Source organism: Ictidomys tridecemlineatus, unplaced genomic scaffold (genome assembly GCF_052094955.1).
Source record: "Ictidomys tridecemlineatus isolate mIctTri1 unplaced genomic scaffold, mIctTri1.hap1 Scaffold_170, whole genome shotgun sequence".
Taxonomy (NCBI): Eukaryota; Metazoa; Chordata; class Mammalia; order Rodentia; family Sciuridae; genus Ictidomys; species Ictidomys tridecemlineatus.
Window position 1 is genome coordinate 54,307 of NW_027521478.1, and position 110,039 is coordinate 164,345.

At 41.1% G+C, this 110,039-nt stretch overlaps 1 protein-coding gene across 8 annotated transcripts; it reads right to left on the bottom strand.

Annotated features, from left to right (window-relative positions):
- Positions 1-30,472: 30,472 nt before the first annotated feature.
- LOC144372837 (uncharacterized) lies at positions 30,473-89,706 on the bottom strand. 8 transcript variants are annotated; one of them, XM_078036075.1, is made up of 16 exons: positions 89,598-89,706; positions 89,017-89,159; positions 69,157-69,312; positions 68,648-68,722; positions 65,557-67,023; positions 53,754-53,875; positions 53,105-53,244; positions 52,483-52,652; positions 51,943-52,048; positions 41,715-41,952; positions 40,004-40,035; positions 39,415-39,519; positions 36,792-37,029; positions 35,071-35,102; positions 34,482-34,586; positions 30,473-30,635 (listed from the first exon to the last, which is right to left on the bottom strand). In XM_078036075.1, exons 5-15 carry the CDS (start codon positions 65,607-65,609, stop codon positions 34,500-34,502), a joined length of 1,323 nt encoding a protein of 440 aa, XP_077892201.1. In that variant the 5' UTR covers positions 65,610-67,023; positions 68,648-68,722; positions 69,157-69,312; positions 89,017-89,159; positions 89,598-89,706; the 3' UTR covers positions 30,473-30,635; positions 34,482-34,499. The 8 variants fall into 8 exon arrangements, with proteins under 8 accessions (XP_077892201.1, XP_077892206.1, XP_077892205.1 ...); XM_078036080.1 differs by lacking the exon at positions 89,598-89,706 and having other exon boundaries at positions 65,557-65,643; positions 66,201-67,023; positions 89,017-89,524; XM_078036079.1 differs by lacking the exon at positions 89,598-89,706 and having other exon boundaries at positions 65,557-65,643; positions 66,124-67,023; positions 89,017-89,524.
- Between the last annotated feature and the right edge of the window lie 20,333 nt (positions 89,707-110,039).

Below are 110,039 nucleotides of genomic sequence, written 5' to 3' on the forward strand. Positions count from 1 at the left end.
ATTTTAAAACGCTTTTGTAAAGTATTAGCATTAACATGAAACCTTTTATGAAAATTTGTAGCTTCTTCTACAGTAGAAAAAATATGTATATCATGTGTAGTTTTATCTGCTAAATCATTGCCCAAACTAAGGGCTCCAGGCAATCCTGTATGTGCCCTGATATGTCCTATAAAGAATGGATCTTTTCTATCCCAGATTAGACTTTGTATAGTGGAAAACAAAGAGAAAACAGTAGAGGAAGGGGAAATCCTACCAGCATCTTCAAGGGATGTTATAGCATTAACTACATACTGGCTATCAGAGAATAAATTAAATACAGAATCTTTGAACATCATAAAAGCTTGTAGAACTGCATTAAGCTCTACCTTTTGAGCTGACTGTTTGGGAACTAAAAATGTAAAAGTTTGATCAGGGGTAACTACTGCAGCTGTACCATTATTAGACCCATCAGTGAATATATTTGGAGCATTCATGATAGGTGTTTTTCTTGTCATTTTAGGAAAAACTACAGGATGCTTAGACCAAAAAGACAACAAAGGATTAGATGGTAAATGATTATCAAATGAAACATTCGATTTACACATGATTATTGCCCAAGTATTTAATTCATTAGCTAACTCATCAATTTGCTCCATAGTATATGGAGTAATAATTTTATTGGGAGAAATTCCAAACACTGTCTTTGCTGCTCTTATACCTTTGAGTATTAATTGTCCTACAGCCTCAGGATACCTAGTAAGAATAGTGTTAGGAGAATAAGATAAATGTATCCACAATAATGGACCTTCCTGCCAAAATACTCCTGTAGGAATATTTTTTGTTGGTAGTACAATAAATAATAAAGGCAAACTTATATCAATTCTATCTAAATGCATATTTTCCATATATGTCTCAATAATTTTTAATGCCTTTCTAGCTTTAGGAGTTAACATTCGGGGTGAATTTGGATCTGATGGACCTTTTAGAATATCAAATAAAGGTCCCAACTCTCCTGTTGGTATGCCTAGATAAGGCCTTATCCAATTTATATCTCCCAACAACTTTTGAAAGTCATTAAGTGATTTGAGTTGATCTACTCGTATTTGAATTTTAGGTGGACGGACCATGGTTGAGGATAATAGAACTCCTAAATAATTAATTGGAAAATTTAATTGTACTTTGTCTATTCCTATCTCTAGATTATAATTTTTTAATAAGTTTGTAAGTGTGGCATAACATTCCAGCAATGTGTTTTTATCTTTATGTGCCAATAATACATCATCCATATAGTGAAATATTTTTAGTTCAGGATTTTGATTTCTAAGTGGCTGGATTGCTTTATTAACATATATTTGACACATAGTTGGACTGTTAGCCATTCCTTGAGGGAGTACTTTCCATTCATATCTTTCATCAGGACCTTCATGATTTAATGCAGGGATAGTAAATGCAAAACGTGGACTATCCTCGGAATGAATTGGAATCGAAAAAAAGCAATCTTTAATGTCTATAGCTAAAACATGCCACGTTTTTGGTAAAGCAGACAACTGAGGAATCCCTGATTGAGCAGGTCCCATAATGACCATTTCATTATTAATTGCTCTTAAATCTTGTAATAATCTCCATTTACCCGATTTCTTTTTGATAACAAAAATGGGAGTATTATGGGGAGATACGGAAGGTTGTAAATGTCCTTCCGCTAATTGTTGTTTGACCAGATCATGGGCTACTTGTATCTTTTCTTTAGTCAGGGGCCACTGAGGAACCCACACTGGTCTTTCTGATTTCCAAGTAATTTTGATTGTCTCAGTGGCCCTTTCTGAAAATCCAACCCATGTCTGTCTGTTCCTTGATCTATTTGAATTGGCGCTGCTATACCTTGTTCTTGTTTTCCTAATCTTTTTTCTTTCCTGATACCTTGTCTAGCCCTAGTAGTGGGCACATTAGGATTGATGTTATTTGTTAACATCAAACCTAGTTGATCTAGGACATCTCGTCCCCATAAATTAATAGGAAGGTGATCCAAAACATATGGCTGTATAGTTCCTTCACATCCTTCAGGATCCTTCCAATCTAATACCATAGCACTTCTATGGGGATTAGTCGCCACTCCTAGGCCTCGAAGCGTTTGAGTGGCTTGTTGTAATGGCCAATGTTTTGGCCATTCTTGAAGAGATATGATGCTAAGGTCAGCACCTGTGTCCAGCAGTCCATTAAAGTCACGACCCTGAATATTTAGTTTTAACATTGGGCGAGAATCTAAATTTAAAGACAACATAGCCCAATCTACACCTGTGGAGCCTAATCCCTTGGAACCTCTTTCTACATTAAGACTAGAGAACTTATTATGTAGGCTGGGTAGTATTAACAACTGTGCTATTCTATCTCCAGGTGAAATTACTGATATACCTCCTGGAGAACTAGCTATAATTTTTATTTCACCTACATAATCGGGATCAATTACCCCAGGACTTATCATAAGTCCTTTTAATGTAGATGAACTACGTCCCAACAATAAGCCTACTGTTCCTTGGGGAAGAGGTCCTTTTACTCCTGTGGGAATGATTTGAACTCCCATCTCTGGAGTTAATACTGCTCTGGCAGAGGCGCAGATGTCCAACCCTGCGCTCCCTCGGGTTTGTCTGATGAGGGATTTAATGGACAATGTGTCCTGGGCACCACCCTGATGGGGTTTCTGGGTTCCTCCACTGCCCCGTATATTTGTGGTTGTGGGCCCCGGAGCATTGGGCCCCCCGGTCCGTTTTTTGGCAATGAAGCCTGGTGCCTTTCTCCACGATATCGTGGGTAAATACCTGATCCTTGTCCGTTTTTTGATAAGGGAGTACCTTCTATGGTGGTTTGAGAACGGCATTCATTAGCCCAATGTCTCCCTCTACGGCATCGTGGGCAAATACCCGGTATTCTATTCCTTTGATTTCTAGTTTTGTTAAACCCTCCTCTTATGGGGCAACTCCTTTTAAAATGTCCTGTTTGTTCACAATTATAGCATGTTTCTAGCCTGGCATCTAAAGCCTGTTGTACTGCAGCTGCCAAGACTTGCCCTTGTTCATTAACATCTCTACATAATTTAATATATGTGTTTAAATCTTCATGTCTCCATGGTCTAATAACCTCTCTGCAGCAACGATTTGCTTGGTCATAAGCCAGTTGTTTTATTAATGGCATTGCTTGTTCTGTGTCACCAAAAATTTTGGCAGCCGTTTGAATAAGCCTATCTACAAAGTCAGCGTAAGGTTCATTAGGTCTCTGTATTACCTTAGATAGCTGACCTTGTAAATCTCCATGTCCTTGTAAAGTCTTCCATGCCCTAACTGCGTCTGCAGCAATCTGTACATATACAGCAGGATCATATTCCATTTGTTGCCGCTGTCCCTCATAAGGTCCCTTTCCTAATAACATTTCAAGACTTCTTTGAGGGTAACCGGCTGCTGCATTTCGCCTAGCTGTCTCCATGCAAAATTCCTCATTGGCAACCTTCCATAACAAATATTGTCCTCCATTTAGCACAGATTTACACATGCTAGCCCAATCTGCTGGCGTCATGTCCAAGTTAGTAATGGACTCCACCATGCTTACCGTGAAGGGGGCTTGAGGACCATAGGTTGTTACAGCCTCCTTTAACTGCTTCACTGTGTTAAATTCTAAAATACGGTGAATTCGCCGCCCTCCTGCCTGTTCAAATACAGGGCATGCTAATCTTTGAGGTCCTGTCTCAGGATCCCATCTATCAACTACGGGGTTTGAGGGCCACTCAGCTGTCTCCATCGGTGGGGCTGTTGGTTGAATTACACCCTCTGGTAAAACGGAGTTAGTGACAGCCTCTTGTTGTGGCCTTTTTTCTAATAACCCCTTTTCCTTTAAATTTTCTCCTTTTCTCTGACTAGCTCGAGAGACCTTCTCTTTTGCTTGACCTAAAATGTCTTCCTCCATGGTCTGAATCTCTAACAATTTACTTAACACTTTTTCGGCTTCTTTTTTAATAATTTCTAATCTTCTATAAAGATAACGCAATCCAATAAGATAACACAAAACAAAACCACAACTGAATGAAACAAAAACTGAATAAAAATTCACTGTATCAATTTTCTCTTTCTCGGGGCTAACAAACTTCAAACCTTGAGCCAACCATTTTTCCCAGTTTGCCTGAGAAATTTCTAGGGATAGGCAGCTTGAAACAAAAATGAAATAAATCAAAACAAGAACACATTGTTTTTTGAAATGGTCACCCATTCTCTCGCCTTCCCTCAGAGGGGAGCGATTTTACTCACCTCCAAATTTCAGACGTTCCGCGTACGGGCCACCAAAATGCCAAGGCCAATGTCTCGGCTTGGCACCAGAATCACGAGGCACTCACAGCTTTGTAGGTTCAAACAGCAATTCTTTATTCCAGCTCTCACACCACCTCCACACAGGTCCAGGGGCAAACGCGTTCTGCAGTCTCCCGCATCATTCACCTACTCCACGAGGCTATCTCCAAAACCCATTTTAATCTCACGAGAACTCAACGGGAACAAGCAGCAGGAACACCCTAATCCCAGCAATAATCTTCAACTTCCAACTTCCTTAAAACCCATTATCTTAAACTGGCAACGCCTTAAACTCAAGGAGCCGGTTACTTCCTCAAACCTGATCAGTTCTAAACCCGGATCTGCCTTGGTCCTTGAGCAAGGTCACCTCATTAAAGCATGCATGCAATGTCCCATCAAATGTCCTCTAAGCAGCATGGGGTACGCTTGGCAAGGAAATTTCGATGCGTCATTCCTACTTGGTAATGGCCCTCAGCACAGGAACAGTGGCATGATCTCAGGTTTTTAAATTGTCACAATATTTGTACATACATATATTGTATGCATAGTTGACCCATGCATATGATATGTAATAATAAAATCAGGGCAATTAGCACTTCCAGATACTTAAACATTTATAATTTCTGTGAATTGGGAAAATTCAGATTCCTCTTGTTGTTTTGAAATATATAATAAATTGTTATAGACTGCAGAAATTCTTCTGTGCTATAGAATACAAAACTAGCTCCTCTTATGTGGTTGTACTGTAGTACTCATTATCAAATCTCTCTTGATCCCCTCTCTCCTCTTCTTCTTAGCCTCTAGAGATCACTCCACTCTTCTTCTATGAGATTCGACTTTTCATCTTTTGCAAAAGAATGAGAACTTGCAATATTTTTCTTTGCCTTGCTAATTGTATCTAATAAAAGACCCTCCAGTTCCATCCATGTTTCCATGATGACAAGATTTCATCTATTTTATGGTTGAATAATATTCCTTTTAAATGACTGCCCTAATTGCTGTCTTAAAAAATAGCCTCAAAAGGAAAAGTTCTTTAGCAGGAAGATCAAGCTAGAAGTGCTGCTATAATCTAGGAAAGAGATGACAGATTTAGAAGCCACTGAAGAAGCCATGGGAAAGTGCTGGATATAATTTAGGATGTGTTTATAGATACTGTAGGAGGCTGAATAACATTTATCCAAAATATCAGCTCTTAATCCTTGAAACCTGCTATATTATTTGAAAAAAAGGATCTTTTGCAGATCTGGTTGAAAATTTTGAGGAAAAAAAGATTATCTTGCTTTATTTTTGTGGGCCCTAAATGCCATCACAGTGTGATAAGACAGGTACAGGGAGCCTCAACATGAAAACAGAAAAAGTGAAGGCAATGCCACCACCGAAGTAGAGGTTGATTCTAACTCAGAAGTCAAGGAATGCAAGGACTCACCGGAAGACACAAGGAACAGATTCTCCTCCAGATCCTCTGGCACCTTAATTGGTCTGTTAAACTAATTTTGGACTTCTAGACTTCAGAACTGTTAGAGAATAAATTTTAAGGCAGTAATCTTTTGAGATACCTGGTAACAGCAGGCTCACAAAACTAACAAAGACTTGATGTCACATGTGAAAGGAAAAGAAGAGCCAGAGAAAACTGGAGGCAATTTTGTTTAAGTGAAGACATGGTGTTTCCAATTCCTGAGATGGAGACCTTTGGGACAGTAACAACGTTAGAGGAGAAAAATAAAATTATAGTTTAGACATGTTATGTTTAAGATTATTATCAGCATTTAAAGGTAGCAAATCAGAAGACTGTGAGTCTGGAATTGAAAGGACGATTCAGGGCTGGAGGTGGAGATTAGAGTTATTAACAACATCAAAAAAAGAGTCATTAGCAGTGTATAAGTGGTAATTAATGTCATAGTACAGAATGAGCTCACTTAGGAAGCACTGGAGACAGGGAATGTGTTCAATGACGTAGTTCAGAAACTTCCTCATTCGGACATCAAGAAAATCAGGAGGACCTAGCAAAAGACATGGAGAGTAAACTGTGATTAATCTGTGAAAAGAACCAAGAGAAGATTGTGATCTAAATTCCAAATAAAGATGATTTATCACAATGCTGGGAGCAATTCTGTCAAATGCTGTGGAAAGAATATAGGATGGGGAAGTTTAGACAGCTAATAGGAATTTTGGGGGAGTGGAGCTATAAGTGAAAGGAAATAGGGAAAATAACAGAGTATCAGGTAGGAGTATGTTTTTAAGGTGAAAATTGTCCTAGCAATAACATATGGTCTTAACAGGGTCAATGATCAGAGGATGATGAGCATATGAGCTGAGTCAAAGAGGATTATGAACATAATGTTGGGAATGTATTCTGCAATAGGGAGAATCTAGTCTTTGAAATCTAAGAAGATAAATCAAGTCTTGACATGAAAACGAGAATATATATATATATATATATATATATATGCATATGAACACAATATCTTTATATTCTTTATTTATTTTTATGTGGTTCTGAGGATTGAACCCAATGCCTCACACATGCAAGGCAAGCTTTCTACTCATGAGCCACAGCTACAGCCCCTAAAAGAAGTTTTTTTTTTTAAAAAAAATATATTTGAGAAGGTTGACATGATAACCGGTTTAACAACAATAAAAATAAAGTTAAGAAAATATATGTTTATATAATAATTTAATTTGTAAGGTCTTTCCTATGCATTATCTTTTTCTGTTCTTACAACTTCCATGTGATGTTAAGTGGTAGTAACCACATTTGATAGAAGAGTGAACTGGTTGAAGTGATTTGCACAAGACCTAGGAAGCTAGTAAGTCATGACATGAAAATGTTTAAAGAAAAACAGTTTTGAGTTAATGTAGCACATAGGTCATTAGGAGAGAATAATAAATAGGAAAAGGAAAAGAGAACGTAATAATCCAAATAGAATATATTAAAGATCCAATAAAGACAGTGGGTGCCAAAATGAGCAGAGTGTGTTTATGCATATATGTGTGCAAGTGCATGCACTTATTTTTATAGTCTTGGGCCATGGTATATTACTGGAGTGTGATTTTGCATCACCACCATCACAATAATACACTCCCTTTCAATCTACATTTTGTTCCAAACTTCTTTCATATTTATTACTTCATTTTACAGTTGTATCTAAAATGAGCTGTAGATCACTGATATCTTATTGATATGAGAATCCAATTTTCACAATGTACAACTTGACCAAAATTATGAGACTGGAATATAAATGAAAAGTTACTCAAAATTCAAATTTATAACTCTAGACCCAAACTAATGTGTTTTCTTAAATTAGGAAAATAGAAGAAGAAGGAAGAGAAGAATTAAATTAGACTGGAGAGGTCCAGGAGAATTACACAATAATGAATCTGGGATCATACTTACCAATTAGGTCAAAATATTATTGGAAATAATATCCTTAAGTAGCAACTAGATATACTTAAGTAGATCTAGCCCAGAGAAAATTCCTGGATTTTTGACATATATATCCACTGTACATGAAATGCACTGTAGCATCTTGAAATCAGCATGCCCTAAATTCCCTTCCCAATCATGCTTATCTTTTTGGATTCCCCATTGTGATAAATGTTAATCCAACAGAAGTCTGACACAGAAATCTTAGAGTTATCCCCAGCTTTCCTTTCCTTACTCTCTATATCTAATCAATTATGAACACCTATGAAATGTATACCTCCATTTCTCTTGTCTGAATCCTCATTGCTACTCTTTATTTATAACATCTGTCTTTCTTGCTTCCTTTCTGCAGTTTCCTCCAATTTGTTCTCTTTGCTGCTGGTCTTTTTATACTACAGTAAAATCTCCACATTGATATACTTGTAATTCTAAATTGAAAATAATATCATATCACTCTCTCAACTTAAACTTTTCAGAATATTTTTTACAATCTATAGTTCAAGCTCAAACCCATCACACAATATACATAAACTTGTCATCTTACTGCTATCTACACTTCATCTCCTTTCAATTCATGTAAACATTGCATAATGTTCAAATCAGGTTAAATATATTATCACCTCATTTATCATTTCTTTATGGTAAAAAAAATTCAAGTCTTTCTTCTAGTTTTTGAAATATACAGTACATTTTTGTTATCTATAGTTGCACTACTATGCAAAAACAGCATACTAGAATTTCTTACCCTTAAGTAACTTCAACTTGGTACCCATTGATCAACCTTTCCCAAACTTCTGCTTTCCCCAGCCTCTTACAACCACCATTCTACTCTCAACTTCTATGAGATCAACTTTTTAAAAGTCTGCATATGAGTGAGATTCTGTGGTACTTGGCTTTCTGTGCATGGCTTATTTCACTTAACATGATCATCTTCAGTTCCACTTGTATTGCTTCAAATAAAAGGATTTCATTCTTTTTATGAATACTATTCCACTGTATATATACACCACCTTTTCTTTATCTATTCATCAGATAATGTTTAGATTTTTTCCATTTCTTGGCTATTGCAAACAGTGCTGTAATAATCATGGGAGCACAGGTGTCTCTTTAACATACAGATTTCATTTCATTTGATATAAGTACCCAGTGGTGGGATTGTAGCTCTACTTACAATTTTTTGAGACACCCTAAGCTGTCTTTGATAAGGTTTGTACTAATTTACATTCTCACCAACAATGTACAAGAGTTCCCTTTTCTCCAACAGTTCTCATCACTACTTGCTATCTTTAGTGTTTTTGATGAAAGCCATTTTTACCAGAGTAAGGTAATATCTTATTGTGGTTTTTATTTGTAGTTCCCTGATGATTAGTTCCCTGATGATTAGGTGTTTTTTTTAAATATATACATGGCCTTTTTTATATCTTCTTTTGAGAAATGTCTATTTAGGTTTATTGCTCACTTAAAATTTTTCCTTTTTTGGCATCGAGTTTTTGTAATTCCTTACACATTGCAGATGTCAACCATTGTCAGATATAATCCCATTTGATTAAGTGTAGCAACTTTTTAAAATGTTCTGTTGGGTTTGCAGTTATTGTTTTTTCTTCACCATGTTATTAAATTCCTTGAGTTCAAAGGTTCTCTTATATATCTCTCTTTGTATCTCCAGTAGGCTTGGCACACTGTATGTCCTAAAAAACTAACTGATAAAGAATGGAAAATGATATATTAATGGAATGCAATGCCTGAAGAACTGAAACTCAGAAGAATGAGATCAACTCAACTTACAGCATAAATCTGGATATCTTTCTTTTATTTTTAGACCTTGGTTTTCCTATCTTTAAAATCATGCCTCTTGACTAAATACTCTCAGAGGCCCCTTCAGCTCTCCAGTGTTCCAAGCATGTCTGTTTGAAATTGGGTTATGTTAATGTAGTTCTATTTTTTCTGTGAAGTCCCAAAGCATGCCAAATCCTCTAGCTACCTGAGAAAGTCAATTGTTTTCCAAACAGTGAACAATTTATTTCCTAACCATTGGCTGAAACACTGCAATATTTTATAAAAAAGAAATCTTCCAGTAATATAAACATAATAGTTTGAACCCAGAGATTGAGATTTTGGAAAATATGAACAGCTCTCTCATCTCCTTTGGAAGATGAATATGATTTTGAGAGGTTTCATCTGAAGTCAGCTTGTACATGAAAATCACACTTTGGATGTAAATGGCACTTATGCTTGGATTCATTCTACTTAATCTCTGAAGTCCTTTGCTAAGTTAAAAAATATTTAGCAAAGTAAGGATTTTTTGACAGAATCTGTGTTTCTCTAATGGCATTTGGAACTAAAAATTCTTCTTGCTTATGCTTATGATACCCTGGGTGCTGTGGCTGTGTGGGGAGCTTCCCCGCAACACACAGGTTTGAGAGGCCTGCCCACTAGAGGGGGGAGTGCCCCTCTACCCTGGGTGCTTTGGCCATGTGGGGAACTCCCCAGACACCCAGGGGAGAGGGGCCTCCCCACTCGAGGGGGCAGTGCCCCTCTACCCTGGGTAAGCTGGTGGTGTGGGAAGCTACCACCAAAACCCAGGTGAGAAGGGCCTCACCCTGCGAGGGGGAAGTGCCCCTCGACCCTGGGTGTGGTGGCAGTGTTGGTAGCTCCCCACCTACAACGAGGTGAGAGAGGCCCCCCCTGGAGGGGGGAGTGCCCCTCTACCCTGGATGTGGTGGCAGTGTGGGGAGCTCCTCCTCACCCCTAGGTTAGAGGGACCTTTCCCTGGAGGGGGTAGTGCTCCTCTACACTGGTGTGGTGGCGGTGTGGGGAGCTCTACCCCACCACACCCAGGTTAGAGGGGCCTCCCCGCTAGATGGGGGAGTGCCCTCTATCCTGGGTGCAGTAGTGCGGTGGGGAACTCCCCACACACACCCAGGGTAGAGGGGACCCACCCTAGAGGGAGAAGAGGCCTCCTACACTGGATGCAGAGGGGAGATCCCCCAAACACTCAGGGTAGAGGTGCCTGGACTCATAGTGGGGGGGAGTGCTCCTGTACCCGGATCGCGGTGGGGAGGTCCTACCTGACACCCAGGGTAGAGGGGCCTGAGTCCTAGAGAGGGGAGTACCCTCCTACCCTGGGTGCAGTGAGTTGTCCCCCCCCAGACACCCAGGGTAGAGGGGCCTGCCACTTAGAGGGGGGAGTGCCCCCTACCCTGAGTGCTGTGGGGAGCTCCTCCAACACCCAGGGTAGAGAGGCCTCTCACCTAGTTGGGGGAGTGCTCCTTTAACCTGGGTGCTGTGGCGGTGTGGGGAGCTCCTCCCCTCAAACCCCGGTTAGAGGGGCCTCCCCCCAGAGGGGGGGAAAGTCCCTCTTCCCTGGGTGTGGTGGTGGTGTGGGGAGTTCCCCCCACACACATTCAGGTGAGAGGGGCTTCCACCCTGGAGGGGGGAGTGCCCCTATACCAGGGGTGCAGTGGCAGTGTGGCAGTGTGGGAAGCTCCCCCCATCACCCAGGATAGAGGGGCCTCCTCCCTGGAGGAGGGATTGCCCTTCTACCCTGGGTGCAGTGGAGGTGTGGGGAGCTCCACCCCTCTACACCCAGGTTAGAGGGGCCTCCCCCCTCGAAGGGGTAGTGCCCTTCTACGCTGGGTGTGGTGGTGGTGTGGGGAGCGCCTCCCACACACACCCAGATTTGAGAGGCCTACCCCCTCAACCAGGGAGTGCCCTCTACCCTGGGTGCAGTAGTTCTGTGGGGAGCTCTTCCCCACACCCTGGGTGTGGCGTCGGTGTGGGGAGCTCCCCCCTGACAACCAGGTGAGAGGGGCCTCTCTCTGGAGGGGGGAATCCCCGTCGATCCTGGGTGTACTGGTGGTATGGAGAGCCCCCCGCCATGCTCAGGTGAGAGTGGCCTCCCCCTGGAGGAGGAAGTGCCCCTCTACCCTGGGTGAGATGGTGGTGTGGGGAGCTACCCCCAGACACCCAGGATAGAGGAGCCTCACCCCTCAAGGGGGGAGAGCCCCTCTACCCTTGGTGGGGTAGTGGTGTGGGGAGCTCCACCCTGACACCCAGGTTAGAGGACCTTCCCCCCTAGAGGGGGGAGTGGACTCTACCCTGGGTGAGGAAGTGAGGTGGGGAGCTCCCCCCAACATCCAGGTTAGAGGGGCCTCCCTCATACAGCAGGGAGTGCCCTCTACCCTGCGTGAGATGGCGGTGTGGGGAGCTCCCCCTTGACACCCAGGTGAGAGGGGCCTCCCCCCTAGAGGGGGGAGTGCCCCTCTTCCCTGGGTGCTGTGGTGGTGCAGGGAGCTCCCCACACACACACACCCAGGTTCGAGGGGCATCTCTCTGGAGGGAGAGTGCTGCTTACCTGGGTACAGTGGTGGTGTGGGGAGCTTCCCTGGACACCCGGTTAAGGTTAAAGGGGCCTCCCCACTCGAGGGGAGAGTGCCCCTCCACCATGGGTGTGGTGGGAAACTCCCCATGCCACCCAGGTACGAGGGGCCTAGGGGCGAGTGCCCCTCTGCCTTGGATGCTGTGGTGAGCTCTACCAGACACCCAGGTTCGAAAGGGCCTCCCCTCTGGATGGGGGAGTGTCCCTCTGCCCTGGGTCTGGTGGGGAGCTCTACCCAACACCCAGGTTTGAGGGGCCTCACCACTGTAGGGTGGAGTGCCCCTCTACCCTGGGTGCATTGGGGAGCTCCATCCTATACCCAGGTTGGAGGGGCATTCCCCCTAGAGGGGGGAGTGCCCTTCTGCCTTGGGTGCCTTTTGGAGCTCCTCTGGACACCTTGGTTGGAGGCTTCTCCCCACTGGAGGCGGGAGTGCCCCTCTGCCCTGCTACCCCCTCGAGGGGGAAGACACATCAAACCTGGGTGTTGGGGGGAGATCCCCACACCACCACTGTACCCAGGGTAGAGAGGCACCTCCAACCTGGGTGTCAGGGGGAGCTCCCCACAGCACCCAGGGCAGAGGGGCAGTCCCCCTCCTTGGACCCTCTAACCTAGATGTGGAGTGGAAGCTCCCCACACCACTACCTCACCCATGATAGAGACCTCTCCCCCCTCCAGGGGGGAGGCCCCTCTAACTTGGCTGTCCAGGGGGAGCTCCCCACACCACTACCACACCTAGGTTAGAGGCCACTCCAACCTCCAGAGGGGAGGCCCCTTGAACCTGGATGTCGGGGGGGAGCTCCCCACAGAACTACCACACCCAGGATAGAGGCCACTCTCCCCTCCAGGTGGGAGGCCCTTCTAACCTTGGTGTTGTGGGGGAGCTCCCCACACCACTACTGCACCAAGGGTAGAGGCCCCTATAACCTGAGTGTCAGGATGAATTCCCCCAACCACTACTGCACCCAGGGTTGAGGCCACTCCCCGCTCCAGGGGTAGGCCCCTCTAACCTGGGTGTCCAGAGAGAGCTCCCCACACCACTAAGACACCCAAGGTAGACACCACTCCCCCCTCCAGGGAGATGACTCCTCTAACCTGGGTCTCGGGACGGGGAGGAGCTTCCAACATCACTACCACAACCAGTGTAGAGGGTAGTCTTCCTGCCAGTAGAGAGCCCCTCTAACCTGGGTGTCCAGGGGAAGCTTCCCACACCACTAATGCACCCAGGGTAGAGGGCACTCCCTCCTCTGGGGGAGGCCCCCCTAACCTGGTTGTGAAGTGGGGAGTTCCCTGAACCAATACCACACCCAGGGTAGAGACCACTCCCCACTAAAGGGGAGAGGCCCCTCTAACCTGGGTATCCGGGAGGAGCTCCCCAAACCACTACCTCACACAGGGTAGAGGGCACTCCCACCTCCAGGGGGGAAGTGGAATCTTTTCTATGATGGAAGGCAAGTTTGACATTTAAAATCAATCAATTTAATCACATAAGCAAGCTAAATATGAATATCAAGTGATTACATAAAGTGAAACAGAAGGAGAATTTGATAAAATCCAACAATAATTCACGACTAAAACTCTTCATACATGTGAACAAATTGGGCTAGTTCATTAATTAAAGCATACCTACAATTATACTTAGTATCCCAGCTAATACCCTATCTAAAGCTGAGAGATTGTATACTTTCCCTTCAAGTATTGTTTTCACTACTCTGTTCACCTAGAAGTTCTAGTCCTTGCAGTAAAAGTAGGGAAAGAAATGCAAGGCATTATCAATTGGAAAGTAAAAATAAAATTATCCTCATTTGCATATATGATATAATTGTCTATATGAAAAATCTTAAGGATTCTATTTTCACAAAGACAAAATTTTCTTCTTTTTAAAGGCTATGTAGTTTTCATTGTACACACACACATATCACATTTAAAAAATGTTTATGCATTAATTGTATGCTTTAATGGGGTTCAGTGTCATATTTTAACACCTGTATACCAGAAAAACTGATCAAATCTACTTTTCTTTATCTATGCTACCCCTACAACCTTCCCAATCTCTCATGATTACTATTGTATTTTTAAAAATCATAAAACTGTTAAGTGAGTTCAACAAAATTTCAGGGTTTACAAATAAATTACAAAAATCAACTACACTTTTATGTACTAGAAATAAAATTTGAAACACAATTGACAATAGCTTAAAAAACATAAAAGGAAACATTATTAAGCAAAAGTCTAATATAACAGAGGATTTGCATCCTACAAATTACAAAATGAGATTGGAAGAAATAGAGAACCTATATAAAGGAAGAGGCATAGAATGTTTATGGGGTATAGAACTCAATATAATAAAGATGTCAATTTTCTCTGAATTGTTCTCTAGGTTTAATGCATCTCTTTTAAACAAAATGTGCATTGAAGATATACTTGACATTTAGGCAGTGTTAAGGTTTATATATAAAGTGTTCCCCCCAAAGCTCCTGTGTTAATACAGGAGTGCTTGGAGGTGAAATGATTGGATTGGGGGAGCTGTAACCTAATCAGTTTATCCTAGTTTGAATGGACTGACTGGGTGATAACTGAAGGCAAGTGGGGTGTGGCTGGAGGAGGTGAGTCACTGGGGGTGTGCCCTAGAATGATGCATCTTTCCCATGTGCAAGCTTCCCCTTTCTCCAGTTTTCTCTCCCCCTCTCCCTCCCCCACCCCTCTACCTCTCTTTCCTGACCTTGCCTTGTGTTGAGCAACATTTCTCTGCTGGGCGTCTTCCCCCATGATGTACTGCCTCATCTTGGGTCCAGAGCAATGGTCAGCTACCAATGGACTGAGATCTCTGAAACCCTGAGTCCCAAATAAACTTTTCCTCCTCTAAGTTGTTCTTATCAGGTGTTTTGGTCACAGATGAAAAAGCTGAATAAAACAGACCAGCTTATATGCTGTACTTGCATTACAGAGAGTGATAAGTACTTACCTAAGTTTTCATGGTTTAGCCTTATTACCATTTAGTAAACTTCTTTATACATCTCACACAAGTTATGTCTAAAAAATTTACTTTTTCTTAAATTCAAGGTTTTAATATAAATCATCATTTGAGTTAAAGTGTTTTTTTTCATTTTTGATTGATTTCCAACTTATTGAATTTCTAAAAATGTTATTTAACAATACTTTTCATGTTGTAGATTCTGATATTTATTTCTTCAGCTTTTATTTAACAATATATGACAAACAAATGGCAGAAAGCAGTGATCAATGAATGAGAGGTCTTTGGCTAGGTAAGTTGGGAAGGGTCCTTGTCTCATTCTTCTCTCCTGATAGTAGATCTGGAGTTTATTGCCTTGTGATTTTTTTCCAAGAAATGGAAAAAGCATTTATCTTTAAATGTTTGGAATGACCTAGTCTTCATCTGACCTTCAACATTTATATTAAGAAATCTAGGTCTTTGAAATAAAATATGTCCAAAAAGCTGCCAACAGTAAAAGATGAAATCTGAATTTAGTTTATTTGGATTATATCTCTTTACTGGATGACTATCATCTTTAAAATTTCCCTCTATTTAAATTTAAAATACTACTAACTTTTTGGCTTGCATGAGAAAATGGTTCCTATTTACTTAACTCAATTTATTCTTACTAATGTTCTGGAATGTGAGATAATCAGTTAAGTGAGGTAGTCAATTAAAGTAACATAGCAACGTTATTACTATAATAAATTTATGTGTATTATTTTTCCAAGTCCCTGAGTTCTTGAGGGCATAAATTACATGTGAGCTAATGTCTCATTTTGTGACTCAGTAAATCAGGAGATGATTTCATATTCAAGCCCATTCCAAAAAGAAAAGGAAGTTCATTATTTCACATAAGTGTTAATTCCAGGGATCTCTATGGCTTCAGGGAATATTGAATGAATGATGCCAACAGAAGTTCATCGCAGCTCTGTTGTCTTCTGTGCTGGTTCTCTACCCTAGGAAAGTTTCACCACACCTCAGCCTCTGGCAACACTGAGTTTATATTCTATAGCTCTGCAGGCCTGACAGAGAGATTGTTCCTCTTATCAAATTAATCCAGTAAAATTTCTAGGATTGAATATTAATAATGGTGCCATTTAATGATCCCTAATCCATTTACTATAAACAGAGTATGTGGCACCCTGATAAGATATACATGTATTACCCCCACCTAAATTCCTAGATGGAGTGTGATATTAGGGCAAAGGAAATGGAGAATGTATTATTTAAAAATAAAAAAGTGTTAGGCTGGCCCAGAAAAGAGGTATCCACTGCAACCTTGCAAACATAACACTTTCAATACAAATATGTTAAATGAAATAATTAAAACAAATTATTTTAAAATTAATTAGAAAACAGTGGGGTTGTATTTAAAAAATCAGTATAGGTGTTACAGTTCTGCCATGTTTAAGCCCTATAGACTTCAGTGAATGACAATATCTGTGAACTTTATTTTCTGCGTTTTTAAAATTATTTTTTAAGAATGAGCAAAAATTTTATGAGCTACTGTTGAGATAATTGTGCACAAATAAAAATCCAAACATATTTTTACAAATTAGAATTTATGTAAAAGTTCCGCAAGTTATTGGGATTTATCCAAGACAATAAAATTAAACAAAACTTTATGCTTTAGCAAGAGTTCAAGACTGGATTTTGGAAAGCATTTCATCTAAAATAACATTATTGATATCAAGCATGTAGGAATAAAACTCCCATTAGTGTGTATAAAACCTACCGACAAAGTCAGGTTTATTAGTTATAATTCAAATATGATAGAATTATTTTTTTCTGAGTTCAGTTCTATAATTTTTAAGACATGCACACAGCCATACAAGAAGTGCCAAAATTAAGAGAATAAAACTTTAAAATTTATATTTTTAGTTATACATGAATCCATTTTGGCATAATTATGAAAGCATGGAATATATCTTGTTCTAATTCAGTCCCCAGTGTCTCTCCTTCCCCATCCCTCCTCCCACCCCTGTTCCCTTCCCTCTTCTGATCTTTCTGCCACTTACCCATAGTGATTTTTTTTAAATTAATTTCTTGTGGATGTATACATAGTGAGATTCACCATGGTATTTTTCACTTATGTACATGGGAATGTTATGTCAGATTCATTCCACTCTTTCCTTTTCCCATCTCCCCTTCCTTCTCTCATTCCCCTTTGTCTACTCAACTGAATTCTATTCTTTTTTATCCCTCTACTTTTATTGTGGGTTAGCTTCCGCATATGAGAGAAAACAGAGAATGAATATTCATATCACCCCACAAATTACCACATGGTCTTTTGTAGTCAATCTACTTCCTTCACATTTAGTCCTTTGGCTAAACTGTTTTCTTATAGTTGTAACTTTTCCAGGACATAACATGAATGGAATAATACAATTTGTAGCCTTTTGAATCAGTCTTATTTTACTTAGCATGATGAATGTGCAGTTCGTCCATGAAACTGCATGAATTAGTAATTACTTGTGTTACTGCTAAACAGCATTCCAATGCATGTATTCCATAGTTTATCTAGTCAACAGTTTTTTGGCATTTGAGTTGTTTCGAGATTTTAGCCATTATAAATAAAGCTGCAATAAACTTTGCCACCCAAGTTTTTTTAAAATAAATACATACTTCATTTCTCCACTTATATCAAATTATCAACAAAATTGCAAATAACCAAACTGATTTCTTAAATGTCTATCAATTTGTATTCCATTAATAACATATACATATTCTAGTTGCTCTACACTCTCACAGGTACTTGATATTATCAGTCATTTTACTTTTAGCTATTTTAATAAATGCATAATGATAGCTCATTTGTTGATAATACATTACACACTCATTCACATACACTGCTAGATTATGTTTGCTTAAATTATTCAATATAGTTACATTTATGTAGACAAAACAAAGTTATTCTATAATTTTCTTACATTGTCCTTATTTCTTTTTAATATCAAGTTATACTAGACTTATAAAGTAAGCCAAACATTTTCCTCTATTTTGCTTCTCTGAAATATTCTGTCTAAATGATAGCAAATAATTTGATTGTATCAATTTATACTTTTATCTTTATAATATCCTTTCTTCTGTGTACTTTACAAAATAACTCTATGTGCATGCAGAAATACACCACAATGAATTCCAGCTATATGTATATCTATGAAGCCTCATTAAAAATAAATAAGTGAGTGGAAGGTAGATCAGTAGAATAGAGGAAGGGGAGGGATAAGGGGAGGGAAAGGAGAAGCAAGCATAGGGGACAGAAATGGAGTAAAGTCAATTTCATGCATGTATGATCATATCAAAATGAACCCAACTATTATGCACAACTACAATGCACTAATAAAAGCAAAGAATACAATTTTTAAAAAGTAATAGCAAATATTGGAAGCAAAATGTCTATTTAAAAGACTGTATGAAAAAAATATAATTTATTTCCAAAATTAGAGATAGAGTGCTAAACAATAGTTAAGCTTAATTATAGATACCGTAAATATAATGTTGAACATAGAAATTTCCTTTTTTAAAAGGAAATGATTAGAGCAAAACAATTAAAATTTAAAACAGAGTAAACTATATTATATATTCTAAAAGGAAACATGTATATCTGGCTAAAAGGATGAAAAATTTGCCAAGTTATGATGATGTTTACTTCTGGAAGAGTAGGGAAGAGGTAAATTGTGCTGTGGTAAAAACAGAAAGGATTCTGATTTTTCCATAATCTTTAATTTTACTTTAAAAATCCATATTATGCATATGTGGGGAGCACTGATGATAATTTTATAAATTGTACAATTATAGATTATAATTTTAATTATATTTATATTATAAATTTATATTTGCATTATAAATTAGAATCTTATATAATCCTGTGCATTTCCCTGTGATTTTAAAGATTTTGAACTAAAACAATATTTTCCATTTTTGTTAAGATCAAGGTAACCTAATAAAGCTAAAACTCTTCATAAAATTGCATGCATACTAAAAACATTACAACCCTTATTCGATCAAAGTTTAAACTAATGTCATGCACCCATCTCCCACAAATGGTGGCTTGATAAATGAATGAGCTTTTAAAATGCTTCAAATCTTTTCATCATGTGTCATGTCGTTGGTAATTATTAAGTGAATAACAAGCCAATGACCAACTTCAAAGTGCCAAGAAACATGACAATACTAAAATGAAGGAACCAGATGGAGGTGGGAGGGGGAATGTGCAGAAATGAATGCCTTTCCAATATCCCACACCAGGCTTAGCACACTGTCAATATTCAATAAATGTTAAACAACAATTGTAATGATGAGTACCATCTGCATGCCAAATTTAGAGTGGTAGAAACATACAGGATTGACAGCCCAAAGGCCAGACTCCACTTTCTGAATAGGCCCAGTGTGTACAACATTTTTCTTAGTGCAGTTAATAGCACAAATATTCTTTCAGTCACTCAGAAAAATAGTTCCAATTATCCCTAACTCTGCTCTCTGCATTTTCATTCACAAACCCTTTTTGAAAAATAACTGTCTTCATTTTGTCCCTCCTAAGTCATGCTTAACATTTCTGTCAATTGTTTCTATAAAAATTTCAAGTCTATGTATTATTTCATACTCAGAAAACCTCTGACCATGCTATTTTATCTACAATGACAAAAACTTAATTTTTTAGTTCTATTTGTAAAATTTTGTAAGGCTTTAATTCATGTTAGCAACATAATGTTACATGATGTAAGAACTCCATTTATCTATCTATCTATCTATCTGTCTGTCTTATGTATGAACAAGGAAAAATGACAATCATATTTTTTTTCAGTCTTTGGTTCCCATGAATAGAGACTAAATAGGCCTTGGAATTCTCTAGTTATAAGCTGTTTTCCCCATGAGAATGATTAATAGCCATTTTGTGTTTCCTATCTGCAAGCTGAAGGTTGAAACTGCTCTAAAGATATTCTCAAGATGCACAAGTTCTTTGGAAGCCTAAGATCTTTGAGAATGTAAGGACAAATTATCCAGAAGGAAACCCTGGGGACTGTACAAAAAGAAGGCAGCCCTAGAATCTGGTTTGGTGTGCTTTTCCTCAAAACTAAAAAGAGCAACCATATGGAGGGGTGACATCAGCAAGACTGCTGATTAGAGATGTCTGGTGCACTTCCCTCCAAAGCAGAAGAAAAAAAAACACAAATAAAAATAACACATATTCCACTGAAGCATTTGAAGGAGAGTGCCAGAGTACACTAGGAATGTGACAGAAATGCTATGGAGAACAGAGACCCAGGATAGCCTTGTAAAGAAGGGAATAAACCCAGAACATCTACCATCTTAACTGCCTAGTTGAGATAAACCCCCAAATACAAGAGATTTAATACGGGAATCCATAATCAGGAGGTCTTCAGCAGCCTTCACTAACATAATGAGCAACTGACATATTTGCCGCTAGAGAGACTTAAAGTCCTCACAGCTCCTGTGTTCAAGTTGGGGTGCTTCTAAGGAATTCAAGCTGCTACATTACCCAAGAGAAAGTGGTCAACCTATGCTGTATCCTCTCCCACTAAGTTCCTGCTACATGAACCATTTTGGAATTCTACCAACCCATGGTCCCAAGAAGCAGGCCAACCTGCCCCCCTATACATGGACCTAAAATGTACTGAGGGGGCTTTCTTTGAGTATCACAGCCCACAGAGGCCCTGAAAAACTAGAAAACAGCCTGAATTACCTACTCACAACTGAAGAAATAACCAAGAGACCTGTGAGTGGCATAACCAAAGGCAATCAGCACAAACAAAGGCAATCAACACAGTCCTCTGACACTGACAGGCTCCTTCTGAGCACACTGGTGAGGTTGGGTCCCTACACTGTCCTCTGATAAAGACAAATACACCATCCCCACTGTTGGGGGCACTGTTTCATGCTACCCAGGGCCATGAGAGTGATCTGGCTCCATGCAGTCCTCAGACATCAGTGGGTACCCCATGCCCTACTACTATACACACAGTGCCAAACCCACCTGGGCCTTCCAGAACAGCCCCTCACCCATGGGTTTATTAGTAATTGACAATTTCTTGCTTCTGTTGTCACACCAGCCACATGACACATGCCTAGGCCTACTAGAGTTGCCCCATTCCTACATGACCTACAGAAACTACAAGTACCTTTCACCTACGGCTGCAGATACTGTGTCCAGAGCCACCAGAAAACCTGCCCTTCATAAGAAAGCTGAATCCCAGATCACAAAGCAATTCTGTAAACCACCCACACATCCACAAGTATCACTAGCGTGATTCTAGCTGGAAACACTACATAGAGACCAAACTGCTGTGCCCACCTAGAATTAAAGTGACAAAAAATATGAAAAACCAACATAATGTTATGCTTCTAAAGGATAAAATAATTCTAATGACAGATCTCACGGAAAGGGAAATTAATAAATTACCTGAAAAATAATTTGAAATGGTGACTTAAAGGAAACTCAATGAGAATCAACACAAACTAGACATCTTAACAAAACTAGAAAATCAGCTCATGCTTTCAGTAAGAAAATTCAGCAGAGGTCAGAACCAAACAGAAATCTTAGAACTAAAGCAGTCAACAAATTGCATTCAAAAATGTAGTCAAATGCCTCAACAATAGACTAGATGAAGCAGAATAACAACAACAACAAATTCTCAGCTTCAAGACACTTCTTTGAAATGTCTTCAAATATCTTTTGAAATATCTTTTTTTACTCAGATGAACAAGTTTAAAAAATAAGTAAAAAGGAATAAGGAAAGACTATGACACTTATGGGATAATACTAAGCAAATACTTGCAGTATTATGTTCCAGACGAAGAGAAGAAGAAATAGTTATAGAAAGCCTACTTAACATAATAATAACTGAAATCATCAAAATTTTAAGAAAAATGTGAAAATCTAAGCCCATGTAGTCCAAAAAACCCAAACAGATTTTCCAAAATAAAAGTCTTCTTTGAGGCATAATATAGTCAAAGTGTTAGAAGTCTAGGAGAGAATTTTAAAAGCAGAAAGAGAAAAGCATCAGGACGTATATAAATGAAAAGCTGTTTTCTCAGAAGAAACTGTAAAGATAAGGAAAGATTGGGATAAGGTCTTTAAAGTCAAAACATAAGGAAGGGAAGAAGGCAGGCAGGCAGGCATACTAACATTTAGAATTAAAAGATAAATCTTTTCCAAGATAAGCAAAAATTGAGAAAACTTGCCACCAGACCAGCCTTAAAAGAAATGCTTACCACAATGTGGAGATTCCTTTGAAAACTTGGAATGAAACCACCATTTGACCCAGCTATTCCACTCCTTGGTCTATACCCAAAGGACTTAAAATCAGCATACTTTGTTGACACAGCCACATCAATGTTTATTTATAGCAGCTCAACTCACAATAGCTAAATTGTGGAAGCAGTCTAGATGCCCTTTAATAGATGAATAGATAAAGAAACTGTGGCATATATACACAATGGAATATTGATTACTCAGCATTAAAAGAGAATAAAATTATGGCATTTGCAGGTAAATGGATGGAGTTAAAGAATATCTTGCTAAGCGAAGTCAGCCAATCCCAAAATACCAAAGGCCAACTATTATTTCTGATAAGTGAATGCTGATCCATAATGGGAGAGGGGGTGGGCATGGGGGAAATGGAAGAACTTTGGGCAAAAGGGAGGAAGTGGTGGGGAGGGGACATGGGAGCAAGAAAGACAGTGAAATGAGATGGACATCATTACCCTAGGTACATGTATGATTACACATATGGTACAATGCTACATTGTGTACAACAAGATAAATGAAAAGTTGTGCTGAAATTGTGTACAACGAATCAAAATGCATTCTGCTGTCATATATACCTAATTATAATAAATAAATAAATTCTTATCAGAGTCCTATTTCCAGATGTGAAGGCTTTGTCATTAAAACATGTAAAACTACAAAACTCACTAGGACAGCAGATATACAAAAGAGAAAAAGAATCACCTTATCCATACAGAAATCACCAAATCAAGGATAAATAAGAAAGTAAGGAACAAATGAAATAAAATGAAAGCAACCAGGAAAAAATTAATGATTTAATAGCAATATGTTCTTAACTATACAAAAGTTGAATGTAAATTAAAGTACCCAATTAAAAGATTAAGACTGGCAGAATGAATAATAAAACAAAATGTACTGTTATGCTGCTACAGTTCATGTGTTTTTAACTGTGCAGTAAAAACTTGTGAATTGAGGGATGAAGGAAGCTATTTCATGCAAACAGAAATTTAGGGGATAGAAATAGCTATACTTATATTAGATAAACAGACTTTTAAAAGTAGAAATCTACTAAAAGAGACAAAGATGGGCCTATAAAATGATTAAAGGACAATAATAATTATGAAAAATGAAAATATCAAAAGCTTTAAAATTTAGCATTTAAAACATAATCTTATCACCTGGAACATGCTGGCACAAACTGTAATCCCAGTGACTGAGAGACTGAGACAGAAGGATGGAAATATCAAAGTCAGCCTCAGCAACTCTCATAATAAAAAATAAAAAGGGCTTTAGAAGTACCTCAGTGATAAGCACCCCTGGGTTCAGTCTCCTTTACCAAAAATACCCTGGTACAAAAAAGATTGGAGTGTAGCTGGCCATGGTGGGGCATGCCTATAAATCCAGTGACTCTGGAGGCTGAGAAAGGAGAATCACAAGTTCAAAGCCAACCTCAGTAACTTAGGTCCTCTGCAACTTAACTTAGGTCCCTGTCTCTAATAAAAAATAAAAAGACCTGGGGATGAAACTCGGTGGTAAAGCATCCCTAGGTTAAACCCCTAGCACACAACCTCCTCCCCAAAAAATGTCATATAGGTGATAGTCTGATGCATTATTTGGGGAGATGACCAAGACTGACCCCAACATCATGCAGGATCTCACCTTATTGAGCACATGCTCAGGAAATGAATGCAAGATACACGTCAGACTACATCTCATCAGATCACTGCAAAAATTGACAATATTGGTAATCACACGGTTGGAGAAAAGCACTCCAGACTCCATAATTTAGGCTAGGGTGGAAGAGTTTGGAAACAAAAATCGGATATTGCCACACAGAAGAGTTGAAGGTTGCTAGTAGTTTACCCTGAAATTTGGAACACTATTTTCCTAAACTAAGAATGGTTTCTTGCAGCTAACTACTATGTGTAGAAAGATTTTATATTATAAGGTGCATTCTTATGACATACCATGTAGTGAGTTTATGGAGTGATTTTCCCCCCAGTTTCTTGAATATAGTATCTTAAAGTCTTGACCCTGGTCTTAATTATTATTAAACACTAACTTGGAATAATGCCAATTATCTAGTACACTATACATTAATAGTGAAGGAAAAACTCAACATAATCATTTGATGCAGAAAAACATTTGAAAAAATCTAATACCTTTCCATACTTCAAATACACACACAAAACAAAGACAAAAGAAAACTTCTTCAACATGATGAAGGGCATTTATGAAAAAATAACATATTTATTAAAAGTTACAGCCAAAGAAATTAGGCAAGAAAAAAAATTAAATATCTGATTGGAAAAAAAAAGGAGAAAAATTATCTATTGGCAGATAGCAAGATCTTACATATAGCAAATCCTAAGCCAGTTATGACACTGAATTCCTGTAAAGTCTTGGGAGGCTGTGTGGGAGGCTAAGAAAAGAGGACCACAAGTTGGAGGCCAGCCTGGTCAATTTAGTGAGACCATGTCTGAAAATAAAAAAGAGCTGGGACTGCTGTAGCTCAGTGGTACAGTGCATGCCTACCATGCAAAAGACCCTGGGTTGGATTTGATATCCAGTACCACACATAATGACTCTTAACACACTCTCTCTCTCTCTCTCTCTCTCTCTCTCTCTCTCACTCACACACACACACACACACACACACACACACACACTCCTAAAGAATACACACAATTAAAACTAATAATAAGTTTTATTTCTGTGTTTGAGGTACATTTGGTATTATCCTGGATGATTGGTTTTCTCTCCTCTCATCTCCAGCCCTTGCCAGGAAGCCAGCCATGTCAGTCACTGTGATTATTACTGTCGCCATATTTTAAGGATGAGAGAAATGTTAAGTGTCTTGCCCAAGGTCAAAGAGCCAGACAGTGTTGGTTCCTGAGCTTGGGTCTCCAGAGAGCTAGGATCTCCCCTTCCAGGAGGGCTCTGTCCCAGCCCCTCAGAGCCTCCCCATACCCTCAGGAAACAGGTTTCTCTGAATGTAGAATAGACAGGCAGGCCAGGGTTAAATAATATATATTATTTATGAAGGTGAAAACATCATGAGGGAGTGGGTGAGGACTCAGGACCCAGAGGCCTCCATGTGGAAGGTTGGATTGTGAGAGTTGTAGCCTACTCAAGTAGATGAATCCACTGATATGAATTAACCCAGTGATATCTGTAGAGAGATGGGTCAACTAGGGGCATGCCTTGGGGCTTGTATTTTTGTTCCTGGTGAACTGAAGTGCTTCTCTCTCTCTCTCTCTCTCTCTCTCTCTCTCTCTCTCTCTCTCTCTCTCTCTCTCTCTCTCTCTCTCTCTTTCCTGGCTGTCATGTTCTGAGCTGCTTTCTTCTGCCACCTTCTGCCCTCATGTTCTGACTCAGCTTGAGCCCAGCACTATGGAATCAGCTGACCATGGACTGAACCTCTATAAATGTGAGCTAAAATAAATTTTTCCTCCTCTAAATTGTTTCTTGTTGGGTATTTTGGTCACAGTGATGCAAAAGCTGACTAAAACAGTGAAATTATTCTTCAAAAGTGAAGTAGAAATAGAGTTTCTCACATAAACAAAAACAAAGGGTATTTATCACCAGCAACCTGCTCTGAGCCAACGTTCAAACAAGTTCTTCAAGGAGAAGAAAAATGATGTAACCTGGATCTACATAAAGAAAATGAGAGCACTGGCGAAGAAATAAATGTGAAATGCCATCTTTCTTTGTCTTATTCCTGATATAAAAGATAACCATGTGTTTAGAGCGGTAACAGTAACCATATATTGGGTGATTATAGCATAGGAAAAAGTGAAATTAATGAGAGCAATATCATAGAGTACCTTCCCTACACGTGAAAGGGTGGAGTATTATTTGAGGATGTTCTTATATTCTTATGATGTACATTGCAAACTCTGGGGCAACTACTAAACATCTGATAAAGGAGGATAGTTGATATTCTAAGAGAGGGAATAAATGAAATCATATAAAATGCTCATATAACCAGAGAAATGGGAAAATGCGTAAAGAACAAAGGCAATATAGAGAAAGAAGTTATAAATACAATAAATACTACTCCAACTCTACCAATAATCACTCTAAATGTGACTACTCTAAATATGCCAATTAAAAGAACAAAGTGTCAAACGGAATAAGAAACAAGACTCTACCATATATTGTCTGTAAAAAAAGACACTTTGATTAGGAAGACCCAGTTACAATTAGAGCCAAATGATGGACAGAGATGCACTATACCAACTAATCAGTGGGCATCTGCAATAGCTATATTGATTTTACATAAAGTACATTTCAGAATATGGAAAATTATCAGCAATAAAGAGGGACAAACTCCAAGAAGACATAGCAATTCTAAATATGTAAGAATTTAGCAACAGAAATCTAAATATGTGACACCAAAACTGAAATAACTCAAGGAGAAATTGACAAAATTTACTACTATATAGTTGGAAACTTCCAAAAACTTCTGTCAGGGCTTGATAGATGAAGCAGGCAGAAAATCAATAAGGATATAGTTGACCAGAATGGCACTGTCAATCAACCTGATCTTATTGGAATTCTGAAATACTTTCCCCCAAAAGAATAGAGTACACATTCTTTTCAAGTTTACATAAAATTCAGAAAGGCACACTGTGTCCTGTATCATAAAATAGTCATCAATAAATTGAAGAGATTGAAAATCAAATATATTCTTATATCACAACGAAATTAAGCTGAAAATCACCAATAGAAAAAAAACTGAAAAATCCACAAATATTTGGGAATTCAATAATACATTTGTAAATAACAAATGAGTAAAAATAGTCCCAAGGGAAATTTTTAAATATTTTGAATTCAACAAAAGAAATTACAATTTATCAAAATTAACAATTTATCCAATGAACTGTGTAAGCATTTAGTGCACTTAGTGGAATTTATAGCACTGAAGACACAGATGAGAGAAGAAGAGTGGGCTAAACTCAGAAATCTAGCTTTTAAAAGCCAAAGCCAAAAGAGCAATTTAAGCCTAAAGCAAGCAAAAAGAAAAATCAATAAAATTAAAAACTATAGAAAGTTACTACAAACCACTTTATGTCCACAAATTTGATATCTCAGCTAAAATAGATGGGTTCCTTGACAAACTAAACTACTCACACTCACACAGGGAGAAATAGACAATCTGAATAGGTCTGTTTCTATTAAGGAAAATAAATAAAAAGCTCACAACCTTCTAAAAGAGAAAACATCAGGTTTCTTTGGCTTTGCTGGTGAATTATATGAAAAATTTGAAAAATTAAATGACCTCAGTGGTGTCATTTAATTTCTATTTCTCCATCATCTCTCCAGAATATACTGGTTCATCAATTCTAATAAGTGTGCCATATTAACAAAAGGTATAATAATAAGGACAGCTGGGTGTAGAGCATAGGAGAACTATGTCTTTATATCCATGCAATTTTTCTTTAAATAAAAAACTATTCTAAGAATAGTTTAATTTTTTAAACAAGAATTGAAAGGAAAAATTGTCAAACTAGAATTCTATATCAAGCCAAAAAAACCAAATAACTTCATAAACATGAATACACATAATGTGTGTATATATGTATATACTTTATATATGTATACACTTTGTATATTGAAATCAATATATAAAGTATTAAGAGAAAATGGAGACAGTTCTGATAAAGAAAAGCTGGCAGAACCCATCACCAGCAGACCTGTACTCCAAGAAACACTAAATGAAGGTCTCTGGATGAAAGTAAAGTGGTACCAGTATATGATCAGATCCTCAGAAAGATATGAGTGCCAGAAATGGTAACTATGTAAATTATGCAGGAGCATAGTTTCAAACTATCACATTTTCTCTTAATTCATTTAAAAATTATCCTACAGTTTAAAGAAAAATGACAGCATTGTATGGTGGGATTTATCAGGTATGGAACTGGAATTTTTCTCAGAACTGTGGCATATAATAGGAGGTTAAAATTAGTATGGACTGGGCGAATGTGGTGGCACATGTCTGCAATCCCAGCGACTCAGGCTGAGGCAGGAGTATCAAAGCTAGCTTCAGCAACTTAGCAAGGCCATAAAAACTGTACTGAGACCCAGTCTCTAAAAATTAAAAAAAAAGGGGGGGCTGGAGATGTGGCTCAGTGATTAAGTGCCCCTAGGTACGCCCTGGTACCAAAAAAATAATATAAAGTAATAGTGTATGGACTTAGAAGGTTTTTACATTTTAAATAAAGACATTAATTCTAAGTTGATGGTTAAAATTTAAGACTGCAGAAAAGTAAGAACAGAAGAGCAGAGGTCAGATGGTACAAACAGGAAACAAAGAGCAAAATATGAGGCCTAAGTCCAAATATATCAGTAGTACATTGGACAGAATGAATTAAACACCTAGTTAAAAGGCAGAGATTATCAGAATGGGTTAAAAAATCAAGAGTTAATCATGGATACAAAAGATGTGCTTAAAATCTAAAGATACAGATAGATTGAAAGTTAAAAAGTCAGGAAAATAATAATGCAAAAATAAAGAACGCAAAGTTGGAACTGCTGTATTAATATAAGATAAAATAAACTGCAAAAGTATTAGCATAAATAGAAATCCTGAAGATAGATATGACAATAATTAATGCTCTTGCACTAAGTAACAGAGCTTCAAAATATATAAAACAAAAATCAACAGAATGAAAGGGAGAAACAGTTACCAACCATTGTGGGAGATTTTGATACCTGTCTCTCAGTAAATACATTAAATGGGTAAATAGAAGGATGGAGGAACAGTATCAACTACCTCAGCCTAACTGATGTTATATAATACGACACCCAACAACTACAGAACTCCCGTTCCCTTTAAGGGCACTTCATAAATTAATTGAAACAGATCATATTCTGGGCCATAAAATGATATTCCTTACCAATGAATGGGATGGATTCAAACTCAGAAGCTTCTTCTCAGCAAAGGGAATGATCAACAATGTGAAGAGAGAGCCCACAGAGTAGCAGAACATCTTTACTACACACATATCAGATAGAGCACTAACTTCCAGGATATATAAAGATTTCAAAAATCTTAACATCCCCGAATCAAATAACCCAATCAATAAATGGACTAAGGAACTGAGCAGACAATTCTCAGAAGATGATGTTCATCAACAAATATGTGAAAAAATTTTCAACATCTCTAGCAATTCAAGAAATACAAATCAAAACTACTCTCAGATTTCATTTCACTTCAGTCAGAATGGCAATTATCAAGAAGACAAGCAAAAATAAATGTTGGTGAGGATGTAGGGGAAAAGACCCACTCATAGATTGCTGGTAGAACTGCAAATTGATGTAACCATCATGGAAAGCAGTATGGAGATTCCTCAGAAAACTTGGAATGAAACCACCAATTGACCCAGTTATCCCACTTCTCAGTCTATTTCCAACCACATCAATGCTATAAAGTAGCTCAACTCACAAGAGTTTTACTATGGAACCAACCTGAGTGTCCTTCAACACAGGAACAGATAAAGAAAATGTGGTCAATATGCACAATGGAATATTACTCAGTTTTAAAGAAGAACAAAGTGATGGCATCTGCCAGTAAATGAGTGGAAGTTAAGAATATCATAGTAAGCAAAATAGGCCAATTCCAAAAACCACAGTTTAAATGTTTTCTCTGATATTTGACACTAATTCACAATAAGGAGCGTGGCTATGGAAGAATGAAGTTACTTTGGATTAGGCAGAGGGGAGGGAAAGGAAGGGAGCCAGGTATGGGGTGGGAAGAAGAGTAGACATTATTGCCCTAGGTGCATGTGTGACCACATGACTGATGTGATTCTACATCACGTACAACCAGAAACATGAGAAGCTATACTCCATTTGTGTATGATGTGTGAAAGTGCCTTCTACTGCCATGTATAACTAATTAGAACAAATAAAAGAAAAGAAAAAAGAATGGTGGCAGCCAGGGGTGGAGGAGGAGGAATGGGAGTTCTTACTTACATGGTGGTAGAGCTTCTGTTTGGAGGGACAAAAGTGTGCTGGAAACAGAAGGTTGTACAATATTGTGAGTGTAATTAATGCCTCTGAGATGTCCACTTAACAGGGCTAAAATGGCAAATTTAATGGTACCAGTCCTTTAAAACAATGAACCCTTTAATTATTAAAATTTTTAACATTTTCCTTTCCAGAAAATTAAGAGTAGGATGCCATTCATAGTTTTTTTTCTGGAGAACCTCCTTGGCTCCCAAGATGTGAGGCATTAACTTGTGAGCCATTTCACCATGTTCGGGAGTGGGTACTGCAAAGAGAAAATAAAAAGTGCATAATTTAGAAGCAAAACATTTTATGTACTTTCAACTAAGGCCTGAAGACTACTTATGAATACAGTTGACTTAAACAACCCATATTATAATACCTGCCCCAAACCTCTCTTAGTCACAACCATAACTTTTATAAGCTGTTTGTAAAACAGTTGTTTTTAATTGTTCTAAATTCTAAAAGTCAACAGTTAAACAGACCATTAATACACTCTTGTCAGTATCAAAAGGACACGATATTTGATTGAACCCATGGTGGCTTTACCAGTGAACTACATCCCTAAACCTTCTTTTAAATTTCTCAGATAGGGTCTACCCCACTTCTTAAGGCTGGACTTAAACTTGTGATCCTCCCTCTTTAGGCTCCCCAGTCACTGGGATCACAGGTGTACAACCATTGAGTATAGCATTTATGACATTTATAAGGTAGCTCAACAAGTTATAATATAATTTATCAAGTTACTGGAACTATTTTTGAGTGTGTGTGTGTGTGTGTGTGTGTATGTGTGTGTACGTGTGTGTATGTGTGTGTGTGTGTGTGTGTGTGTGTGTGTGGTGTTAGAACCAAACTCAGGGCCTTGTGCATGCTGGCAAAGCACTCTACCACTGAACAACATCTCTAGCCCCTCTGCATTCTACAAAGAAAATCACTATAAATACTACAGTGAGTAAAATGAGGTTATCATTCTCTCTTCCTGGTTGAATTTTGTATCCTCCCGCCTTCCCCTTCCTTTATTGTTTCTCCTCCTCCTCCTCCTCTTCCTTCTCCTCCTCCTCCTCTTCTTCCTCCTCCTCCTTCTTCAACTTCCCTCCTTTCCTCCCTCAATTCTTTCTTCACCAACTCCCCCCACCATTGCCCTTTCTTTGTAGGAGTTGGTGCAGGAACTGAACCCAGGAATATGCTAGGCAAATAAGTGCTCTCCCACTGAGCTATACACCAGTCCTCTTTTCACTTTATTTGGAGACAGGGTATCTCTAAGTGGCCCAGGCAGGCTCCAATTTGAGATCCTCCTGCCTGAGCCTCTCCAGAAGATGAGATTACAGGTGTGTGCCCCCAAGGCCTGGCAGCTTCATCTTTACTGGGTTAAGTATAAATACAATACATTTGCTTAAAGAAAACAAAATCAACCTGGGATGCATAAAAGTATTAAGAAAAATGATGACAATCCTTCTATCAATATGGACTATCCTGTTAAAACTTCACAAGCTTTTTAAAAGTCACATTTCAAAATGATTTGGATATACTGACACTCTCTTCCTTCAAAAGCTATATGCCAGTTACATCATTCCTAAGAACTGACCATAAAATGATTCTAATGGCTAAATTGAATAGTGCCTTAATATGAGTGTTTTCATAATTTAACCAATCCCCTTTATAAAATCTTTGTATTCTTTAATTTTTGATTATTACCTTTAAGTTTCTAGAAGTGAAATTATTTCTAATTAATGGATTTTTAGTATAAATTTTAGGTTTAAAAGTGAGCAGACAATAGGGACCCTCGCTAAGTTGCCTCTGACACAGGAAGAACACTTAAGGGATCCCGCTGACCTTCTCCAAAACTGAAAAGACAACTAGATAGCCTTGCAAATGCTTTTTCCAAATGCATACTGGGTCTTAAAATGTGGATCCTGAAATGTTCCCATGTTGGCCCCTCATTTTCTTATTGATATCTTGCATTACAGTGCAGTATACTTACTACAATGATACCTATTGTGGATACATATCTATATATTAATACACTTTTGTTGATTTTTGGAGGTGCTGGGGCTTGAACCATGGGGACTCGTATATGTCGGGCAAGCACTCTAACACAAATGAACAAATACGAACTTACGTCTATTAATCCAAAGCTAACACTTAACATTAGAGTTCACTCTTTCTATTGGGTTATATAATTCTATGGGATTTGAAAAATGAATATTGTTCTGTGTATCTACCATTATAACATCATACTAAATAAATTCACTGCCCTAAAAACCTACTACTCATCCTCTTCACACCCCTGAATCCCTGCAATCAATGATTTTTTAAAACTCCTCATACTTGAGATGTCCTAAATTACATGCTAGGCAAGTACCCTACCATGGATTGAACACTTCTAGCCCACACGCTACACTTGGAATTGGAGAGCATCTAGCCCCTTTAGATGGAAGGGCAACACTAAGCACTATGCTCTTAAAGATCTTTCAGAGAATAATATGCCCACACCATAGGCATGTAGTCAATTATCCAAGTTATTTCCCTGTTATAAATAAAGAGATAAGATAAAATTCTTTCATGCCTTTTGGTGTTATGATATCTCAGTTTTTATCCATGACTACTATTCTACTGTATGGATGTAGCACATACATTGGATTTCTTTTGTTTATATTGTGGTGCTGGGGATGGAATCCAGGGCCTCAGCAGGCTAGCCATGTGCTCTACCACTGAACTGCACACAGTCCTCACATTCACTTTTTGAAACACATCTCGTTCCAGATTTAGCAAATATGAATAAAGATGCTATAAAAATTTTGCACAGGTTTATGTGTGGACACATCTCAATGCATGGGGGTAAATACCTAGAAACATATTGCTGGGTTATGTGGTAAGGTCATGTTTCATTTTGTGGGAAACTGAAAAAACCCTCTTCTGGAGTGGAGCCTCCCATTAGCAATGCAGGAGCATTCCTGTTGCTCCATCTCTCATTTTTCACTTTTTTATTCTTTCTTTCCTTAGTGATTAGCTAAGACTCCATCTTATTATTGAATGTTTGCATCTTTCAATGATCACACTCGACTATCACATGACACACCATGTCACACAGAACAAGAATCTTAGGGTGGTTGTTCTTGGCCCGGATGCTCTTATTGTCATTTTACTTATGCATACCTCCTGCCTCCACTGTTACTATTTTTATTTAAATTGTTTTATCTTTTAAAGATACTTTTATAACAGACAGACATTTATTTGTTCAGGTAGGTAGAAGTACTTTTGACTTTACTTTATTTGAGGAAGCTATTATTTAGCTTTTGGGACATACATTTCTGGGTTAGTTTTTTCTATCAGAAATTCAATACACATGATGAAAACCCTTGAAACTGTCTCACAGCTTACTGATGCTATTGCATTTAAAAGTTTTCATTTCTATCTTTATGTTTCACTGTGGTAGTTTCCACTAAAATAATCTATCATTAATCCAGTCTCAAAATATTTTAACAAATATAATGCCTACCCCTCCCTTTCACTTCAAAAAGCCAGTTGTGAGGAATATAGAAAACACAGCCTTCTGTCATGAGATGGGAATCCAATGGCAGTCCTCAGAGCCACCACATCACAGTCCAGCCCCCTTACTACTTCTCTCCCTGGCTCCACCTGAGCTCATTACTGTTGAAATTCTCCTCAGCTGGGGAGGAATTTCACTCTCAACTGTCTTTCGAATGCCATCAAGGCTTTGAGAGAAATGTCAAAATGAGAAATAGAGTACATAATCTGGGGAAGAGGAAAGATCTACGTTTTAGGTAGAAGAGTTACCCACATTATGAAACAGAGAAAAAACAGAGCAATAGATGACCTCTCTGGAAAAGAGGACAAAACATGGAAAGAAAAAAGCAGTGAGTTAAGTATTCTAACTTTTAAAGAAGCCATCGATTTTTATTTTTCAAAAAAGTGGTTTTTGATGAGTACTCTTTAGGTAAAAACTTTAATTTAATCTTAAATTAATCTTCTCAGAGTAAAATATTTTAAACTTGAAGCTTTTTGAAATTATCTCTGAAAGTCAAATGCAAACAGCAGTTTTATCAACACACATGCACAGATGTGCACACCAGGGTCATTAGTCACTCACTTGTCTTGTATGGCCATGTCATGGGACAGAGAAAGGCTGCACCTCTCCATCACCATCATCTTCCTCGATTACTATTGCTAATGTTTCCGGCACCTTGGTGTTCAGCTGTGTTCAGGAGCAAAGGGAGACAAGCCAGGAAAAGACAAAGATTAACATGTGACCAGGTCTCCTTTTATTAAACAAACTTTAAGAAGTTATTTTTCCATAGCTAATTTTTAAATGACTAAACCTCACTGGTTACAATATATTCAATTAAAAAATAAAGATGATTTTCTGAAATATGGAAAAGTAAATAAGCATATATGATAAATATTCTTGAGTGCTATTTAGAAACATTAAATATTTCTTTACTTCATTTTATTTTTTTAAATATTTTTTTAAAGTTGTTAATGAACCTTTATTTTATTTATTTGTATGTGGTGCTGAGAATCGAACCCAGTGCCTCATGCATGCGAGGCAAGCACACTACGACTAAGCCACAATCCCAGTCCAACCTCTTATTTTAGAAATTAAAAAAAAAAAGAAAAACAGGTTTCTTTTGGTAACCTTAATTAAAGCAAGAACTATAAGAAATACATAATCAACTTACTGCAGGTGTTCCAGAAGGGAAGCAATCCTTCTCTGAAAATGAAAGAGAAAGGAATGTTAACAATTTACCACAGAAAACTTTTCTATGACAAAAAGAAAAATAATATAAAAGAGGAGCAAGTGAAATGTGTTAAAACCGATTTCATTTTAAGCAGAATTACTTCTCTAGAAATATGATAGTAATAGTAACTTAAAAATAAAATTTATATAAGACTCAGCTAATAACTCTTTAATCTTAATGAAACCTTAAAAACACATTTTGAAAAACCTGAATTGATCATTCAAATAACTGGATTTCATGGAATGTAAATTATACTTAAATCAAGTTATTAAAATGTAATGGAGTCCTAACCTGGTAATTCCATGCCTATCATTCAAGGGGCTCAAGAGGCAGAGACAGGAGGATCTTGTGTTCCAAGCCAGCCTCAGCAATTTAGCTAGGTGCTTAGAAACTCAATGCGACCCTGCCCCTACATAAGATACAAAATAGAGCTGGGGATGTGGTTCAGGGATTGAGTGCCCCTGGGTTCAATCCCCGGTACCCTGCCCCCACCAAAGTGTAATGAAAACCATACCCACCCAAGTTGTATTAAAATAAAACATTCCTTGTTTAAGATACTTTCTTAAGCAGTAAACGTGATATGATAAATATTCTTGAGTACGAAGGAGCAAGGGGATATAAAGCCACCAAACATGGCAACTGGGAAAAGAATTATATTTGACATGGTTTGTTTCTTTGTAAAATGCAACTTACTAGTTGACACAGAAGTTCTAGGTAAAAGTAAGATGTTTTCCTAAGGATACCAGGTAAGTTTTTTATAGAAAAAGTCAAGATCAGTATTACTTGAAAAGAAGTCTACTTCTTTTTTAAACATAGCCTTTATCTCTGTGATGATGTAAACATATTAAATACAATTAATCCAACCACATTTGATTTTTGCATACTTAAGATTATTTTTTAAAACTATATATATATATATGACTTTAGAGACGGAAAACATATTAAATAAAAATTATGAATCTTGGGGTTGTTATGGGCAAAATCTACCCAGAGAGAAATTGGAGAAATGATTTTGCATCTTTTAATGTATAGTGCAAAGAAGTGAAATCAGGAGAACCAGCGTGGAGAAGGAGAGTCTAACTAAATCTCCAAAGATATTCCAGGGATCAGTCAACCAACTGCACCACGTAGACTTCATTCTGATGCGGCCTTACACAAACTGTTTTTAAAAATCCAGTACACTTCAACTCTTACCCACTTAGATTCTATTTCTGAGGAATAAGTACTTCTTTGAGGTAAGGTATTTATTTTATGTATTTGAATGTAATTTTTGAATAGAAAATGATTTTATTTCAAGTTCTATGCATTTATAAACAAGAATTCCTTCTAGGCCAATGACAAAAAACATATCTCTAGCATAAACCATAAACATGTCTAGAAATCCACAATTTTTCCTTCTCAACTAAAAATCATTTAAACCCATGAGGAGGAAAAGAAAACCCTAAGTAAATGTAACAACATGGAACAATTGTGAATCCCACTATCATGTTGAATTATAATGTATAAGAAATATGGAGGAAAATGTAACAGATCCAATTCCATTTGTAACAAAATTATGAGATCAATGAAATCCTCAATCTCTAGATGATGTTCAAGAGCCTTCCCGAGAGTTGACAAAAAGCAGTATCTATGTAGGAGAAAGTAGAAACAATACAGTTTACCTTTTATTTTTCCAGAAATGATCTTTTTATCTATCAGTGCTTCACAAGTTTCCATGGGATTCAGTCTTTTACCACTGTCTGAGGTCTCACCAGTAGGAGGAAATCTGAGATTTTTCTTCTTCAAGGTGCTGGCGTTATAATACTTGTTGACACCCCGCACAGCTAGAAGATGCTCCGTTGGCTTTCCTTTGAGGACCCTGAAGGTTTGTGGCAACTGAGCCCCCTGCTCTGGCATGCCCTAACAAAGGGAAATTCAGACATGAGTTGTGGTTTGAATTGCTCTAATACCATCAATTTTCAGACATAAATATCAACATACATAAAACAAACCCATACACATAATTTTAGATTTGACTAAATTCTAAATGGCCTCCTTTTCTAAAACTCTACTTTTCCATATTTATTTTACAAATCAACAGGAAAGGTCCAAACAGAGGAATGGGAATGGAGTGCTGGGTTTGTTTGGGGAGAGGGACAGAACTGTCAAACCTGTATTTCCCCTTGTTCATCACCCACCAGAGTAGCTCCTAATTGAAAAGCCTTAAGCCAAGAGTATAAATCAGGGGACAGCAAACAGGAAGAAGGATGCTTGGTTATGTCTGGTTCTGCTCTAGCTTTACACAGATAGAGAACACAGGGAGGCAGGCCCATTCCAACTTCAGCAATTCAGGGAATACAAATGTAGGGATTTGAAACCAAGAACCCACTTTATACAGTTTTTAGTGTTTCAGATCTTTTTATGTGGGAGGAGGAGGAGTACCAGGGATTGAATTCAGGGGCACTCAACCACTCAGCCATACCCTCAGCCTTTTTATTTTTTGAGACAGTGTCCCACTAAATTGCTTAGTTCCTGGCTTAGTTGCTGAGTCTGGCTTTGAACTTGCAAACCTCCTAAATCAGCCTCACTAGCTTCTGCGATTACAGTCATGCTCCACTGAACCCAGCAATACATTACATCTTTTTTGTTTCCCTTAAATTCATTTGAAATAATCTAGTAGTACATTAAATGGTCATGCCATATTTTTAATTAATTTAATACTAATGATATTTGAGTTGACTTTTTGCTACATTTTGCTATCAAAATAATGGGACACAAACCATAGTCTATGCTGTTCCATGGTTTCCCTAGGACATACATGCTAAAAATTACATTTCTAGGTCAAAAGGAATGTAGGTGAAAGTAACATATTCATTTGTGATTTGCAATAGATACATGAAGGGATTTTTTTTTAAAGTGAGAGTGAGAGAGGAGAGAGAGAGAGGAGAGAGAGAGAGAGAGAGAGAGAGAGAGAGAGAGAGAGAGAGAAAATTTTTAATATGTATTTTTTAGTTCTCGGCGGACACAACATCTTTGTTGGTATGTGGTGCTGAGGATCGAACCCGGGCCTCACGCATGCCAGGCGAGCACGCTACCGCTTGAGCCACATCCCCAGCCCTCACATGAAGGAATTTTTAAACACATTTTTTTTCTTTTTTCTTTTTTGTTGTTTGGTGGTTGGGATTAAACCAAGGCCTTAAGGTGCTTAGTGATTAGGTAAGGCTCCCTCTTATTTTTGAATGTTTGCATCTTTGAATGATCACACTCCACCATCATGTGACACCCCATGTCACACAGGACAATAATCTTAGGGTTGTTGTTCTTGGCCTGGAAGCTCTAATTGTCATTTTACAAGCATATCTCCTGCCTTCACTGTTATTAATTTTAGTTAAATGGTTTTATCTTTTAAAGATACTTTTATAAGAGACAAGACATTTACTTATTCAGGTTGGTAGAGGTGCTTTTAACTTTACTTTATTTGACGAAGCTGTTAATAGCTTTTGGGAGATAGACTTTTGGGTTGTTTTTTTCTATCAGAACTTCATTACACATCATGAAAACCCTTGAAACTGTCTCACAGCTCGCTGATGCTATTGCATTTAAAAGTTGTTTTCAATTGTATCTTTATGTTTCACTGTGGTAGTTTCCACTACAATAATCTATCATTAATCCAGTCTCAAAACATTTTATACAAATATATTGCCTACCCTCCCTTTCACTTCAAAGAGCCAGTTGTAAGGAATATAGAAAACACAGCCTTCTGTCATGAGATGGGAATCCAATGGCAGTCCTCAGAGCCACCACATCACAGTCCAGCCCCCTTACTACTTCTCTCCCTGGCTCCATCTGAGCTCATTATTACTGAAATTCTCCCTCATCAGGTGAGGAATTTAACTCTCAACTGTCTTTAAAATGCCATCAAGGCTTTGAGAGAAATGTCAAAATGAGAAATAAAGTACATAATCTGGGGAAGACGAAAGATCTACGTTTTAGGTAGAAGAGTTACCCACAATATGAAACAGAGAAAAAACAGAGCAACAGATGATCTCTCTGGAAAACGGGACAAAACATGGAAAGAAAAAAGCAGTGAGTTAAGTATTCTAACTTTTAAAGAAGCCATTGATTTTTATTTTTCAAAAAAGTGGTTTTTGATGATTATTCTTTAGGCAAAAAATTTAATCTTAAATTAATCTTCTCAGAGTAAAATATTTTAAACTTGAAGCTTTTTGAAATTATCTCTGAAAGTCAAATGCAAACAGCTGTTTTTCGAACACAGATGTGCACACTAGGTAATTAGTCACTCACTGGTCTTGTGTGGCCATGTCCTGGGGCAGTGAAAGGCCACACCTCTCCATCACCATCATTTTCCTCCATTATTAATGCTAATGTATCTGGCACCTTGGTGTTCAGCTGTGTTCAGGAGCAAAGGAAGACAAGCCAGGAAAAGACAAAGATTAACATGTGACCAGGTCTCCTTTTATTAAACAAACTTTAAGAAGTTATTTTTTCCATAGCTAATTTTTAAATGACTAAACCTCACTGGTTACAATATATTCAATTAAAAAATAAAGATGATTTTCTGAAATATGGAAAAGTAAATAAGCATATATGATAAATATTCTTGAGTGCTATTTAGAAACATTAAATATTTCTTTACTTCATTTTATTTTTTTAAACATTTTTTTAAAGTTGTTGATGAACCTTTATTTTATTTATTTGTATGTGGTGCTGAGAATCGAACCCAGTGCCTCATGCATGCCAGGCAAGCACACTACCACTGAGCCACAACCCCAGCCCTAGCTTTTATTTTAGAAATTTAAAAAAAATGAAAAACAGATTTCTTTTGGTAACCTTAATCAGAGCAAGAACTATAAGAAATACATCATCAACTTACTGCAGGTGTTCCAAAAGGGAAGCAATCCTTCTCTGAAAATGAAAGGGAAAGGAATGTTAACAATTTACCACAGAAACCATTTCTATGACAAAAACAAAAATAATATAAAAAAGGAGCATGTGAAATGTGTTAAAACCAATTTCATTTTAAGCAGAATTACTTATCTAGAAATGATAGTAATAGTAACTTAAAAATAAAATTTATATAAGACTCAGCTAATAACTCTTTAATCTTAATGAAACCTTAAAAACACATTTTGAAAAACCTGAGTTGATCATTCAAATAACTGGATTTCATGGTATGTAAATTATACTTCAATCAAGTTATTAAAATGTAATGAGTCCTGGCCTGGTAATTCCAAGTCTATAATCCAAGGGGCTCAAGAGGCAGAGACAGGAGGATCTTGTGTTCCAAGCCAGCCTCAGCAATTTATCTAGGTGCTTAGAAACTCAATGCGACCCTGCCCCTACATAAGATACAAAATAGAGCTGGGGATGTGGTTCAGGGGTTGAGTGCCCCTGGGTTCAATCCCCGGTACCCTGCCCCCACCAAAGTGTAATGAAAACCATACCCACCCAAGTTGTATTAAAATAAAACATTCCTTGTTTAAGATACTTTCTTAAGCAGTAAACGTGATATGATAAATATTCTTGAGTACGAAGGAGCAAGGGGATATAAAGCCACCAAACATGGCAACTGGGAAAAGAATTATATTTGACATGGTTTGTTTCTTTGTAAAATGCAACTTACTAGTTGACACAGAAGTTCTAGGTAAAAGTAAGATGTTTTCCTAAGGATACCAGGTAAGTTTTTTATAGAAAAAGTCAAGATCAGTATTACTTGAAAAGAAGTCTACTTCTTTTTTAAACATAGCCTTTATCTCTGTGATGATGTAAACACATTAAACATAATTAATCCAACCACATATGATTTTTGCATACTTAGATTATTTTTTAAAACTATATATATGACTTTATAGATGGAAAACATATTAAATGAAAATTATGAATCTTGGGGTTGTTATGGGCAAAATCTACCCAGAGAGAAATTGGAGAAATGATTTTGCATCTTTTAATGTATAGTGCAAAGAAGTGAAAGCAGGAGAACCAGCGTGGAGAAGGAGAGTCTAAATAAATCTCCAAAGACATACCAGGGATCAGTCAACCAACTGCACCATGTGGACTTCATTCCGATGCTGCCTTACACAAACTGTTTTTAAAAATCCAGTATACTTCAACTCTTACCCACTTAGATTCTATTTCTGAGGAATAAGTACTTCTTTGAGGTGAGGTATTTATTTTTATGTATTTGAATGTAATTTTTGAATAGAAAATGATTTTATTTCAAGGTCTATGCATTTATAAACAAGAATTCCTTTTAGGCCAATGACAAAAAAATATCTCTAGCATAAACCATAAACATGTCTAGAAATCCACAATTTTTCTTTCTCAACTAAAAATCATTTAAACCCATGAGGAGGAAAAGAAAACCCCAAGTAAATGTAACAACATGGAACAATTGTGAATCCCACTATCATGTTGAATTATAATGTATAAGAAATATGGAGGAAAATGTAACAGATCCAATTCCATTTGTAACAAAATTATGAGATCAATGAAATCCTCAATCTCTAGATGATGTTCAAGAGCCTTCCCGAGAGTTGACAAAAAGCAGTATCTAAGTAGGAGAAAATAGGAACAATACAGTTTACCTTTTATTTTTCCAGAAATGATCTTTTTATCTATCAGTGCTTCACAAGTTTCCATGGGATTCAGCCTTTTACCACTGTCTGAGGTCTCACCAGTAGGAGGAAATCTGAGATTTTTCTTCTTCAAGGTGCTGGCGTTATAATACTTGTTGACACCCCGCACAGCTAGAGGATGCTCCGTTGGCTTTCCTTTGAGGACCCTGAAGGTTTGTGGCAACTGAGCCCCCTGCTCTGGCATGCCCTAACAAAGGGAAATTCAGACATGAGTTGTGGTTTGAATTGCTCTAATACCATCAATTTTCAGACATAAATATCAACATACATAAAACAAACCCATACACATAATTTTAGATTTGACTAAATTCTAAATGGTCTCCTTTTCTAAAACTCTACTTTTCCATACTTATTTTGCAAATCAACAGGAAAGGTCCAAACAGAGGAATGGGAATGGAGTGCTGGGTTTGTTTGGGGAGAGGGACAGAACTGTCAAACCTGTATTTCCCCTTGTTCATCACCCACCAGAGTAGCTCCTAATTGAAAAGGCTTAAGCCATGAGCAAAAGTCAGGAGACAGCAGACAGAAAGAAGGATCCTTTCTTATTTCTGGTTCTTCCCTAGGCTTTGACAGAGAACCCAGGACGGCATGTCCATTCCAACCTCAGCAATTCAGGGAATACAAATGTAGGGATTTGAAACCAAGAACCCACTTTATACAGTGATTACTGTTTCAGATCTTTTTTGGTGGGGAGGAGGAGGAGTACCAGGGATTGAATTCAGGGGCACTCAACCACTCAGCCATACCTTCAGCCTTTTTATTTTTTGAGACAGGGTCTCAGTAAATTGCTTAGTTCCTCGCTTAGTTGCTGAGTCTGGCTTTGAACTTGAAAACCTCCTAAATCAGTCTCACAAGCTGCTGGGATTACAATCATGCCCTACTGAACCCAGGAAAACATTACAAAATTTTTCCCCTAAATTCATTTCAAATAATCTTGTAGTACATTACATGGTCATGCCATATTTTTAACCAATTTACTACTAATGATATTTGAGTTGATTTTGAATACATTTTGCTAGCTAAATAATGGGACAAAACCCATAATATGTGCTGTTCTCTGGTTCCCCAAGGACACACATGCTAAACATTCCATTTCTGAGTCAAAATGTATGTATGTGAAAAAGTACGATATTCATTTGTGATTTGGGATATACACATAAAAGATTTTTAATTTTTTTTTTTTTTTTGCTGTTTGGTATGTGGGATTAAACCCAGGGCATCAAGCTGGTAAGCACCTGCTAAACATTACCACAAGTTACCTGTAGTCCCAAGTTCTTAATGTTATGGAGTCAAATTGGCTTTTTTCCTCCCCCATCTGCTGGACTGGTGACTGCATCCAGGGGTGTTTTAACACTGAGCTTCATCCCCAGTCCCTCTACCCTTTTGCAAATTTGGGACAAGAGTCTTGTTAAGACGCCAACACCTGCATCAAACCTGTGATCATCCTACCACTACCTGAATCCTCTGGGATTACAAGGGTAAACCAACCAACGTGCTTGGCTACACAAGTTATTATTATGATGATTATTATTACTATTATTATTCGGGATTTACGGTCTCACCATTTTCCCCAGGCTTATCTCAAACTCATGGACTCAAGTTATCTTTTTGTATCAGTCTGCAGAGTAGCTGGAAATACAGGCATGTGCCACAAAGCCAAGCTTTCATGTTTATTTTTAATAAAAATATTAGTTGTAGATGGACACAATACCTTTATTTTATTTATTTTTATGTAGTACTAATGCTCTAACCCAGGGCTTCATGCCTGCTGGGCAAGCACTGTAACAGTGAGCCACATCCCCAGCCATAATGTTTTTATTCTTTAATTTGCTTTTGGAAGTACTAGGTATTGAAGCCAGGAGCATTATACCACTGAGCTACATTCCCAGCCCTTTTTACTTTGAGATAGGGTCTTGCTAAAACTGCCCAGGCTGGTCTCTAACTTATGATCCTTCTCCCTAAGCCTCCTGAGCTACTGGGATGATAGGCAGACATCACTATGCCCAGTCATCTTAAATTGCTCTTTTTTATTCTGGGATTCCTATCCCATGTAAAATGTCTTATCAATATGAGATTGTACAGCCAAGTGTGGTGGCATGCACCTGTAATCCCCCCTGCTCAGAAATCAGGAGCAGGAGAGTCACTGCAGCCCACAAATTTGAGACCAGTCTGAGCATCAGAGGAAGCCCCACCTCATACCACAAAAAATGGGAAAAAAAAAGAGATAAAAGTGGGGTACTCTAATAACTAACAGTGAGAAAATAACCCAAATTTAAATGTAAGGTCTCTGGTGTGGCTCAATGGTAGAGCTCTTGCCTAGCATGCTCAAGGACATGAGTTTTCATGCTTATTCATACTAGCCCCAAAGCAGAAATCTAAAATCTCCTAATCCTCCTATATAATGAAATATATATATATATATGTATGTATATATCTTTATATCTATGTGTGTGTGTGTATGTGTTTGTACAAACACTTTCCCCCAGCACTGGGGGGGTTGAGCCTAAGGACATCCTACCACTTGGCTTTATCCCTAGCTGTTCTTATTTTGAGATACAGTCTTGCTAATTGCAGAGGCTGGCCTAAAGCTGCCTGAGTTCCTGAGTTGCTGCAATTAGTCATGTGCCACCAAACCCAGTTTACAATCCCTTTTCTAGCCAGTCCAGTGGTGCACACCTGCCTTCCAGGACTCAGCACACTTACATAGGAGGTTTGCTTGACCTCAGAAGTTCAAGACTGGCCTGGCCAACATACTGGGAACTCCACCTCAAACAAACAGAAAACCCACAAAACTGATGGTCAATTTTTCTTTCCTTTTCCACATCTGAGGATTGAATTCAGGGGTGTGTTACCATTGACCTACATCTTTTGATACAGAACACAATTCTCTTTAAGTTACTGATCCTTGACTTGTGACCCTCCTGCCTCAGTTTCTTGAGTAGCTGAGCTTATAGATGGGCACTCCTGTGCCCAACTGCATTATCACTTTTCAAGTGTGCAGTAAATTAACTGGAACAACCTTATTGACCATTATATCTCCAAAACTTACTCATGTTTAACTGAAATTTTGTAATTTCTGACTAATCTAATAGCCTATTAGGACTCATAATAAACAAGTTCCCTTCCTATTATATGGAATCCTTTCCGGCCAAGAGTCAGGCAGTGTTGGTTCATGAGCTTGAGTCTCCAGAGAACAAGGATCTTCCCTTCCAGGAGGGCTCTGTCCCAGCCCCTCAGAGCCTCCACCCACACTTCCCTGAACCTAGGACACATAGGCACAGCTGCCATAGGAAGCAGCACCAAACATGTGTATATAACAGACATGGGGTTCTTGGCACTCTCAACAGGGGAGTGAGGGCTCAGGAACAAGAGACCCCCACATGGGGCTCAGGAGATGAACTTCTGGTGCTTGTCCTGGCATTGCTGGGTGTGAAGGGAGAATAGGAGGCCAAGCCTCCCTTAGAAGCCTCCCAATGCACCACTGGGCTGATCAGAAGGTAAACACAGAGTCAGTACATGGGGGATCTCCCTACCCTCCACCCCACAACTCACAGTCAAGTCCCTTGGTGCCTAGAGTCAGGACAAGGGAGAGAGCTGGCACCACATTACTGCAAGAGACCATGGGGGACACTGTGGGTTACCCACCCCACTGTACACCTAATGCTCCACACAAATGTTTCACATTGTATGTCAAAAATTTCCATAAATAAAGAATCTGGAGTGCTGGGGTTGTGGCTCTGGGGTAGAGTGCTTGCCTCGCATGCATGAGGAACTAGGTTCAATCCATGGCATCACATAAAAATAAACAAATAAAATAAATATATGTGTCCATCTACAACTGATATTTATACATGTACATACATACACACATGCACACATACACCACACATACACAAACACATATAAAAGAAACAGAATTTTCTTTGAAACATAAACTACTAGATTAGTCTCAGTCCTCATTAATAGATGAGGAAACTGGGGACCAAAAAAGTAAGGACTGGCACCAAGCCAACCAGAAAGTGTGTTTCAGTCTTTTCTCTTTCTCTATCCAGGGACACCTGGGTGTGCTCTGAAGCCCTGTGACCTGGACCCTGCACCCTCCAGGTCCATAATCCCACTCCTTATGCTCCAAGTGCTTCAGCTTCAGGGCCAGCCCTACATCCGGGGCTTCCCCCAACACATGTGCAACCACAGATCCTCATGATTCAAAGCACACCCGATACTCCTTTCCTTCTGTACAGGTGCAGCTTTGTCACTCCTTGGGGGGGCCTGAGTGGTGCACCTGGGCCAAAGGAGGTCTTTAAGGTGTTCTTTTGGCCCCCAGTTGGTCCCCTGGTCCACCTGAATGCAGACCGCCTCAGACATGTACCTGGGAAGCAACAGGCCAAATGCAAGGAGTCACTACCCACCTTGGCCTGGACTCCCTGACCACTCTCACCCTCAGCTGGGAAAGCACAGAGCCCAGGAGCCTTATCCAGGCTGCCATTCCCCTTAAGCACATTTCTTGGGGCAAGAACCTACAACACCAAGGAAGAGTGAAATTCCCAGAAACTCCCAGAGTACCCTGGAGAAAACCCCAATAGAAAGGAACAGGAGTGTTAAGGCTGGGAGCTGGGGACAGGGACCAGGGAACTAGACCAAGCTTCACTCCCCCCACCAGCCCCAGGGTCCACCACTTGAGCCCTTGGTTTACCAACTTACTTAGGTCCCAAGGGTGCACAGAATGCGATGTAACAGTTTGTTGGGCAACCCACATTGAATGCCTTGTCATACTGGAGGGAGATGAGGAAGGGAAGAGGAGCTCAGAATCAGCAGGACTGGGTACGGCCATCTCTCAGGGACACTTGCTAAGTTGGTCAGTCAATCCAGGGCTCAACCTGGGCCTGTGGCCAGGCTCTAGGTACAGGAGTGCCCAAGAGTGACCCAGGGCCTCCTGTCTTCCCAGGCTCCCAGGAAGCGTGACCTCCCTCGACCCACTTGTGAGCAGCTGTCCCCAGACAGTGCTGACCGAGCACCCACCTCTCCTGCCTTCTCAGGGCTCTCAACCCCTAGTGCTTCCCTTTGCAGGATCCTTGCTCTGTCTCCATTGGCCTCACCTGTCCTCTCACCTCATCCTTCCAGGTACCTTTTAAAGTCTATCTCCTGGTGTTCTGCTCAACTGATCCAAAGATCATGTCACCACCCCACTCCCACTTGACTGTCTTACCACTCGATTTTTCTAAAAATCTACCTTCATTGAGTTTCACTATCTGGGAGACCAGTGGCAGCAGGGGATGCCCAGACATATTTCCCTAGTCAAAAATCAGATTTTCCAAGAAAATCTGAGCTGAAGACCTTCAGTACACAAAGCAGGAAAGGCCAAGCTCAAAGGTCATGTCCTTCCCAGGACTCTGACTGGCTTCTCCTCTCCCTTATTCTACTTTCTCTTTCCCCTGAGTCCATCCATCAGCCTCGACCACTCCTCCTTCCAGAACAGGTTGAGTTTCACCCCAACTTCATGAGCTTTAGGTAGAAAATACTCTGTTATAGTAGAAAGTGGTCCAGCAGCACCTCTATCCACCCCAAGTCTCCAATGGCCTACACATGAAGACTTTCATCTTCAACACTCTCCTCTGCCAAAGGAAAGATGATTCCACATCAGAACAGCTCTGGAATATGTCCAAAAAAGCAACTCGAATCAATGTCCTCTATGAGGTTCTGCTTCCTTTAAGGTGTTCACAGCACATAAGAAATGAGTATACCACCAGGTACAGTGGCACACACCTGTAACCCCAAGGAATTGGGATTTTGAGGCTGGAGAATCACAAGTTCAAGGCCAGCCTCAACAACTTAGCAAGGCCCTCAACAATTTAGTGACACCCTATCTCAAAACAAAATAGAGCAAGGATTAGGGATGCAGCTTTGGTGGTAAAGCACCTGTGGGTTCAATCCCTAGTACCAAAAGAAATAAACTAATAGCAGAGCATTAAAAAATTACAGAATCTTTAAACTTTGAGAAAGAATATTTGATTAGATATATATCATGTGTAGAAAATATTGATTGTACATAAAGTATAGAAAATGTTTAAGGAATGATAGTAAATTTGTAAGAACTGAGCAGTAAATGTGAATACCGTCCTCCCCCCACATGGGACCCTATCACACACAACTGGAATCCAACAGCTCTGAGGCACCCAGACCAGCCTCTCTCACTAGCTCCACTCTTGGGGCTCCTGTTCCAATTCTGTGTCTCAAACACCCTCACACTCCACAGGACCAAAATTCAGCAGCATCTTCTTCTTGCCCCATCTTCTGCCCAACTTCCTGTTGTCTCTCCTTCTTCTCCTTATCCTGGGGGGTCAGGACACAATTCTTCTCTCTGTTCCTTTCCTCTTTCCTTCTATCCCCAAATGTTGGTTCTTCTGTTTGATGGTTCACTCATTGATTCAGATGTCTTTTCTCTGTGTGCTGGGGATTGAAGAATTCAGGGCCTTGCACATGCTAAGCACACACTCTACCACGGAGATGCACCCCCATCAGAAATATTTCAGGGCATCAAAAATGCTTGGGTCCAACCAGGAAGGGTGGCACACACCTGTAATCCCAGTGATTTGGGAAACTAAGGCAGGTTTGAGACCAGCCTCAGCAACTTAGTGAGACCCTGATTCATAATAAAAAGTAGCAGGGACTGGGAATGTAGCTCAGTGGTAAAGTGCCCCTGGGTTTAATACCGAGTAGCAAAAAAACAAAGCCCCGTCACTGCACTGGGGATGGAAAGCACACCGCAAACAGCATGGCCAGCCTACTTTCAGTGGGTGAGGGCAGCTGCAACCTGAGGCCCTGTGCACCAAGGGGAGTGGAAAGGGTAGAGCATAGAGAGAGTATCATGGGAACCATGTAGGCAACCCAGCTCACACCACCCAGGTACATGCAGAGGAGAAGCCCAGAGAGTTAAGTGCTGAGACAGCGACTTCTGGTTTCAGAGGCTGTGTCTAGACCAGAAAGAGTAGTCTGAAGATGTCTGCTGAATTTGGCCATTAATGAGAGCATCATCCTGACAGCAAGGGCTGGGCTGAGCTGGGCCAGAAAGTGAAGGGGGAGCTAGTGAACAAGATCAGGAAATAAGGCCCAGAAGGTACAACAGGTGGAGTGGAGGCCTGGGATGTTAAGGCTGGGACTTGTATGACTTTTAAGATGAGCACAAACATGTGTAGATGACCATGGGAAGGAATGGTAGTGATGTAACAGCAGCACACAGGGCACTCTCTGGTGCCATCCACTCTTCTATAAGAGGTTTACATGAATTAACCCACAATTCCCTGTTTTACAGATAGGGAAATTGAGTGACCAGGGGCCGAGTAGCATACCCCAGGTCTCCCTGCTGCTCAGTTCTAGAGCTCCGATTTGAACTTATGTGGTCTTCACCAGAGTCTTTGCCACCAACCACCAAGCAAGTGAGTCTAGGAGGAGTTGCAGTCAGGGAATGGAGTATGCTGGGAGTGAAAGTTGGAGCATGAAATCAATGCCTGAAATTAGTGCTGCCATTAATAGAAAAAAGCCCTGTCTGGTGAATCTTAGAGGGCAGACCACATTTAGGTCCCTTGAGACTTGGGGATCCTGGACATGGAAGGCCTCACTCTGAGCAGAGGAGAAAGAGCAATGGACTATGGCCTGACCTAGGGCAGGAAAAACCACAGGATGGAGGAATGGAACAGGCTGCCAGGCAAAGTCAATGATGATACTAGAAGCTGGAGAGAGGAGAAGACAGGCAGACCACAGGGCTGAGGAATAAGGGCCAAGCACAGGAGTCACAGCTGGGAGGGAACCACATATGGCAGTGGTGGATGGGAGGTGATGAGCAGACAGGCTCCTCTGTCTGTTCAGCTATCTCAGGGTCTGAAGCTTCCCCTCCCCCACTGATGCCGCCCACCAGTCTTCCTGAAAGAGCCTTTAGTTAAGTGATGGCCATACTAAAGGAATCCCAGGGCAAAGATGCCCACTATATCATTCCTAGTGGATGCTCAAAGAAAAAGCAATAAAGACACAGATGGGGAAGAAAGCAAAGAAACTGCTCCACAGGACATGAGGTTCCTTTTAGAGTGAACAACAACGAATGCTGGGGAAGAAGCTCAGTGATCGAGCACCCCTGGTTCGCTCCTCAGTGCTGGAAAAACATCAACACTAAGGACTCCTGCTCTTTGGAAGATGCGATGAAGAAAATAAAATGTCAAGCCATGAATTGCAAGAAAAGATTTGCAACACATACATCTGAATCCAGTATAGAGAACTCCTGAAACTCAATAAGAAAACAACACAGTTTTTTTTTAAAATGGGCAAAGTTTGGAGCAAACACTTCACCATCAATATACCCATGGCTTATAAGACACAAAAATATGCTCAACACCATTAGTCATTAGGAAAATACAGAGTGGAGCCCTAGTGATATACCACTACTCATTTATTAGACAGGCTACAATTTGAAAACAAAAAAGAATAGTGACCAATGACAGTATCAAATGCTAGTGAGGATGTGGAGCAACTAGAATTCTCATTTATTGCTGGTACAAAATAGAAACAGTAGAGTTGTTTTCTAAAATGTCCCATAAGTTTATCTCATGACTCAGCAATGCCACCCGTAACAATTTACCCAACAGAAATGAAAACTTATGTCCACATGTCTATGCATCAATGGTTGTTGTAGCAGCTTTATTTATAACTGCCTGAAACTGGCTGGGCACAGTTCCCCATGACTTTAATGGCTTGGGAGGCTAAGGCAAGTAGGTGACAAGTTCAAAGCCTCAGTAACTTAGGAAGGCCTTAAGCAACTTAGCAAGACCCTTTCTCAAAATTTTGAAAATTTTTCAAAAAGAAAACATAAGGGTGCTGCTTGTGGGGTGGGTGAGGCTGGGATTGTTGCTCAGTGGTTAAGCACCTCTGGGTTCAATCCCTGGTACAAAAACAAAACAAAAATTCTGCCAAAACCTAGATGCAAAGTAAAAATACTTCAATTGGTGAATGTACAAATAGTCTGTAGGGAAATATATACTACAAGAAACAAAAGAAAATAAACTACTGATATGAGCAACTACATAGATGAATCTCAAATGCATCGTGCTCAGTGAATGAAGCCAGACTAGAAAGCCCAAAACACCATTGATGCATGATTCCGGAAAGAGAAAAACCACAAGGACTCAGGGAGAGAAAATGACAACAAGAGATGAAAGGATTTTCTGGGGTAGTGAAACTGGTTAACCTTGATCTTGATGGAGAGTACACAATGTCATTTGTCAAAATCCCTAACTATAGATGAAAAAGGGTGAATTTACTGTTTCTAATTACCCCTCAATGAATGACATTTTCACAAAATTTTTCATGGCTCCCAGGTTTCCAGTTCTTCCAAACAAAATCCCAAGCTTGGCTTTCTGGGCCTTTCTAATCTTGACCCCCATAGGGTCAACCTCATTGCCCATGTCACCTTGTCCTTGAACTAGGATCCATTTCTTCATCATTCTGTTAACACCCTACTTTCAGATTTCTGTACCTTTCTACAAAATTGTACCTCTCACAGTCAATGCCCTCCTGTCTGCCTCTCCAAAAGCACACCTAGGACACAAAGAGTGGCATGTTCTCCTCTACAGCGTGGGCTTCGCCAAACTCCCAGTCTCTTCCTGTTGGCTACACCACTCAGGACTGACCCCTTGCTCAGAGTGTTCCTGGTGTCTCCCAGTGTTATTCTGATGGCAGGTTGCTTATCAACACAAGTGCATGATGTACTTACTCACCCCTACACCCATCCCTCAAATAACTACCACCTAGAACACCCAGCACACAGTAGGCTTTCTTTTTTTTTTAAGAATTTTTTAATATTTACTTTTTAGTTCTTGGCAGACACAACATCTTTGTTTGTATGTGGTGCTGAGGATTGAATCCTGGCCGCACGCATGCTAGGCGAGCGCACTACCACTTGAGCCACATCCCCAGCCCACACAGTAGGCTTTCAATGCAATGCACCCAGGAGGCAGAATGGCCCCAAGCTCCAGGGTATAGAAATATCTGAGCTGCATCTTCAGAGGTGGGTCTGGAAGGACTCATGAGGCATCATCAAGGCCAAGGGCAGTGGAGAAAGTGCACAAAGTGTCTAATTGAAGAGGTGCAAGATGCCTCCACACAGCCAAGGGCACACACACTCACCACTTACCTTCTCCTCATAGGGTTGCCTTGCGGTGCCCACCGCCACTGCCTTGATGAACAATTGCAGGATGAGTGGGACCAGGAGGGCCCCAGTGGGTACAGCCACTAGGATGCTGTGCACAGGCTAAGAATGGAAGCCATGGAAGAGCTCCTCCCTGGCCTGCTTTCGACCCCACTGCTTCCTCCTTACCTCCCACCCCAGGTAGCACTGCCCATGGCTCTCCCTCCATGGACTGGACAGTTAGTCCAGTACAACCAAGGGAAACCTCCCTCCACCACACTGTCCTCCCACCTGTCCCTTTTCAACTTTCATTACCCTACTCTGAGGGCCCCTAGATTCTTAACTCCACAGGCATCCTATCTCGTCCATGTTCCTGACTCCACTGGCCTTCCAAATGTCCTTCACAGGTCCTGCCAAGTGACTTCTCCCTCTAGCCCCGCCCACGTCAGCCCCTCCCCTGTCACCCTGACCCTACTGGGCTGTTTGCCCCTCCCTCCCCACCACATCAGCACTTCCCAGTGTGCGCCCTTGGGAGTGTGTGGATACGTCATGATTTTGTCCAAAAATGCCACGTTCCTCCTGCATATGATGAAAACCACGCAGGTGGCCAGCACGGTACCCAGATAGAGGCACAGGGACACGAGGAGTAGCAGGTAGAGCCGGATGTTTCGGCGCCCCACGCAGTTATTCACCCACCTGCAATGGTGGTCGAACTCCTAGGGGAGAGGAGACAGGTCTGAGGGTCCTTCTGGAATGGCCTCCATCACTCCCTAATCCTGGGGCCTCCCCTAACGCAGCCCTCTAGGCCACCTGCTGTTGACCTTACATAAGGGTTCCCATCTCAGTGAGAGCACAGTTAGGACCCCATGGCTCATCAAGTCACCTGTCCTGAGTGAGGTCTTTAGAGACAAGACCTGCCTGGTGTCACGTGGACCAGGACATGAAAACTCTGGGCCTCCATTTCCTCAAGTACTGGAAAAGGATGAAAAAAATGCCCTTCCACTACCGGCTGTCTGCTCTTGTGAACCATGTTCCCAGAGTGCCACATGAAGCACTCTGGGAATATGGTCTGATACCCCCACCTGGCCCACTCATGATGTGAGGTTCCTGGTCCTGGCCAGGTGCAAGGAGATAGGTTGGTGAGTGGACAGGGAGGAGGAGCACTCACCTCCACACAGATGTCACACCTTTTGCAGTGGAAGGTTCGGGGCAGGCGGTGAAAATAACACGTGGGACACCACGGCATGTGGTACAACCTGCCATTCACTCGTGCCATGTATACAGTCTCAGGGTCCTGCTTGAAGGCGCCTGGCAGGGAGAGAGGTGTGGGAATGGAGGAGGCCCTTGTATTACTCTGATGCTCAGGGCAGCCCCATAGCATCACTGGGCATCAAGAAGGTGGGGAGGAGGAGGGCAGGGGAACCCCAGTCCCTGTTGAGCAAGCTGACCACTCAGATGGGTGGCAGTCAGAGAGAAGGGCTGTCCAGCACAGGAGCTCTACATGGAGCTCCCCCTGTGGAATAGTGATCAGTGCTTGGAGTTGGATGTGAAATGGGAAGGAGGAAGGGGGAACTGCGTGGTTGGAAGAGCCTGCTGCCTCTCTTGGCCCGTCCTCCCTTCTAAAGCAACTGGAAAACCTCCAGGATTCTGTTTTTCACACTTCAGTGGCTTGGGAAACGAAGTGCCAGGGCCCAAGTAATAGTGACAGGGTAAGAAGGGATCCTGAGGCCACAGGTGGGGTCAGCCCTTTACAAATGACCCCTGTAGGCACCAGCCTTGGGGTGCCACCTCCCTCTCCCAGGAGTCCGAGGCCTTACCTCTGTTCAAGATTCCTGGGTCTGAAAAATTCATGCCAATGAGGCTATACAAACTCAGGAGGCAGAGAAGTCCGGAGACCACTGGGTAGGCCCACTCTCCATTTTGCGCCAGTGCTCGGCCTCTGAAATCAGAGCCAGACTCCGTTCTAGTCGGGGGCAACCCGGAGCCCCCATGAGGCCCGGCTCACCTGAGGTCAGACCCACACACCTTAAGGACAGATCTGAATATCCAGGCTAGAGACAGACCCCATTCCCTCCACCAAATGTCACCAGCATTACCAGGCTCCAACAGTCCCCCCAAATCCTCAGGCTCCCCACATCTCTGTGCTTCCCACTAAATATCCTCCTTCCCCTCTTGGCCTCCCTCCACCTCCCTGCCTCTGCACTCTCACTGTCTATTTCCCTTCTGTCTCTTTTTGAGAACCCACAGCTGGCCCGGAGACTCACGGAAATATAAAGAACACAGCACTTAGATACACCAGGGCTGCCACAGTGAAATAAGCCCAGAGGCTTGAGAATAGCCAGGATCTGGCTGGGGGTCGGGGTGGGGACAATAAATCGTTTGATACAGTCATGCTGCGATGCCTGCTCTCAAACAAATGAGAGCCAACTGCTCCTTCTCCTGGCTTGGCACCCAGAGTACCATGACTACAAGTGTGACATCAGAGAGGTTCCGGAATGGGGGCTCTGGCTGCTTCCTGTGCCCACTGATATCAACCTTCCCCTGGCCTCACATACACACTTCTGGACGGGGACATCCTGCTCTTACAATGTGGCTTTGTTGGAGCTTGTGAGGATGGATGTAGTTTATCCCCCAAAGGTTCTTAGGCTGGAGGCTAGGTCCTCGGTGTGGCAGTGTTGAGGGGGTAGAACCTGCAAGAGGTGGGGCCTAGTGGGAGGTAATTTGGCCACTGGGGATGAGGCCCTTGGAAGGGAGTAATGAACTTCTCATGGGTCCCTGTTAGTTCCTGTGAGAGGGGGTGTTATAAAATGAATAAGACTCATCCTCCCCAGTTTCTGGCCATTCAGTCTTGACCCCTTGCATGTCTTCCCACCATGATGCCATTCACCATGTTGTAATCACTCTCACCAAAGATCAGTCTCAGGGGCTACCAATTGTTGCATTCTGTGCTAAATAAACCTCATCTCTTTATAAAGTACCCATTCTTGGGTATTTTGTTAGAGCAACAGAAAGCATCTAATACAGAGACCATGTCATATGGTTTATGGGGAGAAGTTTGGTGATGGTTAGTTATCCCCCTTTCAGGCCCAGTGCTAATGGAAGTAGGCATAAGTGCTCCTCGCTTATCCTAGTGCCACTTCTTCCTTTCTGTTGTAACAAAGCTCCATTTTGGGGAGGAGGTAGCAAGCTACCAACTAAATATCTTCCCAGTTTCCTTCACTTCCAGGGTGGGTTTTATGACATACTTCTGTCTCAACATAAAACATAAAATGGGCTGGGGACGTGACTCAATGGTTAAGCAACCCTCCGTACAATCCCTGATGATGATGATGATGATAACATAATGATAATAATTTGTACATATTTATGGCATAAAACATATTTTGAAACATGTATACATATACATTATTTCATATTCTTTTTTGTGTTGAGAACCCTTGAAATCTATTCTCTGAGTCATTTTCCAGTGTATATAACATTATCAACTGTACTCATTCTGTTGTATGTTATTATTAACTGTAGTCATCTTATTGTACAATAGATCCCTTAAACTCATCCCCCTCATCTAAGTGCAATTTGGCTTCCTGGGACCAGCATCTACCCCATCCACAGCCCAGCCACTCCTGGGCCCCTGGCAGTCACCATTCTGCTCTCTGTTTCTATGAGTTCAACTTTTATAGATTCCACATGTAGGTGAGATCATGTGATAGTTGTCCTATGCCTGGCTTATTTCCCCCAGTAAAATGTCCTTTGGCCTCCCTCATTCAATGCCACAAGTGACAGGACTTCCTAATTTTATTTAAAGACTAAATAGTGTCCCCTTATATTACTAAACCACATTTTTTATATCAACTCACCCACTGATAGACACAGCTTTTCCCATTTCTAGGTTCTGAGAATATTACTGCAATGAACATGGGGTGCAGATATCTATTAATACACTGATGCCATTTCCTTTGGATATATACCAAGTAGTTGGATGTCTGGACTGTAGGGTAATTTTTTTTTTTTTTTTGGTGCTGGGGATTGAACCCAGGGCCTTGTCCATGCATGGCAAGCACTCTACCAACTGAGCTCTATTTTTGATTTTTAAAGAAACTTCCCATATTGATTTTCCTAATGACTAGACTAATTTAAATTCCACCAAACATTCTACAAGAATTCTAGTTTCTCCCCATCCAGACCAGTACTTAATATCTTTTGTCTTTCTTTTTCTTTTATTTATACTCAAGTTGAACCCAGGGGTACATTACCCAGATACACAACTGCAGACCTTTTTAAGTTTTATTCTGAGATCAGGTCTCACTAAGTTGCTGAGGTTTACCTTGAACTTATAATCCTCCCACCTCAGCCTCTTGAGTTACTGGTATTAAGGCATGTGCCGCTGGTTCTTTGGTCTTTTTGATAATAGTCATTCTAATAGGTGTGGGAGGGTATCTCATTATGATTCTAACTTGCATTTCTCTAAGGATTAGTAATGTTGAACATTTTTTTTTCAGCTTTCTCTTGGTCAATTGTGTTTCTACTGAGAATGCAATGATGTTTGAGTCACAGTCTACCTTCAAATTTTATGTCGATTTCTGTTTTAGCACAAAAAGGAATGACATGCATTGGGTCATGGAAAAAGGTCAGGAGTGGTTCTAGAATCATAAATACCAGGTCTATTGAGCTTTGTAGCAGACCATGCTAGCCTTAGGTTTTCTTTGTTTGCTTGTTTGTTTTTTGGTTTTTTAAATTAGTTATATATAACAGCACAATGCATTTTAATTCATTGTACACAACTGTAGCGCAACTTTACATTTCTATGCTTGTACCTGATGTAGCATCACACCATATGTGCATTCATACATGTACTTAGGGTAATGATGTCCATCTCATTCCACCATCTTTCCTATCCCCATGCCCCATCCTCACCTCTGCCTCCCCTTTGCCTCATCAAAGTTCCTCCATTTTTTTCTTATCAGAGAGAACATTCAGCCTTTGGTTTTTGAGGATTGGCTTACTTCAATTAGCATGATATTCTCTAACTCCATTCATTTACCTGCACATAATTTTATTTTCTTTTAATGCTGAGTAGTAATATTCCATTAGATATATATATACCACAGTTTCTCTATCCATTCATCTATTCACGGGCATCCAGGCTGTTTCCACAGTTTAGTTATTGTGAACTGAGCTTCTATAAACATGGATGTGGCTGTGTCTCTGTACTATGCTGATTTTAAGTCATTTGGGAATAGACCTAGGAGAGGGATAGTTGGGTCAAATGGTGGTTCCATTTAAAGTTTTCTAAGGAATCTCCATACTGCTTTCCAGATTGGTTACACCAATTTGCAGTCCCACCAGCAGTGTATGAGTGTACCTTTCCCCCCACATCCTCATCCACCAACATTTATTGTGGTCTGTATTCAACACACAGGGCACTTTCTGGTACAGCCACTGTTCTATGTGGTTTACATGAATTATACCACAATCTCTGTTTTACAGATAGGGAAGTTGACTGACCAGGGGCTAAGTAGTTACCTAAGGTCTCCCTGCTGGTTAGTTCTAGAGCTGTGATTTGGACTTATGAGGTCTGGCTCCAGAGACCTTGCCACCAACCACCAAGCAAGGGACTCCAGGAGGAGTTGCAGTCAGGGGGCAGAGTAGAAAGGGAGTGAAGTTGGAGCATGGGATCAATGCCTGAGATGGGTGCTTCCAATAATAGAAAGGAACCCTGACTGGGGAATCCCAGAGGGCAGACCACATTTAGGTCCCTTGAGAATAGTGATCCTGGACATGGAGGGCCTCATTCTGAGCAGAGGAGGAAGGGCCTATGGCCTGACCTGGGGCTGGAAGAACCACAGGATGGAGGAAGGGAAAAGGCTGCCAGGCAAACTCAATGATGGAGTGAAGCTGGACAGAGGAGAAGACAGGCAGACCACAGAGCTGAGGAAAAAGGGCCAAGCTCAAGAGTCACAGGTGGGAGGGAACCACATATGGCAGTGGTGGGGTGCTGAATAAAAGGATGGGAGGTGATGAGCAGACAGGATCCTCTGTCTTTTCAGTTGTCTCAGAGTCTGCAGCTTCACCTCCCCCTACTGATGCTGCCCACCAGTCTCCCTGAAAGAGCCTTTAATCAAGCGATTGCCATACTAAAGGAATCTCACGGCAGAGATGCCCACTCCTATCATTCCTAGTCAACACTAAGAAGAAAAAGAAATAAAAACACACATGTTGGAAAGAAGAAAATAAAACTGTTCCTCACAGAGGACATGATTTTCCAAGTAGAATAAATAACAACACTCAGTGACAGAGCACCTCGATTCAATCTCCAGAACTGGGAAAACAACACCACTAAGAACTTCTGTTCTTCGGAAGATGCTATGAAGAAAATTGAATGAAAAGCCACAGATTGCAAGAAAAATTTGGAAAACATAGATCTCAACCCAGTGTACACAACTCTTATAACTTAGTAAGGAAAGAAAACAATAATTTTTAAAAGAGAAGTAGTTGGAGCCAACACTTTGCCAAAGACCTACCAATGGACAAGAAGACATAAAAATAAGCTCAACATCATTGCTCATTAGGAAAACATAACCTGGAGCTTAAATGAGATGCCACTACTCATTTATTAGAAAAGCTTCAATAAAAAGAGAAAACAAAACAAGAACAAATGACAGTGTGAAATGTTGGTAAGGATGGGGAGCAACTGGAATTTTCATACTTTGCTGGTAGAAATTAGGAATGGTACAGTGATTTTGAAAGAAAAATGGCAATTTTCTACAGAGTTCCACCTACAGTTACCTTATGACTCAGCAATGCCACCCCTAAGAATTGACCCAACAGAAATAAAAACTTAGGTTCACATGCCTGTACACCAATGTTTGTAGCAGCTTTCTTTATAGCTGTGAAAAACTAGCTAGGCACAGTGGCGTGTGCCTAAGTTCTAGCCACTTGGGAGGCTAAGACTGAAGGATTGCAAGTTCAAAGCCAGCCTCAGCAAATTAGCAAGGTTCTAAGCAATTCAATGAGACCCTGATTCAAAAGAAAAAAAACCTTTAAGAAAAATAAAGGGGGCAGATGGATCAGAGATGCAGCTCAGTGGTTAAGCACCCCTGGGTTCAATCCCTGGTACAAACAAAACAAAACTAAAACACTGTGGAAAAACTAGATACAATGAACAATCCTTCAATTGGTGAATGTATAAATACTCTATAGGAATGCTATTCCCAGAGTGGGCCCTTGGGACTGTGTGGCTAGCCATGGCTTTGTCCAAGGATAATGACATCACCGTGGTGGCCACAAGGAAGACGATGCACATCACCAGAAGGGCACCCAGGTACAGGCAAAGGGACACAAGTAGCAGCAGGAAATGCCAGACGTTCAGATACCTCAAGCTGTTGCTCACCTGCCCACAGTGGTGGTCCAACTCCTACGGGAGAGGAGGCAGACCTCAAGGGTCTATCTGACCTGACTTCCATCACCCCCAAATGCTCAGGTCTTCCCCAACTCAGCCCCCTAGGCTGCCTGCTCTTGGCCCTACACACAGGTTCTCATCTCAAGGACAACCTGGCATTTCCATGGTTAGGGCACAGTTAGCCCCATAGCACATCAGGTCACCTGTTCTGAGCGAGATTTTTAGAGACAAGATCTGCCTGGTGTCACTTGGAGCAGGACATAAAAACTCTGGGCCTCTGTTTTCTCAGATACTGGATGAGGATGAAAAAAACACCCTTGCCCAACCAGCCGTCTGCACTTGTGAACCCGAGCAGGGTGGGCACATCAGACAAACACACTCAGAACCAGGAAACCCTACAACTAGGACACCCAGACCAAGACATGCAATGATCCCCAGGACCAGGCAGCAGTCAGCAAAAAAGGCTGGGAATCTAGTATCAGCAAGCCAGGGGAGGGCACAGTCACTGCCTTTCCTCCCCCTGACTCCACCAGGCTCAGCACAGAGGGGATGCCCTTTGCATGTCAGCACCTGTGCAAGCAAGGCCAGCCTCCCAGGACAGGTGCAGAACTGGAGGCAATAACAGATGGAAGTGAGCAAGAGTAGCAGGGAGCCACTTTTAGCAGACTGGGAAGATGGTCTCATACCCACCTGTGGCCCACTTATGCTGTGAGTTTCCTGGTCCTGACCAGGTGTCCAGGGATGGGTTGGTGAGCGGACAGGGAGGTGGAACACTCATGTCCACAAAGATGTTACAACAGGGACAGTGGAAGGTCGTGGGTGGGCAGTGGGAGGAGCAATGTGGGCACCAGGGCATTTGAAAGGTCCTTCGATACATCCAGGCCACATATGCTGCCCTCAGGGTTCTGTTTGATGGAGCCTGGCATGGGAAAAGTTTTGGGCAGTGACAAGATCCCCTTCTATCACTCTGCCGCTCAGGGCAGCACCATAGCTGGAATGCAGGCATTATCTTCTTCTAGGATTATCTTCTATGTTGAAATATATATATATATATATATATATATTGTTAGAGAGGGACCTACCTTTGCTACTGAAATTTATTTCTTCATACTGTGCCTGGTCTTACCATGAAACCATGATATTAGTAGCAGGAAGAACTCTGGTAGCTCTTGTGCTATTTAGCTCCAACATAAGTGTAAAGAGTTTTGAGAACATTTGATTTTTAATTGATATTCTTCCTAGGGTAAATAAACCCTTTCTAGTCAGTGCCATAGAGATGTTGTCAAGAGTAAAATTATACAATTTGATGTTGTCTGGGATGGACTGTTGAAATACATATATTTACATTGCTATAAAGAAGCTCAAATGAAAACAATGAAATAATGAAATTGAGGGAAGAATTCACAACCCTGGGTACTGGCCTCCAAATACTTCACCACTTTGAAGATGGAAGAAAATATTCTTAGTAACATACTGACTTTTCCAGGTGAAACTAGACTATACAAACAAAATTTGAATGTGTGATTTCACTTAAAATGTTTGTCCTGTCTCAGACACCTGATACAAAACCAACCAATTCAATCAAATGCATAATCCTTCTCTTGGATTGCTTTATGAATAAGAGAGGACAGATTTTTTAATAGAACAAGAATTTTATGCAAAATCTGAGCTTTACTATTCTTCATTGAGTGGGAGGAAAGGAGTGGAGGGAGTTTAGAAAGCTCTTTGAAGGAGAAGCCAAGTTATTAGAGCAAGCTCCAGGTTCTTTGAGACTCGTCTTCCTGTCTTTCACTGGGCACAGTCAGTACTTCCACAGCCTGTGCACCTGGGAGGAAGGCAAAGCATGGAGAGATGGCAGAGGGGGGAGACAGGCAACTGAGCATTTGAACATATGTGCTTGCTCTGAGTGCATGGGTGTATGATTAGCAAATGGGGAATAGACTGATAACATTTGACTTTGAAAATGACTTTGAGCCCTGCTACACTAAAACTGGCTTTACCAGCTTGGAAGACAAATATGCCCGCATCTGTTTGTAAAGTTCTAACTAATCACTGTGCCACCCCACAAGCAAGTTCACAGGAAATGTTGTTTCCTTCAGGACTTCCCACTGGGTTTGCCCAAGAATTCTCTCCAGCTCTCTTTGCCTTTAGGAGCTTGGTGCTGGCAAAAGAGGGGAAGGAAGAAACCCATAGGGTCCTGCCTGAGGAGACTCCCTGCTTCCCCTCAGTCTTTCACACCAACCAGTGCAGGGAGCCCACACTTGGGGAAGACTGGGGTCCTTTTGTTTTCTGACTGCATATGCTGCTTCTCCTGGCCTCTCCATGGGAGCTTGTAGGGAGGTGGAAGGAGCTACTTGGAGTGCTTTCCTGCCAGCTGACCCCACACTTGGTCATCTCAGCCCACCAGAGAACTTCCAACATGTGAATTTTCAAAAGGAAGAAATCAGGATTGCTTTTGACCTCCCTGACTTCTGCAAATTTGCCAGCCCTGTCCCTCAGGTAGGGCAGTGGGGTGCAGGAGGGACACACACCTGGCTAAGAAAATCTCCATGTGGTAAACAATCCTAGGTGTAACTCTTCTCCTTGGCTATGGAGAATTCTGTCTGTGGTACAAAGCTTCCACAAGACATAGTGGACCTGTGATGTTTCACTGTTTTACTTCCCAGAGATTTTTGAGGCTTGAGGCAAGGGCTAGTAAGAGGCAAAGCAATTTACCTTGACCTCAGAGCACTGCCCCAAGTAGAAGAGCCATCTGGTAGAAGCAAAGTTAGTTTTAGAATCTGTGTGCTTAGGTAGGTGCAACTAACTCAGACTATGTAGAACTTTGTCTAACACTGCTTTTTTTCCCTTTAAAATGCTATTTTAAAATGTTCAATCCTATAGGAAAGTTTCAAGAACAGTAAAATGATGTGCACCATAATCTGTATACTTTTCTATATGTAAATGAGGTTAAGCAAAAATGAAGATTAGCATGACACCAATATGTATTCAGCTAAATTCATCAATTTTAATATTTTGGTATGTATAGGAAAATTTTCTTGTACCACCATACTAATATCACTTTGAGGAAATTTGATATTGATATGAAACTACTATCAAGGTATATATTCCATATTCAAATTTTCCTAAATCCATTATAGCTGGATTTTTTAAATATACAGGATATGATCAAGGATCACATGTTGCATTTTGTTGTCATTTTTCTTTAGAATCCTGTAATCTATAATGGTTTTCTGACATTTTTTATACAGCACTGACATTGTGGAAGTGTCCTGAACAGTTGTTTTGCAGAATTTGAATGTTTCTGATTGCCTCCTCATGATCTGTTTTAGGCAAAACATTTTCTACAAGAATTGGACAGATGATACTTATTTCATGGAGTAGGTGGTGGGAAACTTAACATCTGTTGTCAAGTACAGTTAATGTTGAACTTTGATCATTCAGTTAGCATGATGCTGTTTGATTGAGAAGGTAAAGTGTTGTCATTCTGGTTTCTCCTAACTTACTGCATATGCAAAAATAAATGTTGGTGAGGATGTGGGGGAAAAGACACACTCATAGATTGCTGGTTGGACTGCAAATTGATGTAATCATCATGGAAAGCAGTATGGAGATTTCTCAGAAAACTTGGAATGAAACCACCATTTGACCCAGCTATCCCACTTCTCAGTCTATTTCCAATAGACTTAAAATCAGCATACTACAGTGATGCAGCCACATCAATGCTATAAAGTAGCTCAACTCACAAAAGAGTTTTACTATGGAACCAACCTAGGTGTCCTTCAACAGATGAACAGATAAAGAAAATGTGGTCAATATGCACAATGGAATATTACTCAGTTTTAAAGAAGAACAAAGTGATGACATATGCCAGTAAATGAGTGGAAGTTAAGAATATCAGACAAAAACAACTGATAATTAAATTTCCATGAAGCTTGAGTAAGACACACTGGACAAAATACACATCGAAGTATTTCAGAATGAAATACTTTGCACAGCAAAAAGGGAAATGCCAATGGATGAGTAATTGTACTTACTGGGAAATAGTGAACTAAAAAGCAAAGTAAATGAGGACTTACAAAAATGGTTTCCATAAAAATGATTGATTTAAAATATGAAAGTCATTGATATATAAACAATGAATCATTACAAATCACCTAATTGTAATAAAATAAAAGGTACAAGAAAAACACATAAATTATATGTACAGAATGTAGAGAATAGACTTACACTGAAAACTTGTAATTTACTCTTTTGGGGGGACAAACAAAAGAAAACACTGGCAGATAAAGTTTAGAACACAGCTTTTAAAATGATACACCATATGCACAACTTTAAAAATGATACATGCATACTCCCATTTAAACCAGGTGTTCCTCTTTCTCCCTTCAACATCCCCCCATTCAGGTTAGCCCCCAACCAAAGTTTCCCTTCACACTTACTCCCCCAACAAGGCCCCACTATTGAAGCCAGGTATCAGCCCTAAAACCTCTACCACACAAACTCAGCTGCCTCCAGGAGCACCCAGGAACAGCACCCAAGTGCCTCTGCCCCACTGCCCTGCAACCTCTGCCACACCCACTCAGCTCATGTCAAGAGCACCCAGGAACAGCACACTAACTCCTATGCCACACTTCCCCACCTCAACAGGCCTTAGCACTAATGCCCCCTCCAGGCACTCACTCAGAGCAGGCAGCCACTACCCCACATAGCTGCCAGTCCCTCTGCACCTCTCCAGCCAGGGTGGCGCCTCCAGAGGCCTCACCACCTGTGTCTGCTCCAGTCATCACCTTGCAGCCACAGGCACTGAGTGTCCCCTCCCCACACCCTACCCCACCTAGCCTCTGGTCCCAGGACACCTCTCCTGCAAGGGTCCAACCCCCGCAGGCCTCAGAAAGAGGCCCCTCTCAAGGGGCCAGCACAGCATGCCCCCTCCACACACACTACCCCACCCAGCTCTAACTCATCTAGCTCCAATCCCCAATGCCTCTCCAGCCAGGGCTGTGCGCCCCCTCCAGACCTCAGCATGAGCGCCCCCTCAAGTAACTGCCTCGCAGAGACAGGCACAATGTGCCCCATCACCACACATTACCCACCAAACTCCTTCACCACCCAGCTCTGGTCCCCTAAAACCTCTCCACCCAGGGCCATATGCCACATACCACTGGGGACACTGGAGTCCTCCCTACCTGAGACTGTCCTCATAAGTCCACAAAGACCAACAGGAGGTGGTGGTGAGGGCCATGCTGCCCCTGTGGGAGGCCCAACATCCTCACCAGGAAGCATAAATGAGAAAGGACGGCAAGAACACCTTCCCAGAGGGTGACATAGTCTAGGGGCAAGACTGGAGCAGCCCAGGCAGCCATCAGTAGAAAGGATCTCTGTGATTTGAAGGCCCTAGCTTCTCCACAATCTGCAGTATACTTTTAGGCTGCCCAGAAATCCACTGTGCCGATGAAGTTTGGAATAAGTTCCTGCATGAATCAGTGAATGTGTGCAAACTGCATGCACATGTGTGTCAAGGGCGGGGATATGTGCTGGGATGTTCCCAGGCCCTACTTCACAGTTATAGAAACAGTTCAGCCCTCCCAAGGTACTACCTCACCCAGCTCTGGTCCCCTAAGACCTCTCCAGCCAGGGTTGTGCCCCTACAAGCCTCAGGAAAACTGCCCCCTCTAGCTAACCCCTAGCAAGAACAGGCACAGTGCACCTCTCCCCACAAAAGTTCCTACCCCACCAAGCTCCACCCCATTCAGCTCTGGTCTCCCAATAACTCTCCAGCCAGGACTGCACCCCCCAGGCCTCAGCACAAGCATCCACTGTAGGCACTGCATTGCAGTGACAGGCACAGCAAGTACCCTCCCCATGTACTACCCCATCCAGTTCCTGGTGCCCTAACACTTCCCCAGTGAGGGCCTTGTACCCACAGGCCTCAGCAAGAGCGCCCCCTCCAGGCATCTCCTCACAGGTACAAACACAGTGTGCCCCTCCCTACCAACTACCTCACCCAGCTCCGTTCCCCTGAAGCGTCTTCAGCCAGGGCAGTGCCCCCAAAGGCCTCAGCATGAGCTTCCTCTCCAGGCACCACTTTACAGAAACAGCGTGCCCCCTCCTCACACACTACCACACCTAGCACCTACCCCATCCAGTCTGGTCCCCCAACACCTCTCCAGCCAGGGCCATACACCACACATTGCTGACGACACTGGAGGTCTCCCTACCTTGGCTCTGCTCCCAGGTTCAGCAGGAAGGATCTCAGGTACTTGAGGAACATGCTTTTCCACTGTCTACTGGCCACTTCTGGATGCCTGGAAACTCAGAGCACAGAAACAGCTTGCAATATGCCCGCCCAAGCTTGTGTGCCTCACGCACTCGTCTGTGTGTTGAGGGTGGGGTTTTGCCCAGGAATGTTACAAGGTAATGCCTAGCAGCAACAGGCACAGTGCACCTTCTCCCCAGACACTACCCCACCCAGCTCGGGTCCCCTAAGATCTCCAGCCAGGACCCTTCCCCCACAAGCCTCAGCATGGTCACCCCTTCAGTTACTGCCTCCCATGGATAGCACAGAGCACACCCTCCCCTGCACTATCCCACCCAGCTCCTACCCCACGGAGCTCCTACATCACCCACCTCTACCCCTCCCACCTCCTATCCCACCCTGCTTCTGGTTCCCTAAGAACTATCCAGCAAGGTTCCTATCCCAAACAGGACTCAGCAGGGTCCGCACATCCATGAACCACCTTACAGGGAGAGAGACACACTTTGCCTCCTCCCCATGCATTACTTACCCAGCTCTGGTCCCATGATACCGCCCAAGCCAGTGCTACACCCCACGAACTGCTGGACACACTGGTGCCCTCTCTACCTGAGGCTCTCCACTGGGATTCACAATGTCCAACAGGAGCACAGTGGTGAGTGCCAGGCTGCCTTTGTGGGAGGCCTCACATTCTCACCAGGAACCGCAAAGTTGAAAACTGGAAGGGACTTCATCCCAGAGGGCGACAAAGCTTCTTGGCCAGGAGCAGAGCAGGCCAGGCAGCCTTGCAAAGGTAGGTCCTCAGCTACTTGAAGATACGTGCTTCTCCACCATCTGCCTGAAACTTCTAGGCCGCCGGAAACCCACTGCACAGAAGTAGTTCGCAGTGCGTCTGTGCATGCGTGCGTGCGTGTGTGCGTGCATGTGCGCGTGGAACATGACCGCGTCTTGCGTTCGTGCGTGTGCGCATCATGCATTCACTTATGAGTTGAGGGCAGGGCTGTGCCCAACAATATAGGGGTGGGGCCACATGATGTGCAGGGAGGGCGAGCGAGAAGCAGAGTTCCCGGGAAGATGGGGAGGATGGCTTGTGTTGCAGGAAGGGGCGCTGAAGAACTTGCCCAGGAGGTGGCGTAGGGTGCCGGTTCCTTGTCTGGGCCACAGTGTAGAAGGCAGTGCAGGAATGTTGTGTCGTACCCCCGCTCCCCTGTAGTAGCGCTTGAGGTTGGGGTCCATGCACAACTTTTGCTGTTTGGAGCCAAGGTATTTCTCACAGCCCTCCTGGCTTCAACTTCTGGGAGGACTGGAGTTCTGGCCAATGCGGTGCTCAGCACTAAATAATTCTGGCCAAACATGGAAACCTGCCGGTGCCAATCCAGGGACCTGGTAGTGATGATGCAATTGCCTGGCTGCACAAGACTGCTGAGGTCTCCTGTCAGATATATATATGTATATATACATACACACACACGTACATATCTGAACCAGTAAGCACAGCTAGCACTCACAGGCACATATACACCTGGTCACATGGATTTATGTAAAATTGGTTAACATGTAGAGGTAAGGTTAGGGTTAATATGAAATTTTGGTTTGAGTTAGTGGTAGGGTTAAAGATTAACATGTGTATGTGAAAATATGAACAGTCCTAAGAATTTACATTAAAAATGTACCAAAACATATATAAACATACATGTTATGACACAGAGAAGAATACAATATAAGTAATGTGATTATACATGTTGTATATAAGTGGAGGTGAGGATATAACCTATAAATTACATATATTAGTATAGATGCAGATTTATCATTAAACAATTAAAATAGAAGTCAAAATACAATTTAAAATTTATTGGACTACATGGATTCAAGTCAAACTGGATTTAGATAAAAAGGTAATGAAAAGATAATAAAAAAATTTGGTTTGAGTTAGGATTACGGTTAAAGAATGGACATGTATACTGGGAAATATCTGTATTCATAAGATGAATGTGTGAAAATATGTTAAAAAATACATAAAAAACATGCATGGTATGACATTAGGGAGACTGTTATATGAATCATATGATGAGACATTTTGTAAATAGGGAGTTTCAAGGATATATTCTATAAATTATATACAGTGATATGTATGTGAATTTAATATTGATCATTGAAAATAAAAGTCAAAATACACTTTAAAATTCTTATTGGTGTACAAGGATTGAAGTAAAATTTGCCTTTCTTGTAGAAGTAATATAAAGGTCAATATAAAATTTTGGATTGTGTTAGGGTTTTAGTGTAAGAATGAATATGTGAATTGGGAAATATCAATATTCATAAGAATATACTGTGAAATTATGTATGAAAGCATATATAAAACCACATGTTGATACAGGCATAAGTAAAATGTGAGTCATGTGATTACAAATTTGGTAAACATGGGGATGAAAAATATATCCTATAAACAATATATACCAGTATATATGCAAATTTAATATTGATAATTGAACATATAAGTCAAAATGCACATAAAATTTTCTCATAGTGTACATGCTTTTAATAAAATTTAGTTCAGTTACTTATTTGAGGAGAACTGATAATGCAAGTTATATAATAGAAAGTATTTTCAGGGTAACAAATTTTTACCATGACAGTAGGATACCTGGTCATTGAATTCATACCTAGAAGCATTGCTTAAAAAACTATGCTTATATTTTAATGTAAATTTTTTCCCAAAACATACTAAACGTTTCTAACTATGATGTGTCAGTACTCTTGGGAAGGAGGTTAACAAATGTCAACCTGACACTGAATAAGGAAAAACAAGAGACCAAACAGGGAAAGTCCTCCAGGTATAATTCCAGAACTAAAATGTTGATTTTGTGCCAGTTTCAGACTCTAATCCCTACTCCTGGGGGGAGTAAGGGAAGGAGAATTCATTCCATGAAATAAATTTGGGAAATGAGGTCAAAAAATCTGATCTCTTTCATAGAGCATTCTAATTAAATCTATTCCTCAACTGTCATGGAAATTCTTTTTCAGTACTGACACAGAGTGGAGTCAAGGTGTCATACCTGGGCTGGATGGCCCCTCAGGAGAGCTTGTTTCCAAAGCACTGTTTGGAGGAATCCCATCTACTAACTGCAGGGCTGAAAGGAACAACACAATATATAAACAAGCCTCATACATAAAGCACCTTTACAGCTTCACTGTAGCTTTTTTATATATAATCCAGAAATAATTGAGCCTTGACCTTGCTAAAAGTCATTTTACTACCCAACTGTGAAATGACAAAATTCCACTTAGATTCATTTCTCTTACTATATAAGTCAATCCTGGAGTGGCAATGTTTTCTAAATAAGTTTACAAATTACAATCTGCTCATTTTCAGATAATGAAGCCATATAATTTTGTCATTTTATTTTGTGTTGCAGATTCATAGAAAGCAGTCAAGTGAGAATAATCAGGGACTATTTATAAATCCTAAATATCATTATTTAATAAAAAGACAAACATATCATTTCTGTTTGTATTAAGCAGAACATAATACAAATGAAAGTGTTAATGGGAAAAGTAACATTACCAGTCACTCGGCCATTTCCATCGCTTCAACGTTGGGCTGCTTTGGAGGGTGGGGAAGGTGCTTTTCACTTTGTTCTCCTCAAAGATGAAGTTCCCCAATGGAGGAGCTACTGAGCCGCAGTGAGCCTGTTCTCACTATGCTTGCTTCACAGGGACTCTGTAAAAAACAAAACCACCAAACACAATCCTATGAATAGAAATTAATTGCAAACCTTATGAAGACACTGATCTTTAAAACAAATCCATCATCTACCAAAATGAATCACAATAGTAATTTATTAAAAAAATAGTTATGAAACAAAGAAAATCTGTGCAGAAGTAAGGTAAAATATAAGGAAAAATAAAATATATCCCTCCCCAATTAACTTAGACTAGGACAGGGGACAAATACGAAAATAACAAACTGAAATGTAAAAGGCTTTTGAGAAATACTGTTAAAAACTAACTTTTACAGAAGAATCAGAGAAATTATTGAATGTAAAGTAAGGGTTGAAAAGGAGAAGAGTACTGGTACACTAATAGCTGGCTTGGTTAATCTATCTCTTTTTAGCACCAGTGTATCAGTGGAAAATGTTTCAAGAATTTATATTTGCCCAAGATAAGGTCCTTGAGGTCACAGACTACAAGTGGCTACTGCTCACATTCCTGGCAGGTGAATGTCTGCAGAAGCTAGGACTATCCTGCCTCCTCAGGCAGATTGATGCCTCCTGGCCAACTGCCACACTATCTTTGCTCTTTCACTTATAACAAAACTTAGAATTGTTCATACTTTATTTCTGCAATTTCTCTTTTCCCACTTGAGTTTCCCAATTAAACTTTTACCAACCCTTGACCCACTAACACTTTTCCTATCAAAATCACCAATGACCTTGACCACAAATAAATCAGTGGTCATTTCTCAGAACACTTTTTTTTTTGGACCTGTTAGCAGCAATAAACACACATGACCTCCCTTCTGTAGTGCTTTTTCTTACCCAGAACACCACATTTCTCACTCTCAACAGATCCATACTCTGGCTGCTCTGCTTTCTTGGTGCATTAGTTTTCATCTTCTGACCAACATTGGTGTCACCAGAACTCTGGCCATATTCTTGTTAATATCTATACTCACACTTTCTTGATGATTTGTTACCTGTAAGTTCTATATACATGCTGATGATTGTAAATTCATGTCTACTCCATCCGATGACCTGTTTTGGTCTCCACATCAAGGCCACTTCAACTTAGCACGTCTAAACCTGAAATCTTAGCAGTCATTCCTTTTCTTCCTTCTACCCCAAACTCTGTACTTCTCATGGTCTTTATCTCAGCAAAGAGCAAGTCATCTTTCTATTTGCTGTCATCTCCTCTCTCATCATCCATAACAAATCTACCCTGTTGGCTCCTTCCTTAAAAGACACTGAGCATCAGCTTGACTTCTACCATAGAGTCTGAATCAATGACAACACTCTAACAGGGCTCTGCTTGTACACTGCATGCCTACTGTCTTTCCTCAACATAGCAGGAAGAAAAGATCCTGTTAAAGTGTGTAAGTCACTTTCGGATGTTTTGTTCAAAACCTTCTAGTATTTTCCCAATTGGCACAGAAAATCTAAGTCCTTTTAATTGATGTCCTGGTTCCTAGATGTCTCTGACCATCTGCAAGGACAGAATAGCTCACTCCAGTCACAATGGCCTTTTTGCTGCCTCTCATGGTGCCTGGAGAGTTCCTGGGATGGCTACCCTGGCTGTTCCTATACCTAGAACATTCTTCCTTCTGATAGCTTAATGTTTCCCTCCCTCATTTCCTTCTGGTTATTTCTCACATGTCACCTTTCAATGCCTTCCTCCCTGACTCCAAAATTTTCTATCCCATTTCCAAGCTTTATTTTTTACTATAAGCCTTTAACAGCTTTTGGCTTATTTACTGCTTTATTATCTGCTTCCACTGGAATTGGCTATAAGGGCAGGAACTTGTTTTTCTATTTTGCTCATTGCTGTAATTCTGGAACAATTGTTTGGTATACAGAAGTTTCTCAATAAATATTTAAGTGAGTGGAAAATGAATTCTGTATTTTCTTCTTCATGGGTAAGAAGTCTTGATAAACTTGGACTAGATATTTGTGTAAATTTGGGTCATTCCACTCTTACAGGACCATGTAAGTACATCCAAGCAAAATAGACCAATACATAAGAAGTTCCCTGTCTTTGTGCTTTGCTACACATCCAGAAAAAAGTGACGAATTTACTATTTCATAACTTTCTAATACTTCTGCCAGAGGAAAAAAACCTGCCCCAAAAGAAAAAAAAATGATTTAAAAGCTATCATCATTGCCAACTGTGTGAGATACTAAAGACAACGATGGATCACCACAGGGACAGAAACACAAGCCTACATGGCAGATTCTATACTATACAAACCCCTCATTCATAATTCCTCTTAAGGAAGGAGACATAAGGTGGCTGGTGATCTCATCATCCCCCCAAATATTAAACTTCTACCATATCAGTTGATATATAGTTATAGCTAGCCCTTGCCATCATATTACGCTGTTCCTTCTTTCAGAACTCAGACCTCTAATAATCTAGCAAGAAAAGAAAACCTGCCACTCAAACTCATATTTTGATTCTGAACCACTAAAGTCAATTCTGATTAACTATCGTGATCATCCCCCACCGGGAGGTCATGGGATGGATCCCCAACAGACCTCTAAAATAATTCAAGAGAAGGATCCTCAGTAATAAACAGATGATATAGAAACATAGTGAGGAATTAGCAGTAAATACTGATTTGAGTAGATTATAATGCCTCTGTGGTCTGAAACTTTCACTTGATCTCTCATAGTATTAGCAAATTCAGAGAAACTCAAGGAGATGGTTAAATGCTAAAAGAACATTTTAAAATATTTCTCTAAAAATCTACAGATGTTATTTCTTGAGAAACTGACTTCAGTTTAGCCTTATTCAAGCATGACTATCACTGCAGACCTGGTTTATTAGTAACAATGCAGTAAAAGCACACCAAGGAATGACATCTTTGATCTTCCTCCTTAGTTTCATCTTTCTCATGTTTTGACTGATTGCTTTCATGAGGTATATAATAAAAATACTTCCACCTTAGGCCATATTCTCAATCACTGTCACTTATGGATCTCACCTATTACATGCTAAAAGCAGTCATGATATGAACTTCACAGACAATAGTGTTTAAGAGCTAAAGACTTTCATAATACAGTAAAGCAGACAGCATAGAAATTTTAAAAATAGAGAAATTTTTATACTCACAAATTCATGTAAACATATCCATAACTCAAATACAGAATACCCACATATTCATATATTTATCAGTCTGGAGATCCTAAAATAAGCTAGAATTTTTGTACAGAATATGTATATTTCTATGAACAAGGAATTTAAAACTTGTCAGAATAAATAAATAGCATTTATGAAGACAATTGAGGGAATGCAAAGCTATGGATACCTTGGGAAGCATATATGGTATAGTCATTCTACAAAACACTGGTATAAATTGGCGTACATTTCTAGAGTTGCAGTTTGAACCACAGACCCTCAGAACAAGGACATTAGGAGAGACATGATTTTTACTAATTGATATGAGGTAGAACTTGTGCCTGTCATAACTAGATTCCATCTTATAATTAATAGTAAAAACTTGCTAAATAAAGAGACAGAATATAAATGTAACAATTAGTATAAGATGATCCAAAAGCAGGAGTTCTGAATTAATAAGAATTGTGAGATTAGTTAATCAAAACAAGATTAATAATAGAAATGTAAATTTTGAGATGTAACACCAGTAATAGCATTTAAAAAATAGCTTCATATTTTCAGTCATCCTATGGAATACAGAAGAGGTTAGTTGTTTTTATAAAAAGACACTCTCAGAAAAGAGCTTCAGTCAGCTAAGGTAACAGCCAAACAAAGTTACTAAAAGTCAAATTTGAAGTTTTTTGAGGCTGACTAAAATATCACTACTAAGAAAACCTGGATTCAAGTGAAATATGATGTATTAAGAACTGTGTAAGGTTTTGAATGACCAACAATAAAAAAAATAAATAAATAAATAAAAAAAAAAAAAAAAAAAAAGAAAACCTGGAGGAGTACTTGGTCTTGAGGAAAAGATGGTCTGTATCTACTGAACATATCCTCCTCTTGGGTGAAAGTCTGCAGGAAAAATGGAGTATTTACATTAAAACCCTTTAGTACTTCTTGGTTAGATTGTAGCCAAGAAAGTAGACTTCCTAAATTACCACAGTTCTTTAAGTAATACACAAGTTTCCATTTAGAATATATTCTCCTGTGTCCTTCAGGATGTGCTCCCAATAGTCTCCAAGTAACTGTACTTTTGCACTGATCAGAATTCAATCACCTAGTGTGAACCAGAGGGAGGTTCATAGAAGTTTTTTTTATGTTGGAAGATAGCTCACCATAATGGTGATCCCCAAAATGGACTATGGGGTCAACACTAGGGGGAGAACCAAGAAATGTGTCATTTACTGTCTCTGTGACCTTCAGTCTCCTCATCTATAAAAAGTAACCATATCTATGTTAAAAGGTGCTGTGATCCTTAAATGATCTCAGCATATATAAAATGGTGCCTAGTACACAGTACATGTTCCATATTTATCAGCTATTATTACATGACATGTGAATGTATTCCGTAAACAAAATAAAAACATGATAGTTATTAAGGTTAAAGTGAAAAGTATAAATATTTAAAAAAGGAAATATTTATGACTGCCTTTCTCTTTGGTAAAAGTGGAATTGGGGGTCCTATTGGAATCAATCTCAGTTATGATCAACTTTAAAACACAACAGTGTTCAATATTCAGGAACCTGTGCTTAGTCTGCTGCATAAGCCGAATTCGCTGTTCTAAAATTCTCCACCTTTAATCACCTCAACTTATTTCATCATACCATGAAGGACTTTAATAAAAGTTAAATAATTAACACTAGATTGTTAAATGCTGGTGATGAGTACGTGAATATGCATTAGAGTATATAAACCTGAACAATCTAACAGGTGAAGTTTACATGAAGAATTAAATAAAGAATAATTTATAAATGTTTACCTTTTATAACCAGGATACATTTCCTTTGGTCAAATTTTATATATATATATATATATATATATATATATACACACACATACATACATACATATATATTCAACAGTGGTTAAAATTTAATTATTTTAAGTCTAAAGGGTTTACAATATGAGAAAATAGGTTTCTATTTACCAGGAGAAACTGTTATGGTTAATCATTAGAGATATTCAATTATTTAATTTAGTTAAAGCTACTGATAAGTCTGTCTGCCATTAGTGACCACTGCACCTGTAATAGAAACACACATCACCAAACCGTGTGCTCTGTGAAAAGGGAAACACTACAAGGAAAAAACAGAATCCTCTAGCAAAAAGGGCAACGTCAGGTTGAAAACCAGGCCAGATCATTAATGTCCCACAATTCTCATCCAAATCAAAATTCACTGGTTTAAATGAAACTAAATAAAAGTTGAAAACAGAATTAAATAATGTTCAAAAGACTGATGACTAGCTGAGGACTAGCTTTGCACTAGTTACTAGGTCACTTATTAATCATTAGGTGAATCATAAGATGTGGGTCACTGGAATCAATGCATTCTAGAAAAGAACACAAAAAGAAAAAAATCAATTAAGGCATATAAACAGTAGCCTAATTTTAATAATGTTATTTAATGTATCTATTAGGAGTTTTTTTTTATTATCTGTTTACAATATTATTTTCACATGTGGGGAGGATCAGGGTAAATATAGAGAACCTAAGAAATCCTGTAAAATTATTATAAATTATTTATATATATATATATATATATATATATATATTTACATATATATATGTATATATATATATATATTTACACACATATATATATATATTTTTAAGGTACAGATCAACATTATTCTTTGCCAGCTATATATTCCTTGTAAATACTATGAGATAGTATGAAATATTCAAGTTCATTAACTTGAATATCTAAGCAACTTCATTAACTTGAACACATCTTCATGAAACTAAGTCTTTGAGCACTTTTTAGTGATACCCACGTGGTCCTTCAGGAGTCCAGGGAGAAAGATGTCCATTATTCAATGTCTTAAGTTGTTTCTGTAGTTTAGGTTTCATAAATCCTCACAGAGTTGAAGTAGGCATCACCATCTCATTACCACTGATCAAAGCTTCCCACAACAAAGCCCTTTCATCCAATTTTAAAAGACAATAAAAGGATCAAAATAATTTTACAATACTAGAGCTGGAAGACACTTTGATGAACACAGTTACAAAACCTTATTCTACAGAGAAGAAAACCAAGCCACAGAGAAATTCAATGAAGATGATGATGGAAAAGAAAATGACAAGGACAAAAAAAAAAATCATAGGCCCAAGAATAGAATGTAACCATACTCCAAACCACAACAATTCCTGTTCTGCCACAATATACTTCTTTTTTCCAGCCCTTCTCTATGCAAAGAAGAAATAAATTACAAATTTTTCAACTTGTGTTATGACCTGAAAATGTTTTTATACTTCTCTTGAAGCAACATGCACTTTCATTTCATAAGCCCTACAATTTTGTGTGATAGCATACAACCAATTCTTGTTATTGAGAAACCTTTGCTTATTACATTTTGTTAAAGACCAAAGATGAGGGCCTCTCTCAATAGTATATCTTGTGGGGAAAAGACAGGATGAACCAGAAGAGCGCAGAACCCATGATCAAGCTTAAAGATAGGGAATGGTGGTAACTCTAGTCTTCTGTTATCATTTTAGCAGAAGTCTTTCTAGGGACAGGGTAGGGGAATATGCAACACCAACAGGTAAACAAACTGGGGCCAATTCAGTTGATTCCAAAAAATGCACCAAAGATGTATAGCTGGCTTCATTCCAGACAGTGCCCCACCTCTATAAGCTTATCACCATCATTCTAGGAAAGATGCCCACTTCTCTCTGCCCTGGCCTCTGTTAACACAAACCAATTACCACTGAAAGGTGAATCTCTCCCATGGCAGACAGGCTAAGCGAACTTTGAACCACAAGGATTGGTCAAGAAAGCCTCCTAACACTGATGGTTTTCAATATGGTTTTATGAATATCTTGTGCAATTTTAGAGAGAAACAACTTTTTTGCATATTAATAGATAAGGAAGAGAAATCCACATTAATCCCACAACCCATAGTTCTTTGAATAATATTTTTATTTAAAATTTAAATTTATAATGAGCATAGTTTTTTTTTACATTTCGGTCAGAAGTAAACTGGGCAGAAAACTAAAAAGTAGTGATACAGAGGGTTATTGTGGACATTAACTGGGTAATATTCTTTAAACTTGATATGTAATATTAATAGTCAATAATATAAGCATTCACCATTGCTTTTGTTATTCTGACCCTTGAAATGAACCTTATGAAAACCACAATAACAAAATATGCTTTATATCTGGGAAAGATTAAATATATTGTGCCAGTGCATTTCTCTACTGAAACCAGTCATATTTTTGGAAGTACAGACAGCTGTATTTGATGTATCAAATTGCAAATGCCATGGTAACCACTGTTCCTAGGCAATTGTAGAATGATGTGTGTGGTCCACTTTCCATATGATAAGAGGAGAGTGGAGGGGAAAATAAAATGTTACCCGATGATCTGGATTAAAAAACAGTATATTTCTTAAAGACTACAAATACAAACTTTATATATAGAAGAGTACAACCTTAATTACTCTGTTGAAAAGTAGGATTAAAATCAATTAAGTAAAATGAAAACAAATATATACCTACTCATACAAGCAGATACATCATCTGCTTGTAAGCCATTGATATAAAAGTGAGTAAAAGATGAAGACAGCACATATTTTGAAAAAATTAAGTTACTTATTAAAAATGAATACTCTAGGTATTAAATTTCACTTGCATAATACTAGATGTCAAAAGTCTCAATTGCTTAATCTTTGAGTGTTTGTAGCAGAATTCAAAAGGAGACAAAATGAAATATCCACTAGAGATTATTCCGACTGTGTTTTCAGTCACAACTCAATATCCCAAGAAAATGGCATATCATGTTAGTGGTCAGTGGAAAAGCTGGTGGGTGTTGTATACACATAGCTGTAAGCCGCAAAGACACACCAAATATGTCAAATGAAAAATTCTCCCAAAGGTTCTATGAATTCTGAGTCAAGATTATCCACAAATTCAACTTTTTTACCTCTTCTTCTAATGTAATAAATCTAGTTTCTGCACATACAGTGCAGAAACTAGATTTCTGAACTTAGTTTTAGTTCCAGAATTATAAGTCACTTTCAATTTAAGTCAAGTCACTGCATTTCTGACTTCCTCTTTCACACATGTTGGTCTTACTATATACAACTGTATATATATTCTATACTAATGCATGGGATATGGTTTGCATAAATAAGAGAATGAGTCAAATATTTTATATTTTGTCACAGAATTGACATTTTGAATCATTAGAAAAACAAAATGCTCCAAAAGTTCCATTAAAAACTGCCAGAAAAATTCTAATTGGAAAGTTTTTCTTTTCAAATGAACATTTTTGTAGATAGGAATATATCCACCTTTATAGGGAAAATGACATGAAGCCTGAAATAATGGGAAAAAAGTACAGAAAAATTTAAGGACATGAAATTGACAGTGAAATATATATTCTATAAAATACAGTCTTAAATGGGGAAAATTTTAGGTACAGATCTATTCCAAAAAAAATTTAGACTATTTTACTAATTTTAAACTTTTATGAATTCTTTTTGGAAACTGCACAATCAGTTGTCAAAATCAGCTCAGAAAATCAACAGCCTGTAATGTGAATAATTTCAGTATAATTTCTAAAAACACAATCCAAATATCTTAATTTGTCGATATTGAGAAATGTCTTAGAGGAATTAGGCAAATTATTAAATACGGGCAGCCAAAAAAATATATAAAAGAGATATGTTTGACAATTTTTTTCAAGATACAGTTGAACTAACTTATTGGTAAGCCTTGATTGTGGGAAACATAGTATTAGTGACTTTAAAAGAACACTAAAATGAACTCAAAGCTCAAAATGGATAAAACTGCTAATTATAAATCACTGTCAGACATTACTGGTATTTATCTCTCTTACTTATTTTCTGTCACTTTACTCATACAAAGTAAGCATTTGTATTTCTAATATCACATAAATATTTCCAATATTTGCTTTCTGCTTTAGTATAGTTTGGAAGAAAAAAAATGGAAAAGATTGCAACACTGTACTTCTGTTAAACAGTGCACCCTTGTAGTTTATTTTGCATCACAGACAATGAAAATCATAGGACATAAGTGTATCTAAAATTCTTTGCATACTTAAGAACAGATTTGTACAAATATTTTTTCTTCCAGTTACATTTTCCCCAACATGCCTATACTTTCAATCACATAAAATAGTGACTTGTTAAAATTCAAAGTTCAGCCAGGAGTGGTGGCATCTGTAATCCTAGTAAATCAGGGGGCTGAGGCAGGAGAATTGCAAGTTCAAGACCAGCCTCAGCAAGTAATCAGTAAACTAAGTAATTGATATGCTTTGCTGAATTTTCTGAATGTCTGTATATAAGTAATGTCAATCCAATGGTTAATTATATTTATATGCACAGTGTAATATATAATATAATGTTTTAGGTGTTCATCCTTGATTTTTAAATATAAGGTTGTCATAATTCTGGATTTTCTATAAAAGCCTAAGAAAACATTTCTAAAAGCCACGTGGTCCAGTTACCATAAAACTAAATATAAGCAACCTATGTTATCCAAGTGTTTCAGAAAATTCAACAAATACAAAACTGAAATAAATACTAAAATTTTGTGATATGACAAATTCTCATTGTATATAATATACTTGGATATGTGGAAGCTCTACTTATTAATGTTTGTCAATTCTCTGTACTATACCACCAATTCTCTTGAATACCTACAGTGTTATAGGATTTTGCTGGAGAATACAATTCCTGCCCTATAGCTGGAAGAGGACAAAAGGAAAATTTAACAGAGCTTTATGCTTTAAACAATAACAATTTAACCCTAATATTTATCTTTAGATGACAGGGTAAGTAAATCCTGTTATATCCATCAATGTAATATTATTCAATCTTTAAACAAGGGAAGCCCTCTATGTTCTAATAAGGATATCCAAAATGAATCATTAAGTACCAAAAGTGAGGAATAACATGGTATAGGTAGCACATGACCATGGGAAAAGAACAATAGGTAGTATGAGTATTGACTTGAATTTGCATACATTCATTAGCTCTTGAAAGGGACTTGAACTGTCAATATTGGTTGCCTTGGGCAGAAGAATTTAGTTGAGAACAAAGCAGAAAATGATGATTCTCACTGTATTCCCCTTTTTATCTTTAGCATTATGTAATATATGAACATGCTACCTAAACATATACATAAAAAAATAAAAAGGCACAGGGAGACATGTTAAGAGAAAGTAAAAAGTATTCTATGATAAAATCTGAAAAAAAAATTCTTCATTAAGTTAAAAAAAAAAAAACCAGGATCCACTGAATGGGATAGTAGGAATGAATGTAAGGAAAAGGCACTGAGATGCCTAGGCAACCAAGAATTCATGTGTGTGCATACATGCACTTTTGTACCTGCAATCGGGCCATTCAATTATGAAAGGAAAGGAAGCAGGATTTCACATGAGAGACAGTAAGTCAAATCTTGTGGTCATAGTTAAAATCATCCTGAAAATGATGAGGATTAAAAGTTTAAAAGTTATGATCAGTCTGTAAAGAAACTTGAGACCCAGAAAATCAATCACAGCAAACTGAGGTTTCTGAACTAGGAAGTGATAATTAACAAATAGAAATGTGGCAGCTTGCTCCATTTAGAGCATCCTGAGGATAAGTTCAATACTATTTCTCACTTTACTCTGCCTGTATTTTCCTAAGAATGACTTCAGCAAAGGAAATGGAAGACATTATGAAGGGTGACTATGTGAAGAATTGGTTTCTAAGTAGATGTGAAAGAATAAGGAAAAAACTAAAAAATGATCTTTAGCTTTTCAGTCTAGGAGGGAAAAAATGATTTTGGTTTTAAATATGTTGATTTATAGGTGTAATGAGTCACTAAGTAACAGTGAGGTCAAGGTACAACCAGAAGAATACCAGGATTGGAGTTACAATTGGAATTACTGATATATTGGTTTCCTATAACTGCTATAACAAATTACCATGACTGAGTAGCTTAGATCAACCCAAAGTTCTTCTTTCATGGTTTCTAAGGCCAGAAATCTGAAATCAAGGAAATCAAGGTATTGGAAAGGCCATGATCCCATGGCTTCTGCTGGCTGCTGGTGCTCCTTAGCTGCATGCAGCAGCATGACATCACCTTTGCTTTGTCTTCACCTTATGTGCCCTCTCTGTGGACTCATCATTGGCATACTCACCAGTGGATTTGGGTCTAACTTAAAATTAAGATGCTCTCATCTCTACACCCATAAGTACATACACAAAACACTAGTTTTAAATATGACTTCATTTATTTAAGACCTGGACCTAGGGGAAGACTATTAAAATCACATAGTGAAAATTATCAGCCCATGGATTTAACAAAAGAACAGATGTGCTGCCTCTTAAAGAGTAGAGTGAACATAGTGAATCATGAATTCAGGTATCTCCAATTCAGACAATGGGTAAAAGAGTGACAACAAGGAAAATAAAAATAGGATGTGGTTAAAGTATAAGAAGTTGGTTCCTAGCAGGGTACCATGGTATACACCTGTAATCCCAGGGACTCAGGCAGGAAGACTGCAAGTCCAAAGCCAGCCTCAACAACTTAGCGAGACTCTGTCTCAAAATTAAAAATAAAAGACCTTTTGATGTTGCTCAGTGATAAAGCATCACTGGTTCAATCCCCATCTAAAAAAAACAACAACAAAAACTGACTCCTCCTGGATCTGTGCAAGGTACGGAGGTACACAGTGAGATGCAGCAGAAGATAAAAAATCAGGACCAAAGGGTGACTATTCACATCAAATATGGCCAGGAATGTAAGGAAAAGGCACTAAGATGCCTAGGTAAACCAAGAATTCACGTGTGTGCATACATGCACTTTTGTAATGAATAAATAAAAAATGGTTCTTCAGCTTCTCTAGGGAAAAACAAATAAAATTCTGGGTTCTGCTGAACAATACACCAAAGAACTATCCAGATGTCCAGATCAAAAGAAAAAATAATCAAAAATTGTATAAAGATGTGTAGTTTGCCAAAGGCAACATACTAAAAAAAGATTACTTAACAGAGGGCACCAAGTGGTCATAGAGCAGAGGGCGAGAATCAAAAGAAATAGCTTTCAGTAAGGTCACTGGTAGCACAGTCCAGAATTTTAAGAGACAACCTAGACCTCCTGGGGATCCAAGTACTAAGGAACTTCACTGGAATGGATTAAATGAGGAAATCCAGAAGAAAGATTTATAAGCAGGGGCTATGATGATTTCTATATACAGAAAAAGATGCTTTGGTAACTACTTGAGAGTATAATAACTTACACACTTAGGATGTAATTTTAGGGTAAATACAAGTATAAAAAAACCCTGAAAATGCTTTTGCTATGAAGAAATGCAAAGAAGCTACAAGCACAAAATGAAGTCTCTGACCCTAACTTGGTTCTAGATTTCCTTGCTGGTTCAATCTGATCCTTGCACACACCCAGGCAAGCTATTGTATTCAGGAACTGAATCTCTGGACAGGGTCCTCCACCTGACCGATGGACTCCCACACTCATTTTAAGACTGAACTCAATGATCACCTTTTTTGCAAAGCTTCACTCAACTACCAAGCAGTAACTCTGGAAAAGTTTGTCAGAAAAATGACTCCATCACAGAAAAAAATTCCTGATTTATGAGATTTTACACCACAAACATTAAATTAGACGTCTTAATAGAAATAAGAGAGTTGATTTTCTAAGTAACAACTTCATTAAGCATTTCTTTAAAGAGGTGTTTCTATTCAAATTGCTATGTTCTAAAGACACACATGATAGTTTACAAAAAAACTATAATCAATTTTTTTAAATTAAGAAAGTACCCAAATGCATATTAGGTGATGGGTAGAGTTCATTTCTTGAGGCTAGAATTTACTAAATTTCTGAGGAGGAAATAAAATCCTTCAACCATATATGAGAAGACCACCTGTTGTATTGAATACTTCAAAATAAAAATTGCTCTCAAAGTCATTTAAATCATTGTGTGATTACAAGCAACATAATACATCATCTTATGTTTAATCACATTTACTTGAAAAATCATCTACCTTCCACATGAATAAAGCAAGAATGTTCAGATTGCTTAGTCATAAAAAGCTGTTTGCTAATAGATTCCCAAATTTAGGATTAAAGGGAACCAATAATAATTGGGGGAGTAAAAATAAGACAATAAAGAAAAAGAATAAAAATAAAACTTAAAGGAAAAGGTACACATAGAACAATGCTTTGAACATAAGAACACATAAAGGTAATCACAATATGTTCTATTAAAAGGCTCATTTTAAAAAATAGAGTATTGATTTTAGGTACACACCAGTATTTCCTCTGCAGAATCTCAAAATTAGGTAAAGAAGACATACAAATTAGAAGCCCATGAATTAGCACAAAGACTGTTGTTTAAAAACAGTTTCATTTGAAAATAAGCATTTTCATCTGTAATATATGCATTAAGTAAGACTTAATGTTTATAGACCAGCTATTTGCTTGAAAAAAAAGCTCCTTAAAATAGCAACTTATTCTTCATTGCATCAAACTACATATAATCTTTTCCCAGTACCAATTTTAGTTAAGTACTTATTCATGTTATTACATATTAATAACTGTTACTAACTTTCTTGGGGGTCTAAGTTACGTAACCTTGTCTCATCCTGTAAAATAAAACAAATCTACCCACCTTATCAGTCTCCTCCACACTTGTGGATTTCCCCACACAAGAAGCTGGCCTCTCCTGTATGTTTGTAAGGCCCTGAGGGGCACTCTGAGATGCTGCCATTGGAGGCAATGGAGCACGCCTCCTCTTGGGTGCATCCGATGGCAGGATGTTTGAAACATGTGGTTTGGAAATAGTATTGGACCTCAAAAAAGTTGGGTGGTGCTTATTTATTAGAGGGGTTGCAGGAGCACTTGCAGTCTTATAAGAAAAAGACAGTGTCTACATGCAATTTCAAGATAAAAACCACTTATTTTATACAAGAATAGAAAGGATCAATTAAACTAAAAGGTGGTTCTTTGAAAAGATAAACAAAATTGACAAATACTTAGCTACTAAAAAACCAAAAAAAAAAAGAAAAACCAAACAAAAAGAGATGAAAAAAGGATAATATGACACATATCACTGAAATTCATAGGATCATTAGCAATATTGAGTAAAACTATATACCAATACACTGGAAATTCTAGAAGAAATTAACAAATTTCTGGGCCCAGATGACCTACCATAATCGAACCAATAGGACATAAAAAAATCTAAATAGATCTATAATAAGCAATGAGATTGAAGCAGTAATAAATAGTTTCCCAACAAAAAAGTATAAGAACCAGACAGATTCATTGATGAATTTTTACCAGATTTTTAAAGAACGACCACCAATGCTCCTCAAACTATTCCATGAATTAAAATGGAAAGAAACCCTTTCAAACTCATTCTGCAATATATCACCCAGTTACCAAAACTTGATGAGGATACAACAACAACAAAAAACTATAGACCAATGTCCCTGATGAACATAGATAATATATATCCTCAATAAAATACTTTCAAATGGAATTCAACAGCACATTAAAAAGAGCATATATCATGATCAAGTTGGTTTCATTCCTAGGATGCAATGATGGCTCAATATATATGAATCAATAAATGTAATACAGCATACAGCACATAAATAGAATCAAGAATAAACATCACATGATCATCTCAATAGATGCAGAAAAAGTCCTTGGTAAAATTCAACAGTCCTTCATGATTAAGTTCTGAATAATTAGATATAGAAAGAAGATACCTTATTATGATAAAAGCTATATATGATAAAACTATATCCATCATCATTCTGAATGGGGAAAAACTGAAAGCATTTCCTCTAAAATCAGGAAATAGAGTATCTATTCTCAACCTTTTCATTCAGTACATTGCTTGAAATTTTAGCCAGAGCAATTAGGTAAGAAAAATATATAAAGTGATATAAATATGAGAGGAGGAAGTTGAATTATCCCTATTTGCAGATAATACAATTATATTCTGAGAAAATCCTGAAGATTCCACCAAAGGACTCAAACTGATAAATAAATTCAGCAAAGTAGTAGGGATACAATATCAATATACAAAAATCAATAGCTTTTCTATATATCAGTAATGAATGGACTGAGAAAGAAATCAGTGTTTCTTGAACAAGGAGTCGAAAGATTACTACAGTGAAAATTGGAAAGTAGTGAAGAAAGAGATTAGAGAGTAGAAGATGTAAAGATCCTCCATGTTCATGGATTGGAAGAATTAATATTGTTAAGACAGCCATAGTACTGAAAGTGATCTATGGATTCAATGCAATCACAATCAAAATACCAATGACATCTTTCACAGTTCTTCACAGAAATAGAAAAAAAACATCCTAAAATTCATCTGGAATGAACAAAGACCACAAATAATCAAAATCATTCTGAGCAAAAGGACTAAGGATGTAGGCATTGTAATCCTTTATTTTAAAATATACTATAGAGACCCTCATCAGTATACAAAATATGAAGATGTGAATTTGGTGTCAACATACCTTATATACAATCAAAAATATGATAAATTATGGTATAAAGGTGTATTAAGAATTGTAATGCTAAAATTAAATAAACAAATGACTAAACAATCAAATAAATAAAGTATACTACAGAGCTATTTAATTAAAAAAAACCTGGTATAGACATAAAAACAGATATCCATGGATACAAAAAAAAGAATATAAAGAGGCTGGAGTTATGGCTTAGCATTTACTTGCCTAGCACAAATGTGAGGCCCTGGGTTTGATCCTCACTACCACATTAAAATAAAGGTATTATGTAAAACTACAACTAAAAAAATAAATATTAAAAAAAGAATATAAACATAAATAAGATATATCTCCCTATTTACAGATAATACAATTTTCATTACAATTTCTCTCTCTCTCTCTCTCTCTCTCTCTCTCTCTCTCTCTCTCTCTCTAAATATATATATATATAAATGAATTGAGGACCCAGAAATAAACCCATGTATCTTCAGACAGCTGATCTCAATAAAGTTCCAAAAGTCATATACTGGAGAAAAGCCTTTTCAACAAATGGTACTAAGACAACTGGATATCCACATGCAGATGACTGAAACTAGATTTCAATCACCCTGAAGAAAAATCAACTCAAAATGGATCAAAATCTTAATTTAAGACTTTGAAACTACTGGAAGAAAACATATAGGAAATACTTCAAAATACTGGAACATGCAATGATTTCCTGAATAGTACTTTGATATCTCAGGAAACAAAAGCAACAATTGACAAATAGGATTACAATAAATCAAAACTCTGCTGCACAGCAAAGGAAACCACCAAGAGAGTGAAGAGAAAATCTATAGAATGGGGAAAAATCTTTGCCAGCTATTCATCTGACAGAGAATTAATCTTCAGAAAGAACAAATATTCCAATCAGTAACTGGACCAATGATCTGAACAGACATTTCTCAAAAGAATACAAATACAAGACAACAAATATATGTAAAAATAATATCTTTAGCCTTAATAAATCACAAAAAACTACATGGAGATTCCTGTCACCCTATTCAGAATGGCTCTTGTCATATAAATAAACAAACCAAAGCAAAAGCAAAAAATAAAATAACAAATGCTAGTTGAAATGTGGAAAAAATATGAATCTGTATAAACTGTTGATGAAAATGTAAATTAGTATAGCTGGTATGGAAAACCGTTTACAGATTCTTCAAAAAACTAAAAATAGATTTACCATAAAATCCAACTAGAGCTGGGCATAGTGGTGCATACCTGTAATCCCAGCAGTTTGGGAGGCTGAAGTAGGAGCACCAAAAGTTCAAGGCCAGCCTCAGCAACTAAGCAAGGCCCTAGCAACTGAGTGAGACCCTGTCTCAAAGTAAAAATAAATAGGGGATGTCAATGGCTAAGTACCCCTGGCTTCAATCCCTAGTTCCCCCCTCCCCATCACCACTACCAAAAGAAAAAAAAAATCCAAATAGACCATTCCTTAGTGTTTTTTCAAAGGGTAAAAAGTGAGAAGGAGATGAATTGAAGTAGAAAAGAAATTATTGGGAAGGGGGAAGGATACTGGGGGGTGGGCAAAGAGCAAGAGAAAGTAGAATGGAGGGTAGACATGATCAAAATATGATACATGTATATATGGAAATGTCAGAGTATAACCCAATACTTTGTATAATATATATTGATAATAATAATAGTAATAAAAATGCACAAGATGATCTTGAAACAATTAAGAAAACTATGAAAATATATTGGAGTTTATGTTAGAAGGACTCAGGATGGTTTCTAATGCAAAAATCTGAACAAATTTGGTGTCATGACTCCATAATTGAAACAATCACATAAGTTTCATTCTGTGCTTTCATAATGATACTAAGAAAAGAACGCTTCATCATGTTCATGCTAGAGAACAACTCCATTATTTAAAAAAAAAACATCCAGTAAAGAGAAAGAAATTATCCCATTTTCATATGACCTTTTCTGACTGAATTTGATCTGGGGAGTCAAATTGCTGATATGAGTGCGTTTGTTTTATAGAAATATCTCAACAAACAGTTAAAAGTAATGTTTACATACACTCTTGTCCTTTATCAATTACTGTTTAAGATGCAGACAATAATTGTTGATGGCTAACATTAGAAAAGATGATAACATGTTACTGTCAGTTAATGGTAACACAAAAATAATACCTATGAAGTTTTCTTTCTTTTTTCTCTATTTTTTTGGAGGCAGAGTCTCCCTATGTTGTACAGGCTGACTCCTGGGCTCAACCAATCCTCGTACCTCAGCGTCCAGCGTAGCTGAAACTACAGGCGAGTTCCACCATGCCTGGCTACTATATTCTTGCCAGAGATGTGTCACTAAAACCTGATTAAGGCTCTAGATTTAATAGTCAAATTTCAGGAAATAGAGGGGACAAAGAAACATGTGACAAGGATACATTACCAAAATTTTGAGTAAGACAAACTATAAAACAAATGACCTGGTTTTGTCAACAAACCAATTGCAAATAAAAAAAAATTAGGACAGGAATAAATTTCAAAAGCATTCTTTTACAAAAAACAAGGGTTTTATAGCAAATCACAATGTAATTTCAATGACATTGAAAACAAAGCACTGTGTGTCAAAATTTGATATAGCTAAAGCAGAGTATAGAAAATATACATTCTTAAATGTTTATTTAAAATAAACGTTCAATAAATTAAATAAATCATGATAATGTAGGGACTTCTCTAGGAAGGCAAAGATAGTACCAATAAATACTAATGCAATATGTCTTGATAGCATTAAAGAAAAACTATATTCCACAAATTAAAACTCATATCTGATAATCCAAATATTAATTAAGTAGCATGCATTCTGCATGAAAAGCCTAACAATAGTAACAATTAATAATGATAAACAGGTGGATAGGACTTTATGTTTAAAGAATTTTTCATAGGCCCATTTTACTTCTTGGAACATCTTTTTGAAGGAGTTATCAACAGTTATAATTCTAAGCCCTTCTTATTTGAGTAATGCCAGCATTTACTCTATAGATATAAAGAAATATAAGCAATGTTATCACTCGAATTCACATCCAAGGAGCCAGGTGATCAGAGATTTGAATAAATTGCACAAAGATACACAGGTTATACATGGTAAAACTAAAACCAATATCTATTTAAAGACTTTCTGTAATACTTGTGGTTTTTCCTTTTTATGCCGCTATTTCATTTTAAGATAGAATCCCCTAATAGATAAATATATAAACATACACACAATTAAGTTTAGTTAGAAGAACAGGTGAAAAATTCATATGGCAGCACAATAAATAATATAACCAGAGTGCCAAGCATGGTGGCACATGCCTGCAATCCTAGCTATGGAGGAGGCTGAGGCAGGAGGATCACAAGTTCAAGGCCAACTTGGGCAATGTAGCAAGACCATGCCTCAAAATAAAGCAATTCTTACAAGGGCTGGGGATGTAGCTCAGTGAAGAGCACCCTTAAGTTCAATCCCTAATACTGGGAGAATATTTATTTATTTATCTGGAGAGTATTTCAAATAATGATTTTTCCAGACATCTTGTCATCCTGTGCACTAGTTAACCCATCTTCCCTAAAGTTCTAAGTAGGTATCACTACAAGTCAAAGTGAAACACTAAGACAAGTGAAAATTTGAGCCTATTTTAAAAAACAACTCTATACTATAGTTTTCAATGTTACCAAACAACCTAAGAGCTGAGGACACTTACAGCACTTTGGAATGACCTGTAGACACTGTAAAAAAAAAAAAAAAAAAAAGCTTTCTTAATCTTATTCAGAGCATTCAGTCATCTGTAAAATCACATACTTCCACTGCTGGAAGGTGTAGTAGCAATCTATACATTCAACACCTTTAAAATGAGTTACAAAAGATTATGAAGTTTGCTTAGGGTTAAATACATACAGAGTAGCAAAGTTAGGAGCAGAAGCCAAGTACAAGTAACAGTGCTGTTTCTGGAAGGAACACAGAAACCATTTTTTTCCAATTTTTGTGCGTAAAGGCAGACGTGGGGGAGGGGGCGCTTACCTCCAGCCCTTCAAAAGGGACAAAGCTGGTCCTGGCAAACCCATCGATGATGTCCTCTTTGGCCAAGGTGGACTCGCTCCGCTTCCTCCGCGGGGGTCTGGGCAGGACCAGACGGAGGACAGGGGCTTCCCATTGTCTTCCTCCTAGGAGCCCGACGACAAAGCGAGCCAGGGCGCCTGAGTCCAGCCGGCCCCACCGCCCGACGAGCCAACTCCCAGACGGACCGGGAGCGCATCTCCCGGTCTCGCTGCGACCGTGACCGCAGCTTTTTGCAGAGTCCAAGGCCCCGATCCGGTCCATCCATGGCTCTGCCACGCCGGGGTCCCCGCGCTCACCGCCCAAGCGCCACAGACTCCAGCAGCGGTTGGTCCCAGAAAAAAATTGACACGGAGCTCTCCCTCCCGCCGCAGGGCGTCCCTCCGCCCCGCGCAGACGCTTACCGCCCGCACCCGCCGGCGAGCCCGCAAAGGTCGCAGCAAAGTGGGGGCGCGGAACTTCGCCCGCCCTTGCGCGGGAGAACGCCCCCGCCCCCGCCCCCGCCCCCGCCCCCGCCCCCGCCGCTGCTCACGCAGGAAACTCACCGCCCAGCCACAAGAGGTCCAAGCGGTGCAACCTGAGCCCAGGGCATGCGCGCTGGGGCAGCCGGGCCTGCGCAATGGGGGTAGCGGGGCGCCCCGCAGGAGGGGGGGCGGGGTCCGCGCGGGGGGCGGGGGGCGAGGGCCGCGCGGGGGGCGGGGGGGGGGTGCGAGGGCCGCGCGGGGGGGCGGGGGGCGCGCGGGGGGCGGGGGCCGCGGGGGGGGGCGGGGGCGGGGGGCGGTGGGCCAGGGCCGCGCGGGGCCTGCCCTCCAGAGCGCCCTGCCACGCGCCCCCGACCCCCCCGCACTAACCGTGGGTCTTTCTGGGACACTTGCTCCTCCACCCGCCTGAGGAGCCCCAAGGTGTTTCCCCCAGGGGACCCTTGGGGTCGGAGGAGGAGGCTCGGGGCCAGGACGGCCCCGGGCGCTCCGGCCTGGGCATGACCAGGCGCCGCAGAGGGAGCGGGCATCAGGTCGCGCGAGGCCCCGCAGCGCTCCTGCAAACTTTTCCTCACATGGCGCCAGTGAGGGAGGCCGAGCCTCCACTTACAAATTAATCATACTCTTTCATGGGCTCCAGATTCTTTCTAAGTGTTGGCTTTGCTAAATACCCAATGAACTTAGCCTTTAGGATATTTACAATGGCTCTTAATGAACTTGTATTCCAAGTAAGCCTTTTCTCTATTTTTTTTCTTTTGAAGCGACAGCACATTCACAGAAAAGTTGCATAAATAACACATAAACTCCTATATATTTGGTCAGTAATTTGTTTTTAACATTTTGCCACAAACTTCATCATTCTTGTGCACCATTTTACTCCTTTTAAGAGTAGTTTTTGACACTTTCCAGTTCCTTGGAGAAGAACAGGAAATATTTCTGATTGCTTTTGAGATCATTTTTGGAATAAATGAAAAAATCAAATGTATCACAAATTATCAAATATTTGATATTTGATATTGACTCCTTTAATATTTCAGTGGTATATTTTAGAATAAGTATTTTCTTTCTTTCTTTTCTTCCTTCCTTACTTTCTTTTATCTTTTTTTTTTTGCAGAAGCTCAGTACAGTGATACATTTCAGGGAATTAGATATTGATAAAGATCTATTACCTAATCTACATTTCATATTCCAGTTCTGTCAGTATTCCCAGTAACATTTTTAGGATATTTTTCCCCATTATAAGATCTAGTCAGAATTTTACTACATTCTCCCATTTCAATTTGCAATATAAATACTTCTTCAGTATTTATCTTTCATGACTTATTCAAATAACTAAGGTCAAACACACTTAACTAGGTAAATCATTATTCATCCAACAAATTCACATGAATTTTTATCTGATTGCTCTATGCAGATTTAGTGAGATCTACCATGGTGGTCTCATAATATTACTTGTATTAACCACTTATATTGTAATTCAGTGTTCTTCATTAAAATGTAAACACCTTAAAATATAGTTTTTCTATTGATTTTTACTAGAGTTCCTACACATGGGAAGTACCCCCCCAAAAAAAACCTGGCAGAATTTACTAAAATAAATGACATATTTTATAAACACTTAAAAATTAGATATTAAACCAATAAAGATTACTATTTTATATTTCTCTGTCCATGTTCTCTCATGCATTATCTTATTAATCTTTATTACATCCCTGTAAGATAAGCCTTTTTATCATAAACATGGCACAAATAAAGGAAGTAAAGCACAGAGAAGTGAAGAATGTGCCTAAAAGGTTTAGGAGGTGTAACAATACACCTTCCCCTGAAGCTTTAAACTAGAGACCTCCTAAAAAAAGGAAACAATACTTTCTCTAAATTTGCTGAAGTCAGAGAGTACATATGTCTTTAGCAATGAAGGACAGAATGATATTTTCATGTGAATGTAAAATTATATCATAAAGAATTTGTGAATTGGGAAATGAGATTATTTTCTTCTTCCTATTAATGATTGAAGAATGTTTTTAAAACTAAAATTCATCTTTATAAAGAGTAGTTCATATGAATTAATATGAGGAAAAAATGAAAAACAAGATTTATAATCAACCATGTCCGAGGGGACCGATTTGTAAAGAGCAAAAAAGAAAAATGTTTTCTACAAAAAGAACTTTAAAATACTGCTATCACTAACAGCAATTCAGCAATATATTTGAAAATAAATTTTAGGCAACTGTGTATGTATGATATCTAACAATTTCTCATTATATAAATGTTTTTCCATCTGACCATATAATGTATGTGCTTTGGGGAAACAAAATTCAAAAACTATTTAAATACTAAGTTCACAAATAGATTTTTCTTGTCACTGAAGTAGATAGCCACTTTAAATTAAAACAGTGGCTTAAATCTACTCTGATATTGTGTTTTATATTCCTAAAGAAAGTGATAACCTTAAGTCACACTAGTCCAGCCTTATTTCTTATGATTCTCATTCCAAAGTATCAGGAAACTGAACTGATTTTGAATGAGTACTAATTAGTATTAAAATACTAAATAGTATCATGGAAATCATGTCTCCAATCCATGTCCTGAATGTATAAAGAATTTCTATTTATAAATTATTTAAAAATTCTGGTTAGAGAATGGGCACAGGACTTACAAAGATATTTTTTCAAAAAAAGGGCCAAAAAGGTACTCAACACCACTAATCCTTAGGGAATGATATGTGCAAGGTAGCCAAAAGGTGGAAGGAATCCCAAGAATTCGTCAATAGATGAGCAGATAAACAAAATGTGGTACATATATAAAAAAGAATATTGTCATCTCTCAAAGTTATGTATGTAAGCATCACTGATAATGGTGTTTGTTGTACTAAATTTTCTTCCAGTTTTCTGCATAAGATGTAATTTATTTTTTATGGTTGAAATTTTTTTTTGCTTTTATTATATTTTATTTTTCTGTGGTGCTGAGGATCAAACCCAGAGCCTCACACTTGCTAGGTGAGAACTCTACAAGTGAGCCACAACCCCAGCCCAACAATGTGTTTCTATTACTGATAAAACTTGCTATTATGAACATTCTTTTGTGTAAATTATTTTAACAATATTTATTGAACACCTACTATGTGCCAGGTACTGTGATTTTTTTTTGTCCTAAGTGGTTTTACATGACAGTAAAGCAGAATTCATTTTGACACAATGTACACAAATGGAGCATACATTCTCATTCCTCTGGTTGTACATGGTGCTGAGTCACACCAGTACTGTAATTATACATGTATATAAGCTAATAGTGTCTGTTTAATTGTAATGTCCTTCCCATCCTCAATGCCTCACCCTCCCCTCACTCTCCTTTGCACTATCCAAAGGCCCTTCATTCTTCCCTACCCCCACTCCCACTGTGGATCAGCATCTATTTATCAGAGAATACATTCAGCCTTTGGTTTCTTGGAATTGGTTTATATCATTTAGCATGATATTTTCTAGTTCCACCATTACACTTGCAAATGACATAATTTTATTCTTGTGCATGTCTCTTGGTATACTTATGCAGTTAATTACTCTGTAGTACATATTCAGGGATAAAAATGTTTTGTCATCAAGTATGTATATCTTCAAGTTTAAGAAATAATACTAAGCAGTTTTCCAAACTAGTACAGATTTCACTGCTACTAGAATACATAAAAGATCATGTTGCTCTTTATACATATTTTCAATTATTAAGTTCTGTCATATGTGTGTATGTAATGGTATCTTGTGGTTTTAATTTGTATTTCCTTGAGTAGTAATAATGAGCTTGAATATATGTTCACTGGCCATTTGGATAATCTTTTGTGGAGTTATTAAAATTTTTCCCGTTTTAAGTATTTTCTCTTGGCTTATCCTTCCATTTTACACTTCTATTTGTTTTTCAAATCTGCCATGCTTGAATTAAAACTAATGATATTCCATATTTATGCCAAGGATTACAGTTTTGTTGACTACACATGGATGGTTTCCTTGTAAAAATTATTTAAAACTTTAAAGTACCTAGTAAGAGAGAGTAACTGCTCTTTGCATCTGCCTTTGGAACTGGTTGACCAGTGTGTGGACACCACTGCACTGCAACACAGGACCTGGGACTGCCATTGGTCCTCATTCCCACTTGCCACACATACCCTTTAGGCCAGTTCCCACGGGGAGTCTCAGGACGGGAGAGTTAAGAGGTGCTGCTGGGTATGGCACCAGAGTCCTCCCGCTTCTGAAGGTCAGGCTTAGTTCCAGGGACAGTTGTCACTTGGAAAGGTTCCACAATGCCTGGGACAACTCACCACCTAGAAAATACACATTCCCATAAAAACAAAACTCCACACTGTCATTATGCTATTATTCAACTATTGCAAAACCGGATTTATATCTAGCTCAAATGATGTGTTATAATTTGATAAATTTTTATCTGTACATATTGAACAATTTCTTATTAAAGGAAAGTTGAAGATCTGATAGATATAATCTAATTATAATATCTAATTACAGGATGAAATAAATCACTAAAACCAGCTTAATGAGTCTTAAATACTAATTAATATTCAGACAAGAAGCAGGAATTGTGACATTGCTGTCAGCGGAGGAAAAACAGGCGCACCTGAGCGAGCAGGTCGTCTGTCATGTGGATCTGAAGTGCCCACTCCCTCTGCATCGTGCCAGGGACACCAGAGTCAGGAAGCTCCTGCTAATGACAGGCGGCCATGAGCGCCACTCATCATGTGGACATGCTGAGGGGAGACCGTCTTGCTAAAATCAGCTGGGGAGTCTGGACGGGAGCTGACCAGTCATGTTGCAAAGAGCGACAGTTTCCAGAATGAGTAGGAGTGCGGGTCTGCTAGAGGCAGGTGGCTGTGACAGGTGTGCAGGCAAAGTGGGTTACAGTGTGCACACTGGCACGCTCTTCAACACAAAGGGGCAAACCGGGTAGACCTGGCCAGACTGCCCCACTCGAGTGCCCGTCCCACCACCAGCAGGAATCTGGGGACTCGGCCACCTCTTCCTGCCGTGCTGTCCTCTCGCACAGGGTCATCCACTTGTGTGTGAGGTCAGCTGGGTTCTCTCCAGGTAGCGCAAAGGGTGCCTGGGTGTGTTCAGTGCCCATTAGTCCCTTGTCCAGCTGCACTCTCCCAGCTCAGGAGGCCCAGGCTCTCCCTTCAGGGCTCTGTCGGCCCAACTCTGCCATGGGTGACACCATTGCATTCCAGGTCCACAGAGAAGAGAGCCAGCACCAAGTACAGTGACAGCGCACACTGTGCTTAATTATATGTATGTAATCCCAAGAAAACAGCTAAAAATTCATCAGAATAAAGATGTTTGATGAAATCAACATAAAAAATCAATTATATTTCTACACACATCAACAAAAATCAAGAAATTAAGAAAACAATTCTATTCACAATACTATTGAAAAGAACAAAATCATTAAAAATAAACTTAACAAAATAATTATAAAACTTATACTCTGAAGATTATAACTGTTGAATTAATTTGAGGAAGCCTTTATGAATGAAAATGTCATTTGATCATAGATCAGAAGACTCAGCATCGTTAAGATGACAATATGTCCAAAATGGACCCGCATAGTCAACACAATACCTATTAATATCCCAGATCCCAGTTTTTGCAGAAATTGCCAAAATGATTCTAAAATTTGCATGAAAATTCAAGGAATACAAAATATTTAAGGCAGCCTTTAAAGAAAAACAAAACAAGCCAGATGCATTGGCACATGCCTATAATCCTGAGGCAGGAGGATTGCTACTTTGAGGCCAGAAAGACCTTAAGAAACATAGTGAGACTCTGTCTCAAAAAGTAAAAATGGTTGGGAATGTGGCTCAGTAGTTAAGCACCCCTGGTTCAATCCTCTGTAAAAAATGAATAAATAAATAAAAACAAACTTTAAGGACTCATGTTTATCATTCCAAAATATGCTTTATGCTAAGTAATTAAGACTAATAACTGAGTCAGCTGGAAAATAGAGACACTAATAAAAAGGGAAGTAAAATAGAAAGAAAAATACAAATATTAAGTGTTACTCATAAAAGGTTCACAGTCGCTGGCATCCCACTGTGGCCGCAGCCAGTCCAGAGTGGGAGCAGCCTGGGACAGCCACTCCGGACCCATTTTATGTGATTTATTTGCTCGATATTTTCTGGTTAAATGAAAAACTGTGTGAGTCATCTTAACCTATCCCGTGTCAAGGCTGTAGCAACTGTCACCTCGGAGACATGGGAAGAGGGCGATTTAGGTCAGACAGACACCCTGAGCTGCAGTGTGGTGGGAGGGGGAGGGGGAGATTCAGTGTTGGAGGACTGCAGAGAGAAAGTAGTCCTTCTGCGGAAAAATAGAGGCCAAAGGTCTTGTCCTAGTGAGGGAAGGGAGAAAGCTCTTCCTAGTAGCTCTGGAGGGCAGGAAGAGGGAGACAGACTGGGCTCAGTATTCAGGGGGAGGGCACGGTCCTCACTGTTCCCCAGGACTGGCCCTCAGGAGTGTGCACCAGAGGCCCCTATTCCAGGATGGCCTCGGTTCAAAATGACTCCAGCTGCGCTGCCTCTTTTCCCAACAGGGTCACATCCTGAGGAGGAGGGGCTGGGGTGGGAGGGGCCCTTCAAGCCCCCCACCCACTCCCTGGCCTTTATTCCAAGAGCAGGAACTGGGCCACATCCTGTTCCTAACTGTCCAAAGTCATGCTTTCCCTTTAAAAATGACACACCTGTCTTAAATGAGTCTCAAAATCACTTGCAGATCTGAAATGTCAGTTTTCTACCATGAACTGTTTTCATGCCAGAATTAAATCCGTCAGATACTCTGGTGCCTTAGCTTGTAATCCCTGCAGAACAGGATGGAAACCTCAGGTCAGCAGCTGTCCTGTGCAGCAGGATTCCCAGGCTCCCAACCTACCTACCTTCGAAGAGGCACAGAGGAGACAGAAAAGTGATTAGCACATGAGCCGGAGGGGGCGAGAACAGGACGGGCTTCAGGAGGAACCTGACCAAGAACCCTGAAAGACGGCACCAGACCTGAGTGTTTATCAGCGTTCAATGAACATCTGCTGTGATTGTTCAAACCAACAGAGAAACGCTAATTTAAGGAAAGATGAGTTGGAAAAAGAGAAAGAAACTAGTGAAGGTTCAGAAATACAAGTCCCGAGTCCCTCCAAGAAGACTGCAGCCCCCACCCAGGTAGGCAAGGGCGAAGCACATCAGACAGGGAGACTCCTGCGTGGAGCCAGCTCCTCCCAGGAGAGTAGAACCCAGAGCTTCACGGTGTACAGACCCTAGCTCACCACAGGCCATCACTGCATCCTGGATAGAAAGGAAATAATTATCAGAAAGTGTGCTCCTCCGTAAGGAAAGGGTGCTCCAGCGACACCCAGGATGCCTGTCTGCCTCCGATGCCACCTGCGCCCTCCCCAGTGCAGTCGAGCTGCTGACAGCGCTAACCCTGTCCTCAACTCCCAGTCTTTCTCCTTGCCCTCCTGCAAAAGGCACGTGTGGGGCGGCATCCAAGGGAGGTCCCGGAGCACCCTTCCACAGGAGCGTGGAGTGGCGTCCTAGGTTGGTACTAAGCACCCTTCCAAAGGAGTGCAGGACCATCCAGAGCACCCTTCCACAGGAGTGTGGGGCGGTGCCCGAGGGTGGTCCTGAGCACCTTTCCACAGGAGCGCAGGACCACCCAGAGCACCCTTTTACAGGAGCGTGGGGCCTCATCTGAGGGTGGTCCTGAGCACCCTTCATCGGATGCTGGCTTTGATGTCTGGCCAAGGCCAGCCCTGCTCAGCCAGGTGTTCCCAGAGACTTCAGCTTTGACTCCATTCCTGTCCTCAAAGGAATCGGTGGCCTGTGGTCGTGCCGTGTGTCTTCAGTACTGTGGTGTTTTCCAGGGCTCCTTAGGACTCCATTTATCTGCTCCCTCCTTGGGGGCTCCCTGCGTCAGTGAACACAATCCATCACACAGAAGGGAAGCGGTCAGCCTGGAGTGTGCTGACTGGTTTTCCCAGGACTTTGGACCTAGCTTAAGCCTCCCTTGGATGCTGCTGCTCTTGATAACAGCATGTGGGACAGAGGGTCCTGGTGGCTGTTGGTGGCCCACACGCCCACCCTGGCTTGGGGGTGAGGGTTCTACAGTAAGTGCACTCTAAAGGCTCAGCTCCCCTCTAATCCAGAGCCTGAGTTTGGGGAGGGTCACACAGTGACTGACCTGGCCAGGACATGTCTGTCCTACAGACCTTTATCAGGCTCACAGAAGACCCAGACCCGTATGGCGCCCAGGCAGACAGCAGGGGTCTATATACAATTGAATACACAGCCTGATTCAATCTAGCATCATCCAGTCACAGCAATTATAGACAGCTTAACTTAATTATCATCATCTTAATGGCTCTCCTCTCAACCATTACTTCTGACAAGCTGGGGGGCGGGTTGAAAACCCTCATGAGGCTTGAGACAAGAACTCTGGTGTGTGCGGCTTTGGGCGAGTGGGGTTTTGCAAAAGCAGCGTAGTCGAGATTCAAGTCCCAAAACAACATGTCGTTGACCCATGTAGAGTGCAGTTCAGTGGGCTTTGGCATTCCATGGTGATGCACAACCCACAGCACTGCCAGTTTTAGAATCTAATTTCCTCAGGAAGAAATCCCATCCACTTTGTCATCACTTCCAGTGGGGCAGAGTGCCCACACCCCACTCTGGCAGCCACCACAGTGCTTCATGTCTCTATAACACCTGCTCCAGGGGTTTCTCTGAACCACAGCGTACTGTGCTACAGGCTCTTATAACTGGCTTCTCCTGCTTAACGTGTTCTCAGAGCTCATCCACATCGAGGCAGATGTCAGTTCTTCATTTCATTTTGTAGCCAAATGAGATCCCACTGCCTGGTATGATACATTCTTTATTCACCTGTCAAATAACAAACTTTTGGTCGTTTCCACCTTTTGGAATAATGGTGCTATAAACATCCGTGTGGCAGTGTGTGTGCATGTGTTTTCACTCCTCATGGAACGTGTCTGGGAGAACTTCTGGGTCACACAGTAGCTAACTTCGTGTTCATAAGTGAGGAAATGCACAGGTGTGTTCCAAAGCAGCTGTACCCTGTGCACTCCCTCCCGCACATGAGGTTCCTGACCTTCCAGGAACTGACAGTTCATCCAGCCCTTCAGGTCTAGCCATCCTGCTGGGTGGAAGTGCTGCTCACTGTGCTGTGCTTGAACCTGACTTGTGAGTAACAACGTCCAGAGTCCTTATCTATATGCTGACTGTGGGATCTGGGTTGTGGACCTCAGCAGAGCCCCCAGCACCAGTTTCAAAGGAGGAGGCCCATGGAGCAGGGACTGAACCTGACGCTGGGCAGCAGGCTGCTCTCCGGTGCCAGGACCACCTGGTTTAAAGGGAGTGTACGTAGACACTGGGCCTGCAAATCTGTGGAGCTCTGGACAGACGGCACGTCTCTGCTTCTTCTCTCTGTAACCCCTGGAGTTAACAGGTTGTGCTCCTGGTGAGGGAGAGTAGAAGTTGTGATGTGACACACCGCTAAGCCAAGTTCACAATAATGCACCATTTTTTACTCCAGAACTCATAATGCAGTATGTTTTTTGGTACTGAGAATTGAATCCAGGAGTGCTGGACCACTGAGCCACATCACCACCCTTTTAATTTTTTATTTTGAAGCAGGGTCTTGCTAAGTTGCTGAGGCTGGCCTTCAACTTGCAGCCCTGGGCCTCAGCATCCTGAGTTGCTGGGCTTACAGGGGGCACCCTCACATCTGACTTATACTGTGATTTCTAATATGGTATTTCATGTCACGGTGGCAGTGACCTCTCCAGGTTGGTATTCCGTCTTCTTTCAAGTGGAACTGACGTAATAGGAGATGACTCAGTCTCCCCAAACTGCTGGTGTTGGATGAACTGAAATGACAGGTTCTGGGTATTCTCTCACCTTGGTCTCCCCAGGAGCCAGGGTGTGCCCTTGGGGAGTCCACAGGTGGTAGAAATGAAGTGGACATGCCACTCTCCTGTCCCTGAGGCTGTCTGACTGGAGATGGACCTGGGGAGCTAGCACCTGGCATTGTCAGCAGAGCTAAGTGTGTTCCAAGAGCAACGTGAAGTGGGGCAGGAGCAAGCCCTTGGTCAGACCCTGCAGTAGACCCACACCCTGTTGGATAGGAGTGTGACCTCTCCTCTGTGTGTTGAAGCAGAATCACTAGCTGTGTCTTGTGTAGCTTGCACAGGTCACGTACACCACTGTGTCCCAAAACTAGTTTCACAAAGTCTAGTGCTTAGACTTAACAAAGCAACTGCCCAGTGAATTAGCATCCATTTCCCTTGGCTGGTGGTAGATTAATTAAGCCTAGTGAACTGGCTTGGCATCAGACTGATGAGGATTCCAACTCTCCATTTATCTGTCTACATCTATTCAAGAAGGTTTGATCTATGCAGGCCACAGTTTTCACAACTGACATGCACAGGCCATTGTGACATGGAGACAAGGACTCCTTCTGGATGAAACATCTAATAAGGTGTCTGGCAAGGTCAGTTCTTGGTAAGGACAGACAAAATACTAGTATAAAGTAAGTGCTTCCCAGCCTGAGTGTGCAGGAGGTCAGCTTGGCAGAGCTCACACTTGGCACCTGAAGGAGAGTAACCATGTCTAAACAGAAAAGGAATCCAGTGATGGGGGGACTGATATGTAAGACCATCTTCCAACCATCGCCGAAGTCACCAGAGCAAAGCCCAGGTTGTCAAACTCATCAAATATATATCATGTTGGTCCCCTGAAGGAATGAGAAAGAAATAATCAATAGTTATGGCAAATGGGTTGATTTTGGATAGGAGACCATCCAAAAGTAAGACTGTCTTTAGTTAGGTGTTAGATTATAGCAGTGATCATATCCGCTATATAGAAGCTTAGTGCCCCTAATCCCCAGAGTGTGGATAATTCGTGTGTGCGCATGCTGACAGTTTGTCTCACTAGTCACTTTTCAAAAGTTAAGAGGGCATCTACATACATGTATTCTTCTATCCATCAACCCAGCTATGTTTTCATTTACCTATCTACATATCATCCATCCATCCATCCATCTATCCATCCATCCATCTATCCCACCAACCATTTTTTTCCATCATTCCATCCATCTTACATTCATCCACTAATCCATCAGTATACCCTCTCATTCATGTACCCTTCTATCCATGCATACACTCATCCAACCAATTCACCCAGCCCAATGTTTATTAAGCACCTACCTATGCCAAGGCAGATATTAGGCATGAACAGTCCTGACCCTGTACAATCCCCCTTGTAATCAAATAGGCAGATGTCAAAAAACAATTACAATAATCAAGCACACATAGAATCTGTCAACAAGGAAATAAGTACCTACAAAGAGTGGGTCTGACAATCTACCCTCAGGATAACAATAACTATTTTGTGTGTGTACCAAGGATTGAAACCAGGAGTGTTTAACCGCTGAGTCACATCCCCAACCCCTTTTTAATTTTTTTTTTATTTTAGACAGGATCTCATTAAGTTGCTGAGGCTGCTTTGAACTTGTGATCCTCCTGCCTCAGCCTCCTGAGTTGCTGGGATTACAGGCGTGTGCCACCATGCCCAGCAGCAATAAGTTTTGAATTCCCAATAAAACCAACGTTTCTGAGCCACGTTCTTACCTAGGTGGTCTGGGGCATGTGATGGCTGTTCAGTTCTCCCACGATGAGAGGTGTGGATGATATTCTCATTATTGAAGGCTTGCTCCAAATCCTAATTGCTGACTGATTGCCCTATCCTTCACTCTTAGGTTGTTTCCTTGAAGCCACCTCAAGTTGTGAAGCTTGAATTTTCTCATGCAGGTTAATAATCTTTTTTCATTTCATTTTGGCACATTCAAGAGAATCATTTTTTTCAGCCCTCATGCATCAAAACTGCCTGTCATAGGCAGAGGGAGTGGCAGAAGTGGAGGAGGGCTGTGGCTGCAGGATGCACTCGACTACAGCAGGCCCAAGGGTCAGAAGGCAGGCCGAGCGCTGTTGGCACCTCTAGCCACCGTGTGCAGGTTCAGAGATCTGCAGGGCTGTGGTCCCTCGGCAAGCTGCCCATGAGCTGCACAGGGAGTCGCTATGAGGAGGGGGAAGGGAGTCCAGGGAGCACTGAGTCCAGCCTTCCTGTTGTTCCTCAAGGCAAGGAAGGCCCTGTGTACCAAAGAGAACAGAGGACCAGAGTGTCCCTTGCAGAGGAGCCCCTGGCCTAGTGCCATGGAGAGGGTGGCCTGGGAGCAGTGGTATCAGGGTCAGCACTGTGAGGAGTGCAGTCAGTGGCCAACAAAGCTCCAGACCGGACAGCAGATGTCCTGGGTTGCTCTGGAGGCAAGGGAGCTGAGCCCTGATAGCCCTGCAGTGGCCAGCCGTTGCTGAGGATGTCCCATGAAGGGCAGTGAGGTGGGAAAGAGCTCTCTGCAACCAGGGCACTGCCCAGGAGGGACTCAGGCTGCAGCAACAGGTGGCTGGGTGGAGGGGTGGGTGGCTCCCAGACACGGCCTCTCTTCACCTGTTAAGAACAGGTGAGTGCAGTTCAGGAGCATCCTGACCTCAGCTCCACCTGGCTGCCCCTCCGCCCCGCCCCACGAAGGTGTGCCTTCTGGGAGAGCTCTTCCCACTCCCCTGGGTTTTTTCCAGGCTGGTCTCTGTCCCCCTGACCCAGTCACCACTCTTCCAAGCTGAAGGACGGCTCTTGGGTACTCACCACAGTGGAGAACCCTAGTCCTCAGCAGACAAAGCCAGCCATGTCCTCAGCAGACACCCTCCCTCGTGCTCCTGTGGCTCCCCAGTCCTTCCCACACTATCCCCGGTCCCTTGGAAAGTGTCCTGGCCAGGCTCCCCAGACTTGTGCCCTGTGGGTCTGTTCTCTGTCTCTTGGTGGTGCTGCTGGTGACATTTCCCCTTGGTCCATGAGATTATTTAATTCAAACCTGACATTCCCCTTCTGCTGGGAGCTCTGTGTGTAAAGGCAGTCCAGACCCAGAGCTTGGTAAATACTGCTGGGGTGGGTAGATGGAGGGTGGGTGAACTCTTAACTAAATCCACGGAGAGGCAGAACACAGACTCAGGAGCCAACGCACAGCTTTCAGGACCAGGGTTCACTTTGGTGTTGAAGGCGTGGAGCTTGAGAAGTCTCCCGACAACCCTGACCACATGCTTGAGTAGGTGGCCGAGAGGTCTGGAGAGGGCACGAGTGGGCAGAGAGGAGAGCCGGGATGGGACCCAGAGTGCCACCAGGCAGGGAAGCAGGTCTCACAAAGGAGCCTGACAGTGCTGGGCTGAGTTGTGTCTCCCCCAGAGCATATGTTTAAGCAGCAGCCCCAGCACCCCAGAATGTGAAAAGAGAACATTTATAGAGACTATGAAGCTGAAATATTCTGGGGGGAAGATGTGTCCCCCTGGCCAGAACCTCCAGATTTTCCTCTCAGCCTCTGGCCTTCCCTGGCCTCCCAGTCTGCTCTGGGTCCTGCTCGCTGGCTTCCTCTGGGAAGGCCACTCAGGACCCGGTGGCCTGGAGCCCCTTCATCGGGGGTTGTTGGACCCCAGCAGCACCGCGGGAAGTCCTGATTCCCAGGCCGTGGTCAGCCTCCCGGGAGCTCCCAGGGATGCTCCTGCTCCTCAAGGAGTCCTGCCCTGGCCTGGCGGGCCCTGCAGAGCCTGCTGCTACCCGGCAGAAGTCCTCTTTCCCCTCTTTGAAAACGTCGCTGAGCAGACATGCTCTCTGCTCACAGGAAATCTCTCAACTCAGTGCTTTCCTGCTGACTTGGTGAAACCCCTGGAGATGTGGAGGGCAGGCCCTGGGCAGGCTGGTGGGCCGGGCTCCGCAGCTGGCGACCTCCCGGGCTGCGACCTGCGGGCTGCTGAGTGGGGTGCTGCCCACCCGAGTCTCATAAAGAGGGTGCAGGGGTGGGTGCCAGGGAGCTAGCCACCAATTGGAGACCCAGCTGCCATTCCCATGGAGATTCTGCACTGAGCCCTTGCCCTCCACACTTACCTTCTCCCATGCACCGTAACCTCCATTAAGCAGAAACAAAAGATTAATACGGCAGAAGCCATTTAATGAGCTCGTGCTGGCAGAGGATGGCTCTTTCCTGCAGTGGATTCCTGGAACAGCAAAGCAGAGGCCTCCCGCCTCTTCCAGGAGAGCACCAGGCCTTCCCGGGCCTGATACGCCCTGCAGCAGATGCACAGCTGGCCTCTGGCCTGGGGAGACCCTCTCCTTTTCCTCTGTGTAAGGTCAGAGCAGATGACGGTGAAGGAGACCTTCCTCCAACAGGGCCGGGGCAGGTGGGGAGCCAGCACCTGTAGGTCTCCGGCAGGAGATCAGACCCCAGGGACCCAGGGATCTCATCCTCTGGACGTGGCACGAGGAGATGGAGTGAGCTTCTCATGCTGCCCACTGGGACACAGAGTGACGTCTGACCTCTGAGCCACAGGGAGGGGTCCAGGGATGCTGCAGAGTCCCTTCACAGAGGCAGGTTGAGGGGAACCGGGGAGATCTGCACCTGCTTCCTGTGTCTCTCCAACCCTTTCTCCTTTCATGTCCCCCACACTCAGCAGCATGGGGTGGCCTCTCTGGAGGTCCTCCGAGTGCTCAGCGCTCCTTCTGCTTCCCGAGCACGTGCCCACCCAGCAGTGGATCTCTGAGGATCTCTGGATGCCTTGCTCTTCTGGAAGATGTAGCCCAGCCTCAGGCGATGGAGCTGGCATAGAAATCTGTGGCTCTGGGGCACAGGCCCCGGTGATGCAGCACTGAGAACCTCCTTTCTGGACAACTCAGAGGCTCTGCGGGGCCCTTCTCAGCGGAGCACAACACAATGAGCAGGGCTCCTCTCAGGGGTACTGCAGAGACTGAGCTGGAGGCCAGTTAGGACCTGGAGCACACAGCGCTGCCTCTCAGCCGATTTACCAAGAGTCTCCCTCATTAGAAGTACAGGGTCCCACCTCACCCCTGGCCTGTGCGGGCCCTAGGAAGTGGGATTTCTTCGAATTCCCTGTATTTGGGATGTGAGGCCCTCGGGGCATTGCCAGGTTATTAGGTCAGGTCTCTGCCCTGTCTCAGCCTCGGCCCTTGATTCCACTGGGCCTGGCAAAGCCATGGCCTCTCTCATGGCCCTACCACTTTTCTCTGCAGGAGCCCTGGATGTGGGCAGCACCAGGGCTGCCTGAACACCTAGTCACTTGTGGGCTGCTTCCCAGGGCACCAACACCAGCATCTCTCCAGCTACAGCCCTGGGTGGTGGCTGGTCAGACAGTGGGGGACAGCATCCAAACAAGCCAAGTGTGGCCAGGAGGAGGGCAAGGGTGAGCTCAGGCCCTGATCCCGAGAGGCAGGCTCCTCCCCGAGACCCTTGCTTGCTGGTTGGGCTACCAGGTGAGCCCAGGGGTCTCAGCAGGGCTCAGAGGAGAAGAGGAAGGAGGCCTTGCCCCCCCTCCCCCCAGGTGGCCGTGGTCCAGTGCTTCCAGTGCAAACTCAACTCCCTATGAGCACTTTAAGTCACATAAGAGCTTCACATTTTTTCATGGAACATGGCTGTTTGTTGAGTTAAGAGTGTTGGGCTGAGAGGAGGGTGGCCCTGACAGGGTTGGGGGCTCTTGTCCCCACAGCTACATGCAGACACTTTGGTAAGTTGCTGGTCATCTGAGCAGTGGGCCTGTAGCTGCTCAGCTCTGACAATTGGGAAGTCCCCACGGAAGGACTCCACACAGGCGATGCAGGGGATATGAAAGTAGGGTAGCACACACTCGCAGACTCCCAGGAAGTTGGACAAAGACAATTAAAGCAAAATTTTGGTATTTTCCTTGAAATTTGAATTAAAACCAGATATGGTTTCCCAAAGAATGCAGAAAGTAAGAAAGAGAGGAAAGAAGAATAAAAAGACCTCGTTCTGGCAGCAAGTGTCTGGTCACCAGGTGTGGGGCCCTCTCAAGGTGGACACTCTTTGGTTTAGGTTAGTGCATTTGCCTTTCAACCTGACCTCACCAATGCCAGGTAGTTCAGGTCTGGCCAGGTTTGGTTGAAGAACCCCAGGGCTCTCCTCTGGGACCCTCAGGCCGTGCTCTCTCTGGCGGCAGTATGGGGAGATACTGGGCCCAGGGGGTCTCTTCAGGTCCCTTCAGTTTTAGTCCTTTCTTGGTCCACACTGACTGTGCACCAGAACTGGAGGAGGAGGGTGCTGAACTCGCAGGTGCAGGCCAAGAGGGGACCCCAGGCCTGGTAAGGGGCTGGTGGGCCCTGCAAGGCCAGAGTCCCCTCTGGTCTCCGAAGTCTGCCCCAGCCCTGCCCTGGGAGCCCTGCCCTGGGATCCCTGCCCTTCACCCTGAGGTCAGTGTGCTGCCTGACCTTTCTGCTGAAACCGAGATGCTGAGGACCGAGGAGGTCTGCGTGCCCCACCCTGAGCTCCCAGCTGTGTGCTGCTAAAGGGGCAGAGTGGGCCGGTGGCTTTCCAGACCAGAGGCTGAGATGGCATCAGATTCCAGGGAGACCTCATTAGTCTTTCCAGGATTTAGTCCACTGCAGATGAGGTTCCTTGGTCCCAATTCCAGACCCGTAGTCTAGTCTCTGATTGGATTTTCAATCTTTTGAGAGATCTGATCATTTTCCCACAGTGGATACACACATTAAAGTTAATCAATGGACACAGATTAAAGCTGAAGCTGACCTGGAATAAACTGTTTTCTTTCTGAGAGAAACCCACCTAGAGTGATGGTCTGCACCTGCCAAGTCTGAGGCCTGCCTCCAGCTCCTCCAGGAAGGTGAGACGTGCCCCCCGCCACCGCTGGGCACCTGTGAAGTGGGCAATGCTTCCTTCTCCCTTGGTTGTGTCAAAGCCACTATGTGCGTGCCCTGAGGCCTCATGTGCAGGGTGGGGAGAAAACCCTGACCCTCTGAGTGGGGGTTTGGGTTCAGCCTCCAGGCCAGGGAAGGGCTGTGGACATGACCCCCAGCGGCAGACTCAGGAGAAGGCTCTCAGCGGTTCTCAGTGAGTGGGAGGTGAGGGCCACAGTCCAGAGTGTGACCAGGGACGATGGCCACAGTCCAGAGTGTGCCACAACATGGAGTGGAAGGGAGTGAACGGCCCCTTTCCCCTAGCAAGGCAGGGCAGCTTCCCGTCCAAGGGGCCGCTCTGAGAGCCGCTGGACAGAGTGTGAAATCTTGTCATAGAGACTGCACAACCTGCCTCCTGGCTGAGCCTCAAGAGGGCTGGAGAGCAACAGGGCCAGGGCCACCAGGCAGGGTGCACCTCACTGGCCTCCTGTGTCACTGACCTCCTGTGTCACTGGGCCTTCTGTGCTGTGCGCGGCAAGGACCAGGAGTGGAACAGGCCAACTCACGCAACAGGGTCTTGAGAAGCCTGGGATTTGAGTTTGGAAACGTAGCAGTGTGACAAGGGCTGTGTTCCAAGGCAAGCCCTTGTCACTTGGTCACTCTGGGCAAAGAAAGATCTCTGTGCCTACATTTCTTCCACTGTATTATTAAAATTTTAAGTCAATCTCACAAGCCGTTTTTGAAAACTAGAGACAATACCTGTGCAGGAGCTTGACGCCGAGAAGCACTGGATTACTAAGGAATACCTTTTATCATCAAAACCTGAAAACCCACATCTCTGATCCAGCCTGAAGACCTGCCCCCTAGAATAGCATCCTGGGAGCCAGATGCAGCCCACACACCCTAGGGGAAAAGTAGACCTCTCCTCTCTGCCTTCTGGGGAAATGATGAGAGGCTCAGGTCAGAGTGCAGCACCAAGGGTCCTGGGCCCCATTACCCCTCCTGGCCCCAAAGGCCAGGGCTCAGGGCGGTCATGTACCATGCCCCAGCTCCTGCCACTCAGAATATTCCCACCACTCAGCCCACAGCCCCATTCTCCTCTCCACCCCAGCACAGCCAGGCCCTGCTGCTGACCAGGCCAGCCAGGAACCTGACCTCAGGACCTAGTGGGGACATCTCTGCCAGTGTACTCACTGGTGCTTGCAAACGTGCCACACTCTTGAGGACGTGGATGTGTGTTCATGTGCACATTCACGTGTGTGTGCTTCTGTGTTCACGCACAGAGACATGCACACACATAACCTTGTCTCATTATCATCTCGCATTATTCACCCACTTGCCTGACCTCTGCATCTGTCATTAAAATTCTGTTACTCCACACCTCACATAAGTATCATCTCCTCTGCAGGTGCCTTAGAATGACCCTCTCTGACCCCTCCTCTGGTGCCTGCTGGACCACAGAGTGGGCAACTGCACAATGCCTGTCCTTATCTGCCTACTGACTGCAAAGTGCTTCAAGGACAGGGCCCAGGTCTGAGCCACTTTTGCTTCCACAGCGATTGTTGCATTATCTGGGCCACAGTAAACTTTTATATAATGGATAAAATAATGGACAAATGAAGTTAATAAAATTCCTATATAAATAATTCATGGGAAGATGAACATTGCTGTAAACCATTAACTCGTGTGTATGAATGTAATTAACCCCAAGAGGTCACTGCTAAGCGTGACTATGGGACCAGTCTCCCAGACTGGGGCACAGACAGTCTCTGGCTGCACACACCACAGGAAACCTGTGACATCTATCTGCAGCCATTCGACCACTTCCCTGAGACACCATTGACCTGTGGTGGAAAATGAACCTGCGAATCTAGGTGGTGGATTTTCCTGTGTGTACATGCAGCCACCTCATGTCACCTCCTGACAGTGTGCAGAACCCATCCACCTCCTGAAACAATGTCCCTGTGTGTCCTTCAAAGTCAGCCACCCAGAGCAACATCCCCAGGCCACATGGGCTGTCCCTCAGGGAGGTGACATGTCAATTGTGGTCTGAATGCCTCTCTAGGGGTTGCAAAGGTACAGAGGATGTCCCTGCCCAAATTCACTTAGTGACAAAGCCAGAGACTCCTCCCCCAGAGCCAGCTCTTTGTTGAAATGGTTTGGGGAGGGAAGGACACTAGGTGGGTCCTGCAGTTCCCAGAATTTCTATTCTCTGGTGCCTTATGGTGGAGCTGGCTCAGGGCATTTGCTGAGTGATGAAATATCAGTAAATGCAGTCCCTCTGGGCTCCTGTCTGTGCCTGTCTCCTGTACAGGACCGTCACACCCACCTCAGTCACAATTGTTGCTTTTGTGTTATTTCCTCACATCTGAAACCCAAAGAAAAAGTACACAAATGAAGTCATTTGGTTTCACAGATTCAGTAAGTACCAGGAGTCCTTCTAAAACTTGAATAAATTCTTGGAAATTGGTGTTGTTGAATATTAGTCCCCAGGAAACTTCTAGGCTTGGCAAGAATTCAGAAGTGATGGGAACATTTGTTGACATTAACCACTTAACAGTGACTCATCAGTGTTATGGTAGGAAGGTCCAGTGTCAAAGTCAACGTTGTAGCCCCTAATGAGCCTAATTCCCAGTCACATATCTGGATCACCAAGTTGTAGGGCATGTACATCCTGCAGGATTGCACCCAACAGGAAGACAAGATGTGCACTAGGTGGTGATGCGATGGCTCTGCACATGCAGGGTCAATCGTTCTGAGCCACAGCACTGCATTGTTGGACAGGAATTGGGTGCATACGAAGAAACCTCACCACCTGAGCACAGACAGGGCTCTGCTATGCTCAGGGAAGGCTGTTCCTGGTCAGCCTTTTCTTTCTGAACTCCCTTCTCTTAAGAAAGATCTCCAGTCTTGATCTGCACCTGCTCAGACTTGGCATGTACTGAACCCTGTGATCGACTCTCTGTACCACCTTCTCAGTTTGAGCTCCTGTGGAAGACTGGACCCCGTGTCCAAGGGGTGTCATAGGCCACTTTCTCCAGGAGCATCTCTGCACAGGGAGGGGACCTGCCCCCGCTCAGCAGATGCATGGGTCAGGCTGTCTAGCACTCTTCACTGCCCCATGGTCACTTTCACTGTGCTGGAACCACAATAAGCACCCGCCACATCGGCCTATGAGGAAAACTGTGGTGGGTCCAGTCTGTTATCAGGTGGCCACTGGCCTTGAGGCCCGGGCGGCATGACACACCAAGGCTGCAGCAGGTGGCAGAGAGCCACACCCTCCTGGTGAGGAAGCGAGAGAGTGAGAAGGGTCTGGGGTCTGTGTCCCTTTAGAGGCAGGCCCCAGGACCAAAGGCTGGCACCTCCCAATGGCATGCTGTAGGGACAGGATCCAAAGCCTAGCATGGAGAAGTCAACAGTGGGTGAGGGTGTGATGTCACAGGGCAAAATGCAAAGGCTTTTGAAATGCAATGTTTTTGTCGTCGTTGTTTTTTTACTTATTTATGAAGTAAAAACAAGCATTTTGACCACACCAGGGAAAAACAAATTTGAATGTCAACCCAGAAGTCATGTGTGGTCACACCTGGTGGAGTGTGTTGTGGGTCCTTCACTTGGGCACTAGCCACCAGTAGAGTGGGCAGTGCTTGGGCCCACAGTCGCCGTGCCCTGAATTACAAACAACATATAAAACA

Excerpts from the sequence above, each read along its gene's own strand:
- LOC144372837 (XM_078036075.1), bottom strand. The coding sequence starts at position 65,609 with ATGTTCCTCAAGTACCTGAGATCCTTCCTGCTGAACCTGGGAGCAGAG. Across the intron at positions 40,036-41,714 it reads CATTTCTGGAAAAATAAAAG|AGAAGGATTGCTTCCCTTTT; the intron begins GTAAACTGTATT and ends TTTCATTTTCAG. Across the intron at positions 34,587-35,070 it reads TCCCTTCTGGAACACCTGCA|CTGAACACCAAGGTGCCGGA; the intron begins GTAAGTTGATTA and ends TCCTGAACACAG.